The sequence below is a fragment of the Mya arenaria genome, chromosome 13 (assembly GCF_026914265.1).
Source record: "Mya arenaria isolate MELC-2E11 chromosome 13, ASM2691426v1".
Taxonomy (NCBI): domain Eukaryota; kingdom Metazoa; phylum Mollusca; class Bivalvia; order Myida; family Myidae; genus Mya; species Mya arenaria.
The window spans coordinates 13,844,243-13,988,421 of record NC_069134.1 but is presented as its reverse complement, the minus strand read 5'-3'; the positions used below and the strand labels follow the sequence as shown (position 1 = coordinate 13,988,421).

At 36.9% G+C, this 144,179-nt stretch overlaps 4 protein-coding genes and 1 long non-coding RNA gene across 7 annotated transcripts in view; 2 read left to right on the top strand and 3 right to left on the bottom strand.

The window, feature by feature from the left end:
- Nucleotides 1–42,803: 42,803 nt before the first annotated feature.
- Nucleotides 42,804–58,784, bottom strand: LOC128213360 (uncharacterized). The gene is made up of 3 exons (XR_008257717.1): nt 58,690–58,784; nt 53,068–53,198; nt 42,804–42,925 (listed from the first exon to the last, which is right to left on the bottom strand). It is a non-coding gene; the product is annotated as an uncharacterized LOC128213360 (long non-coding RNA).
- Nucleotides 58,785–70,165: 11,381 nt separating this feature from the next.
- On the top strand, nt 70,166–103,646 carry LOC128214475 (tetratricopeptide repeat protein 4-like). The gene is made up of 12 exons (XM_052920964.1): nt 70,166–70,219; nt 74,241–74,403; nt 75,077–75,185; nt 75,584–75,745; nt 85,153–85,230; nt 88,705–88,772; nt 95,093–95,149; nt 98,359–98,445; nt 99,739–99,929; nt 101,100–101,190; nt 103,016–103,098; nt 103,489–103,646. Exons 2-12 carry the CDS (start codon nt 74,248–74,250, stop codon nt 103,577–103,579), a joined length of 1,173 nt encoding a protein of 390 aa, XP_052776924.1. The 5' UTR covers nt 70,166–70,219; nt 74,241–74,247; the 3' UTR covers nt 103,580–103,646.
- On the bottom strand, nt 77,504–82,213 carry LOC128214474 (uncharacterized). Its single transcript, XM_052920962.1, has 2 exons — nt 81,985–82,213; nt 77,504–80,492 (listed from the first exon to the last, which is right to left on the bottom strand). The coding sequence occupies exons 1-2, from the start codon at nt 82,058–82,060 to the stop codon at nt 78,979–78,981; spliced, it is 1,590 nt and encodes a 529-aa protein (XP_052776922.1). The 5' UTR covers nt 82,061–82,213; the 3' UTR covers nt 77,504–78,978.
- Nucleotides 103,647–127,542: 23,896 nt separating the features above from the next.
- Nucleotides 127,543–143,903, bottom strand: LOC128213489 (mediator of RNA polymerase II transcription subunit 8-like). Its single transcript, XM_052919231.1, has 7 exons — nt 143,776–143,903; nt 139,822–139,940; nt 138,661–138,805; nt 135,688–135,828; nt 133,506–133,590; nt 130,203–130,352; nt 127,543–128,029 (listed from the first exon to the last, which is right to left on the bottom strand). The coding sequence occupies exons 1-7, from the start codon at nt 143,779–143,781 to the stop codon at nt 127,947–127,949; spliced, it is 729 nt and encodes a 242-aa protein (XP_052775191.1). The 5' UTR covers nt 143,782–143,903; the 3' UTR covers nt 127,543–127,946.
- LOC128213488 (nuclear transcription factor Y subunit gamma-like) overlaps nt 143,833–144,179 on the top strand; it is a 13,440-nt gene continuing 13,093 nt past the window's right edge. Inside the window, exon 1 of one of the 3 annotated variants that reach the window (XM_052919227.1) lies at nt 143,833–143,917. The gene's annotated coding sequence lies outside the window, so the exon portion shown is untranslated. Of the gene's footprint in view, nt 143,918–144,124 lie in introns of those variants that run through there. The other 2 variants (XM_052919226.1, XM_052919229.1) reach the window with 2 other exon arrangements.

Here is a 144,179-nt window from a genome sequence, read left to right as displayed (position 1 = left end):
CTTAAGTCACAGCTGTAGGAGAGAGTAAGAAAAAGGGCAAGCTTACTAGATATTGAAGATAAAGTAAAACACAAAGTAATGGTTGGTTATAATCGTGCCTCAGTATCATGTAAACATCTCCAAAGGTCAGACATCACTAAGTAGAAATCAAGTTTTTTGTCAAGGCTTTTTACCTAGCTTTTGGAAATGCTATCAATAAAACTCTTGTGTTTGAATATAAAGCAAATAAAAGTTTTTGATTAGTTTATATTTGAAAGGTGCATACTAGAGGTTGATATATTTTTTATCATTTTAATGCATTATGTTTAAATCATTTGTCTTCAATGATAAAAAACAACAACAACAAACAAAAACAAAACATTTTTTTATACGGATACAAAACATATACTAGTATATTTTTGACGCTTTTTTAACTGGGTAAGATTTTTCTATAAGTTCAAATCATAATATTACCTTCTAACATATACATAACTATCAATTATTAAAATAAAATTGCTATCCATTTATCTTGAACAAATACTATCAACCCTAACAGAGATTCTATAAAGTACTGAATCTCTTACACAATCAGTATTACTATCACTGGTATTGTTAAAAGCCCAAAACGCCTATTTTATAACATTAAAAAATCAAACAAATGATAAAAAATATTTCTCAAGGAAACACATGTTCAGGGTCTGCATATGTCAGAGTGAGTGATACTGCATATACTGGTCAGAGTGGCTGGTCCTGCATATACCACAGTGGGTGATCTTGCATATATCAGAGTGAGTGATTCTGCATATACCAGAGTGGGTGATCCTGCATATAGCAGAGTGGGTGATTTTGCATATACCAGAGTGGGTGGTCCTGCATATAGCAGAGTGGGTGATCTTGCATATACCAGAGTGGGTGATCCTGCATATACCAGAGTGGGTGATGCTGCATATACCAGAGTGGGTGATCCTGCATATATCAGAGTGGGTGATCTTGTATATATCAGAGTGGGTGATCTTGCATACACCAGAGTGAGTGATCTTGCATATATCAGAGTGGGTGACCTTGCATATACCTGAGTGGGTGATCCTGCATATACCGGAGAGGGTGATATTGCATTTATCAGAGTGGGTGATCCTGCATATACCAGAGTGGGTTATCTTGCTTATATCAGAGTGGGGCATCCTGCATATACCAGAGTGTGTGATCTTGCATATACCAGAGTGGGTAAACTTGCATATATCAGTGTGGGTGATCTTGCATATACCAAAGTGACTGCCCTTGCATATATCAGAGTGGGTGATTCTGCATATACCAGAATGGGTGATCTTGCATAATTCAGTGTGGGTGATCCTGCTTATACCAGAATGAGAGATCCTATATATACCAGATTGGGAGATCTTGCATATATCAGAGTGGGTGATCCTGCATATACCAGAGTGTGTGATCCTGCATATACCAGAGTGGGAGATCGTGCAAGCACGAGAGTTGGAAATCTAGCAATAATATATCAGAGTGGGCTGCATATATCAGAGTGGGTGATCCTGCATATACCAGAGTGGGTGATCCTGCATATACCAGAGTTGGTGATCCTGCATATACCAGAGTGGGATATCATGCATATACCAAAGTGAGTGATTCTGCATATACCAAAGTTGGTGATCCTGCATATACAAGAGTGGGTGACCCTGCATATACCAGAGTGGGTGATCCTGCATATACCAGAGTGGGTTATCCTGCATATACCAAATTTGGTGATCTTGCATATCCCAGATTGAGAGATCCTGCATATGCCAGAGTGGGTGATCCTGCATATACAAGAGTGGGATATCATGCATATACCTGAGTTGGTGATCCTGCATATACCAGAGGGGGTGATTCTTATTTCATAAACCCAACTTTAAGATTTTGTATTTTGCAAATCTACATTTTAACTCATAAACCAATCAATTGCATGTGGAAGAATTTCAAGTATTTCACTTTTTACTTTTCCAGGCTATATAGAAAAAATAAAATGTGTATGTAACATTTAATTTCCCTTAATTCCAAATTATAAAATACCTGCTTTATTGGTACTAAAAGAAGATCATTTAATCAACCAAACTCAATTAGTGAGGACTTAACTATGCATTAGAATTAACAGTTTAAAGTTGACATATATATACATGCATTTTATATTTCCATTAGATGTAGATTGCTGATTTTGTTCTGTTGTTCACAACTGTAGAATTATTGCTTATCCATGAGCTGAATCTAATTCTCCTCTTTGTTTTCAATGAATCCTGGTGATAAAATTAAGTTGTGTTATCAATAACAAAGATAACTTTTTAACACTATTTTTTTTCTCTCTCAGAAAGCAGATTTAATTATGGCAAATGTACATCTTATTATTATTTTTTTTTCTATCAAATGATAATCATATGCTTAAACTTATATTTAATTTAATAAAGCATTTCCATAATGTTTTGTGTAGTGTTATGAAAAGTGGCTCATTCAAGATATATATTGATTAGTAGGCATAACAACTTTTAGATCAATGTCAAGAAATCAAAAAGTAATTATTTGGGTATTCCACTTATCAAATGACTGATTTTCCATGGTTTTGATAAAATTGAGTATCAGCATAAAAATCTTAAAGTATTTCCGAAGGAATTCATTAGCAAGCATATACTATCTTTATATGTTAATGTTAATTTGTTTTACAGTTATATTACTATACTCACAAAGCGTAGCAGGCTGAAAGCCTTTCAATGCTTTAAGCGCTTTGATTTATATAGGAAAGGATGACTTTGTAGGGCTTACAATGGTTTTATATGTTATATGTTTCTTTATATTTCTGTCTTCATTTTGTAAATTTTGGAATATTGAACTATTAAAAACATGAGGGAGAAAATATTCAATGTTGAGGCTTAATTAGCAACAAAAAGTTCAAATATCTTGAACAGCTACAGAACTAATAACATACCACTTAACAATTGAAATTTTCTACAGACATGGCCTACATAGACATCTATAAAAGTGCATACACATATATTACTTAACCACAGTTCATAGAAATATACCAAAAGTGCCATTAGAAGTGTACCAGTTCAACTGGAGTACCCACCTTCACCTCAAAGTGATTGCCTTTCAACAAGGAGTTTTTTCTCACACATAAAACCCCCTAAAGAGAGCAAGGGATTGCTGTTGGGTAAGTCTAAGGTGAGTCTATTTCCCACGCCAACATGAATTGCCGGTAATACATCCACATACCCTCAGAAATACATCAAAACCCTTGATGTCTTAGATTGTGATATGCCTACAAAAATTATTAAAACTATCTAGAATGATGTAACAGACGATTCCAGCAGACTTCAAGTGATGTCATGGATACATGCTACTATTGGGATGATAGAAATCATAACTGTTAGAGAATCCAGAAGTTACTCATGACAGTGTTATTCAAAGTAAAATAAAAAAGTAAAATCATGAACTATTGGTGATATGTCCTATTATTACTGAGTTGAAAAACAGCCTCATCATTGTATCTTGTCTTCTTCCTGCTTGGTTGTCAGGTTAGCGCAGTGGTAAGCACATTTGATTCTCATAAAGGCATGTCCTGTTCAACTCCTAGCCCAGGCATATATAAGCTTGGTCTGTGGTCAACAAGCCGGACAAGTGTGTTTTCCCCAGGTTAACCCCACAAAAGCATTTCACCATACTCTCCCGTAAAACAAGAGTGAATTAGTGTAAGTCCAAAAAACTTTTTTCACAGTAGTTGTTAATCAAATATAATTTAAAATAAATTGGAGAATTTTGAAATATTTTCTATAATTATGAAATATGTTAAGTTACTGTAAATCATTCGTTAACAATAAAATGTTGTTGGTTTTTACTCTTTTTAGCAACATATAATAGCATGGGAACAATGTTTTGAATCTAGACCAAAAGTTTCCACATGAGAACGAACCTAGACAACAGGTATGCCTGGCAAGGCTTATCAATTATTTCAGAATTTTTCATGGGAAACACAGCATTTTTTCTGCAATTTCAACAATATGCAGATAACTAGCAGCAGGAGCAGTTATGATGTGATCTGCAAGTTTGGTGGCAGAAAAGACACCTTAATTACTGTGAAGTATTGAGGCTGGGACTTACGGTGATTTAAAGATGACATGAAAGAAATTTTCCCTGATAATCCAAAAGCTACCTGCAGTTAAAAGGTTTGATGTGGAGTTATAATTTTTCAATGATTATACATTTTAGTTGATCACAACTCCAAATGTCCCTCAAAATATACTAATGAAAAATCAGTGCACCTTAATTAATTGATGCTTTTGGGATATTAAACGACAAACACTTGCAAAATGTCATTGATTGCAGATGAAGTGAATCTAGCTTACCAAGTTTAATTTGCAACATCAGTTTTCAAGTATTTGTTGTAAGAGTTCTTTAACATCACTTATTACATTGTAATTCCCAGTTTGAAGGAAAAATTGTTATTAACATAAATAACAAAATAAAAAATATTCCACTTACACATACTTGGGTTTTATATCATTGTAATGCTGTGGAAAATAATACTTCCTGTTAAAAAGCCAATGGCACTCAGGAGATAACAATAATGGGACTTGGATCTTAATTAACAATCAGAGCAATTATAAGATTTCCTCATTACCATTCACTGTGTTTGTTTATTGCCATACAGTTTACAATAACATGTATTAAAGCAACAGTGTTTAGTTATGGATACATGTATTTTGTTTTCCTCATTTTGATTAAAGTACACATTGGTTTCATAGATTCTTTTATGGAATTGCAAGTTACGTCATTGTGCTAATATTTATGGCTAATAAGTGTACTTTAAACCACAGTAACTCAGTAAGACACAAAATATAGCTACAGCTGTAAATTTATACATATGTCTATGTAATTCAACTTAAGCAGTCATATATAGCTATCGTTATACATAAAAGTACACAACTGTCATAAATTACAGATGTACTAATAAGCTATATTTTTACCATAACAGTCAGTTTTAAACATATAGCTTGAGATGTATCATTTTGGCTTCCAAATGTATAGCAGCTGTATTTTATAGCTGTACCTAAACTTTGGACAGTGTGGGTTTCTTCCAAACATGCCAGAAAGAACAAGCAAATTTATTCAATTGATATCTCTCGCCTGATTAGGCAATGTACAATGTAGATGGAAGGGAAGTGTTGGTGAAACATTCCTACCAAAACATGCAGAAACATGCAATACGGCTGCAGAGTGGTGGACTTTTATGAACATTGGATATGATATATGAGTTTGTTTTGCAATTGTTTGAAATTAAAGAATATTGTCTATAGTGTAGCATTTAGATTTGACCTAGTAACCTGGTTTTGACCCACAGAACCCAGTTTCAAACTAATAAATTATTTCATCAAGGCAAACATCCTAATCAAGTTTCATGAAGATTGGACTAGAGCTTTTTAAAAGGTTTGACCTAGTGACCTAGTTTTTGATGTCACGGTACGTATTGGTTCAGAAATATTGCAAAAAAAAAACAAACACCATAGCCTCTAGAGTATTCACAGGGTCCAGGGTTTTAGTAAGATTTGACCAAGTGACCTAGTTTAGGACCACATGTGACCTAGTTTCAAACTTATCCAAGATTTTATAGAGAAAGTATTCTGAATAAGTTTTAAAATTGGAGCAGATAAATTGCCTCTTTGTTACCAAGATTTCTCTATGATTGGAAGCAATGACTTAGTTTTAATTTAACCCAATGTGACTCACAAGTCTACCAAGATTACATCAAGGGCAAAATACTGACAAGAGTTTGAACAAAGTCTGACCCATCAATACCTGCACAGTATTTGGTTCCGAACCTGACTTTTCAAACATTTGACCTAGTGACCTAGTTAATTACCTCATAAGACCCAGTTTCAAACCAGTCAATGATCCTATCAAGGAAAACGGTTTGTTTAGTTTCCTAAATTTTGCACCAGATATATTGCCTCCAGTATGTTCACAAGACTTTTTCTAAGATTTGACCTAGTGACCTTGTATTTAACTTTATGTGATCCACTTTTGCAATACAGTGATAGTATAAAATCTCAAGTGACCCAATTTTATTTTTTCCAATAGTTCTTCAAGGGGACATTCTGATTAAGTTTGAAAAATATCATGTCTCATTTGTATTCCAAGGATTTTTTCTAAGAATTAACCTAGTGACCTTGTTTTTAACCATTAGGAACTCATTTTTTAATACAGTGAGTATGGGTAACATTCTGTTCAAGTTTTTTATTATCACATGTGACCCAGTTTGCTTGGGGTTTTTTCTCCAAAATTTCATCAGGGGGAACATTCTGATTAAAGTTGATGAATAGTGGCCCAAATATGGGTAACATTCTGTTCAAGTTTGAACATAATCTGACCAATCATTGACCTAGTGACCTATTTTATTATCACATGTGACCCAGTTTGCTTGGGGGGGGGGTTTCTCCAAAATTTCATCAGGGGGAACATTCTGATTAAGATTGATGAATAGTGGCCCAAATATAATGTCTCTAGTGTGTTCCAAATAACCATATTCAAAGATTTGACCTTGTGACCTCCTTTTTGTCCCACGAGACCCACTTTTACAAGCGGTTGATACTTAATCAAGGTGCACATTCTAATTAAGTATTAACATAATCTCACCAATCCCTACCAAGATATGGTTCTGATGATATGGTTCCTGACAAAAATATTGACCTAGTGACCTATTTTTTTTTATCGCATGTGACCCAGTTTTAAATTTGTCCAAGAGTTTGTCATGGACAAAAATCTGATCAAGTTTCATGAAAATTGAACCAAATATCATTTCTCTAGTGTGTTTAAATTCTAAAATTTGACCTAGTGACCTAGTTTTTTACCCATATAACCCAATTTTCCAAGTGGTCGAGATTTCATCAAGAAAAAAAATCTAACCAAGTTTTAGCATTATCTGACCAATCCCTACCAAGATATGGTTAAAAAAAAATGTGCAAGACAAACAGACAATGATAAAACGACATCCCCCAACTGTTCGGTTCAGTAGGAGATGATAACGGTCTTTTTAAACTATTGTTAAATTATATTTTATACAAGAAAAGTTTGAACTAAGCTTCCTAATTTGCCTTCATTTTAGGTTTTGCAAAAAAATTATATATTTATATGTTTACTGTATTTCAATCAATTAATTTACAAAAATACCTGTATATTTTTTTTCACAGATTCTTTCTATGCAATTACACTTAAAACAGTCAATGGGTGTTATAAGAAAACTAGACACTTCAAGCACATTTTTTTATAGCCATTACTGAAGGCTTTCTCTCAATTATTCTTCCACAAAAACAAATTTTCTCATTTACAGTCAAATTGAAAATGCATTTTGTCATAATGAGTTGAATCAATAATGCCATAGACTTGAATTATAACATTTTTGCCACATTTTATGATATTACTCATCACAGCCCCTCACATATTTTCTTAGTAGTGGAGATTTCAAAGCGCTGACATGTCATAAAACAACTACAAAAGCGTGTTTTATTCTCACATTGCCTTACCTTTCAAGCATTCTAAGCAAATTTGCTCAAAGACATGTCAGCTTATCATCTAAAAAATAAAAATAACTACCTCAGAGTAAATATGCAACCCATAAAATGAGTTTAATTAGAAAGCAGAATTAGAAACTGCCAGAGACAGTAGGGCACAACATAATACAGACCCCCACAAACCTACACCCCACTGAGTGACACCTGTCCAGATCTATTAGCAACCAATTGGAAACAAATACCAGGAGCAGGAAACACATAGTCCCGTGTTGGATTAAAATTAGAGGATTACCTGGCAAAGTGTTCTCAGATTTTCACTATTTTGTTATCATGATATTCCCATCAAATGTAAGTAGTTGATTTCTCATGACTCCACACTTCTCACGTGCAGGCTCCATGAAAACGAGGGAAAATGACTTTCCAGACTTTCCTGCACGATTTCCCTGATTCCGTAAGCACCTGTGCTCATTTCTGATGCCATATGATCTCATTTGACTCCGCCAGTACCTGTAAACAAACAAGCTTTTGAACTAGCAACTCCTTCACATGGCAATAAACTTTATTAATTAAACAAATCAAACAAACTTATGACCTAGTCTCTTCTTTCTCTAAACATTAACTCTTAACAATTTATGGAGAAACCTTTTATTCGTAAAATGAGGGTAGCTGAATGTATCATAACATGAAGCTAGACATCATTTACATTTTAATAACATCTCGAAATTATTGAGACTATCACCTGGATCTCCTTTAAACATGCCAGGCAGCCAAAAGTATCAAATTTCCACCTTCAATGTCATTAAATCCCTGTCCATGTCATTTGTCCCCAGTTTCAGTCGTGTGCCGGTGATGTAGTTTTACAATATCACACCTTTGATACTCATGATACCTGACGATAATAGCCGAGAGTAAATTACAGTTTGCAGATAAAACTTATGCAAAATGCAATAAAGCTGAACCAGTTCAGTAGAATCAAAGAAATTGCTACCAGTAACACGTATTTCATATTAAACCATTATTTACATTTGAGGACATCAAGACTTGAACAGAAAAATGTCCGGCATTGGACTCAATATTTGGTGAGTAAACATTTGTTGGTTGATATGGCAATCAATGAGATTCCATTTAATGTTCCTTTTAAACTGCTGGACTTCACAGAATCTTGGAATTTCAACTGAAATTTTATATTAATTGGTGGAAATTGAATAGCATTTACTTAAAATTAAAAAAGATAGAAACATGTTAAACAACTTCAACAACAGTGGCAGCAGTAGCAACAGCAACAACAATAACCAATGTGGCAAATGTCAGAAGAAGCAACAACAGTAGCACAAATATAATTGCAGCAACAGAGCTGAATTTACCATTATAGCAAATATATCGAAAGGACTAGACATAAGATTTTCCCAAAATTGGCAAGTACAGTATGTGCTCAAAACAAGCCTTGAATAATCAATGCCAACCAGTATAAGGCCAATAATATATCATTTTAAATAATTTAAAGAGTAAATGCAACTATCATGTCGCTGTCTCAGCTGTCAAGTTTCCTGTTTAAAAATAATGCATAATGGTTTCCCAGTTTGAAAAACGCGGAATGTTTTTTTTACTAACACCTTGCAAGTGATGTGATTGTTTCACATACTAAACTGTCAATAAGAATTTTAGCAAGTTACTGTCATTTTCAGCAGAGTTAACCTCTTTCAAAAGTTTCCATTGATCAATTTCATCACCGATGTTGATCTGTCCAGCTCTATGTCTACCTTGTTTCACAGCAGTATTCAGCTTCCTTGCAATGTTGGTTCCCGATGTTGATCTGTCCAGCTCCATGTCTACCTTGTTTCACAGCAGTATTCAGCTTCCTTGCAATGTTGGTTCCCGATGTTGATCTGTCCAGCTCCATGTCTACCTTGTTTCACAGCAGTATTCAGCTTCCTTGCAATGTTGGTTCCCGATGTTGATCTGTCCAGCTCCATGTCTACCTTGTTTCACAGCAGTATTCAGCTTCCTTGCAATGTTGGTTCCCGATGTTGATCTGTCCAGCTCCATGTCTACCTTGTTTCACAGCAGTATTCAGCTTCCTTGCAATGTTGGTTCCCGATGTTGATCTGTCCAGCTCCATGTCTACCTTGTTTCACAGCAGTATTCAGCTTCCTTGCAATGTTGGTTCCCGATGTTGATCTGTCCAGCTCCATGTCTACCTTGTTTCACAGCAGTATTCAGCTTCCTTGCAATGTTGGTTCCCGATGTTGATCTGTCCAGCTCCATGTCTACCTTGTTTCACAGCAGTATTCAGCTTCCTTGCAATGTTGGTTCCCGATGTTGATCTGTCCAGCTCCATGTCTACCTTGTTTCACAGCAGTATTCTACTTCCTTGCAATGCTGGTTCCCGATGTTGATCTGTCCAGCTCCATGTCTACCTTGTTTCACAGCAGTATTCAGCTTCCTTGCAATGCTGGTTCCCGATGTTGATCTGTCCAGCTCCATGTCTACCTTGTTTCGCAGCAGTATTCAGCTTCCTTGCAATGTTGGTTCCCGATGTTGATCTGTCCAGCTCCATGTCTACCTTGTTTCGCAGCAGTATTCTGCTTCCTTGCAATGTTGGTTCCCGATGTTGATCTGTCCAGCTCCATGTCTACCTTGTTTCACAGCAGTATTCAGCTTGCTTGCAATTTTGGTTCCCGATGTTGATCTGTCCAGCTCCATGTCTACCTTGTTTCACAGCAGTATTCAGCTTCCTTGCAATGTTGGTTCCCGATGTTGATCTGTCCAGCTCCATGTCTACCTTGTTTCACAGCAGTATTCAGCTTCCTTGCAATGTTGGTTCCCGATGTTGATCTGTCCAGCTCCATGTCTACCTTGTTTCACAGCAGTATTCAGCTTCCTTGCAATGTTGGTTCCCGATGTTGATCTGTCCAGCTCCATGTCTACCTTGTTTCACAGCAGTATTCTACTTCCTTGCAATGTTGGTTCCCGATGTTGATCTGTCCAGCTCCATGTCTACCTTGTTTCACAGCAGTATTCAGCTTCCTTGCAATGTTGGTTCCCGATGTTGATCTGTCCAGCTCCATGTCTACCTTGTTTCACAGCAGTATTCTGCTTCCTTGCAATGTTGGTTCCCGATGTTGATCTGTCCAGCTCCATGTCTACCTTGTTTCACAGCAGTATTCAGCTTGCTTGCAATGTTGGTTCCCGATGTTGATCTGTCCAGCTCCATGTCTACCTTGTTTCACAGCAGTATTCAGCTTCCTTGCAATGTTGGTTCCCGATGTTGATCTGTCCAGCTCTATGTCTACCTTGTTTCACAGCAGTATTCAGCTTCCTTGCAATGTTGGTTCCCGATGTTGATCTGTCCAGCTCCATGTCTACCTTGTTTCACAGCAGTATTCAGCTTCCTTCCAATGTTGGTTCCCGATGTTGATCTGTCCAGCTCCATGTCTACCTTGTTTCACAGCAGTATTCAGCTTCCTTCCAATGTTGGTTCCCGATGTTGATCTGTCCAGCTCCATGTCTACCTTGTTTCACAGCAGTATTCAGCTTCCTTGCAATGTTGGTTCCCGATGTTGATCTGTCCAGCTCCATGTCTACCTTGTTTCACAGCAGTATTCAGCTTCCTTGCAATGTTGGTTCCCGATGTTGATCTGTCCAGCTCCATGTCTACCTTGTTTCACAGCAGTATTCTACTTCCTTGCAATGTTGGTTCCCGATGTTGATCTGTCCAGCTCCATGTCTACCTTGTTTCACAGCAGTATTCAGCTTCCTTGCAATGTTGGTTCCCGATGTTGATCTGTCCAGCTCCATGTCTACCTTGTTTCACAGCAGTATTCAGCTTCCTTGCAATGTTGGTTCCCGATGTTGATCTGTCCAGCTCCATGTCTACCTTGTTTCACAGCAGTATTCAGCTTCCTTGCAATGTTGGTTCCCGATGTTGATCTGTCCTGCTCCATGTCTACCTTGTTTCACAGCAGTATTCAGCTTCCTTGCAATGTTGGCTCCCGATGTTGATCTGTCCAGCTCCATGTCTACCTTGTTTCACAGCAGTATTCAGCTTCCTTCCAATGTTGGTTCCCGATGTTGATCTGTCCAGCTCCATGTCTACCTTGTTTCACAGCAGTATTCAGCTTCCTTGCAATGTTGGTTCCCGATGTTGATCTGTCCAGCTCCATGTCTACCTTGTTTCACAGCAGTATTCAGCTTCCTTGCAATGTTGGTTCCCGATGTTGATCTGTCCAGCTCCATTTCTACCTTGCTTCACAGCAGTATTCAGCTTCCTTGCAATGTTGGTTCCCGATGTTGATCTGTCCAGCTCCATGTCTACCTTGTTTCACAGCAGTATTCAGCTTCCTTCCAATGTTGGTTCTTCCCTGAAGCCATGCAGTGTTTATGTTAAGCATGTGAAAGTCATTTGATGAGTACAGACGATTTACAAGGTAGGAAGAGATGCATGTAAGCATGTGATAGATGTGATACATCAGTTGTTAGGATTCAAGGCGCTGTACACAACAATATCAATTTTTAGTTTTCAACATTTTTTCTTGCAATTGTATCGTCTGGTGTCTAGTCCCTTTAACAGAGCAGCAATAAATAAATAGCAAAAGCAAGAACATTTTCTGCAAGATTAACAGCAATATCAGTAGCAGCATAACAATAGTTCCTGCAGTCAATATAGAAACAGCATAAATAGGAAGTAGTCAAAACTCTATGTTCTGATACTGCTAGAGAGGGCTTGCAATGATTGAGTAACAACATGATAAATCTTCATTCATTAAGCCAATTAACACTACCTGTTACCTACCAATCAAGGTAAGTGGGTAACTACAGGTGGGTAATCTACAGACAATTCCAGGTAATAAACATGCTGGGCACTTCCTACAATGCTGACATTACAGGCATTACAGTTTCTGTAGACATGAAGAAGGGTCTAATTTAATTCAATGACATTTTGACACAGATTCTTTATTCAAAATTAAACATGACTTAAAGAAGAACATAGAATTTGTTATGTATTTTCATGTCTGTCAATATCTTTTTCATTATTACCTTTCCATAGATCTTTCGGTCCCTTGATGAACAAGAATCAAGGACACTAGGATTATATGACGGCATATTAGTCACATTCCTTGAATTAGCACTTGCTAAAACAGTCCTACCTGTAACAGTTATGGATAGAGCTAACAAGTTTACTCCAGCATGGGTCAGTTTTGCCCAGTCATAACCAGAGGGACACTATATGTAACTTATGAAATAACATAATAAAATGCTTAGGCCAAAAAAAAATACCTGTGTTTCCGGGAACATGGCGAAAAAACATAGGGTCGGTAGGTCGGGATTTTTTTTTTACTCTTTCTGTTGCAACAGATCAATTATGTTATATCAACGCGTTTCAAAGATTACAAAAAGTCTGATAAAACAGCATTGTTTAATGTCTGAAATCATTTCCTTACCTTCGACTACCGTATTTTCACGCCAATTTTGCCCATGAAATCTGGTGTGTTTTTTGTATACAATACTCGTTTATAAGTCTTGATTGGTTTTTAGGAAATATCTAGCACTTCAATTTCAACAAATCTGTGATAATGTTCTATCCAAACAGTCAATTATCAACTAAATTTTTAATTTGCTTGAGGAAAATCCCCGATTTTCTTGTCAACTGAAATCTCCTTAAACTTGGCCTTCAAGTGGAGGTAGGTTAATAAGAGAACAAGTAAATGCAGATATGGATTTATTTTACGTATTTTACTTTCGTACATTACTACAATAAAAGTTTCATTCATATTTATAGTAAATTCAAACATTTCGGTCATTGTTTTAAGATTCACAGACGACGATTATTGTTTTTTTGATCGTATGGTATTTTCGTACCAGCTTAGGCGAAATCCTGGCAATCAAATGGGATTACACGTATCCTACTGACCGAATAAGATTCAAACCATAGCTACGCGCATTTGATCTTAACACCGCTCGTGCTCTGACATCACAAATTGTACCGTTTGATCTGCAGCCGACACATTCCAATAAATGTGTTGTTAACTTTTGCAGGTTTTTGTTTGGATTTCAGTTGGTGGGACTTTAAAAAGGCGAACGAAATAACCATTGATAATTGCGGATAAATTAATATAACGATTAATGAAATGTGTATTGGAACCTGGCAGTTAGCCTGCATGAATTTGCAAAGCCTAATCGTAAGAAGCCTGCATGATATACGCAAAGCCTCATTGTAAAAAGTAAGTTTTATTTTGGACATCCTGGTGCATTTATGACAGTCAATGGTGATCCATGGGCTTGCTGCATTTATGACAGTCAATGGTGATCCATGGGCCTGCTGAATTTATGACAGTCAATGGTGATCCATGGGCTTGCTGAATTTATGGCAGTCAATGGTGATCCATGGGCTTGCTGCATTTATGACAGTCAATGGTGATCCATGGGCCTGGTGCATTTATCATATGGATAAATAACACCGCTAACTATAATTCAAAATATTTCATTAAAAAGACAGCAAAATATGTCTCCAGTGATCAACCAAGTGTTTGGACCGTAAACTTGCGTTTGCCAATTTTAAGATATCGGACAGGGTTCGCCGCCCTCCGCCATTTTGTTTTTCTGTCTAGGTAGTACATAATCAGGAATGAAAGTATATTCTCCGGGGACATTGGAAGGCAAACAACGAAAATAATAACGAAATATTTAAAGAAATATATTTTTTATCAATAGAATTAAAAAAATTTTTTTTTTTTACTTTGATGTCTAAAAAAAGATTAGGGTCGGCGAGGAAAAAAAAGGGGCGGTCGGGTTACCGGAAACACGGGTATTTTTTTTTTGGCCTAAGATTACAACAACCTTGCTTGAGGTATTAAATAACCACAATATATGACTGACATTTATTACCCCATTGTTGAAATGTTTTAATAAAGTATTAGCAAGACCTCGTCCTGAACATATTGTATATTACAATGTGCTAATTCTTTGTATCAACTGAAGGACTGGCCAATGTTGCAAGGTCTCACTGCCAACAAACAAGGTTTACATAATATTTTTTGCCCCTGTGCTTGCCATATTTCAATTACAATTGGATTGTATTGTAAAACCCATCAAACTTGCAAGTCAAGACAAGACCAAACTCTTGGCATGGCTTCTCAAAGAGCTGTCTGCATTCATGGGAAAACTGATTTTCTTGGACTAACCTGTTCTGGTTATTATCTTCCAGCAACTTTCTTTCAAGGTTATTCTCTTAATAAACCCACCCCACAAACCCCTAAACTGAAGTTTGACAATTGGACATTCCTTTGAACCAATATAACCTTTGGACCTGTGTTGATATTAATATTTCCCACTGGAAGCTGCAAATGTTTGATGTGCAGTCTCATATCTACAGTTGATTACTTGTTAATCATTTAATTACAACCATTTGTGATGGTAGAAACATGAAACTGGGCAAATCTTAGCAACTGACAGTATCTCAATCACTGAGCCCTGCACAATAATCAGAGCTGATTTGCCACTTGATATGCAAGATCAGACCACTGATAAATGAATCATAACCATTTATTTACAAATACTCAAATTCTGATATTGTTTTTGGTTTGTGATTGAAGGGTAAGTACAATAGCTACAACATACCCGTGATCAAAGGTTAATTCACAAACTATTAGTAACTAAATTGAGACAACACAATGGAAATTCTTTATTTTGTGTGTGTGAAATTATCCTTGTGAGTTCACCAATGCATTAATATAACAGGACTATTCTATCCACAGTTACTTGGTATTTGGACTGCAGTTTTGGCCAGTCAAGCTATCTCAGGATTTGAACCTTCATAACTTGTCAATGATAAAGATTGTATGAAATTTTAAAATATTTAATATGTAAAAATAAACAACTAAAAGTGGATAATTTGTTTATTTTGTGTATCATAGAGTACTAAAACACATTTTTTATGATTCTCAGTCCAAGAAATCACCCTAGAAACCAAATTGCTCGAATCAGGTATTTGACTGGCCAAAAATGCTGTCCAAATACCCAGTAACTGTGATTCTATCCATATTAATGAATTAAATCAGTCTCACAGAGATTTAATGATATAATCTGTATTGAAAAAAATGTAACATCTTGCATGTCTTCACTATATATGTCAGCATGTTTCTCTTTAACTGTTTAAAATTGACAATGACTTCACATTTAGAGACCATTGGCAGTATGAAACCTTAAAGCTGCACTCGCACAGATCGACTGTTTGACAACTTCTTTTTCTATTTTTTTTCTTGGAATGAACCAAATTTGCATAAATGTCTGCTGAGGATAGACCAGTTCACAGTTATTCATATCTATGTTCAAAAATTGATTTTATAGCTAAAAGTGTAACTAACGCTTTAAGAAAAACAATTCAGATCTGTCCTATTGTAAGGTATCTTATATGACTGAATTGAAGGCATTGAAAACAAAATCAGCTGATTCTGAGACAAAATGTATAAAAATGTCAAAACTGTCAATCTGTGAGAGTGCAGCTTTAAAATCCCTAATAGTTGTAACATGTGGTCATCAGTTAGAGAACACAGGTTTAACATTTCATTAACAGTTGTCTGATATAGTCAACATCTTGTTATCAATGTCAAGCAAGCAGTTATGTTTTTCCTAACAACAGTGGCCTATCTAACATTTTAGTGTGCCATCTGCCAAAAGTAAGACTTGTTTGTTGCAATAGAAAATAGAAACAAAACAAAGTATTTGCAAAAGGAAGCTGATTTATCTTTCAATGAAATCATAAATACTGTTTGCAGCATGTGCCTGGTTATAAAGCCTTAGGAGCAAAATTTGGTGAGTACTTAGCATGGGAAACCCTGTGAGGTCCCAGTCAGAGCATGCAGTAATGGCCATACCAAATTATTCTTATGTTTAGCATCAACTTTTAGTACAAAACTGATCAAGCTATCCTAAAAAAACAAACGAACCCTATCTCCAAAAAACACAAATACTAAATGAATGACATATCCTATGAAGAATATAGACACCAATGCCTCTAAGTCCATTCTGGACCATTCTCCATAGTTAGATAGATTTCCACTGCAAAATGAGTCCAAATAAAACTTGTACCTAAGTGTGTTGATCATCATGTAATCGCACAGAATGCATCATTTTCTGATATCAAGAACACTAGTACAAAGTATAAAGCATGTTGTTAACATTTGAGTTCTGTAGTTGGAAGTATAGTAAATGCAAATTATAAATATTCCGCAAGATCTTATAGAGGATGCAAAATACAGAAACATTTTGGTATAGCATAAAACTTCTTCACCAAAATACTTACATGGGGAGGGAGGGGGGGGGGGAACCCGGGGAGGGGGCAATTTTCAGATCAAATAAGTTTTGTTGACATGAGAAACCCACGGGGCAAAATTTCCCCACCTCCTGCCCTTGTAGCTAAATTTACCCTCGTTGGCACTTGAGGTCACATACACATATTTGGCTCTTATGGCAATAGAGAGGAAATCGTTGTAAATGCAAGACAATTTTTTTTATCAAACTTTTTGTAGAAAACTTGCCATGTTTACTTCTTATTTTACAATTTCTTTTTCACCATACTATATGAAAATTGAACAAAATTTGATACTAAATTTGTTTTTTAGAGTTGAGCTAAACAAACATAAACACGTACATTTGTTTTTGTTCTTTTTAATTTTCCTGACAGTCTTACACATACATGGCATGAGACTCTTAAGTTACAATAAAAGTTTTAGAGGACGCATATATCATATACATGTTGTATTAGTTACCAGAAATCACTACAACATGATCATTCACATAAAATGTAAATTATTATAGCTTTATTATCATGGTTTATGTATTTTCTTAACACAAGCTATACGCATTTTATTAAAAGTAGTAATTTTTGCCTTATAAACGTGACATATTCCCCATGTCAACTTGTGTATATTTGCACCAGGGATAAATGTTGGGCGTAATTAGAAGCATTACTTTTTAAGTTCAGTGATGTCATCTAGCCAATTTGCAATTTATTGCATGTCCAATTTCTAAGGATAAACTTGAACAACTTGCAAAACAAACATTATGGGAGAAACACCACAGCGGTCTGATCATATAGAAAAATATAGGATTCACATTCTCCATGGCCCTAAATCAGACCCCTGTACTATCATAATTTACATCTGCAGTGGAAGCATGTCAGGCCTGATAATGCACTTTCCATGTTCCTGATAAGCTGATAAGCCCAGCCAACTAGAAGATTAAGCAGGCTTAGGCTCAAATTACAATGGTTTGGCTAATTAACTGATAGACATCTGTGGTAGATAAATCAGGATGACATATTTTAGAATGGACAGGATATCAACTAAGTGTACACTAGTAATAAAATTATAACACATGATAAAATAATCATTAAGGTAGGTACCTGGTTTCCTACTAGAGGATCAGAACTTTCTAAATTTGGATGTGAATAAACAAATACAATATAATTTAGCATATTGCAGAAAATAATAACACTTTTATTACAAATACAACTGCACCACACATATTCTCTACCCCAAAATATATATGAAGATCAAACAAGAATACCTAATAGGCCTAAAATGTATTGGAGTAGTACATGTGACTTGCGGGTTTTCCAGTTAAAGTCATCATTACCTTGACATTTGAGAACAGAAAACAATTGGGTCAAGATATATCAACCCTAACCGTTTTTCTATTTTTAGTAACAATGACCTTGACCTTAACTCTATGGACCCCAAACCCAATCCCATGCAAGGTATCCATAAACTCTTCCTATAGCCCAAGTTTGGTCAAGATATGTGAACACTGACTAAAGTTATTCAGTTTCAACTGTTTTTCTATTTTTAGTAACAGTGACCTTGACCTTGACCTTAGGGACCCCAAACGCAATCCCATATAAGGTATCAATAAACTCTTCCTTTATACCAAGTTTGGTCACGATATGTGGACCCTAACTAAAGTTATTCAGTTTCAACCATTTTTCTATTTTTAGTAACAGTGACCTTGACCTTGACCCTAGGGACCCCAAATGCGATCCAAGGAAAGGTATCCATAAACTTTCCTATAGACCAAATTTGGTCAAGATATGTCAACCCTAACTAAAGTTATTCAGTTTCAACCATTTTTCTATTTTTAGTAACAGTGGCCTTGACCTTGACCCTAGGGACCCCAAATGCAACCACAAAATCAATAGTGGTCAAGGAAAATATTCCTATTAAGTTTGTGGGCCATAGGATCAAGTGTCTTGAAAAAATTGTTTTCAAGCATTTTTAGTAAAGGGCATCATTACCTTGAACTTTAACCTACTTTCTTTAAATAAATTAGGTCATGACTAACAAAACTTCCAAGCTTCTGGAATGTAGGATCAACAACTCCCTTTACATCATGCAGAAACATTGTATGAGTAAAGTACACTATGACCTTGACCATTGAACTATTATTTTCAAATGTATACAGAATATCTATAGGTCATAACGAACAGCATACTTGGTCATTTGATATATTAGGCAGAACACATTTTCAAGTTAAGGCCACCACAATTTTGACCTTTGACCAACTGAATTTTATATTCATATAGGTCATCTATAGGTCAAAGTCAAACAATTTATCATGTTCACTTATTATGGCCTTGACCATTCAACTATTGACCTCATTATTTATACAGAATATATATTAGTCATCAATGATTCCACTAAGTTTGATGACCATTGGATGTATAAAGCAGACACCATTTTTCAAGTCAAGGCAACAACTTTTTTCATCTTTGATCCGACTGACCTTAAAATATAAAGAGGTCAACTAATGATCATAACTGAAACTAAACAATGTACCAAGTTTGAGGAAACAGTTTTTCAAGAAATTGTCCCTAAGATTTTGACCTACTGACCTTAAAATCAAAATATGTCATCTACTGGTCATAACCAATATTCCAAAAGATTAAATGCTCAAGTGTTTTGGATACATTGAATGCAGAATTGCAAATTGCAGGCACCAAACATGCAGTGCCTAATAAATGCTTATTAGCACTAGCCAAAAAAGTTTGTTGACATATATGAACTGGTTAAAGTGCATTTCATTGCAAATAAACGTATAGGCTGTTTTCAAACAATGCACGTCAGGCAACGAAACATAAAAATAACACTTTTGTTACAAATTAAAAAATTATTTCTTCCATTGACAGATGAGTATTGAAGAGCTCAAGAGATAGACCAACCCCTCATTAAAAAGCTCGTTCTTAATAGCTCCACTTTGATATTGGCTAATTTTCATTAACCATATCAATCATTTTTTCAATTAAATCTATAATGTTTTGACAGATCTCTGATGAATTGTGCCCCATTTATACATAAAAACACTGTTTCCTTAGATGACTTTAACATCTATAAACGATTATAATGCAAGTGGGGCTAGAAAGACCTGACACTATGGTTCTTTGGAAGCCCAACTAAATAATAAAACACAGTTGTATTTAAATTTCAAATTATATTAATGTTTTCTTGCCCTGTTTTTCGATATATGCATTATTGAATAATTAGAAATCTATTAATTAGCTATTTTAGAAATCTCAGCAAGAACCAGCAATATGGAATAGCTCCAAGAACAGGCTATTTAAAGGTATACATAAGCTATTCCTTAATCCAAAAATTAACTTGTCAAACTATATTTATTTAATATACCTGGCACCAAAGACTCATTTACTAAGAACAACCATTCTTGAAAATATAGGAAAATGTGCACCAGATACACAAAAAACAATAAAATGCTTGCTGATTATTGCAGGCGTTTAAATAAATAACATTTGATGACATAAACTTACTTAATTTTGTAAGATTATAGACTCATTCAAAATATATAACTTCAAATCTTTCATACATTATTTATACCTTTGTGTGGATTTATTGTAACAAGCTTCTAGACAATTTCCTAACAGAAGCATTATTTCTGATCTATTGAGTTTGAGGTAATCATTTACTTAAGCATTAAGAGATTTCATCCATGTTTATCAGGAAAAAAAAATTATAGCATTTTTTACATTATAATGTGTTAACTGTATGTGACTATTACTATAAAACAACAATGTTATTTGATAATACATCAATATAATTAGTGTTGTAGAGAATAAAATTAGAATTCCTGAATAATAAATACTATGTTCTTGAAACTTTATGACAGTTTATGTTGAGTTTTATCATAGCCTGGTGCAAAATATGATAGTTTACAATGATCCATGAATAACACAATGGCCTGGTGTTTATAGGACAGTTGATGGTGATCCATGGGCCTGCTGAATTTATGACAGTCAATGGTGATCCATCAGGGCCTGCTGAATTTATGACAGTCAATGGTGATCCATGGGCCTGCTGAATTTATGACAGTCAATGGTGATCCATGGGCCTGCTGAATTTATGACAGTCAATGGTGATCCATGGGCCTGCTGAATTTATGACAGTCAATGGTGATCCATGGACCTGCTGAATTTATGACAGTCAATGGTAATCCACAGGCCTGGTGCATTAATGACAGTAAATGGTGATCCATGGACATGCTGAATTTATGACAGTCAATGGTGATTCATGGACCTGCTGAATTTATGACAGTCAATGGTAATCCACAGGCCTGGTGCATTTATGACAGTAAATGGTGACCCATGGGCCTGCTGAATTTATGACAGTCAATGGTGATCCATGGACCTGCTGAATTTATGACAGTCAATGGTGATTCATGGACCAGCTGAATTTATGACAGTCAATGGTGATCCATGGACCTGCTGAATTTATGACAGTCAATGGTGATCCATGGACCTGCTAAATTTATGACAGTCAATGGTGATCCATGGATCTGCTGAATTTATGACAGTTAATGGTGATCCATGGACCTGCTGAATTTATGTGTCAATGGTGATCCATGGACCTGCTGAATTTATGACAGTCAATGGTGATCCATGGGCTTGCTGCATTTATGACAGTCAATGGTGATCCATGGACCTGCTTAATTTATGACAGTCAATGGTGATCCATGGACCTGCAGCATTTATGATAGTCAATGGTGATCCATGGGCTTCTGCATTTATGACAGTCAATGGTGATCCATGGGCTTGCTGCATTTATGAAGTCAATAGTGATCCATGGACCTGCTGAATTTATGACAGTCAATGGTGATCCATGGACCTGCTAAATTTATGACAGTCAATGGTGATCCATGGATCTGCTGAATTTATGACAGTTAATGGTGATCCATGGACCTGCTGAATTTATGTGTCAATGGTGATCCATGGACCTGCTGAATTTATGACAGTCAATGGTGATCCATGGGCTTGCTGCATTTATGACAGTCAATGGTGATCCATGGACCTGCTTAATTTATGACAGTCAATGGTGATCCATGGACCTGCAGCATTTATGACAGTCAATGGTGATCCATGGGCTTCTGCATTTATGACAGTCAATGGTGATCCATGGGCTTGCTGCATTTATGAAGTCAATAGTGATCCATGGACCTGCTGAATTTATGACAGTCAATGGTGATCCATGGGCTAGCTGCATTTATGACAGTCAATGGTGATCCATGGGCTTGCTGCATTTATGACAGTCAATGGTGATCCATGGGCTTGCAGCATTTATGACAGTCAATGGTGATCCACAGGCCTGGTGCATTTATGACAGTAAATTGTGATCCACAGGCCTGGTGCATTTATGACAGTCAATGGTGATCCACAGGCCTGGTGCATTTATGACAGTAAATGGTGATCCACAGGCCTGGTGCATTTATGACAGTCAATGGTGATCCATGGGCCTGCTGCATTTATGAGTCAATGGTGATCCATGGGCCTGCTGCATTTATGACAGTCAATGGTGATCCACGGGCCTGGTGCATTTATGACAGTCAATGGTGATCCATGGGATGGTGCATTTATGACAGTCAATGGTGATCAATGGGCCTGGTGCATTTATGACAGTAAATGGTGATCCATGGGCCTGGTACATTTATGACAGTTTATGGCGATCCACAGGCCTGGTGCATTTATGACAGTAAATGGTGATTCATGGGCCTGGTACATTTATGACAGTAAATGGTGATCCATGGGCCTGGTAAATTTATGACAGTTTATGGTGATTCACAGGTCTGGTGCATTTATGACAGTTGATGGTAATCCACAGGCCTGGTGCATTTATGACAGTTGATGGTGATCCATGGGCCTGGTGCATTTATGACAGGCAATGGTGATCCATGGGCCATGTATATTTATGACAGGCAATGATGATCCATGGGCCTGGTCTATTTATGACATTCAATGGTGATTCATGGACCTTGTCTATTTATGACAGCCAATGGTGATCCATGGGTCAGGTGCATTTACGACAGTTGATGGTAATTCACAGGCCTGGTGCATTTTATGACAAGATGGTGATCCATGGTCTGCTGTTTTTATGACAGGCAATGGTGATCAATGGGCCTAGTATATTTATGACGGGCAATGGTGATCCATGAGCCTGGTCTATTTATGACAGTCAATGGTGATCCATGGGCCAGGTGCATTTATGACAGTCAAAATTGATCCAAGGGCCTGGTGCATTTAAGACAGTTGATGGTAATCCATGGGCCTGGTGCATTTAAGACAGTTGATGGTGATCCATGGGCCTGCTGCATTTATGACAGTCAATGGTGATCCATGGGCCTGGTGCATTTATGACAGTCAATGGTGATCCATGGACATGGTGCATCTAAGACAGTTAATGGTAATCCATGGGCCTGGTGCATTTATGACAGTTGATGGTAATCCACAGGCCTGGTTCTTTTATGACAGTCAATGGTGATCCATGGTCCTGGTATATTTATGACAGTCTGGCCATGCATGGGCCTGGTGCATTTATGACAGCCAATGGTGATCCATTAGCCTGGTGCAGTTATGACAGACAATGGGGTTACATGGACCTGGTGCATTTATGACAGTCAATGGTGATCCATGGACCTGGTCTATTTATTACAGTCAATGGTGATCCATGGGCCTGGTATATTAATGACAGTCAATTGTGATCCATGGGCCTGGTGCATTTATGACAGTAAATGGTGATCCATTGGCCTGGTATATTTATGACAGTCAATGGTGATCCATGGGCCTGGTATATTTATGATGGTCAATGGTGATTCATGAGCCTGGCATATTTATGACAGTCGATGGTGATCCATGGGCCTGGTCTATTTATTACAATCAATGGTGATCCATGGACCTGGTATATTTATGAAAGTCAATGGTGATCCATGGGCCTGGTGCATTTATTACACTCAATGGTGATCCATGGGCCTGGTGCATTTATGACAGTCAATGGTGATCAATCGGCCTGGTGCATTTAAGACAGTCAATAGTGATCCATGGGCCTGGTGCATTTAAGACAGTTGTTGCTAATCCATGGGCCTGGTGCATTTATGACAGTTGATGGTAATCCACATGCAGGCCTGGTTCATTTATGAAAGTAAAGTGTGATCCATGGGCCTGGTATATTAATAACAGTAAATGGTGATCAATGGGCCTGGTGCATTTATGACAGTCAATGGTGATCCATGGGCCTGGTGCATTTATGACTTTCAATGGTGATCCATGGGCCTGGTGCATTTATGACAGTCAATGGTGATACATGGGCCTGGTCTATTTATGACAGTCAATGGTGATCCATGGGCCTGATGCATCTATGACAGTCAATGGTGATCCATGGGCCTGGTATGTTAATAACAGTAAATGGTGATCCATGGGCCTGATGCATTTATGACAGTCAATGGTTGAAACATGGGACTGGTGCATTTATGGCTTTCAATGGTGATCCATGGGCCTGGTGCATTTATGACAGTCAATGGTGATCCATGGGCCTGGTCTATTTATGACAGTCAATGGTGATCCATGGGCCTGATGCATTTATGACAGGCAATGGTGATCCATGGGCCTGGTGCATTTATGACAGGCAATGGTGTTACATGGACCTGGTGCATTTATGACAGTCAATGGTGATCCATGGGCCTGGTCTATTTATTACAGTCAATGGCGATCCATGGGGCTGCTGCATTTATGAAAGTTTATTGTGATCCATGGGCCTGGTGCATTGATGACAGTGAATGGTGACCCATGGCCTTGTGCATTTATGACATTCAATGGTGATCCATGGGCCTGATGCATTTATGACAGAAAATGGTGATCTTTGGGCCTGGTGCATTTATGACAGACAGTGGCGATCCATGGGCCTGATGAATTTATGACAATCAACGGTGATCCATGGGCCTGCCGCATTTATGATGGTTTATGGTGATCCATGGCCCTAGAGCATTCAAATGAAAATTAATGGTAATCCATGGGGCTGCTGCATTTATGACAGTCCATAGTGATCCATGGGCCTGATGCATTTATGACAGTCAATGGTGATCCATGGGCCAGGTCTATTTATGTCAGTAAATGGTGATCCATGTGCTAGTTGCATTAATGACAGTCAATGGTGATCCATGGGCCAGGTCTATTTATGTCAGTAAATAGTGATCCATGTGCTAGTTGCATTAATGACAGTTTATGGTGATCCATGGGCCTGGTGCATTTATGACAGACATTGGCGATCCATGGGCCTGGTGAATTTATGACAATCAACGGTGATCCATGGGCCTGCCGCATTTATGATGGTTTATGGTGATCCATGGCCCTAGAGCATTCAAATGACAATTAATGGTAATCCATGGCCTGGTGCATTTATGACAGTCCATGGTGATCCATGGGCCTGGTGCATTTATGACAGTCTATGGTGATCCATGGGCCTGGTGCATTTATGACAGACAGGGTTATAAAGTATTTGAATAATTAATATTCAATTTAGAAGTTCCAGAAAGTGATTTAAGGCTATATACATACCTAAATCAAACTTTATGTCTGGATAAATAAGAATGACTAGCAATTACATTTATAAGAATATGCTAATACATTATTGGATAGTCTTTAAGAAGTTTTATCTTCCCAACCCTTTTATTTCCCATTAAATCTTTATCTTCTTATCTGTACAGGTTTTAGATCACATGCATTTTACTTGCGTTTTATTACTCAAGAAAGAGAAAACTCAAAAGGGTATTCAACACTTCAAAAACAATATTAACACTTTAATATATATTTACCTACAATGGAAAAGAGGTATATTGCTACAGCCGAGTTAACACTTAGACTTTTCAAAGAAGATTAAGATCATTTGTCAAATTAGTTAACATATTAGTAGTCTGTCATACCCCTTTAATGTAGGCTACGGGTGATTTCACACCTATAAAAATTCAATTTCCGTGACAACTTTATGTACATATGATTTAGGCCCAAGCTCAGGATCTATGCATGAATAGTCAAAACTATATCTACATAGGACTACTTACTTTGAAGTTAAATCTACTAAGTCATCTTGTCTATTGTAAGTATTTTCAAACACCTTGATGTTTTAAATTCCTTTAAATTTCATACAGTTAAATTGTTTAAAGCATCCCAACTCCTAAATGATTATCCTCCTATTTAAAACCAGTAATCAGAAACATTTGACATCTACAGAAAAGCAGAGACCAATCCTCTTTAGTTCTACCACATCTGTCAAAAAGTTATGAATTTTAATAGATAAAATAACACATCAAACATTAGTGTATTATTTTCCACATGATGAAGTAAGTCTGAAAGTTACAGAAGTTTTAATTAAATACAGATTAGGAGACATTCTGCTTTGATTACCACTGCTTCCCTTTTTTTGAAGCTGACTTTGATCTCATCATTGCTATTAGGTTAGGGATAAAGCTGAGTGAGCAAGAATAGGTATCTTGGGCTAAGTAATCCATTAAACTATATAAGCTCTTTTAAGAATGTATCAATGAACAGAACTAGAGTATAAGAAAGCAAATAACGACATTAATATACGCACATAATTTACTAAAGTCTGAGAATCTCAGAAGCTATTTCTACCTGGTATGGATAATTAAGAAATAAACCAGAATTTCACCAACCAGTTTTCAAAAGATAGCTCTAAAATTAAGCACTATCGCTTGCCAGATAACAGAGTATTTACAAGCTATTATCTCTCATCCTCTATCCTATCTCTGGAAGTGCATACATTCCATTTATGGTCAATTACAATTCAGATGTGTGTACTCTTGCACAAGAAGGGCATAAGGAGCACACCAGTCACTGCAGCCCAGTAACATTGCAACCATAGGTCATAAATTCATCACATGTGCAGCCCATATTGCACTTTAATGGCTCATAAACCTCCAACAAGCCCTCTGTATCATGTACACCAGTGTAAGACATCATGTGTTTCTGGTACAAACTGGTATTTAATTACAGCACTTGCAATGTTTTGAAACAAATCCATGCAAATCTCCTGTGAAAACACCTGAGGAAGGAACTGGCGTATTGTAATGGTGTTTAATATAACAATTGGTTGATAGTTCATTTTGGAATGGTATACTGTCCTCAATATGACACTGCTGTCCACTAGGCATCACCTTTATGTCTGAGGGCCATCACACTGGTGTCTGACAAATAAAACACTAATGTCTGAGTTTGATAATAACTTATTTTGGAATTCCATCTCACTGCTGTCAGAGGGCATCACACTGCTGTAAGAGGGTATCGCACTGATGTCTTATGGGCATCACACTGATGGCTGAAGTGCATCACACTGCTGTCAGAGGGCATCACACTGCTGTAAGAGGGTATCACACTGATGTCTATGGGGCATCACACTGATGTCTATGGGGCATCACACTGCTGACAGAGAGGCATCATATTGCTGTCAAAGGGCATCACACTGTTGTAAGACATACACTCATACTGCTGTCAGAGAGGCATCATACTGCTGTCAGCGAGGCATCACACTGCTGTCACAGAGGCATCATACTGCTGTCAGAGAGGCATCATACTGCTGTCACAGAGGCATCATACTGCTGTCACCGAGGCATCACACCGCTGTCAGAGGGTATCACACTGATGTTTGAGGGTATCACACTGCTGTAAGAGGGTTTCACACTGCTGTCTAAAGGGCATCAAATTGCTGTCTGAATGGCATCACACTGCTGTAAACGGGTATCACACTGATGTCAATGGGGCATCACACTGCTGTCTGAATTGCATCACAGTGCTGTCAGAGGGCATCACACTGCTGTCTGAAGGGCATCACACTGCTGTCTGAAGGGCATCACACTGCTTTCTAAAGGGCATCACACAGATGTCTTAAGGGCATCACACAGATGTCTTAAGGGCATCACACAGATGTCTATGGGGCCTCACACTGCTGTCTGAAGGGCATCACAGTGCTGTGTAAAAAGCATCACACTGCTGTCTGTTAAGTATCACACTGCTGTCTGAAGAACATCACACCAATGTCTGAGGGGCATCACACTGATGTCTTATGGGCATCACACTGCTGTAAGAGGGTATCACACTGATGTCCATGGGGCCTCACACTGCTGTCTGAAGAGCATCACAGTGCCGTGTAAAAAGCATCACACTGCTGTCTGTTAAGTATCACACTGCTGTCTGAAGAACATCACACCAATGTCTGAGGGGTATCACACTGATGTCTAATGGGCATCACACTGCGGTAAGAGGGTATCACACTGATGTCCATGGGGCCTCACACTGCTGCCTGAAGGGCATCACAGTGCCATGTAAAAAGCATCACACTGCTGTCTGTAAAGTATCACACTGCTGTCTGAAGAACATCACACCAATGTCTGAGAGGCATCACACTGATGTTAGATGGGAATCATACTGCTGTCTGAGGGGCATCATACTGATGTCAAAGGGGCATCACACTGATGTCTGAGGGGCATCACACTGATGTTAGATGGGCATCATACTGATGTCTATAAAAACATCACTCTGCTGTCAGCGAGGCATCTTACTGATCTCTGAGGGACATCACACTGTTGTTAGATGGGCATCATACTGCTGTCTGAGGGGCATCATACTGATGTTAGATGGACATCAAACTGCTATCTGAGGGGCATCATACTGATGTCAAAGGGGCATCACACTGATGTCTGAGGGGCATCACACTGATGTTAGATGGGCATCATACTGATGTCTATAAAAACATCACTCTGCTGTCAGCGAGGCATCTTACTGCTCTCTGAGGGACATCACATTGTTGTTAGATGGGCATCATACTGCTGTCTGAGGGGCATCATACTGATGTTAGATGGACATCAAACTGCTATCAGACGGGCATCATACTGATGTCTAAAAAAACATCACTCTGCTCTCAGAGAGGCATCTCACTGCTCTCTGAGGGACATCACACTGTTGTCAAAGAAGCTTCACATGATATCAGACAGGCATCATATTGATGTCTGAAGAGCATCACACTGCTGTCTGAGAGCATTACACTGATGTCTAAGGGGCATCACACTGATGTCTGAGGGGCATCACACTGTTATCAGAGGAGCATCATACTGCTGTTTGAGATTACAATGATGTCCAAACAGCATCAAACTGCTGTCTGAGGGGCATCAAACTGTTAACAGATAGGCATCACACTGATGTCAAAGGGGCATCACACTGCTGTCTGAGGGGCATTAAACTGTTGTCAGAAAGGCATCACACTGATGTCTTGATGTCTGAGGGGCATCACACTGATGTCAGAGGACATAAAGACATCAGTGTGATGCCTTTCTGACTACAGTTTAATGCCCCTCAGACAGCGGTGTGATGCTCCTCAGACATCAAGATATCAGTGTGATGTCTGAGGGGCATTACACTGCTGTAAGAGGGTATCACACTGCTGTCTGAGAGGCAACACACTGATGTCTTGGAGGCATTACACTGATGTTTGAGGTGTGTCATTCTGCTGTCTGAGAGGCATCACACTGATGTATGAGGGTCATCACAGTGCTGTCAGAGGGGCATCACACACACGTTTGAAAAGCATCACACAAATATCTCAGGGGCATCACATTGATTTCTGAAGAGCATCACAATGCTGTCTGAGGGGCACCACACTGCTGTCAGAGGGGCATCACATTGCTGTCTAAAGGGCATCACAATGCTGTCAGAGGGCATCACACTGATGTCAGAGGAGCATCACACTGCTATATGAGGGGCATCCCCTCATCACAATGCTGTCTGAGGAGCATCACAATGCTGTCTGAGGGGCATTACACTGATGTCTGAGGGGCATCACAATGTTATCTGAGAGGCATTTCACTGCTATCTGAGGGACTATCTGCTACTGCGCCACTGTAAATAACAACAGAATAACACTGATTTAGCATTTGAGATACAGCCATGCAATTATTACTGCCAGTATGTCCTAACGCCAGAAAATGACAAACATTAAGCATATCCTGCAATTTCCTTCACATAGAGAAAACCAGAAATCATTTTTGTAATTGTTTTTACTAAGGCTCTTTGTTTATCAATTGCAATTCAAAAATATTTTTAATTCAAGAGAAAATGAACATGATTAAACACAAGTCTCTTTGCAAACTGATGTTAATAATCATACCTGGCAAAAACTGGACAAGAAAGAGCATGTAAATTTTAATATCCAATAAAAATCCCTATTAACTTACACCTATAAATTTAGTTTTTGTAATATTTTTTGTCTACAGAAAAGCATGGGAATTAAATAATACAGAAGCAGTTCTTGAAATATTTCCTTGAAATCTGCTGTACAGGTGTGAAGGTATAGTTGGTAATCAATGATTCACTTCTCGGCCAGGTGAAAACTTGTTATCATAATTCTTATCTTTAAGAGTGAACATGTTCTTGTTTATGAATCTGACATGCTGATATAAGGACTAGGATGATTTGTCATGCTGTAAATATAGGTAAATGTTCTGTCTACAGGAACATATGTATTTATATATAAGCAAATTTTAGTAAATCAATGAAAGCATTATGGCTAGGGAGTGCCCTAGGGCTTGCCTTAGTTCATACAATAAATGGTAATGTCCCATACTGAAACTCATATCATATGTTTAATTTAAAGAATGAATTGCGGGATTGATGTCATAGGGGTATGAACGCAGTTGGACTGGTTAAAGTGTGTGGAGGACTCCACACAATTACTTTAACCAGCCCAACTGCATTCATATCCCCAATATTGACATCAATTCCGCAATTCATTCTTAAATATAAAATTCATTATAAATTCATTACTTATATTAACACCAATAGTTAATTATTTCATTCAAAAATTGTTTAAAAAAATACACCATTTCATTTAAGAAAACCTAACAGTTATTCATTCTCACTCATTCTGTAAATAGAATCACCTGACAGTAACCGGAAACAGTTTATCAAATAACTTCACAAATACGCAGTTAAGAAGATCAATCACTTGAAATCACTTTTAAACGTAAAATTGAAACACTAATGACAATACGTAATACATTTAACATATCATAAAATAACACTTCCTTAAATTGTTGATTTAAGTTTTTTGGGGGCCTGCTGACACAATACAAACACCAACAAGATAAACAATTTTCATATTTATTGAATATTTCAATCCGAAGATGTTTATTGAATGATAATAAAATTGCCGAAAGGCAGTTCATTTAAGGAATGGAGGTTGAGTTGTAAATATTAATACATGCAACTGTTGCAAAAGAAATATCAAAACTAAGAAGACATACATTTTGATTAATAAAACAGCATATTATACAGCAATAACTTATAAGTCTCTCTAGCTTAGTTGATCAGATTCCCACACAAGGCTGTGGCAAGTCCCCAGGGATTTTAACCAATCTACCCTCTCCTACTGTTTACAGTATTTACCTTGTCAAGTTTTATCTGAATTATGAAATATAAGAGCATGTGCAGCAATGAAGTACCTGGAAACATCTGATAGTGGGAGATAACTCAAGTCAATAAATCATTTAACTATGTTAAATACTTATTATTTTATGTAATACTTCAAAAACCGTGTGCAGTTGAGCTGTGATTTGTAAATATTTACCAAAAATTCTAGCAATTTCGACAAATTGCCATGCTGCATTTTTGGGGAAGGTCAGATTTGCATCATTTAGGCTGGTATTTAACATGATAGAAATAAATTAAAATCTAAATAAAATACTTTGCATTTTCTCTAAAATACTTGCACGTCTGGGAAAACCAGTACAAATATTCACGAGCCAAAATGTTCTTTGACAGCAAAAGCTTGTTATGCTACAATTTGAGATCTTTCTTTTGGGTATAAAAAACACACACAAATTATTCCCTGCAGAAATTTAAGAAGCATAAAAATGTCAGTCAAGTCAAACATACTGTTTTAAAAAAAAACATCTCCAAAAAAAATGTTGTTGTCACATTTGTCTTAAAAGCCATTTTTTTCTAGTGTTTTATCATTGAAGCATTGTGTTCTTTTATATCTATGATAATTTTCCAACTTTCATCTTACTTAATCTCTCGGCACCTGATTTCCTGCCAAAAACGAGCCCTGATCCACAACCGAACATGACCCAATAACAATTTCCCCAATACATGTTATCAAAGACCGCAATAAAAAGCAAAACATTTGTCTGTTTAATAGGTGCCATGCAATAACAAATCTCCAGAAAAAACACACCTTCTCAGAGGCATGTTGGGAAACATAGATGAGGAACATGGGAGAGTGATTCCAAACGGAAACAAACTTGAACCAATGCACAGTAATTATGAAAGTTCATATCATATGGATTAAGCGCAGCCGCACCTGAACAAGACAATATTGTTGTTTTTGCATTTGATCATATAACAACAGACAAAGTGAGATTTTTAACTGTTCCGGCAGATTTTTGCACGATATCAGTGGTAGCTACCTGACCTGGGATCATCTGTGCAGACAGACACGATATGCTCCAAATATACCACACCTGGGTAGGGCTTGGGAATATAGGTACAATAAGACATGGTTAATTATTGGAACAAAATCACTACATGAGAGGACAGCCAACTTTCATTTCATCCACTTTCCAATAATAAAAAATGCTCACCTGATGGAACTTAAGACAGTGACAGAAATTTCACATACCAGTAGGGGATTCCGATCTCAGACACTTTTTGAAGTTTTTTCATGACACTTTCGTGATCTGTTGAGATATCCAATAAAAAATCAGGACAGTAAACTTCAGCTTTTTGTCAGTTAGAAACATACATAGTTAGTAGAAGTTGAACAAATTATCTTTGTTTTCCATGGTTCTGAAATAGGTGTACAAATGGGGTATAACTCTAGATTGATAGTTCTAATATCATTATCAAAATTAGTAAATTTAAAGCTTTAACATAAGAATAATATATTTCATCAGAAAATATGGCTCCTTTATAACGATGTTCTAACTTTGACGTCAATGTTTTTTTGCAAATACTAAACAATGATATTATGTTAAACGAAAGTGCAACTTTTTCTGAACAAAATTAAGAATACATCACAAATATCTAATTGATTTTTAACATGCACTTGATACATTTCAGGACTGTCCAATATCTACTCTTGTCTTAGAATTCAGTCTGAGATCTACTCCCATATTGGCAAGGAGGAATATAAGACGATAATAAAACAAGTCCTTGACAGGACTCTGAAGCAGTGCTATGTCATCTTTGTAATATTTAAATGTAAGAATTTAGACGGACCAAAGGTGACATTACCATATGAGTCTCCAAGTCAAGCTTTTAGCATCAAACTTATGTGTTACATATGATCATTTGCAATGTCTATGATTGGCTACTAAGCTCATGTGGTCTCCACATTTGACCACTAGTAAATGTTCAAAATAGTAAAGCCATTTGTATTCCCCTTTACATTTGGGGGGTTGGGTGTATGGTTCTTGCAAAGCACTAAAAAAACAATTTGACTACATTACTGACATAAATGCTTCCTGTTTATTTTGATAGCTGATATGCGCCTTCACCTGTGTCATCATTTATTTGAAAATAATTCGTAACATGTTTTGAAAATGGCCACTAATCCAACAAAATCTTTTACCTAGTCAACTATCTGACCACTTAGATGACACACTGGTGGAAAGGAGCACCTATTGGACATATGTGAGCCTTGGTCAGTCAGACTGTGTCAGAAAGCCAATGCCATCAAGACACAATGTGTGGACCTTCTGTGCATTGGACCTGAAAAACAAGAATTGCATTAAACACCAGAGCTCCAATACAAGATATTCCTCTTCTAAACAGATTAAGAGCTACAATAGCAGAAATTACTGTTACAAAACCTTGAAAGCAGTTCCTGTCTCTCTTGGTATCAAAGGAGAATATCTTGTTAGCAGGGGAACAATTGTTAGGTAATTTCCCAGTCAGAATTCTGCATATTTCTCATTACCAGGAATAAAAGCAGGAATAAATTGGACTATTAGAGAAGTGATTGGCGGGATTGAGAATACCTGCAAGAATGCTGTTTGAGATATTGTCTACAAAAATGTGATTAGTATCTTTTTTTGCACCTTGTGTCTAACTATGTTAATTATTGTTATCGTTATTTATAGGACAGAAATAAAAGTTGATTCCATTAGCTTTGATTAAAGTACCCACACACCTTCCTAAAATATCCTATTTGAACAACCTACATTATTAGTTGCTACTCTAAGGCCTAATGTCTCGTCTATAGGGATACATGTTTACAGTTTTCATTGAACAAGGGTCTATGGATAAATTTTTAGATTGTAAGAAGTGAATACTTATCAATAATACAATTCTTTCGACTGTCTTAATCTTTGTTGTATAGGAACCCATTTTATGTCTGTGAATAGTTAAAAAATTGATATATATCATGTTTTTATAAAGAAATGTTTGCCAAACAACTATAGCGATAATGTACAAACTAATAGCTGCCTTTTCATTTAGATTGGTCACTGGTCAAACACATTGGTTATTTCCCTTTGTCAAGGGAAAGAATTGTGCTTGAATTTCATTTGATATGTGGTACTCATATGCATACACTTTGAACATCAGTATTACTGCCAACATAAAATAAAAAGTATTTCCGTAAAAGTTAGACAGTAATTTGGCCATTATAACATTCAATAATCAAAAATAGCATTAACCAGAATGAGGTGAGTATACCAAAAACTCCATTTCAGCTGTCAAAGAGTGATAGTGGGTCACTTCTGGAAGGATGCTCTCCCAAGGCATCAATGTATCAACAATGGCCTAGAGTCTAGATTATGGAATTTGCAAACAGTAGCATTATCTAATTTAGGTACAGGAAGAAATTGATCGAAACATTAGTACAATCCAATATGTCTGTCTCTGATAACTAACATTCTCAGACAACCATTTTTCAAGCTTATAAAATCAAGATCAGCCAAATTATGTAGACATCTTCAAAATATTGCTAAAACCACTTGTTCCTGTTGTAAGGTTACCCCATTTGAAGCATTTGTTGCCAAAATATTTTCAGAAAATTAGTTCTTTAATTAATAGACTAGGGAGATCAACAGCAGAGGCTTCTAAATCAGTCACAAATCCTCAGATAAGAGAACATTCAAGTCTATTTTGGACATAAAATAATAATAAAAAATCACAATTTATTTTGCTACAAGTTGAAATATTTTTGATAATAATGAAGTTTTAAAATATTTTCTATTGTTATTGCAATGGGCAAACTGTTGCCAGCTATAAACACTGATATGTATAATATTATATTCAAGATATTGCCACCAATCCTGGGTGAGTATATAACCAGTAAAGAGGCTGGCAAAAAGTAGCCTAAGGGAGCTTCTGATCAAAGGAAACTGCAATCTTGATTGAATAGTTCTGATCCCCAAAATTGAACAGATGGTTAATTGAACTTAATTTAAAACACATTTTCAAATTCATAGAAAAATAAAGAATATAAATATAAATGTATTAAATTGACATAATACATGAATAGTGTGGGCTTTACTTTCAACCATTTTGTTTTTAAACTCGAGGACAAAAGAAATGCCTCATGTTTATATTGTAATGAATCCAATATGTCACAAAACAATCATGGAAATCAAAAACATTTCTCCCACCTCAGATAAGTAGATCCAATAATTTAACCATGCTAGATATTCTTATCTTGCCCACGGGCGAAGATAAAATGCCCGTATGGAACTCCTTTTTTAATGGTCACCACATTGTAATTACCTCCCTTGTTGAAGACTGTCATCAGTAGCATCAAGGAAATCTTGTCTTATGGTAATATTTAGAACGCTAATTAATTATTTCTCGCTTCAAATGTCACCATTAACACATTTCACGCACCATTCAAGAAATAATACTTCATTTTCTTTAGAACTATTTAAAAACACCGATTTGACCATTAACATTAGCTGTATCACTGCGTGCATATCCATGACAACCACGTGCTATCGCATATCCATACGCAATTATTTTCACTAAGCACAAAAGAGTTCCAGCAAAAAATACATTTTTACATAATTTTGTTTAACTGAGGTGGGAGAAAAAGCATCTATCATAGCCGCTCGTGTAAGATAGGTTCATCCCGACCCTCGCACAGGGTGTTTTGCGGAAACTCGGTAAACCTTGTTTCCGCAAAACACCCTACGCTCGGGTCGGAATGAACCTATCTTACACTCTCAGCCATGGAAGATACTTATAATCCCCATAACTTGTCAAAGAATGTGTTGTTTTAAGCACTTATTATGTTTTATGAACGATTTACAGTCGATTACACAACAAAATTATCAAAAGATGGCGAAATTAAAAATGCCACGTTTAAATTTTGAAATTCAGAATAGGATTTTCGGCCAACGCAATGTTGGTGTTTCTTAGTCTAGTGTCGCAACTCTCGACTATTGTGCATCTTGTGAGCTGATGTAGGGATACTAGGACTGTAAATGACCGACCTCGCTCAGGTGCACCTGGGGTAACCACTCCCCATCAAGACATATACATACATTAACGCCATTTGCATTTTGACGGCACAAGCAAACACTGTCGGGATGGTCGGAACTTCTGGTAGGCCGATACATCGAAGGACAGGGTCAAGAAACGTCATTCTGGAAACTGATTGACACAGAGGGGGAGTGTTATGGTGTGGGGTGCCATAAACCATAGTTTTCACTCAATACTTGAGGGAAATATGGCTGCCAGACCGATATATTGACGATGTATTGCGCCCTGTTGTTATTCCAATGATGCAACGTCGACTTCAATGTCTCACCTTTCAGCACAACAACGCCCATCCGCATACAGCAAGAATCACAATAGACTTCTTACGTACGAATAACATTATTACTCTAGAATGGCCATAAAGTCAACAGATTTAAACCCTATTGAACATGTTTGGGATGAATAAGGACGTCCTTTACGACGCTGTCATCAAGCCCATGACAGGTAATGAGCTTGCCAACGCATTGAGAGAGTGATGGCCTCTTACTCTGCAGCAAGTGGTGCGACGTATGTGTTGATCAATGCAGTCCAGAGTAAGAGAATGTCTCCAAAAAAGGGGTGGGTATGTGTTCATTATTAAAGTTCATGAGAAAACTTGACCCCTCTTCTGTTCCGACGTCTTTTATCAACCAACGTTGCTGTTTAACCAAAACAAATAAATTATGTATGTTCTCATTCCTATGAAATTGGAATTATTAAAATATATAAAAAAAACTTACAAAGTTTCAGTTTTCATTTTATACTTAGGTGAGGCGTTTCTTTTGTCCTCGAGTTTATTATTAACCTTTTAACTCGGCAGACCTTGTTTGCAGACTAAAGCTTACTGTTTTATTGTTTAAGGAATGTTTTAATCATTGTCCATAAAAAATGTTGATACGTTGACTTATTAAAAGAAATTGAATCCATACAGCATATTAATAAGGAAGATCTGAATAATAATTAACCTCTTGAAATGGTCACCTTCTACAAGAAATATTAACATTTCCATGACCCCACAAAATGTTAGCTGATTTCCAAAATTCTTACACTAATGAATTAAGTAAGTTAACATTTTCACTTTATAGAACACATAAAATGTAATTCATCTGCCTCAATTGAATATAGCATTCATGTCTGCTATCAGTTACATGCAATTTTGACAGATTATCATCCTTAATGCCACTAATAAAGTCATGGCATTCAGAGAAGGCATAATATCTTGGATGCAGTGATTGGGAAAGTCTAATTTTAGCAAGACAGCTATATTCTGACATGGAATGCATGTTTTTTCTTCCCAGGATTCATTTATCGATAATCTATTTTAATTGAAAATTCTCTGTTAGTTTAGGATTGCACTTATGTTACAGTGGCACTAAAAGTTGCACTAATTCTCAGCAAGAGTTGTACTGCTAGGTTGTAGAACAGTTTTATGTCTTGGGATGGGACATTCTATCTGACAAACAATATGTTTATGTTCCAAGAAACCTCAAAATGTTTGTACTTCAAGAACAAGTGTTGTATTTGATCTGGCATAAAATAACAGGTGCTAGCAACTTTAAAGAAATTCTTGTTTGAACTTAGGGTCAACATTATGGTATCTATTAAAACCCATTAGATTAAAGCTACCGAAATGCATTTTTAATTGATTTTTTTAATTAAAGGCTATTTACAGATTGTATTGGCAACTCAACCTTGTAATAATATTTTATTTTCTATTGACTAGTAAATGTTCTTTAAAATGCAACTTCATGTAGAATCTCTGTATTAATAAGTTATTGGAAATACTCAGTCATTTATGAAACTGCCAGCCATGTCACAAAAGAAACAGCCAGCCATGTCACCACGGGAAACTGTCAGCCAGGGAAACTGTCAGCCATGAAAACAGCCAGCTATGTCACAAGCAGAAACTGTCAGCCAGGAAAACAGCCAGCCATGTCACCATGGGAAACTGTCAGCCAGAGAATTAGCCAGCCATGTCACCAGCAAAAAACTGTTAGCCAGGAAAACAGCCAGCCATGAAATGAGGGAAACAGCCTGCCTTGTCACCAAGGAAACAGTCAGTGATGTTCCCTGGAAAACAGCAACACATCTGACCAGGAAAAAGTCAACAATATAATAATGGAAACAGCCAGTCATGTCACCTGGAAAACAGCTAGTCATGTCACCTGGGAAACAGACAGCCATGTCACCTGGGAAATAGCCATGTCACCTGGGAAAGCAGCCAGTCACATCACCTGGGAAACAGTCAGTCATGTCACATGGGAAACAGTCAGTCATGTCACAAGGGAAACAGTCAGTCATGTCACATGGGAAACAGTCAGTCATGTCACCTGGGAAACAGCTAGCTATGTCACATGGGAAACAGCCAACCACATCACCTGGGAAACAGTCAGTCATGTCATATGGGAAACAGCTAGCTTTGTCACCTGGGAAACAGCCAGCCATGTCACCAGTGTGAAACAGCCAGTCATGTCAAAAGGGAAAATGTCCACCTAGGAAAACAACCACACATAGCATCAGGGAAACAGCCAGCCATCATAGTCAGCAGATAAACAGCTATCCATGTCGCCAGGGAAACAGCCAGCCATATCACCAGGGTATACCCCGCCATGTCACCATGGAAACAATTAGTCAAGTCATCAGGGAAACAGCTCCCAAGTGACCAAGGAAACAGCTAGCCACAAATTCATGGAAACAGCCACTCATGTCTCTCAGGGCAAATTACACCAATTTGAAAGTGACTAATCATTGTCACATGCCTTATTACTTTTTTGTTAACATATGACAGTGAATCAAAGCATGGCTATACCATCATGGACAATTTAGGCTAACTTCCATCTTTATAGGTTCTGAAGCTAAATGGTTTGTGGTTGCAAAAACAGGCTGAACATCTACTTGATCTTTTTTTGTTAACATTTTCACTTCATCGTTTGAACTCCTACATCAGATTTGGTCACTTCATCGACTACACAGTGGTAACGTTCAATCAATTTCATTCTTCTTATAAGAAACGCAACTTTTTCTCTTACGTTGTTTAATGTTTAAAGTACACATGTGGATCATACCCCATATATGGTGTTGGGGGTGGTTAGCACTAGGAATCAGTGTTATTTCAAGTGCAAATTGGTCTATTGATTATAGATTATATAGCGAATTTATTCAGTGGTCCCTGACCTCTCAGGTGCTCCTTGGAGTCAAACTATTTCTATTCATTGGTTGCCAGAGTGTCACACAATAAATCACTGGTTTCTGAAAAGTAAAATCAGAATCAAGTAATGCAAGAAGCTGAATTCTGAATCTCCAATGATGGCAGGAACTCTGCAGTGAATGGAACTGAATACTTTAATTACACATCTGCTTTCAATGAGATGTAATGATACTTGGTTTTAAGCTTAGAAAAGGCTGTGATTAACAGACAAAAAACTGCAGGTCTAGGATGAGCAAAAAAAGTTAATGTATTAAAAAAACTTGTGCTGGGTGAAAATGTTATGAGTGATTATGATAATTTGATACAGCAAAATTGCTACTTGAAAGCAATATGTAATTACAATTGAAGAATTTCAAAAGGCAGTCTGTGTTCATTTCCTTAATACTCTAGGAAAAAACAATACTTTTTCGAACACCAAAATGTGTAACCTCTGACATAAATGGTAAAAAAACACCCCAAAACTGTGCATGATCAATCAGACTTTGAAAACTTACACTTGCAAATATTGCATGTTTAAATTATTAAATCTCTTTTCGAGTTCAAATTCCTGAGGAAATATTTCATCTTTATATATCAATTCACTCAGTAGTGAACATGAATGCAATTTATGAATCATGAACAATTTGATAACACGGCATGAAACGTTACAAATAAATGTATTTTCAAAGCTGTTCCTTTATATTTGGAGAGATAGTTACAAAAATAAAATGTCAATTCCAAAATCTCACAATACGATCTGAAATCAAAGCTTAGATCAAAGATGGAAACATTTCACACTCTGTTTTTTATGATCGTTTTCTTGCATTTATCATTCTTAATGCACAATGCATGCATTTTATTCCATTCCATTTTCAGAGCTTTGTATTCGGGGCTAAGTAAACACATGATATAAAAAGCAAAAAAGAATCCCAAATATTTACTCAATTTTCTCTGTGAAAAAATATTGACAGGAAAGAAATACAATTCACGCAAATGACAAAATAGCAAATTATTTGCCGTCATTTACACATTTCAAACAAATAATTGAGTGATTCAAATCTTTACTATTTCTAACACATGACTAAAGATGTTTATCATAGCTTTGGGGGTGCACGGCAATACAATTCAATTATCGGTGATTGACAGATTCTTTAACTTTGCATTAGTTTCCTTAAGATGACACATGCTGACCTCAGCTATAGTCACATGACAAGGTCACATGACAAGGTCACATGACTGATGTCATACAAATGTGGACTCACTTGACAGATGGGAATGGATGATAACCTTAATCTAAAAGACATTGAATCAAATAACAAACTTAATGTTGATTCTTTAATACATGGAGTTATTATATATCTAATGGTCATCACAACAATAATAGAAGCTGACTTTTAAGGGACTTGCTCATGTTAATGGACTGAAAATGAGTTTTCACAGTAATGCATCTGCAAACACTTATATTAGAATTACTTAACTCTTTCATATCAAAATTGCAGAAAAAAATGTATAAAAAATATTATATATATATATATGTATAAACAAGAGCTGTCACAGTATGTGACGAATGCCCCCGAATGTGACATTGACCTACGAACAAGGTCAGTACATGAAAAGTTGATCTTGCCTTTACGTGTCAAATACATAGGGCAAGTTATTTTAAATTGCCTCTGAACATAAAAAAATACCACCCATACTTGAAAACCTACACTGTTATGTCCTTATATTCAGAATTCCCTTGTGAATAAACACTTAGTGTATCTTTCACCTTAGAGGTAGGGACATGGGTCTTGCACGCGACACGTCGTCTTGGTATGTGGAACACATGTGGTAAGTTATTTTAAAATCTGTCCATACAAGAGAAAGTTACAGCCCGGACACGACAACCTATACTCTATGTCCTTATATGCAGCACTCCATTGTGAATAAACACTAAGTGTGACCTTGACCTTTGAGGTAGGGACACGGGTCTTGCACGCGACACGTCGTCTTGGTATGTGAAACACATGTGGCAAGTTATTTTAAAATCTGTCCATACAAGGGAAAGTTACAGCCCGGACACGACAACCTATACTCTATGTCCTTATATGCAGCACTCCATTGTGAATAAACACTAAGTGTGACCTTGACCTTTGAGGTAGGGACACGGGTCTTGCACGCGACACGTCGTCTTGGTATGTGGTACACATGTGGCAAGTTATTTTAAAATCTGTCCATACAAGAGAAAGTTACAGCCCGGACACGACAACCTATACTCTTATGTTCTTATATGCAGCACTCCATCGTGAATAAACACTAAGTGTGACCTTGACCTTTAAGGTAGGGACACGAGTCTTGCACGCCAGACGTCGTCTTGGTATGTGGAACACATGTGGCAAGTTATTTTAAAATCTGTCCATACAAGGGAAAGTTACAGAGCCGGACGGACGGACGGTGCGATTTTAATATGCCCACCTTCGGGGGCATAAAAAGCTGGTTGTAGTGGGGAGTGAACCCACATAAGTAGTGTCAATAAATAAAAAGAATACTGCACAATATCCTCTCACCTACAAGGACCTATAGTAAGCTGATGGATATTTAAACCTCTATTGAATGCATTGGTATCATCACATGCTAATGTCAATCAACCAATCATGATACAGCCTTTTGTTGAATGGCATTACTAATTTTTTTCATAATCATGGACTTAAAAGACAATCTTTGAGGATATACCAACATTTGTTGAAGGATTCCATCCATTCTTGTCTTAGTTTTTTAACACTCTTAGTGATTTGCCACACATTATTTTGTAATAGAATTTTCTATAAAAAGTGCATTTTACAAACCATGCAATAGTCCCTTTAACCAAATTCTGGATGAAACATGCTTCCCTTATGGCTACCCTGTATCTGTTTTAACACCTTCTCTATAAAACTCACTAAATAAAACCAATTAATGACTGAATGAAAATTTGGCGGTTGTTTTTGGTTGTTTTGGTGAGTGGCCTTCTAAAAGAGAATTAGAACACTAACAGCCACTGAGAACAGGACTTGGTTTTTTATTTCTTTATTCTTAAAGCAGCAATGGAATCAAAACAATTTTTTTTCCAACTTCTTTCAGAAATGTATTATTTGTATCTAAAGCCGTTCTAAAATAAACCTCTCATCAGCATCAGGGAGGAGATGGTTAAACACAGTTCTGATTGCAGGTAATTAAAAAAAAATTACCCTTGAGCCTGCACTCCATTTGTTCACCAGAATATTCCAAGTGAGCCACGGTCTGGATGGATAAACCGGTTTCAGTGGTGCCAGAAGTATGGCGGATATTCAAAGGAGACCAGGCTAGGGGTCAGTAACCAGAAGCTATTTCCAAACAACAGCTTCCGATTCCCTGAAACAGATAAACAGAGACTGGTTATTTTAGAAATATCATATTTTGAATACCAGTCTGTTTAAAATACTTCATTCCACTTCATTACCATTTTTCTTTTGATGAGAATAGTGCTGACTTTATTTAATTACTAAATAATGCAATTAATACATAAACCAAAATCTCAGCATGTAAATGTTCCATACAAATTAAGTATAAACAAATAATTATATACTTTGTATTTGATTACCTACAGTGAATTTCTTTAATGTAAATAAAAGAGACCAAAGACATTGAAATTAGTACAGTAAAAGAGAAAATTTTACTAAGTCGGCACATTTCACTCGTTGTGGCGCATGTTTTACAGCAACAAGCACCTTCTGCCTTTTGCAGGTAGCAATAAAACATTTGATAACTAATTAACTCGAACAATCAATGTTAATGAGGAAATTGCTAAAGAGACTTTTTATGTTGTTTTCCTGATAAATTTAATCCATATGATAAAAGATGCAAGAGAAGTAATTAGCAATTCAAAACCTGATGTTTGTTGGCTATGTTAATTCCTGAAACACATGCGGCTGCTTTTAGCCATTTGTATTTGAAATAATTTTAAAGTTCAAAGAAAACAAAATGTTTATTGAGAAGAATATTACAATCAAACCGATTGAAAAGAACTGTGTTTAGCAAACATTCTTTTCATCCTAGATTTTTCAGCCATAATGGAATACGTAGAAACACTAATTGACTGACCTTGACCTACAAACATTTATATGTGTAATCTAAAAACAACCTGTTTATTGAAGTACTATTGTACTCTGAGGAAATCTATAAATAATTACTGTAAGACATTACATTGAAGCAACATTTCATAAACAGCTACATATAGTTCCATTTAGATAAGGATCATTAATCATGAAGATTCAGTTTCATCCGAGTGTCACATTTCCATATCTGACTCATTCAAAGACAATACTGGAGACAGCAATGCAAAGCCACTATAGGGGCGACCCTTCTGAGATTAATAATCTTTAATTTTTCCATGGAATTTAAAGCATACCATTTCGAGAGTTGTCCATAATTTTGATTTTACTTCAAGGACATGTGACAAAGCCTGATTAATGGCAGGCTGCTAAGTCGTGTGGCACTAACGCTGTAAAATCTTCATTATCACAAGCCCATAGGCGGTAATCCAGACAAGAATTTTCTGGAGTGTCATTGAGCCCAATTCTGAGACATTTTGCCAAAGCAGGAAGATGATATTGTCAATATTTGATTATTAAGCGCTACAATCCTGGTAAAAGGGGGAAATGTATGGGATTAAAGCTAAGGCAAGTTTTGATGTTGACTGATTTAAATGAAGGAAGCAATACCATTTATTTGGCAGGAAACATTAACAGGACCAATGTCTCAGACTTTGGATAATAAAACAATACCTATAATCTGGGAGCTGGACTGTTATTGGTCCCAGCTATTATCACATTGTTTCTTAAAATAATGACTTATCTTACATTTGTGTTAGTTAAATTTTCTTCCAGTTTTGAAAGAGTTCCAGCTGCCAATAAAATAGAGTGACATAAACAAGTTTTTTCTTTGTAAAATAACACAATTTCAAGCATCACCAGGAAGAAAAGCAGAAGATGTAGACATTTTTTAAACCTGAAATAAATTACTTTTCTTGCATGACAACCTCTAAGTTAATGGTAAAACAAGTCACAACCAGGTCACGTCCCCAGTTAGGTCACAGGCACCATTACCTCCCTTGAATGACAGGGCAGCTGGTCGCCATCAGGAGAAATGTATACACAAACATGTGGCTGACAACTTGACAGATGGAAAATGAATCAGGAGTGAAACAGAATGCTCCAAACTTTGAGTAGAGGCCCCAGCCCCATGCTGAGCTGGTGATGAGCTGGAAAATAAACCTGGTTACATGTGCTCTCCTTGCCACAAACCTTTGCTCATTATGTTCATACAGGTGTGGTGAAAAAATGACCAATTGCTACAATTATTCTTCTTTTTCCTGATTTGACCTATATATTGTTTGTTGTCAACATAATCTTGTACAAAAGTAAAAAATGAGAGTGAGTAGACTATCTGCCTCACATCCATTTACCTGGTGGTCCTGGGTTCAAATCCTTACATGGGCAATTTCTTTAAGCATTTAAAAATGACATCAGTATTTTATTTGGAAACAGAACGAAATGTGGTCAATGCTAAATGTAGTTGTCTTAACATTTTAACTTAAATTTAAACAAGAAACACAACATGGATATTGCATATGATCAATTTCATTAGAGAAATATCAATGCACTTGTACCTTTATGGCTTCAACAAAGTTTCAGAAACATAAACTTTGCCAAAACGTACTTCTGCAGTACAAACCGTAAACCACAGTCATGAAAGTTAAGCCTATTTTCAAATTGTGATTAGGTACAGACTCTTATAGCATGTGATGTAAAACATGCGTCACAGTAATTTTCAAGCCCAGGTGCCGTAATCCCTTGCATCACATGATCCAAGTGAAATTTCAATGTAAAACAGAATGTCACAAAAGAAAAACAGTTCTACCAGGACATTTTAAAGGGATTATCGTCTGAACTGCTTACTTGTTTCACTACCTATTCAAAGATTTCTTTTCAGCTAATTTGGCAACTGCTTGATTGAATGCAAAAAATTTAATGTCGCGTGCCCTGACCTAGCTCCAAATTTCAATGAAATGTGAATTTTAATCTATTCACAAAGATGTTTAGTTTTACTTTAAAGTGGTTAGAAAACTAATACAGCACCCGTTTTGGGCTGTTTTTGCATACACAGACTAGATATCATCAAAATAACCTGACCATATGTTACTTGATGAATGTTTATACAAATGTGGCATAAGAAAATCTGTTTCAACAAAAATTTCTAAATTGCAAAGATGAATAGCACCAGTATTTGATAGGTAGTAACAGATTTTCACACAAAAACAACTGGTCACAAAACCACAGACAGCAGGGCTACAAAAACTTTAAGTACAACTATTGACAATGTTGATATCATTGCATTAACTAATAGAGAAACCATTTATAACATAATAAATAAATTTGATTTCAACTGAAACCATAGAATTTAAAATTTGAACCTCCTCCGTACATTTGAATTTCAGACAGAAGGGTAGGGTATAAACTTTTGATAGAATAATGACAACATTGTTTCACCAGAAAGAGCCATGCAGACTGGCCAGACAGCCAACTGTTATTGTCCAACTACAGCATAAGACACTTCCATTGATGATATGTCTGCAACTAATGAATCCTGTATTTTAAGAGGGGAAATTTACTTTGTTATATATTGGTAAGCTATTAGGATAATAAGCCCAAAATAAGCCAATATAAAGAAAATCTGTAAGACAGAGATGGGAGGACAACAAGCAATTTACTGGTCTGCAAGTCCACAATGAATTTGCGATGACAGAATATACTACATGTTCACTGAAACAAATTCCATAACAATATATACTCTATACTAAATGCTGTATACAATTTACTAGAGTAATTCAAGGTCACTTGCATCTAAACAATATAATGGGTAGTTTTGTGTCTTTTAAACCTGCTATTTTTCATTTCACTTTTATTTCCACCCCAAATCAGACTTATAAATAGCCTGATGCAGCATTTTAAAATATATTTTGTTAACACATGATGACTGCATTCTTGAAAATTATACTTGCATTATATATATATCTCCCATCTATGTATATATAAAGTCAATTGGTCTGTAAATGAATAACTGTATTTTGTTGAAACATACCCAGCAGGCATAATAACTACCACTATACAGCATTGAAGATTCCAAGGAATCTTTGAAGCAAAAAGGAAGTGTATATGCACTGATACTATTTAATTTATTATTTTGTTTAAAAGTTGCATAATATGCACAGCTGAATGACAGCAATAACATTGTCAAAAGTGTTAACATAAACAAATCTTTGTCAGAAGAAGAACGTCTTACAAAAACAGTAATTCAATTACAATGTTCAAGTTAATTAATTGTTACAATTTTGATGTATCAATAAAAGTTCCATTATTTTTTACATATTTTCAATGCATTCTATTTTTTGCATGAATAGATCTTGTCTTCATTCCATATCCACCCACCTGGTGACTGACTGAACCTTATTTAAGGAATGAATTGCGTGATTGATGTCATTATCGGGGTATGAACGCAGTTGGGCTAGTTAAAGATGTGGAGTCTGACTTGAACCAGTCTAACTGCCTTCATATCCCTGATACTGACAGTGGTGCGTAATACTTCTTATATGTTTCTATCTTGTGCGAGTGAGTTCTGCCTTTCATTCAGAAGATCCATGCAGGTTCACATTATCGTGATCTCCATATGCATGTTCTATTATCTTTATAAAATAAGCAACAGTTTCCGGCCAGGAAGCAGCTAGGCTGCTAAGTACCTCGTGGGGTAGAAGGTTCTATCTTCCCAGGAAGCAGACTGCTGAGTACTTTGTGGGGTGGAAGGTTCTATCGGCCCCGGAAGCAGGGTACTGAGTACCTCTAGGGGTGGAAGGTTCTATCTGCCCAGGAAGCAGACTGTGGAGAACTTCGTTGGGTGGAAGATTCTATCTGCCCAGGATGCAGGATGCTGAGTACCTCATGGGGTGGAAGGTTCTATCTGCCTAGGAAGCAGGCTGCTCAGTACTTCATGGGGTGGCAGGTTATATCTACCCAAGAAGCAAGCGGCTGAGTACTTCGATGGGTGGAAGGTTCTATCAGCCCCGGAAGCAGGGTGCTGAGTACTTTTAGGGGTGGAAGGTTCTATCTGCCCAGGAAGTAGGCTGCTAAGTACTTTGTGAGGTGGAAGGTTCTATCTGCCCTGGAAGCAGGGTGCTGAGTACCTATAGGGGTGGAAGGTTCTATCTGCCCAGGAAGCAGGTTGCTGAGTACATTGTGGGGTGGAAGGTTCTATCTGCCCAGGAAGCAGACTGCGGAGTACTTCGTTGGGTGGAAGGTTCTTTTGGCCCCGGAAGCAGGCTGCTGAGTACCTCATGGGGTGGAAGGTTCTATCTGCCCAGGAAGCAGGCTACTGAGTACTTCATGGGGAGGAAGGTTTTATCTCCCCAAGAAGCAAGCTGCTGATTACTTCATGGGGTGGAAGGTTTTATCTGCCCAGGAAGCAGGCTGCTGAGTACCTCGTGGGGTGGAAGGTTCTATCTGCCCAGGAAACAGGCTGCTGAGTACTTCATGGGGTGGAAGGTTCTATCTGCCAAGGAAGTAGGCTGCTGAGTACCTGGAGGGGTGGAATGTTCTATCTGTGCAGGAACCAGGCTTCTGAGTACTTCATGGGGAGGAAGGTTCTATCTGCCCAGGAAGCAGGCTTCTGAGTACTTCATGGGGAGGAAGGTTTTATCTGCCCAGGAAGCAAGCTGCTGATTACTTCATGGGGTGGAAGGTTTTATCTGCCCAGGAAGCAGGCTGCTGAGTACCTCGTGGGGTGGAAGGTTCTATCTGCCCAGGAAACAGGCTGCTAAGTACTTCATGGGGTGGAAGGTTCTATCTGCCCAGGAAGCAGGCTCCTGAGTACTTAGTTGGTTGGAAGGTTCTATCTGCCAAGGAAGTAGGCTGCTGAGTACCTGGAGGGGTGGAATGTTCTATCTGTGCAGGAACCAGGCTTCTGAGTACTTCATGGGGAGGAAGGTTCTATCTGCCCAGGAAGCAGGCTACTGAGTACCTTGTGGGGTGGAAGGCTCTATCTGCCCAGGAAGCAGGCTTCTGAGTACCTCATAGGGAGGAAGGTTCTATTTGCCCAGGAAGCAGGCTACTGAGTACTTCATGGGGAGGAAGGTTCTATCTGTCCAGGAAGCAGGCTACTGAGTACCTTGTGGTGTGGAAGGTTCTATCGCCCAGGAAGCAGGCTGCTGAGTACCTCATGGGGTGGAAGGTTCTATTTGCCCAGGAAGCAGGCTGCTGAGTACATTGTGGGGTGGAAGGTTCTATCTGCCCAGGAAGCAGGCTGCTGAGTACTTCATGGGGAGGAAGGTTCTATCTGCCCAGGAAGCAGGCTACTGAGTTCCTCAAGGAATGGAAGGTTCTATCTGCCCAGGAAGCAGACTGCTGAGTACTTCATGTGGTGGAAGATTCTATCTGCCCAGGAAGCAGGCTACTGAGTACCTCGTGGGGTGGAAGGTTTTATCTACCCAGGAAGCAGGCTGCTGAGTACCTGGAGGGGTGGAATGTTCTATCTGCCCAGGAAGCAGGCTTCTTAGTACTTCATGGGGAGGAAGGTTCTATCTGTCCAGGAAGCAGGCTACTGAGTACCTTGTGGGGTGGAAGGTTCTATCTGCCCAGGAAGCAGGCTGCTGAGTACCTCATTGGGTGGAAGGTTCTATTTGCCCAGGAAGCAGGCTGCTGAGTACCTCATGGGGTGGAAGGTTCTATCTGCTTAGGAAGCAGGCTGCTGAGTACTTCATGGGGAGGAAGGTTCTATCTGCCCAGGAAGCAGGCTACTGAGTACCTTGTGGGTTGGAAGGTTCTATCTGCCCAGGAAGCAGGCTGCTGAGTACCTCATTGGGAGGAAGGTTCTATTTGCCCAGGAAGCAGGCTACTGAGTTCCTCAAGGAATGGAAGGTTCTATCTGCGCAGGAAGCAGACTGCTGAGTACTTCATGGGGTGGAAGGTTCTATCTGCCCAGGAAGCAGGCTCCTGAGTACTTAGTTGGTTGGAAGGTTCTATCTGCCAAGGAAGTAGGCTGCTGAGTACCTGGAGGGGTGGAATGTTCTATCTGCCCAGGAAGCAGGCTGCTGAGTACTTCATGGGGAGGAAGGTTTTATCTGCCCAGGAAGCAGGCTGCTGAGTACCTCATGGGGTGGAAGGTTCTTTCTGCCCAGGAAGCAGACTGCTGAGTACTTTGTTGGGTGGAAGGTTCTCTCTGCCCAGGAAGTAGGCTTCCCAGTTCTTCGTGGGGTGGCAGGTTCTACCTGCTCCATAACTAAATGTCATCTAGAATCTTTCCGCTTCCACCCCTCAAAATATACCTCCTCTTGATATCAAATTAAAATGAATAAGTAGAATCTAACACATTGGGGTTAAATCTGCAATCTCTTCTTGCCTCATCATCATTCACACAGGTTCTTGCAATGCAGTTTAATGATGCACACATTGAGGGATCCAGGCACTGAGAGGATCTTATATCAGTACACATTGGAAAAATACTGCAGTCTGAACACTTTTTGTGACAATCTTTGACTCTTTTACCTTTAATCAGTCTGCAGCTGGATCTCTCTTATGAGTGCAAAAATACTGTAAAATCATTGCTCTTTGCAGTAGTCAAATTTTGGGCACATTTTTCAGTCAAATTATAGTAACTGTTGCTGCACCCACACTCTATTACACAAGTTATTGAAGTAATACTCAAGATCGTTAAAGAGTGTATAATTTCAATCACAAGGCTTGTGGATGAATTAGCAATTTTGCAACATGTTGTAAAGGACAAGGTTTAATTATTGGCATGAAATATAGTGAATGGCCTTGTAACTCACTGTAGTAATTGAATGGGTAAGCTCCACCTTCTTGTTACCATTGCAATGATGAAATTAAATCATAGCAATAAATACTGTGGGCTTGTGCTATTAGGTGTGGGTTAATTTAGTTATTATCATCCAAAATTCACAATGTGCATAAAATTGAATATAAAAGAAAAGTTAATTATTGCAAATCCTAAAAGTAATGCCCGCTTAAAACAACTGTTTTTACATTATGACAGGAAACGAGTACACCATGACATGCTATGTTACAGGATGAAAAACATTTGGATTGCTTCAATCTGCAGATTCAGCCTTTTTTTATAGAAAAATATAGTTTTCTAAACACTAAACAGCCATCTCAATTTTCAGAGAGCAGAAATCAACCAGGGTTATCATGTGGAAATCGGTAATATTTCTGATTGATATCTAAGATAGTTTGAAATACAATAAATTAATCTGTTGTTATTTTACATTTTGAGATAGCAAGCCAGACAAACAAATTGGTCTCCTGCAAAACAGAGCAGGGAGAGAGAACTAGTGCTCAGACATGGAGGTGATAGAAGCAGAAATTTGTGAAGATCAGCTGGGATGAATGTATTCCATGTCAAACAAATTAAATATCACAGTCAGAAAGATTGAACTACATAATTATGTGATTCTGTAAAAGGTCCTCATAGAATCACAACAGTACATGTGTCTAGGGCAGAACAAAAAAAAGCCTTTAAATTGTGTTCAGTTTCCCTCACCCTGCTTCCAGTAGATGAAGAATAGACAACATAAAGACACCTTCAGACTGGTGGTGGTGTTCTAGTTTATACTCGGGGTCCCGGCGTGAGCACATTGAAGGGTTGCAGAGTGACAGTTCAACCACCACACACCTATCCTGGGCAGAACCAGTATGGTGCCTTCATCTCTGCAAGGAACTGACAACTTCTGTACATGCCAGGGGCAGTGGTACAGTGCAAATGGTCCTAGAAAGGATTTCATAACCAATCACAACAGAAGTGACCTGGTCCGCCCGGGAATCGAACTCGGGTTGTCCGATTCAGAGTCCAACGCTCTTCCAATTGAGCTAACCGGGCGGACCTTCAGACTGGTCCTCTTGGGTTAATTAACATAAGTGACATGATTGTGAAACAAGTCATTTCAACATTATCCTACTCACTCTTGCTGGCTAGTGCCGCCTTGTGTTGTAGGAGAAACCAGAGTATCTGAAGAGAAAACCCCACACGTTTTTTTAACTCATCATCATACTGTCATCAAAAGGCAAAAGCTTTGTACTAACTTAAGAGAATGGTCATGTGAAACACAAATTTGTTCTGGCAGTAAAAGATTTGAACATTATGTAATAGTCAGTGTATATTTTTGGTTTTCTAAAGGATACAGTCGGCAGTCAACGTACAGCCCAGAGCTGACTTATCATTTTGAAAGCAAAAATTTATCCAAACTTTCTTAGTGTTCAGCAAAAAATGCCTCTCGAATGCCTCAATACTAGTCAGCTTCATGCGCTAGCTTCTAAATAAGTCATTTGATAAATTTTGTGGTTGTTATGGTTATTAAATAGAAATTTGATGGTTTTAATTTCCTTAATGTATTTTTTACTTTAAATGTTAAACAACCCGGATCATCCCCTTGGCAGAGGCATGCACCATGACACAAAAACTAGTAAGGGGCAATTCTAGATAGAATAAGAAAATGCCACGTAAAAGGCTTGTTTAAACCACTCAAGAAAATAAAGCACATATTCTTTGGTAGAAATACTTGTTGTTAAAATAACAGCAATAAGAAGCATATCATTTTTGGTAGAAATACTTGTTCAATTACAGCAATAAGAAGCTCATCATATTTCATGTTCAATTACATCAATAAGAATATATGACTGCACAACTAAATAGTTACCTCAACCACCAAGAAAGGCCAAATAACATCCCTAATTTAAGTAAATATTTACTTAGGTTACTTTGTTATTTGCAATCATGAAGTCAAACCGCAACAAAGTTTAAGACTACAACAGCAGGGTCAACATAATGTCATCTTTTACAGTGAACAGCTTGGACAATTGTCAAACAGGTCCACATTTATGGTCGCTTATAATGTATTTCATTAATGTCCTTGGCTCAATTTTAAGAAATGTGTCTGGTATTAAATACAAAGTTAACATTGCTATTTCGTGGTGTTTTTTAAACATATTTAAGGACTGTTTTTAAGTCCAAAAATTTGGATTGTTTAAAAAACAAATAAAAATAACTTCTTTTGTTGTAAACCTCTTAATTCCGTTGTTTTTTAACATAAAGATGAGTCTTTAAATCTTGTATCTTTTCTTATTCAAACAGAAAACTTGATCGTTCTCTTGAGCTCAGGCTCTTAAATGCAAATGCTACTAAATACGACAAAACCCAAAGACCAATGGCAGTTGTGTATAAGAAAATTAGCCTGCGGCCCCTCTATTCTCCATGCTGGATGGCATGTAGTTGTTTTAATTCCCATTCACACACTAGGATCCTGTCCCCGGGGGCTCAGATGCATTATGCCGTTAACATTAATTAACAGATAGTTGCATCAAAAATAAAGGTTTGCAGGAAGAAGAAAAAAATCTCCGATAACTTAAGTGAATTCTGCCAGCCTTAATTGGTGAAATTGTTCATCTGATTACCAGGTTTCCATGGCAGCTATTGTTGACAATGTCATTCAATTTCCTAGGAAATGGCTCCATGATGATTGGATTTTCAGGCTACCCATATTAAAAGTCCTGATAATGTGGGCTCTTACACAGAAAAGGTCCATCTGAAAAGACCAAAAATACAAATGGTAATTATGTGATGTACGTTTACCTGAAGATGAAAACTTTCATTCACCTCTTTAATTACTTAAATTTTCAGAAAGTATAGAAAAAAATAATCATAATGCTCGAAAATAATGCTTGAATGTTATATCAAAGAAAATTATTTCTGGGACATTTTCTTTTGATGTATCCTTGCAAAGTTGCAAATGACTCACTGTCTCAGAAGTGACATCGCCATGGCAATAGCTGCTAGCAAAAATTATTTGACCTGCGACCCTACACTAAGACTGCTGAGCTGGCTTTATGAGCCAAAGAGCTCCAATTATTCTTAATAATGCCATATTTGGTCCGAAGATTTGGTATTTTATCCCATGTGCACATTTTTGCAATAAATCATCAAATTAAATTGAACATGACTAAATTGAGCTAGAACTTATTAGTTGCAGTTTGGGGTAATGATACACCAGTGCCCTGGTTTACAGTTGTGCATAGCCTCTGGTACAATGCATAAATGTACAAATCTTTTGTGGCCTTGACCATGTATGACATGAACATATGATTCGAATAAGTACCAAATTACCAATGAATGGATTTGCTCGTATTCAAAGAAGAGCAAAAAGGAACAGAAGCACTACTAAGCAAATGCCAAGGTTCGTCTATTACTTTTCAGTAAAACAGGGCATATCTCAACAATGCCTAAAGCCAGGGGTAAGAGTGTTGCTATGCATGTAAGTATTGTTTCTGAAAACATTTGTATGAAGTTTTAATAACTTGAGCAGTGTTTGAGTTATGACCAAGGTTAATATGTTTTTGCAGTATGCCGGCAACGTTGCCAACACCGATGGTACCAAGGCTATGATGATTACTCAACCTTTTTTTCTTGAAAAACAGGCAAGCTATAAATAACTTCCAGGCGTGCATTTTACTTAAATTTAAGAGTACGCTCTTCAGTGTTTTGATTGAACTGTTTTTTGAGCTATTAAATGAAATAAATATGAAACTAACTGATTTCTTCAAGTTTAAAAAATTGACATTTACATCAATTTTTTATTGAAAATTCAAATTACTTTAATATTCATTTAAAATACCCAAAAAATACTTTTAACTTTAGTTCTGTGAATTAATGAAATATAACGCAGTCAACCAGAAAATGGGCACACCCCAACACCCCAAAACCCTTTTTAACCTTTAAGCATTTTTTTAGAAGTGTTTACTCATGACTGGCTTCCTCTTCCAAGCTCAAGATTGCATGCCAAACCCTCATGAAAATCTCAAAAAAGCATTGTATGATTAATTGAACCCTATTAATATTTTTTAATTTCCGGCAGAAGTTGTTCTCTGGTGATCGTCTTATCCACCCAGCCCTGGCTTTCGATGATTGTCACCATTAGTCACATTTATGTAAATTGGCACCATTTACTCCCAAGGGAATGGACTCTTTTAGCAAATTAAAACTTGTCAATATGAATTGGTCTTGCAACTGATATTTCTTCCGATAAGATGTTCTGATGAGCTGATTTTACAGCCCACTTAAAGGTGATACCTTTTCCCTCAATATAATTTTACAAACAAATGTCATAAAATCAATAATACCTGGATTATAAAGATAATTCCAGTGTTGCTATCATCCAGAATTGTATCATGTTGCTGATTGGAAGATCATACCAAGAGGCAGGGGGTTTATTTCAATTTCATTGGCTTTCATTATTACACAACATGATAAAAGTAATAATAATTTACTTTCAATCATTTTAATTTTCACTACAGCTGGTAATTGTAATTGAAATACATTCTTCTTGAAGCTTAAACCACAGAACTATCAGTGGAGTTATAACTTATACTCCTGTAGACAATTCAATTTGGTCACCTGAGCACCACCTTGAAGCTAAAAACAGAACTTTGACTGGAATTAAAACTACCCCTGTAGACAATTTAATCTGGTCACCAGCACCACCTAACTTGAAGTTAAAACCACAGAACTTTGACTGGAATTAAAACTACCCCTGTAGACAATTTAATCTGGTCACTAGCACCACCTAATTTGAAGTTAAAACCACAGAACTATCACTGGAGTGATAACTACCCCTGTAGGCAACTTAATCTGGTCACCAGCACCACCTAACTTGAAGCTAAAACCACAGAACTATCACTGGAGTAATAACCACCCCTGTAGACAATTTAATCTGGTCACTCGCACCACCTAACTTAAAGCTAAAACCATCGAACTATCACTGGAGTTATAACTACCCCTGTAGACAATTTAATCTGGTCACCAGTATCACCTAACTTGAAGCTTAAACTCGAACTATCACTGGAGTTATAACTACCCCTGTAGACAATTTAATCTGGTCACCAGCATCACCTAACTTGAAGCTTAAACTCGAACTATCACAGAAGTCATAACTACCCCCGCAAGTCGCTTTGACACAAAATTTTGAGAACCTATAACATTTATAACTTTTTTCCTTACACATATGTCAAGCACAAGTACACTTCATGGGTATAATGCACCAGTCAATTGTAACCATGGCCCACCCAGGTCCTTGGTATACAAGGGATAGCGGGGGAAATGGGCCGTGTTTTAACCCTCCCCGCAGTACTGAGTGAATGCAGTGGTTTTGTTTTGCCTTACCTAGGATGTCGCAGGGGTGCATTTGGTTGGGATTTTACCAACCGAATGTCCCCACAGGGCAAGGATTTTACCCGGGATGGGCTGGACCGAACGTCCCGCTATTCCCTGGACCTGGGGCAGCCATGGTTACTGATGCATAATGAATATCGAGCATCTCTGAAAAAAGTTGCTCTTAATTCCCATATAAAACCATGCTATATTTCTGGAGATCTCTCCGAGGCTTTTTTGGTCAGAAAACAAAGGGATCATGACATTGCCAAGGGGATTCTTAACTTCGTTTTTTTATATAAAGTACTTTAAGTTACCTTTTCTTAGAAGATGAGCAACATTTATTTAATGCACAATATTATTCAGATCTTTAAATGATTTGAATAAGTTATATTAAACACTGTGACCATTTTCTACAATGGCATATAAACCAAGGAATTACATTTTTAATATATTTATATCCTTGATTTCTGTCAAACTCGATGAAACAGCAAATTCTATTCATTTTACATAAACCTTTATTCTGCCATGCGCCACTTGGTCATATTATATACCTACATTTAGAGTACAGATATTATCCTTAAACGACAGCACAAATAGATTGACGCCCTGTTTCCTATTCATGTTGGCACGAGCCATTTCAGGACATAAACATCTTCAATTTCATATTAAAATTATAAAGGTAATGCAATACCTCCCCTCCGTTATTTGGCAAACGGTTACCAAGGTTAACAACATTTATCAGCAGTTTTCTATTGAAATGCTAATCTGAAGTACATACCAACTGTTACCCCTCATTAGCATTTGAATTGACATAATAAAATATCATATCATATATCTTTCTAAATTTTATTTCAGCTTTAATTTGTTAAAAGAACCTTTAATTTACTTATATAAATGACAATAGATCCTAGCCTTACACTTTATGCCATTGAAGTGCATGATTCTGCCGCTATATACAAATGTAGTAAATGTCAATTTGATATTATACTGCACATTTTTTGAATGAAATAACAAGGATATTTTTCAGTTGAGTGGTTGCAGTTGTAACAAGTTGTCCTGGCAAGTAGTTTATCAATTGATGAGCTGGAAATTATGTTTGTGGAGGGGGACAGCTGTTACATCACCATATGTTGCCTAAATTATGTAAAATTGTGCATAATAAAATACTATTTCATAAAAAAAACATTTCAAAATAATTCTTTAAAAGTGGACCTAAATGCTTTAAATAATACGAAATTCAAGCAAAACGCAATCTTAAGTATTGAAATATTTTTCTTTCTCTTTCCATTCCTGTCTGCAAAAAGATATCGGAGCTGAAAAGGCAGACTAAGAAAAAAGTGTCAGGAATGAATACCTTTAATAGCAAATGTCTGAAATATATCCTAATGGCTATATAGGTTAACCAGCGTTTCCCTTACGTTTCCCTTATCTTAGATTGAAGCTGAGTTACGTATATAATTTACTACTGAGATATCTGAAATATATGTTTCGTAAATCTTTATGCCATATTGTCAAATTGTAAACTTGAACACTTGTGACATTTAATTTCATATATATTTAATATATCATTGGCATATATGTTAATAGTGATTGGTCCTGGCCCATCTTCTGTCATGAAAACGCAAATGCTTCACCAAAAAAACACTTACACAATGTTTTAAATTTGCTTCATCTTTAGTTATACTCTAATCTATATGAGAGGCCAATACAGAGAGTGCCATAGTGGGGCTCAAACTCCTGACCTCTTGGGTAAGAGGTGGCGAGGTCATGGATTTGGTTGCTTAATTAATTAATTTTAATAACAGCATCAATGAAATAAATCAGTAAAGTTACATAACAAAAATCATCATTTAAAGCATTGCAAGTTGCATTTTTAATTTAACCCTGCTTTAAAAATGAGATCAGGCTTCTCAATGCCAATTTCTCAAAAGACCCCGAAAGGGGCCAGCTGGCCCTTTAAATGTGTGTATTGATAGAACATTTTCAGCTGACATTGCAAATTTACACTCTATTTTTGTGCCTCCCTGGGGCCTGACCTTAAATTGTCCCCTACGAGACACCCTCTGATTGTTGTTATTTAAATGAGCAGGCTAAATAGGGCTTCGGAACACAATAGCAACTCTGTTCTATGAACCGAATAAAGCAGGTGGATGTTCTGTCAAGTCGGCAGATTTCAGACGACCATTTAAGCTTTGGCCACTGATGTATTAAAGTACTACCATTTATGATGCAAATGAAAAGGTGATTTTTCAGCGTGTTCACTGTTGAAATATAAAATACAAATAAATTTAATCTCTTAACATGAAAGTAATGCTTAAAATATAAATGATGATCATGTTTCAACACTCCAGACATAAATCTAAAACCACTATCTAGAAATTGTACTATCAATGTTTGGTAACATTTATCATTTTATACCAGTTTTGTACAGTATTTTGCCATATCCTATTTTACATATCTAGAATGACAGCTTTAACCTTTTTTTAAACATGAGTATTTCATATGTTTGCCTCCAAAATAGACAGACATATCTTGTAATGTACTTGTAACATGTCAAAATCTGAGGTTTGATTACTATTTATGCGGCTGTTCACATATTCAGATGATACTTGGACATGTCAAGCATAATATAATGTCAGCATTACCAAGAGTAGATTAATATGCGTGTAATGATTAACCAGGCAATGGCCACAACTACCATGTTGTACAAGTCATTCTGAGACAAAAAATGTGGTGTTACTGGGTTCTGTGGTTTGGCAAAGACCTCTTTTTTCGCTATGCTGTTTAAAACACGTAGTTCACTTTGTACAGATTATAAATAAAGCAATGAATCTTTCAGTGGAAATAAAGTATACAGGACATGAAATTACCCATATCAAATCTTGGAGACATCCATCCAGGTGACATGAGGTAAAACTTGCTTGTCTACTCATGCCTATGGTTCAGAACACCAGAACACCTAAAATGAAACAAGCAAAAAATGCAATGTACATAACACAGTTTAATATTATTACATTCATTTCAAATCTTCCACTATCAAAATGATCCTTAGTTATTCATTTACACTATGAGCTGACTTGTACATATTCCTTGGGGTTCAGGGTTCAATCCTTGACATGCAAGAAAATCAAGATGCTGGAGCATACATTTAATATAACAATGGCTAACAAAACTAGTCCTTACATTCCTGCATCTAATAATTGTTCAATATACACTTTTTAATGTAAATATATTTTTTAAAGTGAAGGTTTGGGTAGCCACCAATACAACAACCCATGCAACAAGAAAATGACAGCATCGATCATCCAAGACAGCAGTCTACCTATAAGCGTGATGTCCAATGGCAGTGAGGCACAGTTGGCGAGGTTGGCCCCAGGGTCAGGACCTTCATCCAATGGCAGTGAGGCACAGTTGGACAAGGTTGGCCTCAGGGTCAGGACCTTCATATTGGTTCTTGTTTGTCCAACATTGAGCTGTGTAAATCCATGGTTGAACGCAATGTTGTGGAATGTTTGTTGGTAGCTGTATGGTGTCCAGGCCGAGTCATACCTTCAAGAGCAAACTCAACTCTGGTGACTGTGTTAGGCTGTGTCACATTCTGCATCCACCTTGTCCCACATTGGAGACCCCGATTAGTCAGCACCTGAAATATTACTTATAATATCAATCATTCATCTACCTTGCTGACCAATCAATTTAAATAGATTATACTGTTTTAAAACAGCCTTTGATCCTTTTCTTTTGGAGTTAGATGCAAGAAGCCATTACCATACTCCACTTCTATTGAATTTTGCATGAGTTTTTTCTATCTGACAATCTAAGGGATGTCAATACACATCTCTATTCTGATGGTGATTGTTATCTTTAGTCTCAAATTTAAATAGCTAGTAATTGATATATCAGTGGAGGTAAGCTACAATGACTAAGCCGACTTTCGAGACTATCGATGTGAAAATCGCAGGCTGTCAATTAGCGCATAACAGTTCTGTTTTGTGCGTTTTGTAATAATATCCGTGCAATGATTGGTCATCATAATCACCGTGAAAATTTTAACCGTCAAAATTACTTCTAGTCACGAAGAGGTTTTTAACTGAAACCATGTAGTTAAGTTTACAATAGCAAACTTGATGTTGTGAGATAATGTTTTGGAAGAATCGTTTAAATTTACATAAAAGTTTTGAGCAATTCTTAAACCCTCAGGTGTAAAATAAAATATATTATAATATATCTCATTTTCCCAATGTGAATTAATTCATAAATATCAAATAACTATACCTGTCTCTACAAATGTAAAATACACAAGACAAAATTTATGGCAGTTATTATAACAATCAGGCAAACTTATACACAGTTTTAAAACTATTTTAGGACATTTTATTCCTTTAACATCAAACAATTTTGTTAATTCATTGTGGTTGGATTATAAAGCATAAAATAGTGATAGCTGTTTTTTGTTTATCTTCGAAATATCAGTAATTGCAATTGTAATTGTGACTAAATATCCTAACATTAATATGAAGTCTTTTTTGTATCGTTAATTACACGCAATAAATGCATTCAGAAAACCTGAAATTTATTTCGTGGTTAGATTCCATTAACACCATTAAATGTGCAGATTTGCTTACGAGATGTTGAGATTACATAAATACATAAAACTGCAGCACACTTTAATGTCAGCTACATTGGGCGTGACAATTTTTTTTTTAACAAAAATCAAATAATTAAGAATATAAATTATAGTCCAGTAATTCACTGCGTATTTGTTACTGGTACTTTTGGGGGGTGAATTTGAAATAATATCCACTGATTTTAATGGACTATAACAAAATATTTGATTGAAGGTGAATATCTTGACAGGCACATGCCTACAATTTGCATACAGTATACTGACATGGTGACTGGCTACATCAGACTTATAGAATATCCATCTGCTGCATTTAAATATTTAAATATTAAATATCTGTCTCAAATGTTTATTTACACTTGTCAGTCAGGCAATAAAGAGTTTGTTTAATCAGACAATGATCCACTATCATGTTACTTTATGACAGTATAGCCCAATTTACAGAAATATTTATATCCGGTCATCACTCACCATAGAGTGACCAGTGACCACCAAGTGGACATGACAGTAGACACAGGAGGTCCAGATGTCTAGTGTTAAACTGACCAACACTGACCATCATCCCATCACTCCTGTACAGAGTTTATTGTGCAGTGGTCACTACATGAAAAATGTTGAATGTGACACTGTGCTAACCCTTCATACAACATCAAATAGTTAGGACATTGTTGCCTTCATCCAATATGCTTGCATAAATCTTTGGGCCCCTACATCCCTAGTGTGATTAGATTTGTCCCCACAATTAACAACATGCTGGCCTGGCTTGGCGCCCAATGGAATCCATTATCCTGTGACAGTTTCCATTTCTGTCACCTTTAGGAAGATAATTGGGAGATAATTGACAAGGTTCTTCATCAAGCCATCTCCACAGACAATGTTGCAACTTCTAGGCAATAGGGAATGAGTTCTCTTAAGATTCCAGCTACAACAGGACAAAGTTGGAAGCAGTCAACATCATAAGGAAATAAAGTGTTGGTGAGGCAGACAAAACATCCCATGGACACCCCCCCCCCATATCATTTTTGACTAGGTAGACAAAACTTCTCACATGATTTTGACAAGGTGAACTAAAAAACCCAGATCATTTTGACATGGTGGACAATACTTCCATGTCTAGGATGGGATGCTGTGTCCACCCTCAAAATGATGTGGAATGTTTTTTCCACCTACATGTAGTTGAAAATGACATTTGAGGTTTTGACTTTATTTTGTCCATGGGATGTTTTGTCCTACATTCATAGTGTTGATGTTACAGATACAAACACCTCTATTAATAATCTATATTTAATCAACTTAAGTTTGTATTGTCATGACATGCCATATGCTATGTACTTTATGTATAAGGAATTTCCAAATTGAATAAACAAACATGTACAAATGCAATTTTCCCCTGAAATGCCTTGGTGATATTTGTACAATTAATTCTGTTACTGAGTGACACTCAAAATAATATTCAACAACCATGACATGATTTCAGAAAGTGGTTCTACAAAGAGGTAATGATGGCCCTAGCCATAAATGATGATTATTTTATTTTCCATAAAACCAACACAACCTTCTCCTAACAAGCCAATGCTTCTAGTTTTCGATATGGCATCATTATTATGTGTCCAACTGTACCATTAATCTATAAGGCATCAGAAGTTGAAGTCCCACCAGGTAACAACATGTCTGGTTTAATGATGCATATCAGCTCATACCTCTAATTATAATCAAAAATAAAATTAACACAAATATAAACCTATGAATGCCATAGAATTCAGAGATTGAATGCATACAACAACACAAAAAGGTTCTGGTGTCTGTATTGGTAAGTTTTTAGCTTAATTTCTTGACCAAAATTCTGCAATGAAACAAACAATAAAAAAAATCCCAAACATACAGGTATGAGTTTTTGCTGTGTATTTTTTTAAAGTATTAGGGATGAACTATTTCTGGAAGTACTGAAAATAAATCATGCAGCCACTTTCCATTAAAACCTGACAGTCATTACTGTCAACTAACACCTTAACTAATCACTGCCTTATTTCATTGGTCATTTAAAGGTCACATGATTAATGTTGGAACAAGTGACCCCAGGGATGAAATGCCCACCCATTCTTGAATTTACAGGTTGATTATATAAATACAAGACAAGACATATAAAAGGGACTGTTAATGATAAATTAGGGACCTGTGTCACGGTAATTTCTCAAATTTCACCCTGCAAAAGCTTTTGTGAACCCTGTCTGCCACTTTCTATAAACTTCAAACTGTTTCAAGGGGGCCAGTTTAGGGAGCCACCAGATTGCTATCACAGAGATGCAAGGACATGCTGGGAATTTGGCGAGACAATTTGGGACTGGGAATAATGTCATTAACCTACAATGTTGAAGCAATCATGTTCGATAGAGAAGCCACAGACCATTTAATGTTTCTATCAAGATTCAAGATTAAGCATTTCTTATAAAACTCTCCAGAGCAGACAAGAATGCTCCAGTAATCAAAAGCATGGAAAACCTGATCAGCATTTTGAGAAAATAAAACTCCCATTTCAGCAGATGTGATGAATCGAGAGCAAAAGGTGCAACAAAATGGTTCTAGGTGAAGGCAAGGTATGCTCATCACAAAATGGAAGACTTGACCAGTATTCTTTGTAATATTTTATAAAATTGCAGACAATTACATTAATGACTTCTGGCATTAATGGCTGTACAACATGCAATACACAATGGTGTGCTTTAGTCTCTCATTTTCTATTAGAGTAAAACATAAGGCCAATATAAGTGACCTATGCCTCAAGATTACACATTGATCTAATGCCATAGTCTGGGCAGTAACAAAACTCAGACTTGAACTTGTAGCCTGCTGACCCCACTGAGATGACCAGCAAGTGACCAGTGGCTATCAGTGCTGCTGATGGTCATCTATCAGCCAGGATTGCTAACCCTACCATGGGTCAGCAGATTTGAACATTAGCTGTGGATGGACTAAATGTTACTCTTGACCCCTACAATGCAAACCATAATTTCTATTTACAAGATTCTTATCAATGAAATGAAAAATAACTTAAGTACAAAATGTATTGCAACACAAAATAAAGGTCAACTTGTTTGAATCAAGAATGATATTGAAACTCTTGACTTCTTGGGGAAACTTATATTCCTACAGGAACAACATAATGGCATTTTATTTTTACCTAGTATTCTTGATTACATGTCTTGCAAACACTGAAAGCTCTTAAAACGCACTTCCAAAGTATCTAAGAACTTAACTTTGGCAGCAAAAGATGAAATTAAAGGCTCTGAAAATGACAGGGATTAGAAGTGGAATGAAGTTATTAATTCTGCCAAACCATAACATGTCAAATGTTGGTTTTCCCACATCATGTTATTGCTGAACAAACACAGTTCTTACATAAGATCAGAACATTAAGACTTTTGAAGGGATTTAATAATGACTTCTTCATGATTTCAGATAAATACAAGAGCAAACCTGCTGACTTTGAAGTTTCACTTTCATCCCGACTTATCTGGGGGTATTACTGCAATCTTGAGGTCACAGCCCCTCAAGGGGGCAAATGGCCATGCTCTAATCAAATGTTTGACCTCAGCTCACGAATACTTCAAGCTAAAATACTCTATCTGGCTATATTGTGTGCATTGTTTAGCTCTGTCTGCTACTATGCTAAATTTGACGCATTGGGTCTCATGGGAACCATAGAAGTAAACTGTTCAAATGTTCAAATCAACTTTTCAGTAAATGATGTCACCCTGGACACCTATGGTTACTGAAATTCATTGTTAAAATGTATGGTGAAGTTATTTTTATGTACATTCTAATAACATAACTGCCAGTCACTAAAATTGAAGTTTTGGTTAATGTGGATCTAGGCAGTAATTATGGGTAACAAAAGTTGGAAGCTATCCATTCCGCAATTGTAATGGTCCAAATAAAAGCCAAATTGAGTCATTTTCAACCCTACTTGTTAATGTTTTGATCATCTTTAAATTGGTAATTTCATATATTTAAATAAACATTTCTTAAATGAATGGTTCACAAAAAGAATACGACCCACACACCTACAAAAGTTTTAAAATGGGAAATAATGACTTGCCAAAACAGGGTTATTTTTGAAACATTTATCATTTACAAAACACCCAATTAACAAATAATTAGTATTTGTTAGGATAAATACAGCTGACAGTGAAAATTACAATGCAACCAATTCAAGCCCTTTTGCCGTCTTTACTTTTTTAATTTAATAGTAATTGCAGTGAATTGTTAACTTTATGTGTATTTTGGCATGAAAACTCGTGTAAGGGCCGAAAGCTGGTGATTAGAAGGACAATTAGAATCAGGTTTTATTGACAAGTGGTATACTAACTATGAACCCACAGTATTTAACCAACTTCCTGACATAACAATGCCAATTTTACTTACATAATACACAGAGAGGAGGCGTATTGAAACTATTGTGGTAAGATTGTCGCCAGGCCAAAATTTGGGCAAAGCCTCGTGATCTATAGGAAGTTGTTGCAAACAAGCTGACAAATAAGCTGGACACCTGACGTGGCTCTCACCTGCGGGGGTTGGAGGTAGAACCTTGAGCTTCCTGTCAGACTTCCGAAACTCTCGCCACATTTGTGTACATGTGTAAATATTGTTGACAAATGTTTGCTTTTAGAGGTACCCACACACTTATAGTCATCTTAAAAAGAAACCAGTTATTATGGATCTAAAAGAGAAAATAGGCTGAAGTATTGATATAAAATATTTTGCTAAAAATTGCCAAGTCATATTTTCTTGACTAATAAGACTAGTGTAAGTACTTTATCATATTGGTTAATTTATATGTATTACCGGTATTGTTTTTTGTGATAAAGAAAAATACATGAAATAATTGGTCACTGATAAAATAGCTGTCACCACTCTGATATCATAGTGATATACTTAGTATACTGAAGATTCATTTAATATTCATTGATTCTCAATGCAATTCTGAGACATACATGCCATTCTAAGTAATTTCTTTATTAAATTATTGTCATCTGAGTAATCTTGGTAAGCGTTATATAAACACGAAAACTAGCATTTTTTCTATAACAATAGCTGACATCAAGAGCTCCATTAGCTGGTGCTGAAACTCATCGGTTTATCACAGTTGACATGGGGACATAACTGAAACAATATATTTACCAGAGTAAAATAGGCACATTGCCATAGTTAGCATAATCATCTATGTAGTTTCATGTGAATGATATAAATAGTCTTCAATTCATGGCTAAATTTACATTTTCTAACCACGCCTAAGCCCGAGACAACCCTGACACTAAGGCTATGACAGAACCTGCATTTTTTCCCTCGAAAAACAGAGGAGCAGCTTACAGCATGGTGCAAACTGGAAATGAGCCTGAATAACTAACTGTTAATTGGCGACCAAACAGCCAGAAAAATGGAGTGTATGTACTAAAATATTTATTTGTGGCAATTAAGGGTGCTACTTGTTCACAATTTACAAATTTCTAGACAAAACAAGTGCTGGTCCTAATCCTGGGAGTCTTCTGTGGAGAAATTCCCACAAGCCAAGGTGTGAGGATATTGGAGGATATTGGTGCTTTCCCAACTGCTTATTAGATGGCTGCCTAATTACCATCCCATTACAACAACATATTAGCCCAGTGAATGAATCTTCTAACAGGTTCAAATAAAAACTCTCCTTTTACAAGACAGGTTAACTTGTTTAAGGACCTGCGATTTTTAAACTAATTGAATTTATTTGAAGACATTTCAAGACAAATTTATCAAACTGTTTAGGAGTCCCTGGGAAAAGCAAGGAAGAAATACTCTCAAGAACTATGGTGTCATGATTGGCCTCAACTCAACTTAAACTCAAATTCATTAAGACAATTATACACTTTAATTTTAAGGGGATCAATGAATTTTCATTGGTCCAAGGGAAGTTACTTCTGTTACTAGTATGTCAAGATTTATGATAAATAATGGCCAAAAGTACACATTTGCTTCCATCTCAACTTCATCTTTCATAAAACCAATACTAAAAAATGTTTTTCATGCCATCATGCACATATATATGCAATGAGTCACAGACCTTTACGTGACCAAATTGTAGGGCAAAATCTTCCCTTTATAATTTTAGCCATCCCCCTCCAATTTTTGCATGTACACAAAATCCCCCTATACATTTCAAATGATCTGTTACATTATTTGCAAAAAAAAAATGTTGTAGAATATAATAAAACAAGACTTCATACAATGTTAACAACTGATATGGTAAACATGGCAAATAACCTTAAAAAAGTTGGAAAGTAAAGTGAAATTAATATCATTTGGGAGAATTTTGATCACCTATGCAAAATTGGTGGAAGAGATTTTGTACTGGCAGGGGCGGGGTGTGGGGGCTTTAAAGGATAAATAAGGGAGTTATTGGTATTGGACAGGCAAGATTTAAACAGTTTTTATCTTAAATAAAATGCTCTCCAAATTTTTGTCAAACGAGCTACTGAAACACTCAATGGTACAGGGGAAGTAACTTCTATCCAATGAACACCATAATAACATCCAGAGTTCAGGATAATAAATTGAAACTTTAATATGTTACTTTTATCATTTTGCCACTGTCTGGTTCAGGCAGCAAATTTAATATATAACTAGTATTTACTACCAACAGTAACCTCACAATAAATAGTATCTCTAAAATCTGATTAGGTAAGTAATGTTGACGCATGGAAAGGTAACAGCAATATTAAAATGTAATAAGGCTGTTAAAGCTGTATGTATCAGTGGGGTGTTAAGGGAGAGACAGGAAATGAAGTGTTGTCGCAGTGATAACAATCTAGCTTATCTCCGATAGATAATTGGACAGGTAGACCACAACACCCCAGCAAAACACTTACATCCCTATGACACTTTTGTAGGTACCTCCAAGTCTACACAGGATGCAGGTTATGGTAACCAGATTAGCTTGATTTGGTGACAAATTTCACATTTGATAATGTCATCATTTTGTCAAATCATAATGACAGGTAGGATAGGCTAACTGACATTAATACTGGATTATCAAACATGACCGTATGTCTTCATTGTAAACACCCACATGCTGCAATCGGCTGGTTAGCAAGTACAGCAGCAGATTTCCTTAAAAAGTCAGCTACCACTGATAATGATAAATAACGCCCAGCTGTGCTGGGACACAGATAAACCCCAGTCCACCTAAATGGCCGTCAACGAGTCTTTTGACGATTGTTTTACTATGGCAGACTCGTTACAGGTATACATAAGAAATGTCAAAATTATAAAAAAATATCCCTGATCGCTCATTAATGTAGCTAAGATAAACCCACTCAACAGATACAAATCTTTATTATCAGTTTAAGAATATTTAGTAAAATCATTTTTTATACCTGGCAGATTTCACAAAAAAGGCAATTATCTGGCCCATTTGCTTTCATTTATTGTTATTGCATGTCAACATCATATATACAGCAATTGCCTTTCCCAACCCAATAAGAACACCTAATAGAAGTGATTTGTATTAAAATAATGAAAATATTGTGTTAAATAAGGTAAAAAAATGTAAAAATATGCCGATATTTAGGACAAAAAAGACAGAAAATCTTCCCGGTACCAATATACCACTTTTTTGAGGATGCTTTTTAGTAACATCTGGTAAGTATTTTATTCTTGTCTGTTGAATAATGTTTGCAAGAAATGTTAATTAAAACAATAATATATCTAAAATGATTGCATTTCGTTCGTAATATACTTAAATTTTCGGTAATTGCGCATGGTGATAACGTTACGGTAATCTGTCCTCGAATTGTTGTGTAACATTAGCAGACATGATCCACTGCTAACTGTTTTAAGCCTAAACACACCTTTATTAAATCACTGAAAACAAAGACTACGTGTCGGATAAAAACAGTATTGCATGTAACAAGAAATTGGTCATTCCCGATCATAAAGTTTTTTAGGTCTAAAAATGTGTTAATGTTACTCAAAATCGATTCTGTCCCATTTTAGCATGACGATAGCACCTTTTCTATTCGTGAATAATTTACACCGACTGAGGGTTAACATCCGGGTAGCGATTACTTTTATATTGGACTGGTTCACAGTTGACATTGAAATGATAAAAATAGTGGTGAATACCGTTGATAAAAACTTAATCCAAGTTTGGCTCATTCTGTCCTTCGATGTAACGTTAACATTATGTCACGCTAGCATTAAGACAAGCGCTTAATAAAGCCAGAAAATCGTTGAAATTTGATGACTTTCCCAGAGTCAATTATTCGAACATAACAATGTCGTCTGTAAACTATCGTTTTTAAGTATTCATTCATTAGGTACGTAGTTTATATTGAATTCATACCGCTTTTGTGTTTGATATCGTTATTTATTGGACAGAATTAAGAATTTTTGTGATTATCAATTGACCGTGTTTATCAATCATTTATATAGTTTGTTTTATACTTTATCAAGCTCAAACAGTCTGTGGTAGGTCTGTATTTTAATTTGTTGTGAAACATTCTGTCCAACTGCTAATGTGACATACTGCTAATGTTACTCATTCTGTTTTGTAGTAACACTAGCACATACTGCAATTAGCAATTTATAATATATATGTTTAATATCAAAGGTAATGATAATTGCACCATACTAGAGACATTTATATTACCACAACAAAACATTTATGTTTATAGCTTATCTGATCTGATATAAAAAGAAAACCTATGTTTGCAGAAAGCATTTTCTGTCTTGTTGTCCAATTAGGGTTTGTTTCAATAAATTTATTTGAGAAAAACGAAACAATCTTTATTTTTTGTCTGTACAATCTGTTTTATAGATAAATGAACCATTTAGTGCAAGACAAAATACTTCTTTGGATCAAAATATTAAAAAAAAACAAGTTTTTACTGGCAATATTGTAACACTAGCACAAATGGTATGGTGATACAAAATTCTTTTTTTTATAAAAATGCATGAATAAATCATTGCAAATGTTCTAAAATATGATAGATAAGAAATTGCTGTAAAAGATTATGTTGAAATCACAAATCTGCAATAAATTTTAAAAATCAATATTCGCCGGGAACTTTTTGGTCACCAAAACGTGAAATCTGCCACCTACCTCAATTAAATTCCATACAAGAAGACTCAATATTTAAGAAAAAAAATCCCAAGAACTAATTTTCTGTTTGTAGGTTCTACAATTTGTCCAAGCTTTTTCTAATTAGGAGTAACAATTGACTTGTAATTGCTTGTTGCCACAAAATGGGACCAGTATTGAGTGGATACTAAATCATAATCATTAATTAATATTTTTGAGATATATGACATTACAGTATTTGGATTTATAAGAACTAAATCCTCGACCTCAGCATCTTAATTGTGCCGGCGTGAAGCTAGGCCTGAACAACTTGTAGGCCCGATGGTTCTATGTGAGTTTGGGGACTTTTATTTGTGCCTTACACTTCGTTATATTTGCAATTATTACAATAAATCAAGCAATAGTTTAAATACACACCAAACTTAGTTTGGTTAAAATAAAACAAATTTTTGACTAAGATTTCAGGTTGTTTTTATACTTACAAAATATTACAGAATAATACACGTTTATACCTGCACGTGCAGGCGACTGCTACGACTCACCCGAATGTTGTTTTCGAGTGAAAATGGCCGTGGTGTTCCGAATGTACCACGACTATGTTTAAGTGTTGCCTGTCTTGTTAACGAGTTGGTATAAAGTGTTGACTGCTCCAGCTGTTGTCAAAAATGTTTGTATAAAAACTTAAAAGTTGCAAAAGAATGCCAATTAAACCAATCTGATCAGACATAATATTTCACAAAAATTATTGATACATCCTGCGAATGATTCATTAAAATATATTTGGATCTCTTGTAATGAATCATAAATGTCACATATTTTCGAAACCGATCAGCAAAGTGTTAATATTTCGGAAATGTATATTTTCGGACAATTCTTCTTTTCTTGCCTTTCAATCTCAAGATTTGTTAAATAAAGCGTTATTTCCTGCTACACTACCGTGGGGAAATGCGAAGCTACAGTTATGCTATCATCTAATGTTATCCACCTGTGTAGGGATTTTTTTTACCCACGATAATTTATAGATGTGTGATTCAAGACCGATTGCACAATCCTGACACAGGTTTGCAAATCAAAAATAGTGGTTTAAAAGTACTTCTATAAACGAAAGGCAAATATCACACAATGTTAATCATTAAATTAACAAAATATTAAAATTGCATGAGCATTTCAAATTATTGCACTTTAAATTCTTCAAAAAAAGAGCAGTTATATACTGATTTTTCGCACATCTGTTAATTTGTCAAATTCGCGATTTGATGTGTTGGCAGTCATCAGCCAATGGAATTGCTCTACAACCATATGCTCATGAATCAATATGGCAAATAAATTACAAAAAAAGTCCATGGGAGTCTTTTAGTTGTAAATTCCATTCATAATCATTGAATTAAGACATTGGAGTTAAAACTACTTCTTCATTGAACTGGATATTTATTTACGTTCAGCATTGCGCACAACATGATTTAAGTGAGGTATATTCATATTTTAGTTATTTGCGAAGGCCTGGCCAAATGCCATCATATATTGTATATATAACTAAATGCTGTGGTAATTTTGGTCATTCATTACACTACCGTATTATATCATGTATAGGACGCTAGCATAGATAGGACGCAGGCAAAAAAATCGTTGAGAAAACGGGTAAAACCCCTTAATATATAAGATAGGACGCAGCGGAAAAATGTCAAAATCGGAGCCGAAAAATTGAGGTTGGTAAAGTATTTATAACATATATCGAATTAAAAAAACAAACAAAAATTGTATAAAAGGCATATTTCGATAAGTGTCTTGTGTATTTCGATAATTATCGTCGTATTTCGGTAATTAAACGTACACAACAATGATATATGTCTTGACATTTTGAGAACATTCACGCATAATATAAGACTTATACAAATGCTGTAATTGACTAGTTCTGACTAACAGTCAACCGTTGCAACCATTGCACCTCCCGACATGCCTTCTGAATGACAGTCAACCGTTGCAACCGTTGCAAAACTGTATTGTCAAAACTAATGATTGTTTTGATAAGGCTTGTCGCTGCGCGGATTAAAGCATGTCAGCATAATTATTGCGTGTCGGTAATTAGCCTTGCCAGCAGAAGGCACCTCGGGTAAAGTGCGAACAAACAACAATACGGTATTACCATCGCAATAGTTTGTTCTATTAATGTTTTTCTAATGACAGACAGCGGGTGTTTTTCACACCTTCGCACATTTGAAAAGATTTGATAGTGACAATAATGCTACTTTGCGTTATGCACATTCCTTTATTATTTTTTTTAAACAGTAACATACAACAAAATGTTTTGTAAAATATCGAAACATTAAAATCATGAACAACGATTAATTGATAAATACCTCCTTTTCCGATTTTCCGTTGCCGTTATAACTCAATCCAGTTAAAGTGCTGACTCACATCGACTTTTTATGAGTAGCGTCCCTTTTGTAAAAAAGTAAGCACTCGTCTTTGTTTTCAATTTATTTCTCAATAAATCATTTTAAAGTAAACATTCAATATATTTCTGCGTGTGTTAACTTGCATGATTTTACCTATGTCAGTTGTTCACTTCGGTGACGCAGTACAGATACTTACTATTACCGCGTTCTTCCCCGGTCCGATATTTTCGACCTGAAATGGACTTGGAAAAAAACAGATGAAATTCTAATAGCATAGAAAGGACGCAGGCAATTTTTAAGACGATAATGGGGGGTAAAAAAGTGCGTCCTATGCATGAAATAATAAGGTAGTTGAGAAAAAGATGTACATTCAACTTATTGGGGACATCTAAGGCTTCAGGTGTAGATGGAGTGGGCCTTAAAGGGACGTGTGTTTAAGATCATCTGATCAGCAACATTTCATAAGTATCAACTACCTATCAATGTGAATACACCTTTTCAAATAATTGTATAAAGTCTTTAAGAGAGAACATTTTAAGCTTGCTAATGGAATATTATGAGCCTGCTAAAAATGTGTAATTAGTGTCTGGCTACATGGCTACCTTTTAGTCCAAATAATTGTACGTTGACAGATTTTTTTTACGATTTTTGATATGGCAAATCCTTCACGTACAAATTGTTTTGTACCAAAAGTGGGTAGTTATTCCGATCAGGATTCCGGGTTAAAGCATATTGCGTCTATAAAATATCATAAAAGCAAGAAATATTACCAGATAATGTTATTTTATGTTGGTTCCATCCACAAAAAATAAATATCCAACCAATAATTAGGAGTTTGATGGGTTTTTCTTCATTTCATTCTGTCAAAACATAACAATATATACATGAAGGGCACCTGCAAGGGATACAGTTCACAGTTTTACAACAATCAGAACACTTCGGCCATGGCCGAGTTGTTACAATTATATTTACGAAGTCTATCACGAAGCGGCTGAGTTAATTACGATTGGGTCGAGTTGTTCCGTTTGGCATAATTGTTGTCTGTGTCAGTCAAGTTTAGTTTTATTGGAAAGGTAAATCATATCTTTTAATGCATTTAATACTTGTTTTGTGCACAATATCCTTGCACTTTCATGGTAAAATATGAACATAAACCTTTATTATCCATTTAAAACATAAAGTTACAGTACTTCACTTAATACAATTTCAATATTTTCCAAACCCACCCGGTTTTTGCACAAACCCGTTTAGACGTTAGGGATTGGAAGAATCTAGTATAACACATCTATTATTTTAAACTAGGCTACCTTTGTGTTGGCCCTTTGAAACATGATAGGGGAGGTCTTCTAAATCCTCACCTCAATTTATTTCAGCAACTTTCCAGATACTTTTAAGCAAAAGAAATCATAGTGACTACTTCATAGCTCCAAAATAAGTTTCCAGCTGTATTCCCTGAAAAAGTGTTTATTTAGGGGCAAAAAATCAAGAAATGTGGCTTGGTATTAATTTTTGTTAGGGACGTGTGTGGGTAGGGGCTTACATTCTTACAAATCATCAAATAGCAGAAAGAGTAACAAAGCTGTATTACGCCATAAAGGATAGTCTTCGGGTACTGTGCCACAACCTTATTGTATAGTGTCTAGTTGTGCTTCTCCGGGTTTGTATTCCTAAGAAAAAGTTTTTTTGGGGGTCTATTATTTAAAAATGGGCTTGGTATTCTAAGAAAGCTATAAACTTACACATTGAGTAACAAATCTGTATAAGACTCAGAAAGTGTAGTGTTCGGACAACATTATAGAGTATTATGGATTGTGACAATTTTTCATCCACATGACATGTGCTTTTCAAGCTTGCTTCTTGTACAAAATGATTTCTTTTGGGCAAAGTTTGTAAGATTAGGCCTATTTTGAAGGTCTGTCTGATTTTGCATGGCAGATAATACCTTGGAATTTTATACTAATTCTCGTTTGAAGTCAGATTAATATTGATATAGAATCCTAATCCATTTGGAACATTTTTTATCTAATATCACAATTTTTTAAAAGTCTGAAGAAAAAGTCAGGTTGATGGTAAAAAACATGGTCTGTCAGGTAGCCTGAAACATACCTATTTTTTAAGCCTTAATCATTTTGTACCTCATAAATCCATTATTCAAAAACTCACCAATGCTTAAATTTAGAAATGCTATACAATTATGACATTTACCCTGGGGACTCTTCTTGGAGATTGCAATATTTACATTGTATATAATTTACATCATGTTTAGCACTTTAAATTTGAAATTTGTTTCAGCCAAAAAATGTCAGAGTCCAATGCAGAAGCTGTTGGTGGCAGCAAATCGGCATCCAGTGGTGAGACAAAGTCAGATGATAACATAGATGCTCTGATTGATGCATTGGATAAAATGGAGAGGCCTGCTGAAATAGAAAATAAGACATTTGAAGAACAACTGGAGGTGCATTTAAATTTGTTTTCCTTTTATCTTAAAGATGCCCAAATATCACAAAAAAATACCTATCAAATCACAATCTCAACTCATTTTACCACAAAACAACAAAAGTTGTTAGGAATTGTTACTTTTACACTTTTTAAACGCCCATTTTCTCAAAGAATATGTTCATTAAAAACCTTTGCCAAAAATATTCTCCAGCAAAAAAATGTCATTGTATACAACTCATTGTTTTTAACAATTACTCAAAGTATATATTTGCTCTAGGATTAGTTTCTTTGAAATATTGACAAAAGGTTTTTATGACATTCTATGAGATAAAAGCTTATAAATAGAGTAAACACTTTTTCTTCATAATATGCTTTTATGTGGTAAAATGAGTTGAGATTGAGATAAATATTTTACTTGAGTATTTTGTGAGATTGGGCCTATGATCCAATTATTTACAAATCTTTGTGTACTGTCACCATATCTAGGAATCCTAGACTGGGATATTATGTTGTTTCATAACCATTTTTACAGCCTCTGGAACTATGGTCCCTGAATTGTGTGTGATGACTACTGGACTTGTCCCTGTAGATTTTATTGGATGTGCTGTGGTGTTCCAAGGCAGCCTCATGGCTCATGTCATTATTATCGTCCGCACTGGTGTTTACTTAAAACATACCAAATATTTCAGAGCCTAGGCAGTCACCCAGCCTTCATGAAGGAGTGGGATCCAGCTGTTCCCCTCTCTGACGATATGGAGGGACTAATGAGGCTGAAATATGAGGCTGAAGATCCTACTGGTCTGTATATCCAGCAGAAAGTTCCAATCAACACTATTTTCTTTTAATACCTTTCGGGAACTATTCCCACTGCTAAGACAGTGGTAGGGTATGTGTCAAGATTGATAATGCTCTGCTGAATATTAGGAAAGCAGATGCATTTTGGAATTCACTTGCAGTAGTCTTGTTTTAATTGTACCTTATATGATATTAAGTTTTATGTTACTGTATGGTACTAGTATTCAAATCAAAAGTGTAAGAGTGTAACTGACATCTCTCTGATGTATTTTACATAGTGTTATTTTAAATTAGAGTAAAATATGTCAATTATATTCCACAGTCAAGTTGTCTTGCAATCTCAGTCATCAAAGTAAGCCTTTTGGATGAACATTCCAAATTCTTATCTTTTGATACCACAGCAAAGGCAGAGGCTTACAAGGATGATGGTAACCATGAATTCAAGAAGAAGAAGTACCATGTCGCAGCAGATAACTACACAGAAGGGATCAAGTGTAAATGTCCAGATCGACTCCTTAATGCCGTTCTCTATACAAATAGAGCAGCCGCACAGTTCCATATAGGTACATCAATTCTCAAGTTGTTTGAATATATATACAGGGGGCATTCAGTATTGCAATTGAACTTTGTTGATTAATGTACATGACCTTTAAATATAATCAAATTCTAGTAATTGAATATATTTGCTCATCGGCAAAAGTAAACTAACATTAAATTGAATGGATTGTTCAGATTTTCCATACATTGTTGAAGCAATCTGATGATGATTGGAGAGGTTTTGACATGTATACTTTTGGCTTTTAGTGTTTTTAGAAATATTTAGAGCATGCTACTTATGTACCATTACCGATCACTTTTGTAGCATTTGATTAAAACATATCGCAATAATGTTCCATAAAAAAGTGTTAAATTTTCTTCAAATGAATTTATATGAAAAACTTAAGTTTTATCAATGAAACATGCAAACGGTTTTTGTCATGAAGATCTTGCTTTCCATTTTCAAGCATAAAAAGGTTGGCCCCTTCTCTAAGTCCAAAGATTGTCAAAACATGGTCTATATTAGAGATTTTTGACAGGACTTTACCATTGAAATATATGATGTAAAAGTTGAAAGGTTAAATAGGTTTACATGTGGAATACTGTTTTTGACCAGACAAGTCTACTAAATACAAGTAAGCATGGCAGACATATAGGGACCATGTGTGCGTTGTTGTTCATGACTTCACATGTTCATGTACACCCTCTAATTAAAGCATTCCTTACCCAATCTTAATCAAACTTGGTTACAATTTGTATGAAAGTTAATTCTGGTGTTATGGCATTTCAATTTTGTAAATTTCACTATCTCTTTACAGGATATTCTATCACATATTAACTAACTCGATAAAGTTCATCAGTGAAACAGTCTATGCTACCCATGATTGAAATTATTGTTTCAGCATTTTATATACAAGAAAAGAATGCTCGAAGCAGGTGATATGTTCAGTTCGCAGAATTCTATTTTAATGAAAGAGTCAATGTATTGTCTTGTCAAGTAAGAATTTTCATATTTGGTGCAACTCATGCAAAATTTCAATTTTCTCAGTATACATGACAATCTCATAAATAGAAACATACTTCGACATATATTCTATATCTATATGCCATTAACATTCAAGTTTTTATAAGTCTATTCAAAAACAGCATGTGAAGTGTACGGGTGGCATCCAGTATGTTGTTTGATCAATTTTTTTAGAAGCCTTTGCCCAATCATCATTAATTTTGTCGGATTGTGAACGGGTATATTATCTCAGACAAATTTGATAACTACCGGTAGCCTTATCAGATGAGTCACTTAAGAGATATCACCCTTTAATAATACAAATTACCTAAAAGTGGTCTTGTTTGATCAATGACTTTTAATAGAAACTTTTGTCCAATAATCACCAAATTTGGTCAGCATGTGTATGGACATAATATATTGGACAAGTTTGTTAACTAGCCATATTTCTGGAGAATTATCAACCTTTAATAATAGACATTACGTATGATCAGTCTTGGCTGATCAATATCTTAAGAAGCCTTTATCCAATCATCACCAAATTTGGTCAGCCTGTGTATGTGCAGAATATCTTGGTCAGGTTGATAACCAGCCATGTTGTCTTATTCACTCCAGAGTTTGATCCTAGAATTGGCAATGGTGTCCTCTCTCTAAATTTGGCTACCGTAACATAAAACCAATTATCATCAACATTGGTGTCCTAAAAATAGGACAGGCATATTTTGACAGTTGGCCCTCTTTCATATATTAAATTTGTAATACAGAATACATAATTCAGAAACATGTCTAATATGAATTTTATTATAAAGAAATGATACAGTTTCATAAGTTAGTATACTAACTATATATAAAGAATACACATAATTATATTTGTAGTTATACTTTTTTCAAGTCATGATCAGTGCTATATTTAAAAAAAAATATGTATTGTAGTCTTGCTTCAACAGTTTAACATGTAAATTGTAATTAAAACACATTTAAATATTAAAGCTGCATTCTCACAGATATATAGTTTTTACACATTTTTTACTTTTTGTCTTGGAAAGAGCAAATTTTTGCTTAAATATCTGCAAACCAATGATAAAAGATTGCTGACAAAAGATCAGATCGCAGATTGTCATATTTCCTTTCAAAAATTAATGTTTTATGGCTTAAACCGTAAACCGTTACTTACGTTTTAAGAAAATGCATAAAACATCAATTTATGAACTTAAATATAAAACTCTTCAATCTAATTTATTTTCTGCACTCTTATTTAACTGGTTTCCATGCATTTTCGCAAAAATTGGCTCGTTCCAAGGCAAAAAATAAAAAAACATCAAAATGTTCACTCTGAGAAAGTGCAGCTTTAATTGTACATAATGACTGTAGTTATATATTTGAGTACAAAATTATGTATTTTTTATGCATTGTATGTTGTATACTTCACACAAGGTTATAAAAGACAAAAGCAGGTTTGTCAGAAACTTATCAATGATTTCCAAATATACACAATATCAAGGTTAAGAAGGTTGTTTAAACTATATGTATAGCATCTTAAACATTTTATAATAATAAAATAAAAACACACAAAATTAATATAATACAACATATCAGTTAAAAAAATAACTTGTATAAGAAATATAGGATAATTAGTTGTTTTAGTGTAAAATTGGAACAGCTGTCTATTGATTGTCATAGCCATGAGCAAATAATAAACTTTTGGTGTTCCAATGTAAATTTTATGGCAGCCTTACACTGAATCGAACAGTTATAATTTCAGAATATGCCTACAAAGTATGAAAAGGACATTTAGTTTCAGTTGTATATTTAAAAAGCTTGCCAAATCCTTTCAAAATTAACATCATTTGTTGATATTTTGTCCAAGCTTTTGGCTGGCTGATGTTTGATTAGGACATCCAGAACAAGAACAAGCTTTATAGTGTAACATATCAAACTGTTTGTCAACTATCAAGTTTTGATTTTACTGATCAATCTCTATAAACCACCAGATAGCATATATAATAAATTATTAAATTAAACTTTTTACACATGATAAGCTAGTTATAAATGCAAATATATATTATAGACTAACAATATGTTCCAAGAATTTATCTTGATTCTTCTGTTTGGTCCCTTGAAAAAGTGAAGGAAAAAAAAATGAATGACAGTCTAATAAAAGCTACTGCTGAAGAATAATATATGTATCAACCACTAGTTAAAATTCAGCAAGTAAATCATTAACAATGGTACTGTTGTTTTATTTTATTAGCAATATTATTTTTTGCAATCTTCAGTGTTGTGAGTGTTCCTGTTGCAGAATCCACAGTAACGTCGCTGTGGCTGATTTGCCTGCCTGGACCTGTTGCCAGGATTTGGTGCTCCAGACCTTGTTTGCACAAATCTTTTGTCCAGGGCACGGCTTGGTGCTGCCATGTTTCTGCTCACTGGTCTTTGGTGTTCTATAGCATTAATCACTTGTGGTGTTCTTTGTTGTTCTGACGGTCTGGGTGTGAATGGTTCTGTAAATCTATACAAGAAGATAAACAGCTTTGGAAATTTCTCGTTAAAGTATTTGACAAGCCCCTGTGGGTACTGCCCAAAAAAACTCACATTACGGCCGTTCTTATCTTGTGAAAAATGGCAGTCAACATTCCTGATATACCTGATCAAATCAACCATACTCTCTCCATTGTAGTCACCACGAGCTAAAAAGTTACTTTTAGTAGAAATTTCAGAAACCTCTGTGTACCAGTTATCTACATCAATTACAGTTGCAACTTCAACTCTGTCAAGCCTCGTGAAGGCAGGATGGTGTACTTGTTGTTTACCAAATGCATCTCTCATGAAAGAAAGGCATCTATGGGCATCCCAGAAAAAGGGGTGATTTTCAATTTTTTTAAGACTCATTGCAGGGTCATCAACCATAGCTTTAAGAAGATCAGTCAAGCAATGGTAGGCTGCTGTCATGCGTTTACCATCTAGTATATTTCTTATGGTTCCAAGATCCACATTTTCATGCTTCAGATTTAGGGAACCTCCATTTGTGACCAAAATACGGTATGAGACTGCAATGATGATGTAGCAAATCTTTTCAATGCTAACTATGTCATCCTCAAATGGGTTGGAGTCACTCAGTTTAGTAGAGGCTTTTTCCAGGCCTGCCAACATAACTTGCACATCATCACCCTTCACAGATATCCACATGTGTTCGCATCTGATATCTCCGTGAGTTACTGGTTTTTCCATTTCATGAAGTTTTTTCACCTTCCTTATGATATTTTCAATAAGGGTATATGCCCTGTCATCAATGTACATTGTACTGATGTGGTCAATGATATTGTAGAATTCGCATCTTTCAAAGGCCAATACAAAGATATCCCCATGTTTTTCATGGTGCTTCAGTTTTGCTACAATAGGATTATTGTTATTCTGTTCGATCACTTCTATCATTTTGATTTCATTACAGTTTTTAGCTTCTTTAACAACCACAAAACAAGGCTCTGTGTAACCATCATCATACTTCCCAATATACAACTGTGTTTCATTTGATGTGGATGGTCTATCCTGCCATTCCACACGATTTTTTCTTTTAGGCTTATACTTTATTCTTCTTTGTATGACATTATGTTCAGGCTGGGGATCAGTTAAATGGGTTTCAGTTGGTGTTGGTAGAGAGGCTGTATTGGGATTTTGGACACCATACTCTTCTGGATTAGTTTTGTTTGATCGCAAAGTTTGTACAGATGAAGCTGCGCCAGTAGATTCCTCCTCTACTTCTTTTTTTCCATCTGCAATGTATGAGAAAGTCATTGAAACACACAATGTTCGAGATGTTGCTAGACCAGAATTGATGTGAAGACCACTTTGCCAGGCAAACTGCAAGTGCAAGATTTCTTGTCTTAACTCCATCTCCAACTCCATGGAGAAATGTGGGGCAAACAGGGGAGGCTTATAACAGATTAAGGAAGCTATCTGTTCAGAATTAAGAGGCATTTGATAATTATAGGTTCAAGTCCCACAGACTGAAGACCTTTTTTCGCAGATGTACTTTAATTTGTTTGTCTGATTTTCGAAAATATAATGTTCAAAGTGTTTTGTCACATTTTATCCCCTCTATATTGCGACATTTGAACTATTGCTTTTTGTTAGGGACAAATAATATTTTGCAATTGTACATTTGTGGATTTGTTCAGGAGATGAGAAAATATTTGTTAAGAAGATTTTATCAGATTGTAGTTGGAAAAAAAATACATCCAAAAGCAAACAATCTCTGACTACTTGAATTGACCATCAACAATGTCTTGTGTTCTTTTCATGATATCTTTAGAAAATAGTAAGTTCAATTCCCTCCCTGGTTTCAAAAAAATCTTTCTTAAAATATATATAGAAACAGTTATCACAAAGGCTAATGGTAGTGTTTGAAAATCGGACTCAATTTGCTATTGATTATCGAATCGGACTAAGTATTATGATCTACCATTGGATAATAATCAAATGGAAGTTCATAATATTTTTCTTTGGAAATACATTCTTTTTATATAGTATCATCATGACCATTTAAATGGTTCAAACTGTAATCAGTAATTGTCATACTATAGTCATGATTTTTGGAAACAGTATATCAAATAAATTTCCATAAACCTGATACATAAAAAACATGTCTGCCAGGGTTGGGGCTACACACATACATAATAATCGCACATCAGTTGCAAAATGATGCGTACAGCACCAACATTGTCCGTGACAATATAACAATTATACTCGTTAATTGTTTCGTCACTAGCACATGTCATTGCTGTTTGTATAGTGTAGTGTATTTGGGCTCTTGGCCATTTTCTATTCGATTCTTGTCTTCAATCTTTCGAAAAAAAATGGGGAAATTTTCCCTTTTGGAAAGTTTGTTTAGTCCTTCAAAGTTTAACCCAATTTTGCAATTAATTAAATGACCGAAAAGAAATTACACTTCAAATATCAGTGGGAGATAAACTTAGACTAAATTTTTAAAGTAATTGCTCAGCAATTTTCTTATATCAATCATTTGTTTTGCTGCAAATATTCATAACATTTACTTTCAACTAATCCAATAAAGGGTAATTTCGAAAGCAACCAGAAATGTGCTGCCTCACATGATCCAGGCTAAATTGGTGTTGTTTTTTTTCTAATTAACAAGAATATTGGATTCATACAATAAATGGAAGCTATACATGTAAAACAGGATTGCAAAACTTTCATTTCCACCACAATATTAGTTAATAGTTTTTTCAGTATTGAAGCACCCACCTTCTTCAGATTCAGGGCTTTCTTTTACTGCTAGATGTTTAATGCATCTTTCAAGGTCTGCTCCAGGTTCTGCCATTGTAACTAAAAATGAATTTTATCAGTAAACTTTAATTTTAGTCTCATTTCAAATGTTTTTATGATAATCTGTACTGTACTGGCTTTGTGTTTCTTCACTTTACTTAAAATGGCGATTGTTTTCAGTCTACAGTCTATTGTGCAATACTGTACTGGTACGTCACTTCCTGTGAAGAAAGGCAAGTCCCCAAAGAGTGAAAAGCCTGCAAACTACAGTTACTCCCCTTAAACTGCAGAGCCTAAGGGTTTAAAAAATAAGCTGTGTATCACTTAGGCCAGAGTTTTTATATCTTTAGATTTACGGGAGCGCCGTACCTAAATATGGCAAAACCCAAATAAAAATAAAATTAATTTTCGTAGTTTTATTTTTATTTTTTCCGACGAACGTTGCTCCAAGGTTAAGAAAAAAATAAAATTAGTGTTCTATAACCCATATCTCAGAACCAACTGGTGTACTAATTGTCATTCATTATCGGTCTTTTTACTGCACAAACCACGTAAACCAGTCGGAAATACGCGGGGAAACAGAACAGGTACCCGTTACCATAACAACGTCCTGTCAAAAGTGAAAGTACTTTTTGTCATACCCCTTATTTCTCACAATTTCTGCAGCTATATAGAAATGTTTTACTACAAAAACGTTCCGATGTTTATGTTTCATTATTTAAATAAAACCGTGGTGAACTTAGAGCGTGTTTATTGTGATTTTTTTGTAGATTCAGTATGTTGTTCGCGTTTCGTGGAATGATTGCGAAACTTCCGGTCAAAATAAGGAGACAGAAATTCGTGGGTTGTATTGTCTATTAAAAGTCGTTGGCGCACGTCGTATATTAACAAGGATGAATTGGATTACAGCGCAAAAATGTATAGCTTCTGACAAACACAAACTGCAAAATGATATCGTGTTCATCATAGTCAAAATGGATATTTTTGTCTGAATTTGACTCTGGGGAGCATTGAACACACTGCTTCACAATCACATATTTGAAGAGAAAAACACAAGGTATCGTGATATTCGTAGTTGTTAATTAGTTTAATAATGATTTAGTATTTAAATCGTTATAGAATACTGAAAATGATGTAATAATAACATAGTGTGTGTTTCCGATAAAAGAGAAAAAATCTGAACATAAGATATCTGGCAGTCAGTGCAAGAAGTCAAACTTATCTGTTGCTTATTGCCAACGGGCATACTGTGAAATCATTAATGTTCGTGGGGCATTAATGTTCGTGGTTTTCGTGGGTTGGGTGATCCACGAATTCAAGATCCCACGAAATATAAACCCTTTATTCACTTTTTCAATTGCCTTGTTACGTACATACTCTAGTATATTATTTACAGAGGTGGCAGTATACAGTGTTAAAAACTGTCTCACTGTATAACTTACGATCATAGCTGGAATTAGAAGGATATTTTTCAGGACTGATTCTAAAATCAGTTCTTAGACCTGGTTTTTTGAAACATATAACACTTGTAAAATTTATCTTAATGCTCCCGAATTTTCTTTGGTGAAGTACATAAATGTAGATTTTGACTGTCTGTGTATCCGTAAACCCTGTCAAACTTTGAAGTGAAGAGGAATTTCCATCAGGGCTTCTACTTTTTTTGGTTATATTTTCTATATAAAAACCACATCACGGTAAATTGTCACGGTGCTATTTCGTTAAAGACAGAAAAACACATTTGACCTCCTTATTATACCGTGTCTGAAACTGTGTTCAATGTTTGATTACTTCACAATGGAAAGGATATGCTTATATTGTGGGCAAAAGGTTAGAATTGGCCATTTAAACTTCTTTATTACACTGACATGTTTCATAAAATCCATGGGTTGATAATATATGCACCTCATATGCATAGATGCATTCGAACAAATATATACAATTAATTTCAATGAGCCCTTGAACTCACAGTGTTGAGGTCAATATTTTCAGTCATTAAAAGGATCTTTTAATTATGCTTTTGAAACTTTATGGTGATCTATCACCATTTTTTCAGTCTATGAAATAGCTGACACAAGTAAGGTGTGTTTTGTCTTCATGATATAAGAAGATTTAAAAAATAAAAAAAATCGGAGAAAAATCCGTTTTATTTTTATTTATTTCTCCTTTGGGACATTTTATGCATTTTATTTTTATTTTTATTTCCTCCTCCTTACCCAACTTTTTGAAAAATCTCCCGTAAATCTAAAGATAAAAAAACTCTGGCCTTACTATTCAATGTCTCTTTCTTTACCAAGTCTGTTCTAATTTAACCTTTCATCCATTTTGGCACTTCAATAATAATATGTCCAAAATGCTCTCATGTGAAAGAAAAATGAACAAAATCTTATCAAATTAGTAGGGTTTCACGTAAAATGTAGGTATACTGTAATACGGGGGTTTTCAATTTCTGGCGAAACGCAAAACTACCAATTATAATTTGAACTTGTGTGCATTTAGTGCAAAAAAACATGTGGAAAGTACATCTATGGATACAATACAGCCCTAATGATCATGTTTACCTAAAAATTGACAGAATTCAGAAAATATCTTTATAGCAAGCCAAACATACTATCGCTCAACATCTTCATTTAAGTTCTTGGCTTTCATTGTTGAATGGTCCACTACAAAATGTGCTGGTATAATGGCCAGCAGCCTCATGTGCCTTTATTGCTATCATGCTATCAGGTATTGCCCAATTGTCTCCCATTTTGCCTTCGGTAGATCTGACTGTATACTTCTTGCAATACAAGAATTATCCTGAAGTTTAAGACCATAAAAATGAAAAACAACAACATTGATATCTTTTCATGCCCCAGTCATAGGGAACAATTTCACCTTGGCTTGCTTTCTTGTGTAAGTGAGAGTATAATTTTTTAGAAAGTGTCAATCAATGAATGCTCAATGTTATGTCACAGTGTATGTCAATTTTTCTCATTAGTAGATAGCAAGTGCCTTTAATCTTTCAAAACATTAAAGTATTCTGTTATCTCCAAACAAACAATGTAAAAATGTCTTTAAAGGAAATATCTGGTTCCTATCTAGAACCTGTTTTCCAGCATGAAAGGGGATTGTGAGTATTGGTCCTAACCAACAATGATTCTTTTTTAGGAAACTTCAGGTCAGCATTCAATGACTGTGTGTTTGCCAGGAAATTCCAGCCAGACCACTTAAAGGCCATACATAGAGGTATTGTATTCTCCATTTAAATTGTTAGTTGTTGTGTTTGGTTATTTTAACCAGAATCTCAATGTTTATTTTCCTCGGGCGTCGGGCAGGTTGTTTTCGGGGCTTATGGCTTGGTATCCATTGTCAAACTAGTGGTTTTACTCAATAATTTTTGTAACAAATGACATATAGTGATTAGACTTGTTATGTAGCAATTCATGTGGTGACGTATCTTGGGAGTGCATTTTAAATTGTGGCATGTTTGTCATGGTCACTGTTATTTAAAAATAGAAAAAATTGTTTCCACTAAATAACTTCAGTCCAGTATGATTGCCTTTGGAGTACCGAGGTATGTTGTATTCAATGTCAAGGTAATTGTTTCTAAAAAGGGGAAGATGGTTTTCGCGCAGATACTGTTTTCTTTATTTAGGAGTGATGCATAGTGATAAAACTTGGTATAAAGCAAGCTTATGGGAGAAGTCAAGTACCTTAGGATTTCATTTGAGGTATCTGAAGTGAAGGTCACTGTTACTAAAAATAGCAAACATTTTCTGCCAAATACTTTACTTATGAATGATGTTTAGTGATGAAAAGTTAATGTTTATAAAGTTCTTGTGGAGATGTACATTATAATTGAACTTGAGATCATTGGGATCAAAGTTGAAGCATTTCTTATAAAAAAGGTCTTGCTCAATAACCTGAGTTAGTGATGAACCTTGATGTGTAGCATTCTCATGTGGTGCTGTACATTGGGATTTCATGTGGGACTGCTGGTGTCAAGATAATCAAGGCATTAATTCTAAACATTTTCATTTAAACAACTTCAGTTAGAAAGATAACATATAGAGATAAATTAAAGTTATATAGCAAGCTTATGAAGATATGTATTTTGGTGTTTCTTTTTGGTTTGTTATAATCAAAGTTTCTGGAAGTACCGGTAATTCTAAAGACACTCAAAACCTTATTTTGCCATGATTTTGTTATGTCTGATTTCCCAAACGGAAAACTTGGTTTCATCACATTGCGTTGTTTCTTGTTTAATTTCAGCACATATCAGGTAGATGATGCTGTTGTAAAATTAGTAATATACGTTGCTGCTTAAATACTCCAGTACGTGGCTGAATCCACATGATTCTGTCAAAAAAATCAGCCAAAGTTGCAGTATGCGTACTTGACTACATGATCCTAACAATTTTCCAGTACTAAACAAAGCACCTCAGAACGCCCAGAAGGCATAAGATTGCACCATGGTTTCAAAACTTTTGGAGGGGCATGCCCCCGAACTCCCATAACACAATTATGAATCCACATGAATATCAAGGACATCCTTAAAATTAGTTAATGGTGGCTGAACGAAATCACTGAAATGCTCTCATTTCAATTGTTTATGACCTCTGGGTTTAGCCAAAAATAAGTGTATGATGTTCTTTTGTCTAGTGCTACATCACTCTGTCTTTAAAATTTCCCATTCCACCAACCCACTGAAAAAATCAGGACAGGCCACTGTAAACAATTTATTTTATGCTCTGAATCTGACCCACAAATACTTTTAAGCTAGTTCTCTGATAGCTCCACTAACCATGATATTAAATGTTGATGCTTTGTAAACCAGTTAACTTTTTGTTTCCTTTTGAAGAGTTTTGCTTAATAATTATTAATTTGTGTAATTGATGAGCAACACTACACTATACATAAAGGTCTTGTAGTTTGTGTATTGCTATTTAATTGAACAGAAATTAGACGTGAAATTACCTATTTTGCTACCAATTTTTAGCTCTACTGGCCAAAAGCAAGAAGAGCTTATGCGATGGTAATGTGTATGTAGTATGTGCGTCTGTAAACAATTGCTTGTGAACACGATACAGTCTTTAGTTTTGATTGTAGTGATAAAACTTGTACAGTATTTAGATATCCATCAGAGCTTGGTTCCTTTCGAAAACCAGCCAGAACCGCCCATGCATGCTTAGATTATGGGCCTTGAAATATTTAAAGAAATGCTATTTTTAGCTAACCTATTTTTAGACAAGCCTTCATGACCGAATTTGTCTATTTTATTCAAGTTTATATGTAAAGTCAAGTCTAGGATGAAAGTGAGACAACATGCTGTTTTGGTTCTGCAGTTGATTTTGTGAATTACTCTGCCTTGTTCTTGTTGAAAGGCCAAGGGCCATTTTTTTAGCTCTATTGGCCAATGTGTCTGTAGTTCTGGCATTCATCTGAACAAAATTTGTTGTGAATGTTTGTTCAAATTATGCCCGTGGGGCCATTACTGGCCACACCCCAGGGTTCACAGGTTTGGGATTTGGGAAATGTTTGAAAATCTTTTTGTGTGTTCGCGCATCCATCTAAGAATGATTGCTTGTGAATGTTTGTTCAAATTATGCCCCTAGGGTCATTACTGGTCATCCCCCGGGGTTCACAGGTTTGGTATACTTAAATTGGGAATGTTTGGAAATCTTTTTGTCTGAACCAGTTATGCAGACACTTGCTATTTTAAATAAGGCATAATTTATTGGTCTGCTACCATGGTTGTTCAGACTATGCCCCTGGGGTCAAAACTGGCACTGCCTTGGGGGTCACAAGTTTCCTAGAGACTTATTCAAATAATATTTTCAAAATCTTCTTGTTTCAAACCACAAGGCTCATACCTTTGATATTTAGAGCATCATATGATGACTGTCTAGCAAAACAGTTGAAATTCTGCCCCTGGAGCCAAAGCTGGCCCAACCCATTTTGACCATTTTTATTTTTAAAGCTACAGCAATGATATTTGGACCATGTGTACAGTTTTGCAAATGAGCATCAATGTTGTCCTCGGATGACCTTGACTTTGACCTTTTGACCAACATTTTTTTTTTTTTAAGCTACAGATATGAAATTTTGACCATGGGTACAGTTTTGAAAGCATTTTTTTTTTGTCAGATGACCTGAACTTGGCACATATTAAAATAGTTCATGCAACTAATCTGCTTACAACACTTTCTGTCCTCAGATGTTGAACAGGCAACGTTTTCAGGTAACCCAAACACAAAACGTGAACTATATGTTGCCCTTACCCATACATACCTACATGCTCTGGATTGAAAATGACCACAAGAGCCATGCCACTAGAGACTAGGCCCTTATGGGCCTCTTGTTACAAAACCAGCGTAACATACATGACTTGAGTAGCAATATGTACAATAAAAAATAAACGATATCTGCTACAGCCGAATAAGAACATCAGTTTGTCTATGTACTATCAGTAAAAAGGCGGAGGCTTATTGGGAAATGAACATTAACAGAGTAGTATTTTTTTGTTCCATTATTTTGAGCTTATGATCAATAATCATGATTCATCGTATATACATGAAATAACTGTTTTAGTTATTTTTTAACCGGGTGAAAATTCACCTTTAGTTTGCAATTTTCTGTAGCAATTTTGAATTCTGTCAGTTTGCAACTGGTATTTGAAAGAAAATGATTAGATAATTTGTAACTGATATGGTCTTGTAGGTGCACTATGCTGCCTGGAGATGAAGAAGTATGGAGACTGCATAACCTGGTGTGATGCTGCCCTACATGTATCCTTATAAACAGTGGGGTGAAAGTCAACTTGCAAAATATAGTAAAAGATACGATTAGGATATTGTTTAACAAGGTCAAGCTTTGTGCACTACATTGCCTACAGTCTAGATTTTGACATTGTCTTACTTCGATGAGAAAGGAATGAGTTGTCCAATTATTCAACACGGTCCTGCTGTTAGAGTATAAATAAAATTTTATAAAAATAGTAATTAATTATGTTATTTTGCATAGGTACACAATTTGTTGTTGACTGCATAGCATTCTTCATTCATGTGTTCCTGCCCTTGAAAATTTGACCAAATTTATCTAAGCTCTCTAACTAAATCGTTTCTTATCCAAACTTTATCGCAAATTTTTGAATGACCATCTGTAAATATTTATTACATTTAATTTTGATATTGTTCTAGCTTTATAAGTTTGAAGTGACATATATCCACTATTTACCTTAGTCCTACTCAAAATTTAAGATTTATAAAAAAAAATCCATTCTTAAAGTTCCTGCTCCCAGCAGGCAACAAATTAAATTTCCCGATTCAAGTTATATATAACATGCTTTGAAGGAATTATAAGTGGGGCAGATAGATATTATAAGTGGGGCAGATAGATATACCATGGTTTGAGAATACCAGTATGTTAGTGATATAGAAGTAGGGCTGATGGATACACCGTGGTTAGAGGATATGTTAGTGATATAGAAGAAGGGCCAATAGATTCACCCTGGTTAGAGGATATGTTAGTGGTATAGAAGTAGGGCTGCTAGATTCACCCTGGTTTGAGGATATGTTAGTGATATAGAAGTAGGGCTGATAGATACACCCTGGTTAGAGGATATGTTAGTGATATAGAAGTAGGGCTGATAGATACACTGTGGTTAGAGGGTATGTTAGTGGTATAGAAGTAGGGCTGATAGATACACCCTGGTTAGAGGACATGTTAGTGGTATAGAAGTAGGGCTGATAGATACACCCTGGTTTGAGGACATGTTAGTGATATAGAAGTAGGGCTGATAGATACACCCTGGTTAGAGGATATGTTAGTGATATAGAAGTAGGGCTGATAGATATAACGTGGTTTGAGAATACCAGTATGTTAGTGATATAGAAGTAGGGCTGATAGATACACTGTGGTTAGAGGGTATGTTAGTGATATAGAAGTAGGGCTGATAGATACACCATGGTTAGAGGATATGTTAGTGGTATAGAAGTAGTGCTGCTAGATACACCCTGGTTTGAGGATATGTTAGTGATATAGAATTAGGGCTGATAGATACACCCTGGTTAGAGGATATGTTAGTGGTATAGAAGTAGGGCTGATAGATACACCATGGTTTGAGTATATGTTAGTGGTATAGAAGTAGGGCTGATAGATACACCCTGGTTAGAGGATATGTTTGTGGTATAGAAGTAGGGCTGATAGATACACCATGGTTAGAGGATATGTTAGTGGTATAGAAGAAGGGCTGATAGATATACCCTGGTTTGAGGATATGTTAGTGGTATAGAAGTAGGGCTGATAGATACACCATGGTTAGAGGATATGTTAGTGGTATAGAAGTAGGGCTGATAGATACACCCTGGTTTGAGGACATGTTAGTGGTATAGAAGTAGGGCTGATAGATACACTGTGGTTAGAGGATATGTAAGTGGTATAGAAGTAGGGCCGATAGATACACCATGGTTTGAGGATATGTTAGTAGTATAGAAGTAGGGCTGATAGATACACCATGGTTTGAGGATATGTTAGTGGTATAGAAGTAGGGCTGATAGATACACCATGGTTTGAGGATATGTTAGTGGTATAGAAGTAGGACCGATGATACACCATGGTTTGAGGATATGTTAGTGGTATAGAAGTAGGGCCGATAGATATAACGTGGTTTGAGAATACCAGTATGTTAGTGATATAGAAGTAGGGCTGATAGATACACCCTGGTTAGAGGATATGTTAGTGGTATAGAAGTAGGGCCAATAGATACACCGTGGTTAGAGAATATGTTAGTGTTACACAAGTAGGGCTTATAGATACACCGTGGTTAGAGGGTATGTTAGTGATATAGAAGTAGGGCTGATAGATACACCCTGGTTAGAGGATATGTAAGTGATATAGAAGAAGGGCTGATAGATACACCCTGGTTAGAGGATATGTTAGTGATATAGAAGTAGGGCCGATAGATATAACATGGTTTGAGAATACCAGTATGTTAGTGATATAGAAGTAGGGCTGATAGATACACCATGGTTTGAGGATATGTTAGTGGTATAGAAGTAGGGCTGATAGATACACCCTGGTTTGAGGATATGTTAGTGGTATAGAAGTAGGGTCGATAGATACACCATGGTTTGACGATATGTTAGTGGTATAGAAGTAGGGCTTAAAGATACACCATAGTTTGAGGATATGTTAGTGGTATAGAAGTAGAGCTGATAGATACACCATGGTTTGAGGATATGTTAGTGGTATAGAAGTAGGACCGATAGATACACCATGGTTTGAGGATATGTTAGTGGTATAGAAGTAGGGCCGATAGATATGACGTGGTTTGAGAATAACAGTATGTTAGTGATATAGAAGTAGGGCTGATAGATACACCCTGGTTAGAGGATATGTTAGTGATTTAGAAGTAGGGCTTATAGATACACTGTGGTTAGAGGGTATGTTAGTGGTATAGAAGTAGGGCTGATAGATACACCATGGTTAGAGGATATGTTAGTGATATAGAAGTAGGGCTGCTAGATACACCCTGGTTAGAGGATATGTTAGTGGTATAGAAGTAGGGCTGATAGATACACTGTGGTTAGAGGATATGTTAGTGATAAAGAAGTAGGGCTGATAGATACACCATGGTTTGAGGATATGTTAGTGGTATAGAAGTAGGGCTGATAGATATAACGTGGTTTGAGAATACCAGTATGTTAGTGATATAGAAGTAGGGCTGATAGATACACTGTGGTTAGAGGGTATGTTAGTGGTATAGAAGTAGGGCTGATAGATACACCCTGGTTAGAGGACATGTTAGTGATATAGAAGTAGGGCCTATAGATACACCCTGGTTAGAGGATATGTTAGTGATATAGAAGTAGGGCCGATAGATACACCCTGGTTTGGGGATACGTTAGTGATATAGAAGTAGGGCTGATAGATACACCCTGGTTTGAGGATACGTTAGTGATATAGAAGTAGGGCTGATAGATACACCCTGGTTTGAGGATATGTTAGTGATATAGAAGTAGGGCTGATAGATACACCCTGGTTAGAGGATATGTTAGTGATATAGAAGTAGGGCCGATTGATATAACGTGGTTTGAGAATACCAGTATGTTAGTGATATAGAAGTAGGGCTGATAGATACACTGTGGTTAGAGGGTATGTTAGTGATATAGAAGTAGGGCTGATAGATACACCATAGTTAGAGGATATGTTAGTGGTATAGAAGTAGGGCTGCTAGATACACCCTGGTTTGAGGATATGTTAGTGATATAGAAGTAGGGCTGATAGATACATCGTGGTTTGAGGATATGTTAGTGATATAGAAGTAGGGCCGATAGATACACCCTGGTTTGAGGATATTTTAGTGATATAGAAGTAGGGCCAATAGATACACCCTGGTTTGAGGATATGTTAGTGATATAGAAGTAGGGCTGATAGATACACCATGGTTTGAGGATATGTTAGTGATATAGAAGTAGGGCTGATAGATACACCCTGGTTTGAGGATATGTTAGTGATATAGAAGTAGGGCCGATAGATACACCATGATTTGAGGATATTTTAGTGGTATAGAAGTAGGGCCAATAGATACACCCTGGTTTGAGGATATGTTAGTGGTATAGAAGTAGGGCTGATAGATACACCGTGGTTTGAGGATATTTTAATGGTATAGAAGTATGGCCAATAGATACACCATGGTTTGAGGATATGTTAGTGATATAGAAGTAGGGCTGATAGATACACCATGGTTTGAGGATATGTTAGTGGTATAGAAGTAGGGCTGATAGATACACCGTGATTTGAGGATATGTTAGTGGTATAGAAGTAGGGCTGATAAATACACTGTGGTTTGAGGATATGTTAGTAGTATAGAAGTAGGGCTGATAGATACACCATGGTTTGAGGATATGTTAGTGGTATAAAAGTAGGGCTGATAGATACACCCTGGTTTGAGGATATGTTAGTGGTATAGAAGTAGAGCCAATAGATACACCCTGGTTTGAGGATATGTTAGTGATATAGAAGTAGGGCTGATAGATACACTGTGGTTTGAGGATATGTTAGTGTTACACAAGTAAGGCTGATAGATACACTGTGGTTTGAGGATATGTTAGTGTTATAGAAGTAGGGCTGATAGATACACCGTGGTTTTGGATATTTTAGTGATATAGAAGTAGGGCCAATAGATACACCATGGTTTGAGGATATGTTAGTGGTAAAGAAGTAGGGCCAATAGATACACCCTGGTTTGAGGATATGTTAGTGGTATAGAAGTAGGGCTGATAGATACACCGTGGTTTGAGGATATGTTAGTGCTACACAAGTAGGGCTTATAGATACACTGTGGTTTGAGGATATGTTAGTGATATAGAAGTAGGGCTGATAGATACACTGTGGTTTGAGGATATGTTAATGATATAGAAGTAGGGCTGCTAGATACACCGTGGTTTGAGGATATGTTAGTGATACACAAGTAGGGCTGATAGATACACCGTGGTTTGAGGATATGTTAGTGATATAGAAGTAGGGCTGCAAGATACACTGTGGTTTAAGGATATGTTGGTGGTATAGAAGTAGAGCTGATAGATACACCATGGTTTGAGGATATGTTAGTGGTATAGAAGTAGGACCGATAGATACACCATGGTTTGAGGATATGTTAGTGGTATAGAAGTAGGGCCGATAGATACACTGTGGTTTGAGGATATGTTAGTGATACACAAGTAGGGCTGATAGATACATCGTGGTTTGAGGACATGTTAGTGATACACATGTAGGGCTAATAGATACACCATGGTTTGAGGATATGTTAGTGATACACAAGTAAGGCTGATAGATACACCGTGGTTAGAGGGTATGTTAGTGATATAGAAGTAGGGCTGATAGATACATGGTGGTTTGAGGATATGTTAGTGATACACAAGTAGGGCCGATAGATACACGGTGGTTTGAGGATATGTTAGTGATATAGATTTAGGGCCGATAGATACACTGTGATTTGAGGATATGTTAGTGATATAGAAGTAGGGCTGATAGATACACCCTGGTTTGAGGATATGTTAGTGATATAGAAGTAGGGCCGATAGATACACCCTGGTTTGAGGATACGTTAGTGATATAGAAGTAGGGCCGATAGATACACCCTGGTTTGAGGATATGTTAGTGATATAGAAGTAGGGCTGATAGATACACTGTGGTTAGAGGATATGTTAGTGGTATAGAAGTAGGGCTGATGGATACACTTTGGTTTGACGATATGTTAGTGATATAGAAGTAGGGCTGATAGATACACCCTGGTTTAAGGATATATATGTTAGTGATATAGAAGTAGGACTGATAGATACACCCTGGTTTGCCAATATGTTAGTGATATAGAAGTAGGGCTGATAGATACACCGTGGTTTGAGGATATGTAAGTGATACAGAAGTAGGGCCGATAGATTTACCGTGGTTTGAGGATATGTTAGTGATATAGAAATAGGGCTGATAGGTACACGGTGGTTTGAGTAGCGTTAGTAATAATGAAGTAGAGCCGATAGATACATTGTGGTTTGAGGATCATGATTAGAAATGTATCACTTTTGGAAAAAAAATGGTATTTGATTGTTTCCCAAAACACATGAAACTGTTTATTTAATGTTGAGTAATGAAGGATATAAACAAAGGACTAAGTTTCGCTAAACTTAAAAATTTTGGTAAATTTTTTTCAAAATATTGATCAATGGGAGCCATTTAAGCAAAATCTTGCAAAATATTTCATACATACTCCATTACAAGCCATTGCCAGTTAAACTGTTTTCATAGACAGAGTTTCAACACTTACCATGCATTACAATTCCAGGTTAATTTGGACAAAATTAAATAACATGTTTTGTCCATACTAAGAAATGCATTTTAGTTATGATTTATGTTTCAGTGTAAATAGAAATCTTATTTAAGGATTTTCCCTATATTATCTTCAAACATTTTGTTAATGTCCTATATTGTTCACCTATCCTCCAACAAATTGGAATAGATTATCTGCTCAAGAGTAACAATAATGCAAAACAGATTTGAAATTCTTATACAAGTTTACAAATTTATTTTATGAACCTTAATTTGCATAAAGCTGGAACCGACAAATGAGAAATTTTTGGAAATAAGACAGAAAGCATCTAAGTTACAGGTTGGTTTTTAGCTCTACTGGCCAAAGCTTATGCGATGGTAATTTGTATGTAGTATGTGCATCCGCGCGTCTGTAAACAATTCATGTTAACACGATACAGCCAGATCCACCCATGTATGCCTAGATTATGGGCCTTGATAGTATAAAAACCTGTTAACAATTGCTCGTGAACACGATACAGCCTTCAGTTTTGATTGTATCTCGATGAAACTTTTACAGTATCTACATATCTATAAGAGCTCGGTTCCTTTCGAAAACCAGTCAGATCCGCCCATGCATGCCAAGATTATGGGCCTTGATAATATAAAATTAAAGAAATGCTATTTTTAGCTAACCTAGTTCTAGCCAGGTCTACCTGCATGAGTGAATTCTATTTTAAGCCAAGTTTACATGTACATGTAAATTCAAGTTTAGGACTAAGGGAGAGAATTTGCTTTTTGTACTGCAGTTGATATTGTGAATTACTCTGCCCTGTTCTTGTTGAAAGCCCAAAGGCCATTTTTATGCCCCCGAAGCTGGGCATATTAAAATCGCACCGTCCGTCCGTCCGTGTGTCAGACTCAATAACTCGTGTCCGGGCTGTAACTTTCCCTTGTATGGACAGATTTTAAAATAACTTGCCACATGTGTTCCACATACCAAGACGACGTGTCGCCTGCAAGACCCGTGTCCCTACCTCTAAGGTCAAGGTCACACTTAGTGTTTATTCACAATGGAGTGCTGCATATAGTACATAGTGTATAGGTTGTCATGTCCGGGCTGTAACTTTCCCTTGTATGGACAGATTTTAAAATAACTTGCCACATGTGTTCCACATACCAAGACGACGTGTTGCGTGCAAGACCCATGTCCCTACCTCTAAGTTCAAGGTCACACTAAGTGTTTATTCACAATGGAATGCTGCTTATAAGGACATAACGGTGTAGGTTGTCAAGTATGGGTGGTATTTTTTATGTTTAGAGGCAATTTAGAATAACTTGCCATATGTATTTGACACGTAAAGGCAAGATCAACTTTTCATGTACTGACCTTGTTCATAGGTCAATGTCACATTCGGGGGCATTTGTCACATACTGTGACAGCTCTTGTTTAGCTCTAATTTAGGTTCATAGATTCAAATAATTATGATACACTTTATTCTTGAGAAGAAATTTCATTTTTACTTAATAATAAATTTAATAATCAGACTTTTCCATTGAACATCATGTAGATTATTGTTCATGCAGATGCTACAATCTTATCTTCTGTGCAGATAGTGTTATTCACTTATAATTTATATAAAGAAAATACTTCTGACATAAGATGAAATGTGATGTTGTCCTAGATGCACTAATGTGACAATATTAGTAGAAGGTGTTGAATGAAATCTTGAAATATGATTTTTAGAGCTTAAGGCTGTTTATTGATTTTTAGCTTATTAAGCTTATGCGATGGTAATGTGTACGTAGTATATGCGTACATGCGTCTGTAAACAATCCTCGTTAACACAGTACAGTCTTCAGTTTTGATTTATCTTGATGTAACCTGTACAGTATCTACATATAAGAGCTCAGTTCCTTTCGAAAACCAGCCAGATCCGCCCATGTATGCCTAGATTATGGGCCTTGATGGTATAAAAAAATCAGTGTGTCAGTAGGCAATTGCTGGTTAACACGATACAGCCTTCTGTTTTGATTGTATCTCGATGAAACTTGTACAGTATCTACATAAAAAATTTTATATCCATAAGAGCTCGGTTCCTTTCGAAAACCAGCCAGATCCCCCCATGCATGCCTACATTATGGGCCTTGATATTAATAAAAATCAGTATGTCAGTAAACAATTGCTCGTTAACACGATACAGTCTTCAGTTTTGATTGTATCTTGATGAAACTATTACAGTATTTGGATATCCATTAGAGCTCAGTTCCTTTCGAAAACCAGCTTGATCTGCCCATGCATGCCTGAAGTATGACCCTTGAAATTATTAGATTATTGGCCTTGATAGTATAAAAAATGCTATTGTGTAATAAATGCTTGCGAACATGATACAGGCTTCAGTTTTGAGTATTCAGATACCCATAAGAGGTTGGTTCTTTTCCAGTGATGTTGACCACACAAACCCAGCCAGTAGAGCATAGGCCCTTTTGGGCCTTTTGTTCATAATATAGATAGCATTTATAAGAACTTGCTTAGAAAGGAGGGATATCGATGAGAACAGCTGTCTGTTTTGCATTCAGTGAACAAGTACTTTCAACTCCTAAGACTTACTAGACTATGGATATAAACTAGGGATGCAAACGAATGGCAAAATTGATACTCGAATATTCGAATGAGACTTTGAAATACACAATTTTCAGTAAAAAAAACAAAACAATACATTATAAACAGACAAACAACAAAATCGAATCATTTCAAATCCGCTGCCTTTATATTTGTAAATGTGAAATTAGATGGATTCCGAGTTAAAAAGCATTTTGCTCCAACTGAGGGTCTTTCCGTAGAGCAAGCAGCCTCTTTCTGAGATTGACCTCTTAATATAATTACGGAAAACCTAATCAAAATCGGAAACTAGCAAAATGATATAACGAAAACATATCTGGATTTGACTCATATATTGTTAAAAAATGGACGAAATATATCCTAAAACACTATACTATACATTTCCATTTCAAAGCACGAACATTGTATCGAAACATGGAAAACAGGTTAAAGCACATATATGTAACAACATTATTGTAGCACATGGTATTCAAATCATCACAGCGATTTGAGCTATGTGCACAGCTTAATTTGAGCCAAGACAACACATTGGTGTTAAAACCGATTCCTTATAAGTTTTTGTAAAAGTAGAGAGACTTTTTATGGTACCCGACGAAATGTCCCTAAATGACAAATGACACGTGTTAAGTGTATTGCCATCACATTCACACCTCTTGCATAAGGGGCCAGTCATTGTAAAAACAAAACATACGAACTGTTGTAGTAAAATGTTTTTTTTATTCTCTTTGTTGAGAATAAGTATTATTACTCTTTTTTGGAATATTCGAATACCGATTTTAACATTCGAATACCAAATGTTTGATCGAATATTCGAATATTCGAATATTCGTTTGCATCCCTTATATAAACAGATTCAGAATTTTTGTCCCGATAAAAACCATAACCCTTAATGCAAAGTTAATGTTTTTTATTTATTTGGTAAGTCAATATTCTCTAATATATTGCAGAAAGGGATAGAGCGTGACAAGAGGAAGGAAGAACTCCGGGAGAAAAAAGTCAAGGCAAAGGAAACCAGGCTTCTGGAGACAATACAGGTACCAGGCCGGGATGGTCCAGTATCAGGCCGGTATTGATCATCAGGCCAGGGATGACCATCATCAGGCCGGGGTTGACCAGTATCAGGCAGGGGTTGTCCAGTTTCAGCCTGGGTTTGACAAGTAACAGGCCAGAGTTTGACAATTATCAGGCCAGGGTTGTTCAGTATGAGGCCAGGGTTGACCATCAGGCCGGGGTTGACCATCATCAGGACTGGGTTGATCAGTATCAGGCCAGGGTCATCCAGTTTCAAGCTGGGGTTGACAAGTATCAGGCCAGGGTCGTCCAAATTCAAGCTTGGGTTGACAAGTATCAGGCAGGGGTTTGACAAGTATCAGGCCAGGGTTGACCAATATAAGGCCAGGGACGTCCAGTTTCAAGCTGGGCTTGACAAGTATTAGGCCAGGGTTGACCAATATCAGGCCGGTGTCGTCCAGTTTCAAGCTGGGGTTGTCCAGTATCAGGCTGGGGTTGACAGTATCAGGCCAGGATTGACAGTATCAGGCCAGGGTTGTCCAGTATCAGGCCAGGATTGACAGTATCAGGCCAGGGTTGTCCAGTATCAGGCCAGGGTTTTCCAGTTTCAGGCTGGGGTTGACCAGTATCAGGCCAGGGTTACCAGTATCAGGCCAGGGTTGACAGTATCAGGCTTAGGTTGACAGTGTCAGGCCAGGGTTAACCAATATCAGGCAGGGGTTGTCCAGTTTCAGGCTGGGGTTTACAGTATCAGGCTAGGGTTGACAGTATGGTGCCAGGGTTTGACCAGCCTGGGGTTGACAGGCTGGGGTTGACAGTTTCAGGCCAGGGTTGTCCAGTATCAGGCTGGGGTTGACAGTATCAGACCAGGGTTTGACAGTATCAGACCAGGGTTTGACAAGTATCAATCTGGGGTTATCTAGTATCAGACCAGGGTTTGACAGTATCAGACCAGGGTGATATGGTGTACATGGGAATATGCTTCATAAAAACCATTCTGTATTTTAAACGTAAAAAATGACACAACACCTGCTTGTCCCTCTCTCTTGCTTGAACAACTGAATAGTTCTCAATGGGCTTTTTCAGAGGCATATGTTATCTTCATGTGGTCGTAATGTGCTTGGTTTTGCAGCATTGCTTATTTTCAGGACATATTAGTAAAGTAAAAATCCTTATTACAGCCTTCAAAATGTCTTAAGACTCCATGAAAACTCTGTTTACGTATAAAGTAATTCCCCACGGTACATGCAACATGCAAAGGTACTCTTAACTACTTAAGTATGATTTGTCATATTTTAAAAATATAATCTTTGTAGCAACGTGGTGTGAAAATGAGGGGCCTGAAGGTAGACAAGGAAGGTGAGCTGAAGATGGAGGGAGTGCTGGGGGTTAAACAAGGGGCCCGCGTTACCATGGATGCCAACAGTGTTCTCTACTGGCCGGTCATGCTTCTCTACCCAGAATACTCGGAGACTGACTTCATACAGATGTTCTGTGAGAGCCACAGGTTGGTTTGGAATAACACAAGGATCAAACAGTTCCCATAAGTTACGGAAACAATCCTGTAGATTAATGTTAACATCTGTCTGTCTATTGATTGTGGGAACTAACCTGTTAACAACTTCATACTAATGTTTAATTACTGGCATCAGTCAATTATGAAAGTTGTGAAAAAGTATAAACCTTGTCCATTACATAACAATTAGATAAAGGTATTCACATAGCACTAACCAATGACTGTAGGCATGTGTGGCAAGGCCCATAAAATTGGCTTTAGTTATTTAATAATGCCCCCCTTCGAAGAAGAGGGGGTATATTGCTTTGCACATGTTGGTCTGTTAGTAGGTCTGTCGGTCCGTCGGTAAACCAAAGCTTGTCCAAGAGATAACTGGACAATTCCTGGACCTATGGTCATCAAACTTGTTATGAAGGTTGGGCCTGACCAGTAGATAATCCCTATTGTTTTTAGGTTTCATCAGATCAAAGGATAAAGTCACAGTGACCTTTAAAGCGAAAAGGTAAACAGCTTCTTCTAGTGATAACTCAACAATGCCTGGACCTATAGTCATCAAACATTACATCTAGGCTGGGCCTGACCAGTAGATGTGCCCTGTCGATTTTAGGGGTCATCAGGTCAAAGGTCAAGGTTTCAGTGACCTTCAACTCAAAAAGCTTGTCTGTGTGATAACTCGACAATGCCTGCACCCATGGCCTTCAAACTTGATATTAAGGTTGGGGTGAGCAGAAGATTATTCCTATGGGTTTAGTGGTCATAAAGTCAAAGGTCAAGGTAAGAACTCATATTTGTCATTAAATTATGTCATATTTACTTATTCCCTGCTGCTAAGAGGATGCATGTTTATCTGCAAATATCAGTGAACATGATAAAAACTGTACCTTCTATCCTTACACTTTGAATGGTCATAATCTTAAAACTGCCTCAAAAGCAATGTCAATGACAAATCAGCTGTCATTTCGGTCCATGCATATTTCATTTGATAGTATTCTTGACACCATGGCGCTCAGGGGGAGCATAATGTTTGACAAACATCTCTTGTTTTTCTCATATTTCAAATGAAAAGAAAAAAAATATACACAAATGTGCCATTTGTGTGCACCTTAACAAGTTTTATGTTGTTGTTTTTTAAATCATCACAAACATGCTTTTCCACTTCAGGTTGATAGATCACTTGAGCCACATGTTTGGTGCTGAAACTGAGCCTCCCCACTGGGACCCAGATAGGCGTTACAAGCCCCACACCGTCAATGTGAGTACCACTGACTTTTTTTTAACAGCTAGAACGGACGTAGAGCAAACTTTATGAAGGAGGTTAAACATAGCCATGATCCCTCTTTCTCATTTTGCGCAAACTTTTCATTCATTATATTTTGTATAGTATAATATATTCACTATTACATAAAATTAACAAGGACCAAGTAATCATCTTGTTGACCATTAAAATGTAATGTTTTAAGTTCCTAAAAGCGGATGATTTGGTAAGGGCCTTAAAACCTCTTAACAGCAGAATTAGGTTACCCGTGACTGCAAATCATAATAAATCATAGTCTTTTTTAGTTTTTTATCCTAACCCACAAATGAATAGCAAGGCTTCTTTTGTGCACAGAAACTGTGTTTTAATTAGTTGGCATCAATTGTAAATTATCTGAATAGTTTCAGGACCAACATGTAGTGGTCTAACACAGTTGTGAACCATCTTCAGTCATCTTGTACCCACCATTTGTCACCGATAGTGTTCAGTAGTGCAGCAGTCTTCATCAAGTATGATTGTCTTAAAATTACCTGAAACTAATCACATGACTACCAAAGTTCATGTCAGACTACCACAGAGCCTCCAGTCTGCCGCATGTACCACTGAGCTTTGTGTGATAGCCTCCAGTCTGTCGCATGTAACACAGAGCTTTGTGTGATAGCCTCCAGTCTATCGCATGTACCACTGACCTTTGTGTGATAGCCTCCAGTATGTCGCATGTACCACTGACCTTTGTGTGATAGCCTCCAGTCTGTCGCATGTACCACTGAGCTTTGTGTGATAGCCTCCAGTCTGTCGCATGTAACACAGAGCTTTGTGTGATAGCCTCCAGTCTGTCAAATGTAACACAGAGCTTTGTGTGATAGCCTCCAGTCTGTCGCATGTAACACAGAGCTTTGTGTGATAGCCTCCAGTCTGTCGCATGTACCACTGAGCTTTGTGTGATAGCCTCCAGTCTGTCGCATGTAACACAGAGCTTTGTGTGATAGCCTCCAGTCTATCGCATGTTACACAGAGCTTTGTGTGATAGCCTTGAGTCTGCCACATGTAACACATAGCTTTGTGTGATAGCCTCCAGTCTGCTGCATGTAACACAGAGCTTTGTGTGATAGCCTCCAGTTTGCACTATGATAATTGAAAAGGACCTGTCTTGTGATTATTTAAGACCTTTTTTGTAGTGTGACTATTACCCATAATTTGAAAGGTTACAAATAGACTTGAAACAAAAGTGCTTGTTATTCAGTTAAACCAAGCATGTTTGTTTACGCTGCAATTTTGCCCCAAAAGACAAGGTCCTGATATACTGCCCAAACTAGAGCAGTTAGAATTCACATTTCAAATGGCTTCTTGTAGTCACCGAACATCATTTGCATTCACAGTTGAACCTGTTTTGGAATGTCAATGATATAAGTGGCAAAAAAAAGACTTGGATCATAGTTTCAGTGCAGATTGGCAGTTCAGAATAAGTGATTTTGACACAAAAACGGTCTTTGATTTGCTGGCAAATGAAATTGTCCTGCAGAAAATCAAAAATTGTGGTGGAGTTTACACCGCCACTATTTAATCCTTAAAATTTTTTAAATGCTAAGTCTATTTCCAAACAAGGGCAAAACTATCGCAGGCAACCTAAATCAATTATAAAAATGGTACTTAGGCCTATTGTGACGGAGTGCTGAATCTTATCCATCGACACACCATCTAGGGCAAATAAGAAGCATCGGGCATTGTTCAGTGAGAATCGGAAAGATTGGAAGATTTTGTGTTTTAAATTGACATTTCTTGTTTTTAACCACTGTAGTATTATATCTTGTTATATTTACAGATGTACTTTGAAGACAGGGACAGTGAAAAACTTATAAAGGTGAACAAAGAATCCACTCTTTCCAAGGTGCTGAAACATAAAAAGTGAGTTTACATTGTATGAAGTTTATATTTTATTTCTTTAAAGCTTTAATACAGTTACAATAGAGGAGATACCAAATATCTTTCACTAAACCAGCTTAAATTCAAGGGAATTAGAGATGTAGCATGTCAACATAATATTTGTTGAAAGCCAAAAGGTTCTATCTGCTTCTTTATTTGGTGTCACTTAGAACCTTTTTGCATTAAACCCCTCGAGATGAAGTTGACCAACCCTTGAACAATGAGCTGTCAAAAACACAAATGTTTTGTAAAATGGTACAAAAGTTGAATAGCAGAATAAGAGTTAGACTAGCATCTATCAGTGTATAATACCGGGATAAAAGTCACACTCTCCAGCACATTTAAATTATTTTTTACCTTGGTGTATTTCAGATATGTCGTATATGATGGGACGCCGTCATTTTTCTTGACTGTGGCTGGATCAGAGTTTGAGAAAATCTTCCTGGAAAAGTACAAGTCTTAATCTTCCCGCAGAAACTACTGTTCATGTTCATTCTTTGTCAGGTTATTTGCTGCAATAAACTTGTTCATTGTAACTGAAGTATCTTGTAGATTTTTCCCCAGCACTATTGTGTATCTGGATAATCAGGTCTGTAGCAGATGTTTGGTCACCTTGGTCATTTTTCTTGGAAAACATAGTAATAAACTAGCATACCCATTTTGACCTGTTGCTTAATCTAGTTCAATACTGGGGCAGTTGCCTTCAACAATTACTTCACTAGGCAAAATGTGTGAAAAACTTTGTTTTAACACTAGAAATTACATATTGGGCTTTATCCCAAACTCCCTTGATCAGTTTGTTTAAAATTGAATTCAAATCCTGAACAACTCAGATATGAGATCATCTTGACTCCCTGAGTCAAATCATAAACAAAAAATTTCAAAGGTAGTGATAAATGACGTAAGTGAAGTGCAGAGTCGGCCCAAGTGGTCGATTTCTTGAGCACGGCTACAGACTAGTGCACAAGTGCCCTAGAGATTTATCTGTGAAATAAAATTCATATTTCACTGTTTCAAAGAATGAAATAACATTTAGATACTTTTCACTGTTTTGAAATTCAAGCCTGCTCTCAAACGTCAGCTCACACAGGACTGGCACATAGATTCAACAATGTTATTTCCAAAATGACCTAACGTTCACATACAATTTAGTGCATTTTTCAAAAAATTAACAATAAACTCATATAATATTCTTTTAGGCATATATAATAAACTAGAACTCCGCGAGTCGGATGTGTCGCCTGACGAATTATTTACTGTCGACATTATAGCTGTTAGATTGGCATTTTATTCATTTATAGACAATGATGTTGCCATTTAACTTTCAAGTGTAGGTGGCATTTGAACCCTCATTCAGATATACCTACAGAATAAGTTTCAGGTTGAAACCTCCTACAGTTTACGAGATATGCCACGGACAAAACTTAAGCAAGAAAATTAACAAAGGGCAATAGCTCTAAAAATATGGCAGCAAGAGTAACGGTTCTTGTGCACTGCACTTGCCCTCAATGAGATCTATCTAGCTATGAAGTTTCAAGTTGATACCTCTTATATTCTTCAAGATATGCCCCGGACAAAACTTTAAGCATGAAAATTAACAAAGGGCAATAACTTTAAAACTAAGAAAGCAAGAGTTACTGTTATTGTGCACTGCACTTGCCCTCAATGAGATCTATCTAGCTATGAAATTTCAAGTTAATACCTCTTATATTCTTCAAGATATGCCCCGGACAAAACTTTAAGCATGAAAATTAACAAAGGGCAATAACTTTAAAACTAAGAAAGCAAGAGTTACTGTTATTCTGCACTGCACTTGCCCTCTATGAGATCTATCTAGCTATGAAGTTTCAAGTTGATACCTCTTATATTCTTCAAGATATGCCCCGGACAAAACTTTAAGCATGAAAATTAACAAAGGGCAATAACTTTAAAACTAAGAAAGCAAGAGTTACTGTTATTGTGCACTGCACTTGCCCTCCATGAGATCTATCTACATATGAAGTTTCAAGTTGATAACTCTTATATTGTACAAGATATGCCCCGGGCAAAACTTTAAGCATGAAAAATAACAAAGGGCAATAACTCTAAAAAATATGGAAGCAAAAGCAACAGTTCTTGTGCACTGCACTTGCCCTCAATTAGATCTATGTACATATGAAGTTTCAAGTTGATACCACTAATAGTTTAGGAGATATATCCCGGACAAGCGAAAATGGGACGCGGACGCCGCCGCCGCCGCCGACGCCGCCGACGCCGCCGACAAAAGTAACCCCTATATGTCGTCTTTTCAGGCGACACAAAAATGATAGTAGTTGTTTCAGTGTGAGATTGCAATATACATCACCTGATGAACAGGAAAAGTCAATGTAACTTTAGGCGCTCACTCGGTGAAATATATTACTTTCACTGAAACAAACAATTATCTTACTTACCAACATTGTATCCATGCTATGTTTTGGAGATGTCAGTAGAACAAACCATGATTTTTACACCTGACAAATCACATAAATAAGCATGTTAAGGTAGCATTGTGTGTTCCACGCATTTTTAATGCCCCCCTTCGAAGCAGAGGGGTATATTGCTTTGCACAGGTCGGTCCGTCATGTCCATCCATTCATTCCTCAGTAGACCTAAGCTTGTTTGAGTGGTAACTTGACATTTTCTGGACCAATGGTCATTTGAGGGGTCAAAGTTCAAGGTCACAGTGTTGTCAAAGCTTGTCCGAGTGATAACGCGACAATGCCTACACCAATGACCCTCAAACTTGACATGGATGCTGGGCCTGACCAGTAGATGACCCCTATTGATTTTAGGGGTCATCGGGTCAAAGATCAAGGTCAAAGTTATCTTGAAACCAAAAAGCTTCTCCGTGTGATAACTCGACAATGCCTGCGTCTATGGCCCTATCACTTGACATTTAGGTTGGGATGGATGACCAGTAGAGGACCCCTATTGATTTTGAGGTCATAGAGTCAAAGGCAAGGTCACAGGAAAGGAAAAGCTTGTCCGATTGATAACTAGAAAATGGGTATGTCATTTCGGTCCATGCATATTTCATTCAATTGTCCAAATGTTCCTGACAACATGGCGCACAGGGGGGCATAATGTTTGACAAACATCTCATGTTATTTTCGATGAACCAACCTCTCTTCTAATCGCCTTGGCAACAGACTCTTATGGACAAGACACAGGAACAAAAATGTGTCCTTAACGACTGTTGATAGTATAGTGTGGCATGTGACAAAATTGTTATGCAAAAGGCACTGCGAAAACAAGACGAGCATGAATAACTGATAAATCCTGCACATTTGATGAGCATATCGATTTTGCATTTTGTTAATATAAAAATAAGCCAAAATGGTGGGACAAAATAAGGCATTATGGCGAGGCGAATCCACAGCTGATTATTATTTCCTTTTTTTCGCTTTGCTATTTGCTTTTTTTTTCGTATTGCGAAATTAAGAAATGATAGAAATAAGCCACATAAGCCTTCATCCCATGTGCAGTAATCGTCAACACTTGATACTCAGTCATGTTTTTGCATTGCTTGCGTAATTGGAATTTTGTCACAAACCACATTTTTTTTCCAGTCGAAAATACGAAATAGCAGATGAAAGGATGTTTTTGTCAGATAAAATACCAAAATAAGCTATGTGCAGGGGCGAAAATATGCCAAGTTGTGAGGCGAAAATATGACAGCACAAAAATAATGGGGCCCCGCCGTATTTTCGTCGCGCCATTGTAACACGTGTAACCCATGTGAAAGCTACATGTCAACCAAGTCTTATTTGCTCACTTTCAATAAACTAAAGGTGTCACAGATCGTCCAAGAAATTGCAGACACGTGTAACAAACGCAGGAACGGACCATTTCATAACATTGACGCACCTGCGCTGTTGTTTTCAAACGGCCTCCTGTACAGCACGTGGAAACGAAATTAGTTTACCCTAGACAAACTCAACAGACTTGGAAATGTTGCATTCTAAGCCAACTGTTTAATGACAATATAAAAATCAATAATAAGTCTGATTAGTCCTTTGACAATCAATGGAAGACAACTGTCGACAAGAAAAGGGTATCACAAGCAAGACCAATTTAAGACATTATGCTAACAACATGGCAAAATACAATATGTGGCCACCCCAACAGTCATGAACATACATGGCCACCCAACAATCATGAACATATGTGGCCACCCCAACAGTCATGAAAATATGTGGCCACCGAACAATCATGAAAATATGTGGCCACCCCAACAGTCATGAAAATATGTGGCCACCCATCAATCATGAACATATGTGGCCACCCCAACAGTTATGAAAATATATGGCCACCCCAACAGTCATGAAAATATGTGGCCACCGAACAATCATGAACATATGTGGCCACCCCAACAGTAATCATATGTGGCTACCCCAACAGTCAAAAAATATGTTGCCACCCCAACAATCATGAACATATGTGGCCAACCCAACGGTCATAAACATATGTGGGCACCCCAACAGTCATGAAAATATGAGGCCACCTAACAATCATGAACATATGTGGCCACCCCAAAAGTCAGGAACATATGAGGCCACCCCAACAGTCATGAAAAGATGAGCCCACCCAGCAGTCATGAAAAGATGTGGCCACCCCAACAGTCATGAAAATATGAGTCCACCCAACAATCATGAACATATGTGGCCACCCCAACAGTCATGAAATTATGTGGCCACCCAACAGTCATGAACATATGTGGCCACCCCAAAAGTCATGAACATATGTGGCCCCCCTCCCCCCAACAGTAATGAAAATATGTGGCCACCTTACAGTCATGAACACATGTGACCATTCCAACAGTCATGAAAATATGTGGCTGTCCAACAGTCATGAACATATGTGGCAACCCAAACTGTCATGAAACTATGTGGCCACCCAAATAGTCATGAACATATGTGGCTACCCCAACAGCCATGAAAATATGTGGCCACCCCAACAGTCCTGAAAATATGTGGCCACCCAACAATCATGAACATATAATATGGCCGCCCAAAAAGTCATGAAAATATGTGGCCGTCCAACAGTCATGAACATATGTGGCAACCCAAACAGTCATGAAACTATGTGGCCACCTAAATAGTCATGAACATATATGGCCGCCCAAAAATTCATAAATATGTGGCCACCCAACAGTCATGGAAATATGTGGCCACCCCAGCAGTCATAAAAATATGTGGCAACCTCAGCAGTCATGAAAATATGTGGCAACCTCAGCAGTCATGAAAATATGTGGCAACACAGCAGTTGTGAAAATATGTGGCAACCTCAGCAGTCATGAAAATATGTGGCCACCCCTGCAGTCATGAAAAGATGAGGCAACCCAGCAGTTGTGAAAATATGTGGCAACCCGAGCAATCATATAAAAGCTGTGGAAACCCCAACAGTCATGAAAATATGTGGCCACCCCGGCAGCCATGAACATATGTGGCAACCCCACCATTCATGCTAATATGTGCCCTCCCCAGCAGTCATTAACATATGTGACCCCACCAACAGTCATGAACATATGTGCCCTCCCCAGCAGTCATGAACATATGTCCCCTCCCCAGCAGTCATGAACATATCTGCCCTCCCAAGCAGTCATGAACATATGGGGCAACCCAAGCAGTCATGAACATATGTGCTCTCCCCTGCAGTCATGCAAATATGTGGCCAACCCAGCAGTCATGAACATATGTGCCCTCCCCAGCAGTCATGAACATATCTGCCCTCCCCAGCAGTCATGAACATATGTGGCAACCCCAGCAGTCATGAACTTATGTGCCCTCCCCAGCAGTCATGAAAATATGTGGCCACACTAGCAGTCATGATCGTATGTGCTCTCTCCAACAGTCATGAACATATGTGCCCTCCCCAGCAGTCATGAACATATGTGCCCTCCCTAACAGTCATGAACATGTGTATCAACTCCAACAGTCTTGAAAAATATGTGTCCACCTTAACAATCATGAAAGTATGTGGCCACCCCAGCAATCATGAAAACATGTGGCAACTGCGGCAGCTATTAAAATATGTGGCAACAGCAACAGTCATGAAAATGTTTGGCCTACCCGCCAGTCATGAAAATATGTGGCGACCCCAGCAGTAATAAAAATATGTGGCAACCCGAGCAGTCATGAAAAGATGTGGCCACCCCAGCAGTCATGAAAAGATGAGGCCACCCAGCAGTCATGAAAATATGTGGCAACCCCAGCAGTCATGAACATTTTTGGCCTACCCGCCAGTCATAAAAATATGTGATCACCCCAGCAGTCGTGATAATATGTGGCAACCCCAGCAGTCATGAAATATGTGGCAACCTCAGCAGTCATGAAAATATGAGTCCACCCAACAATCATGAACATATGTGGCTACCCCAACAGTCATGAAATTATGTGGCCACCCAACAGTCATGAACATATGTGGCCACCCCAAAAGTCATGAACATATGTGACCCCCCCTCCCTCCCCCAAACAGTAATGAAAATATGTGGCCACCTTACAGCCATGAATACATGTAGCAACCCAAATAGTCATGAAAATATGTGGCCACCCTGACAGTCATATACATATGTGGCCACCACAACAGTCATGAACATATGTGACCATCCCAACAGTCATGAAAATATGTGACCCCCCTCCCCCCAAACAGTAATGAAAATATGTGGCCACCTTACAGTCATGAATACATGTAGCAACCCAAATAGTCATGAAAATATGTGGCCACCCTGACAGTCATATATATATGTGGCCACCCCAACACTCATGAACATATGTGACCATCTCAACAGTCATGAAAATATGTGGCCGTCCAACAGCCATGAACATATGTGGCAACCCAAACAGTCATGAAACTATGTGGCCACCCAAATAGTCATGAACATATGTGGCCAACCCAACAGTCATGAAAATATGTGGCCACCCCAACAGTCATGAAAATATGTGTCCACCTTAACAATCATAAAAGTATGTGCCCTCCCCAGCAGTCATGAACATATCTGCCCTCCCCAGCAGTCATGAACATATGTGGCAACCCCAGCAGTCATGAACTTATGTGCCCTCCCCAGCAGTCATGAAAATATGTGGCCACACCAGCAGTCATGAACGTATGTGCTCTCTCCAACAGTCATGAACATATGTGCCCTCCCCAGCAGTCATGAACATATGTGCCCTCCCTAACAGTCATGAACATGTGTATCAACTCCAACAGTCATGAAAAATATGTGTCCACCTTAACAATCATGAAAGTATGTGGCCACCCCAGCAATCATGAAAACATGTGGCAACTGCGGCAGCTATGAAAATATGTGGCAACAGCAACAGTCATGAAAATATTTGGCCTACCTGCCAGTCATGAAAATATGTGGCGACCCCAGCAGTAATAACAATATGTGGCAACCCGAGCAGTCATGAAAAGATGTGGCCACCCCAGCAGTCATGAAAAGATGAGGCCAACCAGCAGTCATGAAAATATGTGGCAACCCCAGCAGTCATGAACATTTTTGGCCTACCCGCCAGTCATAAAAATATGTGATCACCCCAGCAGTCGTGAAAATATGTGGCAACCCCAGCAGTCATGAAATATGTGGCAACCTCAGCAGTCATGAAAATATGAGTCCACCCAACAATCATGAACATATGTGGCTACCCCAACAGTCATGAAATTATGTGGCCACCCAACAGTCATGAACATATGTGGCCACCCCAAAAGTCATGAACATATGTGACCCCCCCCCCCTCCCTCCCCCAAACAGTAATGAAAATATGTGGCCACCTTACAGTCATGAATACATGTAGCAACCCAAATAGTCATGAAAATATGTGGCCACCCTGACAGTCATATACATATGTGGCCACCCCAACACTCATGAACATATGTGACCATCCCAACAGTCATGAAAATATGTGGCCGTCCAACAGCCATGAACATATGTGGCAACCCAAACAGTCATGAAACTATCTGGCAACCCAAATAGTCATGAACATATGTGGCCACCCCAACAGTCATGAAAATATGTGGCCACCCCAACAGTCATGAAAATATGTGTCCACCTTAACAATCATAAAAGTATGTGGCCACCCCAGCAGTCATGAAAACGTGTGGCAACCGCGGCAGCTATGAAAATATGTGGCAACAGCAACAGTCATGAACATATTTGACCTACCCGCCAGTCATGAAAATATGTGGCGACCCCAGCAGTAATGAAAATATGTGGCAACCCGAGCAGTCATGAAAAGATGAGGCCACCCAGCAGTCATGAAAATATGTGGCAACCCCAGCAGTCATGAACATTTTTGGCCTACCCGCCAGTCATGGAAATATGTGGCCACCCCAGCAGTCATGAAAATATGTGGCAACCCCAGCAGTCATGAAAATATGTGGCAACCCCAGCAGTCATGAAATATGTGGCAACCTCAGCAGTCATAAAACTATGTGGCAACCTCAGCAGTCATGAAAATATTTGGCAACCCCAACAGTCATGAAAATATGTGGCCTACCCGCCAGTCATGAAAAGATGAGGCCACTCAGCAGTCATGAAAATATGTGGCAACCCCAGCAGTCATGAACATTTTTGGCCTACCCGCCAGTCATGGAAATATGTGGCCACCCCAGCAGTCGTGAAAATATGTGGCAACCCCAGCAGTCATGAAATATGTGGCAACCTCGGCAGTCATAAAAATATGTGGCAACCTCAGCAGTCATGAAAATATTTGGCAACCCCAACAGTCATGAAAATATGTGGCAACCGCAGCAGTCATGAAAATATGTGGCAACCTCAGCAGTCATGAAAATATGTGGCAATCCCAACAGTCATGAAAATATGTGGCAACCGCAGCAGTCATGAAAATATGTGGCAACCCCAACAGTCATGAAATTTTTTGGCCTACCCGCCAGTCATGAAAATATGTGGCCACCCCAGCAGTCGTGAAAATATGTGGCAACCCCAGCAGTCATGAAAGATGTGGCAACCTCAGCAGTCATGAAAATATGTGACAACCTCAGCAATCATGAAAATATATGTGGCAACCCCAACAGTCATGAACATATGTGGCAACCTCAGCAGTCATTAAAATATGTGGCATCCCCAACAGTCATAAACACTGTCGAATTTTGAAAGACCATAAATGAAGTTTGTTGGCACACTATTTGCGTCCATGCATAATCTATACTCACGGTCATAAACATGTTTAAAAACAATATGTGGAATCATTTAATTTCTAAATCTTATCAATACAGTGATAAATTTGCATAAAATACGTATTATAAAAGCGTAATTGTTTTATTTAATCGAAAGTGTAAATAAGGACCTCATTGGAAATAAATAGGCCAACCTAGGTTATTACACAATAAACTTGAGACCTGTTCCACAAATGCATTGAATATTTTGTAGCTTTTACTATTTAAGTATTTTAAATACCCAGTCTGCATGGAAGATATTCGCATGTTGTGTTAAATTTATGTGACATATTTTCTAGTACTTTAAAGCTATATTATAATGTTAACATTTACTCTAGGCCCCGATTTCTCGAAACTGGAAAACTCGCGGAATCGGCAAACCAGCGATGCGGTTACGAATACGCCGAATTCGGCGTCTGATGTCGGCCATTTTTAATCCATCTATAACGCGTTTAAACCAACAACAAAGCAGGTTTAGCTAACGGGTTTAAGTCAATCGGATTAAGCGCGTTATTTGTTTCGAGAAATGCAACGGAATTACGGAAGGGGTTTAAGCCAGTTACTAATCGGTTTTGGCTTAGTAAGAGGTTTAAGAAGTTTCGAGAAATCGGGGCCTGTATGTATTATCAAGTAAATATTGTCGTAATAACATCGTAGTACAATCGGCGAATAACTGAACTACGTTTATACACAGTGTGTGTATACCACGTGATAAATTACGTCATATATGCTACGTCGGAAGGCAAAAAATCGTTTAAATTGAAGACTTAAATCAAAGATAACTTTTCATTTACAACACCATTTTAAACGAAACAAAGGGCAGTCTATGCCGCTGAAAGAGCCCTGCATTTGTTTTATTACCAAAATTTGATGAGGTCGATCATTAGTTACATCATACACTTCGACAAACCTGTTTCCAAAATAATGTTTTGACAGTGCTCCGTCAGACGGCCGTATTGTGAAAAGGTTTGTCGAAGTGTTTTAAGAAACTAAACTCTCAATCAAATTTTGGTGAAATACCGAAGGTGGGGCTCCGTAAGCGGCGTAGACTGCGCTATGTTTTATTTAAAATGGTGAAGAAATAGTGAAGTTATCTTTGTTTAAAGTGTTTGGGTTTTTTTCAAATCAAAATATTGCCTTCCGACGTAGCATTTATGACGCAATTTATCACGTGGTATACACACACTGTACGTATACACGCTGACGTCGTGTCTTCCAATCTTAACTCACCGACCAGTATATCGCAATGTCCAAACTGAAGCCTTCTTTGGTTGGACCCAGTATCTTATTTCTCGCCTTCTACATCTCCGACGAATAATATATTCCATCAGATGTTCGACAAGCATTTGCTTTTGCTGAAGGATAACAAGTTGTACCAATTCTGGCCTTTTCATTTTTCAACGTTTTTGAGAGAACTGAACAGGTATTTGAATGGCGAGAGGGTAGTGTGGTCGACACGAGCTACCATAGCTTACGGTGTTGTAACACTGTTTAATATCAATGATAGAGATTGTAAAAATAACAATTCTTTTTTTTTCAAATAAGGTAATCCCAAAAAAACATTATTATTTTTATATTTTGTTGGCATTTCATTTTTTTCCTCGATAACTTTTTGTTGTACATATATGAGAGAAAATAAACGTGTTAACTTGTATTGACTTGACTTGTAATATGTAATCCTTCGTTACGTTTTGATATTGCATATTTCTTTAGACAGGAATCTAGATTTGGTGTTATCGACACAGTACTATAACATTTGTAATTTTATGTCCATTGGCACATTGGTTGACTTTTCCAATCGCAAACGGCCATAATTTGCATTAATTAAGTACGATTTGTTACGATTACTTAACTTGAGTACGATGGACAGTTGGGAACACCTTGAATAAGGTTTCAATGCATTACATGACATAGTGTTTATATATTTTATCCCATTTTGTTACATATAAAAGCAAATAAGATTGTTAAAGTAGTTTAACAAACATTGGTAATACAAAGCGTTGCCTGGGGCCATAAGTTATGAAACGGGAATTATGGGACCGGATGAGACCGGATTTTACGAGGAGAGACCGGGAAATAGTATCGACCGATTGATAATCTGCATTATATGCAGGATAGATTTATCATACTTGATTGTATAAAATTCCAATGCAAAACATCAAGTATTTGCTGCAAAATTGATTTGTATGTTTACATGCAAAGCCTAAACCTGAATAAGTCGAATAATAAGGGGCAAAATTTGCATTATATGCAAGAACTATTTATTTTACATGTTTATCTAAAGTTTCAATGCAATACATCAATTTGTTGGTGAGTTACTACTTAAATGTGCTAATATTCCAAACGGTAACCAGAATTTCTAAATAAAATAATAAAGGACCACTATTTCTTTAATATGCAAAACAGAGTTATTTAACTTGTTCATTAAAAGTACGTTTGGTGGTTGAGTACCTTTGTGCAAAGTCTCAATGCAATACCACAAATAATTGCTGAGATATAAACTTAAATGTGGTTACATGCAAAACCTGAACCAGAATTTCTATGTCGAGTACTATAGCACCATAATTTACATCACAATTAGCATAATAGAGTTATCTAACATTAAAAAATATTGACCGCTCGGGTATAGGGAATTTAACATAGAGAATATAAGTAAGGTATAATAAAATTAATTAAGTAGGTTGGACTGTTGGGAACACCTGTATAAAAATTCCTTGCAATACATGAATCATTTGATGAGATATTGACTTAAATGTACATACATGAAAAACCTTAACTACCGTTTGACACCGACGCCAATGGTGACTAGTATAACTGTCGATATTCTTCGAATAGTCGAGGTAATAACAGTTTTATTAACGGGAATTAAGATGATACATGAAATTATAATTTCTCTTTAATACATTTATCATTTTTCATCTTTTCTTATCACAAGTTTGCATTTACATTGTATATACATTGTATATATACGTTTTAATTCGGCATCGAAGTAAAAAAAATCTTTGACATTGTTATTTTAAATTCCATCTACTTTTCATATTTTTTATTCACATGAATTTATACCATGTTTTAAATTTCTTAAATCCAGCTTCGAAAACAGGCAATTTTCTACTAAATTAAAAAATCCCACTCCGGTTGCTTCATGAATACGGCCACATAGTTATGTTTCTGCGTGTGGTCGACAAATAATGGAATAAAATATAAATAAACTATGACTATTCAAAGACGTGTTCGTGTCGCAAGATATTCAGACTTACGGACATGGACAAATCAATTAGTGGAAGGATTACAGTTTAATGTATTCTCGTCAAACGGTTTGTGCTTTCTTGGATTTCATTGTATATAAAGGCTCAGATTGCAACAAAACAATGAAAAAGGATCTATTACATTTCCAGCATCATTAAATATTAAGTTAAAAGAACGGTAATTAATTACTAAAATCAATACTTATTTCACGTCACAGAACGTCGCTTTTGGAGAGTATTGAAAGTTCGTATGGTACCGAGTTATCGGGCGCCTAGTGGAATAGTAGGCAAAACAAAGCCTCACAGGCGGACCACACTTCGTCAAGCGATGTATTTGTGCAATGCTTCGCTGGATATTTCTGAGAATGGCCGTGTACTTATCAATTTTACGGATTGTAGTGTCTGAATATGGGCCAAATTGGCATGGGGGATCGAGTTCATGTCCCTATCCCGCATAGCCTGCCTAAAATCCTAGGGTATTCACATGTGCCATCACCTAGGGCCAGGTCTCGGCTACACAGTGACATAGGTCCCTATGGTCCCCTTGCTCGTTTCTGCGAGAACGAGCCTTACATGTATGGTAGGGGTCAGTGGGGCTTATATTGCCCATATACGCACAATGTTGGGCTAAGGACGGGGCCAGACTAAAATCCTCGTAGTATTAACAGTTTCCCCGAATGTATCACACCGCCAGGTAACCCTTGGATACAGTGCCATTGGTCCCCTTGCTCGTTTTTAAGGCATCCGCACCATAACAGTGTCTGAATATGGGCCAAATTGGCATGGGGGATCGAGTTCATGTCCCTATCCCGCATAGCCTGCCTAAAATCCTAGGGTATTCACATGTGCCATCACCTAGGGCCAGGTCTCGGCTACACAGTGACATAGGTCCCTATGGTCCCCTTGCTCGTTTCTGCGAGAACGAGCCTTACATGTATGGTAGGGGTCAGTGGGGCTTATATTGCCCATATACGCACAATGTTGGGCTAAGGACGGGGCCAGACTAAAATCCTCGTAGTATTAACAGTTTCCCCGAATGTATCACACCGCCAGGTAACCCTTGGATACAGTGCCATTGGTCCCCTTGCTCGTTTTTAAGGCATCCGCACCATAACAGTGTCTGAATATGGGCCAAATTGGCATGGGGGATCGAGTTCATGTCCCTATCCCGCATAGCCTGCCTAAAATCCTAGGGTATTCACATGTGCCATCACCTAGGGCCAGGTCTCGGCTACACAGTGACATAGGTCCCTATGGTCCCCTTGCTCGTTTCTGCGAGAACGAGCCTTACATGTATGGTAGGGGTCAGTGGGGCTTATATTGCCCATATACGCACAATGTTGGGCTAAGGACGGGGCCAGACTAAAATCCTCGTAGTATTAACAGTTTCCCCGAATGTATCACACCGCCAGGTAACCCTTGGATACAGTGCCATTGGTCCCCTTGCTCGTTTTTAAGGCATCCGCACCATAACAGTGTCTGAATATGGGCCAAATTGGCATGGGGGATCGAGTTCATGTCCCTATCCCGCATAGCCTGCCTAAAATCCTAGGGTATTCACATGTGCCATCACCTAGGGCCAGGTCTCGGCTACACAGTGACATAGGTCCCTATGGTCCCCTTGCTCGTTTCTGCGAGAACGAGCCTTACATGTATGGTAGGGGTCAGTGGGGCTTATATTGCCCATATACGCACAATGTTGGGCTAAGGACGGGGCCAGACTAAAATCCTCGTAGTATTAACAGTTTCCCCGAATGTATCACACCGCCAGGTAACCCTTGGATACAGTGCCATTGGTCCCCTTGCTCGTTTTTAAGGCATCCGCACCATAACAGTGTCTGAATATGGGCCAAATTGGCATGGGGGATCGAGTTCATGTCCCTATCCCGCATAGCCTGCCTAAAATCCTAGGGTATTCACATGTGCCATCACCTAGGGCCAGGTCTCGGCTACACAGTGACATAGGTCCCTATGGTCCCCTTGCTCGTTTCTGCGAGAACGAGCCTTACATGTATGGTAGGGGTCAGTGGGGCTTATATTGCCCATATACGCACAATGTTGGGCTAAGGACGGGGCCAGACTAAAATCCTCGTAGTATTAACAGTTTCCCCGAATGTATCACACCGCCAGGTAACCCTTGGATACAGTGCCATTGGTCCCCTTGCTCGTTTTTAAGGCATCCGCACCATAACAGTGTCTGAATATGGGCCAAATTGGCATGGGGGATCGAGTTCATGTCCCTATCCCGCATAGCCTGCCTAAAATCCTAGGGTATTCACATGTGCCATCACCTAGGGCCAGGTCTCGGCTACACAGTGACATAGGTCCCTATGGTCCCCTTGCTCGTTTCTGCGAGAACGAGCCTTACATGTATGGTAGGGGTCAGTGGGGCTTATATTGCCCATATACGCACAATGTTGGGCTAAGGACGGGGCCAGACTAAAATCCTCGTAGTATTAACAGTTTCCCCGAATGTATCACACCGCCAGGTAACCCTTGGATACAGTGCCATTGGTCCCCTTGCTCGTTTTTAAGGCATCCGCACCATAACAGTGTCTGAATATGGGCCAAATTGGCATGGGGGATCGAGTTCATGTCCCTATCCCGCATAGCCTGCCTAAAATCCTAGGGTATTCACATGTGCCATCACCTAGGGCCAGGTCTCGGCTACACAGTGACATAGGTCCCTATGGTCCCCTTGCTCGTTTCTGCGAGAACGAGCCTTACATGTATGGTAGGGGTCAGTGGGGCTTATATTGCCCATATACGCACAATGTTGGGCTAAGGACGGGGCCAGACTAAAATCCTCGTAGTATTAACAGTTTCCCCGAATGTATCACACCGCCAGGTAACCCTTGGATACAGTGCCATTGGTCCCCTTGCTCGTTTTTAAGGCATCCGCACCATAACAGTGTCTGAATATGGGCCAAATTGGCATGGGGGATCGAGTTCATGTCCCTATCCCGCATAGCCTGCCTAAAATCCTAGGGTATTCACATGTGCCATCACCTAGGGCCAGGTCTCGGCTACACAGTGACATAGGTCCCTATGGTCCCCTTGCTCGTTTCTGCGAGAACGAGCCTTACATGTTTCCTCGAGATTAATGCTCTTATTGTATTGATTTTGATGGTGATACGGTGCTAGCACCGCATCCCCGCGGTGATATGGTGATACGGTGCTACGGTGCTAACTTCACGCACATGCAAAGTAGTGTACGATTTTGGCAACACCAATGCGACAAATACGAGCAGCGTGACTCAAGTCCAGGACGATGCGTTCGGCGCGATGCAGTACACAGTCGCGGTGGTGTTCGTGTATGGAGTAGCTGTGCTCGGGGTGTTCGGTCTCGGCCACCTCTCGCGGCAAAAACATCGGAACAATAACGACGACAAACAGACGGACGAATTTCTGAAAAATTACGACGAGGTGCGGCGGATTTGGGAGCAAAGGTCACGTGTTGGGGCCGTGTCGCAGCTGCTTCATAATCTACACAACGAACCGGTCGGGATAAACGAGGGCCCTGGGCGAAAAATGTCCCGCAAAAGTCGCCCATCCGTCAACAGCCTTGCCTTCTTGCCTATTTCGTTATCGAAAATTAGCGAACCGGGTGGAGCAGAGTGCGACGAAAATTCGACGAGTGTGACGAACGAAAATGAACTTGGAAGTTCTGTCGAATCTGGGGGAAGGAAAAACAATGTTGTCAAAGAACCAAAAGTTACAAGTCTCCTGGGGAAATCACGACGGGCGTATAATCAGTGTAACCAGTGCTGGATTACACAAGGGGTTGGCACAGATGTGAAAGAATGTCGCTGTGCTAGACCAAAAACTTCCCGATCAAAAAGTTGGGACAATGGCAAGTCTAGACGGATGTCATGCCAGGACAGACGTGCTCAATTTAGGAACACGCGAGTCGAGCTCCATCGTTTCTTGGACAAGAAGCACGAGGACGTAATCGTTGTTTAACAAAGATTTATGATGGCACCTAGGAAGTTGCCCGTTATCTGGTAATGATTTATGTCGTTGGCACCCGGTGATTATTGTCTTTGAGACGCCAAGTATGTCGGAGACAGAATTTTCACACAGACATTATGAAGACAGAGCATCGAAATTGGGGTTGTTGATTGGAAAGGAATCATGAATATAAAACCCTGCAAAAGAGAATCGAGGTGGCGTTCTCGTGCGTTATTTCGTTCTTCCGTTCAGTAGTCGTGGTATTCCGAACATGAAAAAGTGTACGTGAAAACGCTGAAAATTACAATTATGTTAACGCTTTAACTCTGATTAACTTTGATTAAGTTACTGTTTGCAGACAGCAACTCTGGTGTCACTCGGAGACTCAAGAGGGATAGACTGATGTCAGAAATAATAGGATCCATAGTAATATAATTATGTCGCCGGAAAATACCTCTGTGATTAGCTAAAACGACGAGAAGAATAGATAGTGCAAGTTTATTGCTCACATTTGTATCGTCTTCGTTGCAAACTGTTTGGTTTTAAGGACAGTCCTCATGCAACGCCAATCTAAATAAAGTCAAATATTTGAAGAGCTCTTATAATAAGAGACCTCTTCGAATCGATTGAATACCTCTAAAATAGATATAAAGGTGTAATATGTGTTGCTATCGTAATAGAAGTATGGCTAGCATCGATTCAATTTTTGATCTCACGAATTGAATTAGAGAGCTCTTCAAATCAATCTCCAATTCTAACAAATCCGTACTTACCCATAATTGATTTGAACGTAGCTCTTATAATTTGATAAGCTCTTTAATTCAGTTGTTGAGAGCACAAATTCGGCTTAATTTGAATGGTTTGGATAAATTGCTAATTCAATAAATGCTATCATTAATTCGATATTGAAGAGGTCAGTCATAATTGAGCTCTTCAAATAGTTCAATGTATGTAGATTTGGCGTTCAATATATGTGAAGACTGCTCAATGCAATGGTATTGAAGCCAGCTCCTGGCTGCAGGTTTTGATTAGTATTATCAGTCAGCTCCGGACAGGTGGTTTCGCCTAGTATTTTCATCGAGCTCCTGGCTGCTGGCTGTTTGTTTTGTATTGTCAGCCAGCTCCTGACACCTGGTTTTGCCTTGTATTGACAGCCAGCTCATTGCAGCTGGTTTCGCCTTGTATTTTCATTGAGCTTCTGGTTGCAGGTTTTTGTCTAGTATTGCCAGCCAGCCTGGTTTTGTCAGCAAGCTCATGGCAGCTGGTTTTGTCTGGTATTGCCAGCCAGCTCATGGCTGTTTGTTTTGCCGGTCCGCTCCTAGCTGCTGGTTTTGCCTGGTGTGATCAGCCAGCTCCTGGCTGCCATCTTCGTACACCAGATCGATGATGCTATGCGTACATATTTATCATTATCAAAACTGTGATGAATAAGAATGTTGGCTGCTAGTTTTGCCTGGTATTGTCAGTCAGCTCCTGGCAGCTGGCTTTGCCTGGTTTTGTCAGCCAGCTCCTGGCAGCTGGGTTTGCCTGGTATTGGAAGCCAACTCCGAGCTGTTGTTTTGCCTGGTATTGTCATCCAGCTCCTGGCAGCTGACTTTGCCTGGTATTGTCAGTCAGCTCCTGGCAGCTGGGTTTGCCTGGTATTGTCAGCTTGATCCAAGCTGTTGTTTTGCCTGGTATTGTCCTGGCAGCTGGTTTTGCATTGTTTCCATTTTAAAGAGATTGGGTCACGTAAGTTTATGAAATAGCTTGAACACTTTTATTTAGCACGCAAATGTCGGTTAGTTTTCAACGAATACACTCAGGATTTTATTTGCAATTCGTTGTACATGTATGTACGTTTTGATTCATTTTACTGAATTGAAGTAAGATAAGGACTTCCAACGTAGTTACGGCATATCGCTTGAGAAGTTTTTATTGTATTTTAAGCTAAGTTCAGTAAACCAAAAATAAATAATCATGAATTGCTGCTACCCATGGATACATCTGCACGCGACATCTGCAAATGATGTGCTTCGACAGAAAACCCATCTCAATCATAATGTTGCTCCATCCCAGCGTCGTCGCTGGTTTTATTGCCCTTTGCAGAAATATTCATTGTTATAATATGATTATCATTACTTTATTATCATGAATGTATTGTGCAGTTTGTAATTTATATGGCACATGTAATGTATCGATTGAATCTATGCATGTTTATAGTGTGCGAAGTTTTTGTGCCATACAGTGATCACATCTAAGTATTGTTTGAGTTGTGTCATACTTTTTTGAATACAATCATATCTAATTTGCACATTGGTTTTTATTGCTGTATAATGTTTCATGCATGACAAAAATATGCTCAAAATGGATTCAAATTATTTGCTCGGTCACACGTATATACAAATACGCTACAATATTTATATTCGTTGAATTACAAGTATAATTACTCTCATCATTTATAATTTTATACATAATTTTCACTTAAGTTTATGCTCAGTCTTAGTTTTGACTGGAACTTATATAGAGAGCAAACATGTGTTTTTATACTATCTTCCAAGCTGTTAAAAGCGTAATAATATTAGTTTTCGATATGCTATCATGTACAATAGTTCTGGGTGTGTTCATGCCTATGGATAGAAGTGAGCACGTGAACATGGTTTCAATAGTTCGACCAAGTTCATTGCCTTGTTCATTAAAGAAGATGTCACCATAGACATAGAAATTACCCGTACATAATGCGTTTCTTCGCTTAAAACGTTACAGACAACCCGCAACATTCTCACAAGAAACTCATTGATTAGCTGCATGTTTCCACTCACTGGAACCTTTTTGGGGCCCTATGAGGTTGTTTTCCCTTTTATTTGTCAATGGATACATGTTATAAATAGTTTGATTTAAAAACAGTTTTTGCGATAATGAAGTTTCATTTGGGTCCTTACGCAGGGTGCCACAATAACGATCAATGAGCGCGTGCAACTAACAGCGAAGACTATATGTTATCAGACGTAATGGCAGAAACTCGTCCATTTAGTGATATAGTGTTACATGTAATTCTGTTCTGTTCTGTTCATGTAATTTACTGTTTTCATTAGATATATAGAGGAACAACCATTAGTGTGTCTTCAAGTGCGCACATAATTATAGTTTAATCGATAAACTTGCACGAATTACACTATATACAACATTTATCTTCTAATTGGCATTGAAGGAAGGCAACAAACAGCAAGACAGCTTCTAGGCTATTGAAGGAACGCAATTTAATCTCTGGATAGTCGGTTTTGCTTCTATCATTAAAACGAGACAATTGAGAAAAGAGATGCGCCTGATGTTTTGTGTCATATTGAAATATTTTGGAACATTCGAATGCGTAAAATATTGTCATAATCTTTATTTCTGTTATTTCTTTCGTTGGTGCTTTCAGTCAGTTTAAGAAGTACTGGCGACAGGTGCTTGTACTATATTCGTTGAAAGAATACAAAATATACTCTCCATATAATTGGATTGAATCTAACTTTCACTGTTAAAGTAAAGGTAATGTAAATGAAAGTTTTGATATAAATACATAGCCATGTCCATGTATCATATGTCGGAACTAATGGATTTCAAAAGGTTACCTAATGGAAAGTATATTCAAGAGGAAACAAATCGTTTTAGGTGAGCGATAATGCCATGTCTGACACACATTTTCCCTGAACCAATTCCCCAGCAGTTTTGCTTTTTACGGAGAGTCGTAATAAATTATCTAGAAGCAAGTTTGTATTAAGGTAAACTATGGTTGACGTTTGCCTAGCAATAAACTGCTTTGTTACACAGACAGGACTTCGAAAACTCTTGTAACTCCGCATATAGAGACTTGATGGAACCCAGGTGCGTAATTTGACCGGGAGGACATGGCTGTCTTAATGAAACACTTATATCTGTCATAACTGTACAATGTATATCGACATTTAGTAAGAAAGCATAGCTGGACTAGAACACCAGTACACTGTGTCAACCGCCTTCTGAGGAGGCAGGTTCAATCAAGATCTTATTCGTAAATTGAAATAAACTGTGTGATAGTTCCATTATCATGCTACATTTGTGAGTGAATTAAACATGAGCCTGTATCAAAAATGAACACAAGAGTTATATAATAGGGAAATAAAAACAAAATCGTGTTGCCATTTGTGAAGCTCATCCATATTTAGAATTATTTAGAGAAAACAACCTGCATTTTCAATCATTTTCAGTCAATGAAAAAGCAGAGAGGCAATCATTCAGTACTAGGCTTAAAATCAGTAAGAATTTCAACTTCCGCTTTTGTTAAAGGTCGGCCTACTGCCGCTCATCCGATACACCCCCACTGTGTCCGATTTTGCGTTGACAATATGTCAGTCTATTAGGTAGCATATTGGGTTAGTTAAATGATCTGAAATAAATCTAAATGATAAAGAAGGGCTAGTTTGCGTCCATTCTTAACCATTAAGATTTTATTTCATGTCATCTTACTATTACGACTAAAATCTTTTATTGAAACGGGAGCAGGGAGAATGGATTCAGTTCTAAACTGATTCATTTGAACTTGATTATAACGATAGCTGATAGCTTCTAAATATTAACATGATGTCAACGGAAACACACACTGCCCGCCTGGTCACTCGACGGAAGTTGTTGGTTAGAGATGGGAAAAGTAATCCATTCAATTATACAATTATGTGCTATAAGTTGTTGATGAAATTGAACCCCTTCATTTGTCATTTGAATGGTTTAACAACAACCAGCGTCGTCCTAGTTCATGTAGTTGAATAACCCTGGATAAACACCAGAACTGGTGACACTTATGAGAGGACAAGAGCACGTGCAGCTCCTACCTAAGACATCTAGACTGAGGGACCGACACCTTTGCCACTAGCCCATCCTTTCATTCTTTTGTTATGAGGATTAAAACTTGAAAACCTAGCCAACATGTTAATGGATTTTATCATATTAAAGAGAAAACACCTAACCTTCCACTTAGTCATGCAAACACTTTTAACTTTTTAGGTTAAAGGTGAAGTCAATTGCTATAAGAAACTTGGTGATGATAAAATGAAAACAAAACCATTGACTTGTTATACACTTTCAATCGTAAAAATAAATGCATTATCATTTGATTGTGTGGAGCTACAAGACTGTCCATTCATAAACAATGATGATAATGAATCATTTCCTCACAAATTCCTTAATAAGAGTCAAAGAAACAATTTAACAGCCATATTTTCCCTGATAATATAATTATAGCACAGCTAAGGGAGTTGTGTATTTTGAGATTTGATCAGGAGATCTCTTCCTGTGTATTGATTCATATAAAACTTTAAGACCAAGTCAGGTCTTGTGTGACTTCAAGTCACACATGCATCTTAATTTTGTCTCATGTTTTCTATCCGAAATGTCTACTGAATAATTCATGACTTTTGCGCATAACCAACATGGTGCCTTCAACACTGCAAATCAAATTAAATCTAATTATACTACAGTAACTGAAGATCAAAAACAACATAGGAACAGCTTTCGATCTATAACAAATAGCAGAAGAGGTCTAAACCAATATCCATAGTTTTACATAATTTACACTATTTCTGGAGTCAAGCGTTTTTCTCTTATGCTCATAATTAAATTTCAGTTGAGCAATTCTGCTTAATTCTCAATTCTGTTAAAAATCTGAATTTGTTATCTGCAAGTAACTAGGTTGTTACTTTTGATATCGTCATATTTCATTACATTGTACATATTTTCATTAAAATGATTTATGCATCAAAATCAATTAATTATTGGTTAAACCAAATAAGTTATGTTAGTATGTACAAAACTAAATGTATTAAATTCAGCAGCAGTAAATAATTTTGCCACTAACAAGTATCATAGCCAGTATGATGCATTATTCCCCATCACTTATAACATATCTCTGGTTATCAATGGATGGCTATCAATCATTACTAATTATCTAATTGCATTTTGTGGCAATCTAAAATACAACTTTGCTTTAATCCATTCATCATTTTTTGAGTGCAAGGTGTATGTTACTTCAACATGGAAATATATTAGAAACTGGGCCGAATTGATGGATTTGCCTTTTTTGGACTATATTATCTATATTATATACACATTAAGAATACTTTACCCTTGAAGAAATATTTCTAAAAAAAATATTCTTATACAATCAAATATTTTTTTATGCCTTATGTTGAAGTTACAGACGGGATGCTATAGTTAAAATAAGGCCATTTCTGCAGGCTTTGTTTAACTTATAGGACTGAAATTGTTTTACAAAAGTTAATATTGTAATGAAAAAATTCCTTTAGTACTAAACAATTTTTGGTCACATCATCCAAATATTATAAATTAAAATGTGAAAAACAGAGAGCAACTAGAGATTGCTTTTCCGAAAAAGCACTTGTCTTCCCCATTGTGTGGTCAGAAGTGAGAAATAATCAATGATGGACATGAAATTTGTACTTTAGGACTGGAGAAAAACAAATATAGTGGTCATCTACTGGTTATGTCCAAGTATGAAGTTCCTAGGTCCAAGCGTTCTTTAGTTATTGAGCGGAAAGAAGTGTGACATACAGACCGATGAGCAAAATAAACCTGTTCACCTGAAGGTCACGGTGACCTTAACCTACAGAGCTCAAAATTGATAGGGGTCGTTTACTTATTAAGACCAACTTGCAAACCAAAAATGAAGTTCCTGAACACAAGTATTCTTTAGTTTTTCAGCGGAAACCCTTATTTTACCTCAAGGTCAACTTGACCTTTGACCTTCTGGCCTAAAAATCAATAGGGGTCATTTACTAGTCTTAACCAACTAGCATACTAAGTATGAGGTGTTCCACAAGTTCCTAGTTGCAAGTAAACATTAGTTATTCAGTGGAAACCTTTTTTTTACCTCACGATCACCGTGACCTATACCACATCCTTGACCTAGGACACACCGGTTAACAGATCCCAAAATGAATAGGGATCATCAACTAGCCATGACCAACTGGTATACCAAGTATGAAGTTCCTAAGTGCAAGTATTCTTTATTCAGCGGAAGCTGTTTTTCTTACCTCATTGTCACTGCAACCTTGACCTACTGATCCCAAAATTTATAAGGGTCATCTACTAGTCTTAGCCAACTGGCATACCAAGTATGAGGTATTCCTCAAGTTCCCCAAGTTCCTAGTTGTAAGCAATCTTTAGTAAATAAGCTGAAACCTTTTTTTACCTCACGGTCACCACCAAGTATGAAGTTCCTAAGTGCAAGCATTCTTTAGTTATTCAGCGGAAACTTTTTTTTTTTACCTCAAGGTCACCTTGACCTTTGACCTACTGATCCAAAAATCAATGGGGGTCATCTACTAGTCATGACCAACTGGCAAACAAGGTATTAAGTTTCTGGGTGCAAGTTTTCTTTAGTTATTATTGGAAACTGTTTTTTTATCGCAAGGTTACTGCAACCATGACCTATGACCTACTTACGTGACTATATAGTCTTTCACCTGAAGGTCACCGTAACCTTGATCTACTGATCTCAAAACCAGTAGGGGTCATCTACTGGTCATGACCAATTTGCATACCAAGTTTGACGTTCCTGGACCCAAAAGGTCTTCAGTTATTGAGCGCAAACCTTTTTTTCATCTCAAGGTCAACGTGACCTTGACCTCTGACCTTCTGATCTCAAATTCAATAGGGGTCATCTACTAGTCATGACCAACCTGCATACCAAGTATTCTTAATGTTCTTACTGGTAAGTTATTGAGAGGAAATGAAGTGTGACTGAGTAAATAACATGATTAATAGAAAAAGAAACAATATAAATCAGGTTGTAAGGGCTCATTTGATTAAACTTCGTGGGAACACATCAAAGCATACAAATTATAATTTCCCATATATCTGCTGATTCATTAACATTTTTTGTACATATACCCGTTTTCAAAAATCATGTACAAATCCGAAAAGGTCCCAGATATCTTCGTAAGAGTAGATTTTGGGTCTAGTTTGTATAAAGTTTGAATGAAACGGGCCCTGAGAAATGCAAAACAAAACAATATGTAAGGTAGGTATTTATGTACTTCATTCCACTCACAAATGATTTCATGTTAAATACATAACCAACTATTTGCTATACTTAGTATGTAAAATTCACTCATAACAAGAAATTCCTGCTCTGAATTAAAACTTACTATAATTACACTGTTTATTTTGATAAACATCGAACAAGAGTGTATTAACAGTACTACAAATCTGCAACTGTAGTTTTCCTTGCTATCATACAAAAATCTACAAAATATATCCCAATTTAACTGTTGCCACCTGTAATGCTACGAAACTTGACCGCATTATTTGCTTTCATTGCTTCATTGCGACACACATAATACTGTATACATGTGGAGATGATAACACAAGTGAACGTCAGATGCACCATTTACTAGCAATGTCCAACAGTGGAACAGATCAATTTCTTTGGTATGGGTGAGCATTCACCGATGTTTTGATAGTAGTTTTAATAGCACTTGGAGCCTTTGTCATGGCTGTGCCTGAAAAGTATGAAAACAAACATATAGCATACATTTAAGAATAGCAACATTGTGAGTATTGTGTGAAATGCTTACAAGTGAGCAGCAGAGTGTATGACATGGCTTGCCTGTTTTATTTTGTCAAACAAGGGGCATAGCTTTACAGTTCTTTCAGCCAGAGTTTTGGGCCTTGCTATACATGTGCGCACGGTTTCTGGAAAAATGTGTAACAAGTTTTATTTAAATATCTAGAGAAATTTTACGTTATGACCTAGGATAAAGTTTTGCACAACATTGACCACGCAGACAACAACAATGACACCAAGCCTATCACAGTACCATGACTTTTTCTCTTAAAAACTACCCAGACGAGCTTAAACTGTTTGTGTTTATAGTGGGACTGACAGTTGCCATATATACAGCAATGTAACAAATCTTGCAACTTTATGTAGTTACAACTGAAAATTGGAATATTGCTTCTAAAAACCGAAACAGTTTGAATGTATGAAGCTGAAATGTTATACAACTGTTTGCAAAGAAACTTAGCAAAACAGACTAGCGATTCAGTTAAAGCACCACCCAAATGCCGTTTTGCACCTGAGAGATGTTCAATTTCAACTGCCACAAGCAGCTGATTCGTTTGTCACTGTGCAGTTCTGGCAAGCGTACTTTAAATTAATGATTTAAGCGGTCAGTTGAAGTGAAAACTGTACATGAGTGGAGGCTTAGTGGGGATATGGACCTGCCTCTTCAGTATTTAATTTCTGGTGAAATGTCAAACATAGTTCAAATCACTGAATTCAGAAGTTAACAAGAAACGCCGCAATGCAACGAAACCAGGTTTTTAATGATTGACAGAAGAACTTCAACCTGTGTCTGTTTTTCTATTTTTAGTAACAGTGACCTTGAACCTAGGGACCCCAAATGCAATCCCATGAAAGGTATCCACAAACTCTTCCTTTATACCTGGTTTGGTCAAGATATGTAGACCCTGACAAAAATTATTCAGTTTCAACTGTTTTTCTATTTGTAGTAACAGTGACCTTGACCTTGAATCTAGGGACCCCAAAATGCAATCCCATGAAAGAATCAATAAACTCTTCCTAAGTTTCAATCGTTTTTCTATTTTAAGTAACAGTGACCTTGACCTTGAACCTAGGGACCCCAATCACAATCCCATGAAAGGTTCCCATAAACTCTTTCTATAGACCAAGTCTGGTCAAGATAGGTCAACCCTTACTAAAGTTATTCAGTTTCAACTGTTTTTCTATTTTTAGTAACAGTGACCTTGACCTTAAACCTAGGGACCCCAAACGCAATCCCATGAAAGGTCTCCATAAACTCTTCCTATAGACCAAGCTTAATCAAGATATGTCATTCCTTACTAAAGTTATTCAGTTTCAACCGTTTTTCTATTTTTAGTAACAGTGACCTTGACCTTAAACCTAGGGACCCCAAACGCAATCCCATGAAAGGTATCCATAAACTGATTAACTCTTCCTATTGACCACGTTTGGTCAAGATAGGTCAACCCTAAATAAGTTATTCAGTTTCAACCGTTTCTTATTTTTAGTAACATTGACCTTGACCTTGACCCTAGGGACTCCAAACGCAATCCCATGAAAGGTCTCCATAAACTCTTCCTATATACCAAGTTTAGTCAAGATATGTCATCCCTAACTCAAGTTATTCAGTTTCAACCGTTTTTCTATTTTTAGTAACAGTGACCTTGACCTTGACCCTAGGGACCCCAAACGCAATCCCATGAAAGGTACCCATAAACTCTTTCTATAGACCAAGTTTGGTCAAGATATGTCAATCCTTACTAAAGTTATTCAGTTTCATAGGTGAGTTTGACGCCGCACGGTCGCCCTCCCGCCCGCCCGGCGAACAACGACGTTCGCCATTCTAATAACCAGGTTTCACTATGTGAAAACCTGGTTAATAATAAAATTATGGGAAGTTGATTGACAGGTAAAATATGTTGCATTTATTCACTTAAAGGAAAAGAACACACAAAAACCTACGATCAGTCAATGCTTATAAAACTGAAATTACTAAATTAAATTGCAACATCAGAATCTGTACACTAGTAATTCAAAACAATGAACTCCAGACAAATTGAACTACAAGCTAAGGGCTATGAAACATTGTAACAACATTACACAACACATTAAATCATTCAAAAACCTACTCTGTCTGTTATTCTGTGCCATGCCCGGTTGAGGGGACTCAGGAAGGCGGCCGGGGCGGGAACTCTGGAACAGTTTGCCATTCACCATGGAACCAATCAGGGCATTAGTATCTGCCATTGATGTAGTCTGGGACTGATTGGCCTTCAGGTCTAAAGGAAGAAGTGGGTATTTAAACACATTTTAATGTTTATTATTATCAATTTTGTCCATTGATCTATTATCACAATAAACTGGCAAGTCTCATGTTTGGATAAATGTTTTTACAGTGAACTCTAGTTAATGCTATGAGTAAACACCTTGATGATCTTCATCTGGAGAAAGATTAATCTAAGTGCTAACTATGAAAGTGATGTTGTTGTTTTTTGCACCTGTTCAATCTCTTTTAACTTGGTAAGTTTTTTGGTCATTATCATAATTGTTTAGCAATTGTTGTTTAATACTTCAAAATTAACCACACAAAAACAAATACATTCTTTGTTTCGCCTCCTAAGATCCAGGTAGGTTCAGTGCTGGTTGGTAAATAATTGTGTTCATTTGTTTCCAGAATAGAGGAAGAACATACAACGTTACATGTACCTGTAGGCTGTAGATGTTCTTGGTTTTTTAAATAAATTGTGAAAAATATCTTCTGAAAACAGGGTTAGAAGAATAAAGGGATATAATACACTTATACTTCTTACAAGAAATAACAGTCTTAACAAAGTCACAGCAAGATTTGTGTCTGTTTGGCCTCATACTTATTACAAATAATAACAGCCTTGACAAGGTCACAGCAAGTCTAAAGAAGGTCACAGCAAGTCTTAACAAGGTCACAGCAAGTCTTAACAAGGCCACAGCAAGTCTTAACAAGGTCACAGCAAGTCTTAACAAGGTCACAGGAAGACTTGTCTCTGTTAGGCCTCATACTGCTTACAAGTAATAACAGTCTTGACAAGGTCACAGCAAGTCTTAACAAGGTCACAGAAAGACTTGTGTCTGTTAGGCCTCATACTGCTTACAAGTAATAACAGCCTTGACAAGGTCACAGCAAGTCTAAACAAGGTCACAGCAAGATTTGTGTCTGTTTGACCTCATACTGCTTACAAGTAATAACAGCCTTGACAAGGTCACAGCAAGTCTAAACAAGGTCACAGCAAGATTTGTGTCTGTTAGGCCTCATACTGCTTACAAGAAATAACAGCCTTGACAAAGCTACAGTAAGTCTGTTAGGCCTTAACTATATTACTCCCAACAGGGTCATCGTTAATTGTTTGGCTACTGGGCTTGTCCCTGTTATTACCATTGTTGTATAAGGAAATGTACATCAAACATAGCATGTTAAAAAATTGATGTCTCCCCCCCCCCCCCTGTTGTTGTCTGACTTCCACAACATTTGGCATTGGATAAAAGAGAAAAATATGTATGAAAAAAACATGTTGTCTTGATACGATTAACATTTGTGTCAAGTAATTTCAAAATCCTTAAACTTGTTCAAGAAATATGGCGCTAACATAAATTGTAGTCTTATGACCTTTGACCTCTAAGTATGACCTTGACATTGAATCAAACTGGCTGATACATGCCCTCTGCACATTGTCTCACTATGGTGAACAATTTTGGGGAGTTATTTCAAAATCCTTTAAGTTGTTTAACAATTATGGAACAGACAGACAGACAACTATAGCAAGCAATATGTCTCCCCATTAATGGGGATACATAATTACATACAAATTGAGGCATTTAAGAAACATATTCATTTAAAAAAAATCTACCATTAGTATTTGCTGTTACCAGTAATGCCTCAGGCCAACCAGGTCTTAGAGAACAGCATTTGAACGTCTTTTTTGTTTTAAAAGTAAGTCCCAAATAGCTTTAAAAGAAACAAGAAACCCTGCAATGCGACGAAACCAGGTTTTCAATGATTGACAGAAGAACTTAAGCCTGTGTCTGTTTTTCAATTTTGAGTAACAGTGACCATGAAAGGTCTCCACAAACTGTTCCTTAATACCAAGTTTGGTCAAGATATGTCAACCCTAGCTAAAGTTATTCAGTTTCAAGCGTTTTCCTATTTGTATTAACTGTGACCTTGACCTTGACCCTAGGGACCCCAAATGCAATCCCATGAAAGGTCTCCATAAACTCTTTATATAGACCAAGTTTGGTCAAGATATGTCAACCCTAGCTAAAGTTATTCAGTTTCAACCGTTTTTCTATTTTTAGTAACAGTGACCTTGACCCTAGGGACCCAAACGCAACCCCATGAAAGGTATCCATAAACTATTCCTATAGACCAAGTTTGGTCAAAAAATGTCAACCCTAACTAAAGTTATTCAGTTTCAACCGTTTTTCTATATTTACTAACAGTGACCTTGACCATAGGGACCCCAAATGAAATCCCATGAAAGGTATCCATTAATTCTTCATATAGACCAAGTTTGGTCAAGATATGTCAACTCTTACTGAAATTATTCAGTTTCATAGGTGAGTTTGACGCCGCCTCACTTTGTAAAAACCTGGTTAAAAACCTACAAAATGTCAAAGGTTGACTAAATATATTTATAACATTTGGTAAATCCAAACTCTTATTTTTAAAGTGGTGGAAAAATTTACTAATGTGGATCTTCAATCAATAATGAGAGTCCTATTTCTGCTGTTTTGGGTTAATTTTGAGGAATTTGACTGGAAAATGAGCTAGTTCTCGGATATTTAAAATTCACCACATTAATAATAAATGTTGAGGCCTGGTGACTTGATGCTCTTTAGGTAATCACTGGGAGGGATAAAAAAAGCCTGAGTGTGCATTATAAGTATGCTTTCTCTACACACGAAAAAGTGATTCAAATGACATCATCATAACATTTGGTAACCAGTACTCTGAAATTCCCGTAACTGTGTCCCTGTTACCTTAAATGAACATTTTAGCCTAAACTGTGACTTTGTTTTTGACTAACATGGCAACTGCTTAATTCAAACTTTTGTTAATAAAATAATCAGGCTGCTTTTTTCAGGCCTAAATAACCTTACTTTTACTTTGCAATTCAGACCATTTAGCTCTTGAATATGCTTTAAAAGTATCAGCAGCATTTGCCGATATCAGTTCAGTTTGAGCCAATTGCGACTATACTCCTTGCACAGTGATGCAATCACTGGAAATTATGATGTTGATAATGATGATGATATGATAGGATAGTGGTGGTGGTGGTGATGATGGTGGTGGTGGTGGCGGCGATGATGATGATGCTGATGCTTCTGCTGCTGCTGATGATGATGATAATTGATAATGATGATGTATGAAGAGCAGTAACTCTTGAGTGCCTACTCACTGGGGTCATTGTCCCAGTCATCTCTGGTTGAGTTGATAATGTCTAGCAGGTTGCTGGTCACCTTGTTCAGATTGTTCAGCTGTTTCTGTAATCATAAACCATTGGTCTCACATTCTTACATTCGCAAATATCAAGAAACCAAAATATCGCCATAGATTTTACCATTTAGGAATTCACCTGTAGCTCTAAGGATACATAATTCACAATGCATACGAACTTAATTTGTAATTGTATAATTGGACTTTTAAAAAGAGCAATCCTACTTTGTATACCTGTTTTGTACTATCAGTATAATAAAAATGTACAGCAGTTATAGCATGTTAGATATATGTGACAGTAGGGATTAAATATCGGCTCAAAATCATAAATAATTAGACTCTTACCCTTAAAACCATTTCTATTTATGATCAATTATGTAAATGAAATTAACAAATTCAAAATAAAGTTTCAAATTAAGTTTGAAAGAATTACAAACTGCATTTTCAATACATGTAATCTGCTATAACAGGAAAATAATGTCTAATGTTGTGTTGGTTTTATTTAGAAATGACATTTGACTGATAAGCTAAATGTAAGATGAATGCTTTTATTATGGGGTTTTCTTTGCAATTTTTAATTTTGATCAATTTCACGGGCTTTAAAGTTGGTGACAACAATTATTAGAATATTAAACCCTTGCTTACCAATCCATATTATTAAGGACCTCAATTGTCTACTACAGTAAAGGAAAGATTTCCAACAGTATTTCATCCTCATTCTACTATTATATGACAGTTTTGACCACCGGCGTTTCCTTATTCCTTATACTGTAATAGCCTTGAACGCCTCTTTTAATGTGACCGGACGTTTCCATAATTTTATGCTGCCCCATTGACTGCTTAAAATATGCCGTACTGCCCTTCCAATGTGTACTCTTCCAATGTGCCTTGTACGTGTCATATGACAGCTTATTGTGTGTAATGAGCAGACGACCTGTGTATTCCCAATCAGTCATTTTCTAATCCGATAATTACGAAGAGCCAATTAGTGACACATCGCCAGGAGGCGGAGCTATTGAATGTCAGCCAATCAGAATATACATTGAGAACTGGTAAAAATGTTAAACCTTTTAAAATAATTGTAAATTGTATTGTACAGGCAAGACTCGCCATTTTAAATATTGTTGATTTGAAGCAGACGATTTGTTAACATAGGAGAGGTGGCGCTTACACAATTAAATACATCACTTTATCAGTAAATGTTTTTAAAGTTTATTTGTAAAATATTCATGATGAAAATTTCTTTGTAACCCACAAAAATATGATGAAAATTTGATGCTTTATGTAGCGTTTACCTATATTGTCGATGATCATGGCAAAATTTGTCGATACCGCCATTTTGTCAGAACGATTATTGGAGTTATTTTTTTTATTGTCATTTTATTCTAAAACATCAGCATATTAAACATTATTTTACCAAAGACAATTAAATAACAGCCAGGCTGAATGTTACATTCGTACCAAATCCTGATCGTACCATCTAAAATTCGTCCCCTACATATTTTTTGTGTATTTATGCCATCATGATTGTTTCAAGTGCTTAACTGTCTGTTTTTATTATATTTTACATGATTTTTAGGAGAAAAATGTGACATTGCACTACAGAAGACTCCAGACAAGTACAGTCATTACCACAGACAAAAAGACATATTTTAATTTTGATAATTAAACACACCCTTTTAAATTTTGTGAAAAAGCAACAACATTTTGTTCAAGTCTGAAAATCATGGAAAATGATTTAAATTGAGTATGAAAACAAATCAAATTCTATGGGGAGACCCCCCAAACCCCCCTTGTGACAGGGGTGGATCCCTCCCACATTCGCCCCTATGCGACTCATGTAGGTTACCCTTTTCAAACCTCCACCCTGCCCTTTTCAAATCCTGGCTGGAGCACTGTTAGTTATTTGTGTGTTGGATAATATTAAACTTAGTCTGAGTGTGACCTTCAACATTGACTAGGAACATGGCAACATATTGTCTTGTGGTGAACAGTATGGTAAGTCATTTCACAATCAATGTAAGCAGAACAATGGGGCCATTACAATGCTAAGGTGACACATCAACATCAATGCCAAAATGTGCATACAAAGTGACCTTGAACCAAGGCCATATAACATACAATTACTTAAGTGGAGAGCGTACCTGTGTCTGATCCTGGGGCAGCTGCTGGGCCTTGCCCGTGAGCAGTCCAGTCTTCTCCTCCACATCTGGCGGGGGCTTGGTACGCAAGAAGCTGGGCGCAACCTCATGGTTGAACATCATTACACGATTTTCTGTCAGTTTCTGTAGGGAAAGTGAGATATGAATGCATACTCTGTACTCCTTTATATATATATATTATTCATACAATACTTTTAAAACTTAATTCTGTCTGTTTTTCATCAGATGCTAAAAACAAATATGCATTACAGGTATAAAGTACTATTATTCATAAAAAATAACTTTTTCTTAAAACAAGAGCTGTCACAGAGACAGCACGCTCTACTATTCCGCCGCTTTTCAATGTAAGGATTGAAACATTTAGGCAACATGCATGGATCACTGTTAGATTAGATTTCAATGCAATACATGGTGTGCTGAGATATTAACATAAATGTGGTTCCATGCAAAATTTTAACGAGAATTTCTAAGTCTAATAATAAAGGGCCATTATTTGCAAAATACAGTTATCTAACTTGGTTATTCAATTAAGTTGGGTGGTTAAATACCATTGTATAAAGTCTCAATGCAATACATCAAATAGTTGCTGAGATATTCTTGCATACCGGACGTGTGTTTCCGGTCATGTGACCAGTGCTGGAAAAACCCATCTTACATACCCCATGTAAGATGAGTCACACGCAACAACGCGCCACTTCTTATTTCATTAAATTGTATGGTTTATGAAAAATATATTATGCCATTCCAATAAAGCGCAATCAAATATGTATGTTTGCAAGACTTTTAATTAAAATTGAACAAAAATAATCGTTAAAAAATGCTATTTTTAGTTATTCAAAATTACTGCGCTCTATGACGTCGGTAAACAACGTCGCACGCGCTTTTTGGTGTAATTGTACAAAAGTTCGTTTTCAACGTCAATTTTTCCACAAATTCATAATTTAAGGTATGCAAGAAAAAATATCAATCATGTTTTTCCGGTCCGGATCAAAAAATCCAACCCTCGGGCACGCTGCGTGACCAGTAACTCGGCAAGCCTCGTTACCGGCTTACGCGCGTGCTCTCGGGTCGATTTTTCTATCCGTACCGGAAACACATGATACTTATATTATCCTATGTGTGCTAACATGCAAGACCTTAACCAGAATTTCTAAGTCGCATAATAAAGGGGCAAAAATTATATATTATGAAAGATAGAGTTATCTTACTTGACTAAATAAGAAGGTTAAATAGATGGGACCCTGTGTGTAAAGATTCAATGCAATACATGATGTATTCGCTGAGGTATTGACTAAAAAGTGGTTACATGCAAAACCTTAACCAGAAATTCTATGTCAAATAAAAAAGGGGCCATTATTTTAATTTAATGCAAACTGGAGTTATCTTACTTGGTTATTTAAGTAGATTGGATGGTTGAGTACCATTGTATAAAGTCTCAATGCAATCCATCAAGTAATTGCTGAGATATTAACCTATGTGTGCTTACATGCAAAACCTTAACCAGAAGTCAAATAATAAAGGCCCATTATTTGCATTATATTCAAAAACGTGTTATCTGGGAATACATATCTAATGTTTCAATGCAATACATGATATATTTGCTGAGATATTGACTTAAATGTGGTTACATGCACAACCTTAAGCAGAATTTCTAAGTCGAATAATAAAGGGCAATTATTTTGCATTAAATGCAAACTAGAGTTATCTAACTTGGTTAATTATGTAGGTTGAATGGTTGACTACCATTGTAAAAAGTCTCAATGCAACACCTCAAGTAGTTGCTGAGATATTAACCTATGTGTGCTTACACGCAAAACCTTAACCAGAATTTCTAAGTCAAATAATAAAGGGCAATTATTTGCTTTAAATGCAAACTAGAGTTATCTAACTTGGTTAATTTAGTAGGTTGGATGGTTGAGTACCATTGTATCAAGTATCAACGCAATACCTCAAGTAGTTGCTGAGATATTAACCTATGTGTGCTTACACGCAAAACCTTAACCAGAATTTCTAAGTCGAATAATAAAGGTCTATTATTTGCATTATATTCAAATAATTGTTATTTAACTTCATTAATTTAGTATGTAAGATAGTTGGGAATACAAATCCAAAGTTTCAATGCAATAACTGATGTATTTACTGAGATAATGAGGTGCTTACATGCAAAACCTTAACCAAGGTGCGACGCCAATGCCGACGCCGACGCCAGGGTGAGTAGTATAGCTCTCCTTATTCTTCGAATAGTCAAACTTAAAATTATGGTATGTTCTTTATTATAAGCAAAAGCCAATACCACAACTGTTTATTTTCTAAAACAACAGGGCATAATTCAACAATTATTACTAACAGTTACACATCAGTTATTTCCCTTTTCTGTACAGCTATCACTATCATCACAATAATAGTGGGTTATTTTTTTTATTTAAAATATATTTTAGCTTTAAGATATGAAACATCCATTTATTTTAAATAATAAACAAAAAAAATTAAATGAATACGACAGTAAGAAAGATATAAAATGAATTACTTCAAAGTGAATAACTGAAATCCAGCTATTGTTTGTGTCTCAGCTTGTCAAGGGACATGAATGCATAATAGATTGTAATTAAGGGCTTTGTTTCACATACGTGTGCTGTAGCTTGCTAAATGAAAATCATGTTAAAATAAATGTGAATATCTGAAAGCCTTTACTGATGGCCAAGTTTGTGCAGGCCTTGGTAGCAGGCCAACCTCACTGAAATTAAGGCTCAATACATTCAGACTGTTTTTCTTTGAAATACAGATAAACTAAAAATACTTGACTGTTCAATAATTACACTGAGATGCATGCATGAAAGCAAGCTTTTATAACCAGGTCTACTGATAAACATCTCTAGACTTGAATGCCTGGAGACATCACACGTTAATCTCTTGATACACAAGTTTCAGGCCAAACTTAATTGGCTAGAACCGTACAGCAAGGCTTTCATCTGGCTCAGGAGATATGAAAATGGGGAGGAGGATTTTATTCTTCAGCTGCGGCATCTTGTCCCCCTTGAGAAGCTTGCCCAGAGACTGGAGTTGACTCGACAGCAGCGAGTAGTTGTCCAACACTGACGGCCTGGAAATAGTCAATATCACAGTGATCAGAATAGCACAAGCTATATTTGAAGGTTTAGTTACCATGAATTTAATAAATGTAACAAAACATTCTCAATGTGACCTTCAAATATTGGGGTCAGGACTAAAGACTGGGTTCCGGTAATAGGTCAGGAGATATAACAATATCACCTGTATTGCAATATATAAAATATGCTGTGTCTGCTTTGAAATATATATATTACAGTATACAGAGTCTGCTATGCAGTACTTTAAAGGGACTGTACACCAGACTAGCACCAAAATAAGTTTTTTTCTGTTATGAATCTCAGGACAAATATTTACGAAATTTTTTTACTCTTGATATCATAATTGTAAAAAAAATACCAAAATGTAAAAAAATATCGAGTCGGAAACCGGGCTCGAACTGGCGTCGCCAAAATTGCAGACCAGTGTTGTATCCACTGTGCTACCAAGGCTTACCCAAAAGGGTTGGAATATTTAAGCTATATACCTAACTTGGTAAAATCACGTGATAACATCAACTAGCAAATCTCGCTTAAGGAATGAATTGTACTAGGTAGACATACCTAGTAATCTTTTTTAATGGAAATATACGAAAAAACTGCGAAAAACAAATTAATTGTAAACTATGTGGTACTTCAGATATTAAGTTTCAATACAGTGTACACATCGATACCAAGTTTATGTCAGTTTCGACAATTTTCTTTTTTTCGCTATTTCATCATACAGAGAACAGCCCCTTTAAATATGAAGTCATGTTACAAAATATTGCCATATTATCAAAAACTGCTTATTCATGGTCGAACAAATGGTAGTGATAAATAGATGAAGAAAAAAAATGTATTGTGATATACTGTAATAAGGAAAATTGAATTGGGGGACAAAATCTGCAGTCTGACAGGAAACTGTTTACTGGTTTATACTGTTGCAGCCCCCAGCTAATACATCATCTTATAATGGCCTATAAAATTATGTACTTGGACACTTAAATGGAGAAGAAAATGTAGTATTTACCATTTCAATGTCTCATATTCATGTTCCAGCTTAAATATGAGAGCACCCACAGAGTTCTTCAACTCTGTGACACGTTGAATCAGGTTGTCCAGCGCTATTCTCTGCTGTTCTTCTTCTTTCTGCAATTTGTTTAGATATTGTCAGTGAACACAAGTATCATCAATATGTACCTGAAACCATTTTATTCTCCAAAACTGTTAAATATGTTGATTTTTTTTACAAAAGAAGCAAGAAACATAAGGTTTCAATTACAAAAAATAAGCAAAACAAGCATAAAAGTTATAATTTTTATTGTTCAATATTTTCAATTAAAAGTCATGATGGTGCAAACAAATTCAAATATTCAACAAGGCCATGATTTCTCTCTGTTGAAAATTAAAAGATAATGCAGACAATGTTGATTAATATTTGTCTATGCCAGTTCCTTTAAATCATTATCACTAGGAACATGCATTATCTACAGTTAGAGTTGACAACCATCAGTCATAGATGTGACCCATCTTAGAATTTTATGTCACTCAGGCCAGATTAAACTATTTACTTCAGGTTTAATATTAGGTAAGGAAAAGACTAGCCAGCCATTTCTGACAATCAGGCATTTCAAAACAGGCAGTTTTCTTTTGTTTGAACCTTCATAGCTGTTGTTGTTGTTTTTCAAATCTGCATCTTACAACATAACACACTTAGATGGTGATGTCATGTTTTGTGAATGCAAAGTGTGGTGCCCGTTTACTTTAGGCATAATATTATTGCTGCTTAAATGTCCTGAAAATAAAGGTACTTGTATTGTGTTGACACAAGTTTGATAGACATTTACCGTCAATTTGACTTTGTTTGATCATTTATAACCATAAGGCCATACACATACATCTTTTGAAGTTTTTGTCATGTGCATTTTTCCAATACTAAATTTACTGGTGTTGTCTACCATGTAAAATATAGTACTTATGTTTAAAAATAACACTGGTACAGTTCAAACATGATACAGCTTGGCTTGAACACATTTTTATATTTCCCTGTCATGCAACAACTCTCAGCCCATAAACATCTAGTATAGTTTAGGTTTCAAATTCCATTTCAATTTCGTGAACAGTGTAAATTATTTTCAAACACACAAAAACATAATTATATTAACCTAGATAATAATTGTCATGTGCCCCACACCAGAGGCACCTTTCCTCCAAGTTAACTAATGCTGGTGGTGGTAAACTGCAGGGGTGGCCTACAAAAAAAGTTTTATTTTTATGTTAAATGTTTAAATTTTTTAATTTGTTTAGATATTGTCAGTGAAGACAAGTATCATCAATATGTAACTGAAACCATTTTGCATGACAGGGAAATATAAAAAATGTGTTCAAGCCAAGCTGTATCAAGCAACTATGTTTGAACTGTACCGGTGTTATTTTTAAACATAATAATTTAAACAGTGTACAGTGGGCTACCAGACAAATCAGCCCCTTACCAAATCGGCCCCTATTTAAAACGGTTACCTTTTCAACCCCTTACCAAATCGGCCCCATCCTGTAGATGTTTCGGCCTCTCATTACGGAGACGTTTCAGCCCGTATTTTTTAATATGTTTTTTTTATTTCTAAATTAAAAAAAACCATGAAATTTCAATTATTCACATAAAGCTATATATATGCATAAAAAATAGATTACACAAAGACATTTATTCATGCGAGTTTTTTTTATAAAACTAAATCAAGTTAAAAAAATCAATCTTCAAACTTCAAACAATCTTGAAATAATCTTTAAATATTAATAATTATACAAAAGCATGTTGCTAATATTTACAAGAGGTATAATGATATGTGTTTAATATCAAGTCCACTGTCTAAAACTGTATCAAGCACCTATCGCCCGCTGTAGATGGCACCAACATTTACCAAAAACTCTTTCCTCGCTTCGAAGTAATCTTCTATGGAGATGCCTTTTAAGATGGATAATAATTAATGAAAAAACGAAATCTGATAGTTATAAGATGTTACTTTTTTTCGAGACAGACAGTCTTATGGCGAATTGTAACATTCCACACAGGTGTCAGGCGTTGGAATTTGTGACACTTTACAAGCTTACAAGTTTATTCGTCTACCCTCAGGTCACCAAAAAAATGACAAAAAGTACACAGCAACGTCATTATTATGTTTGCATTTTTATATTTAAAATTAAAAGGGTACCTACTTCTTTTAACTAAACTACATTTTTTTTTTAATTCTAGGCACAGTGTCAAACTTTAAAATGTATTGAATGCAATACAAATATTGAAATAAGCGTTATTATTATTTATAATGGTAAAATAAAACCCAAGAAAGAACCCCGCTAATATAGATCTTTCAATACATGATAAATTAAGAGTAGCACAGCAAAACGTTTAAAAGAAATGGTACCTGTCTTTAGAAACGATTTAATATATGAGCCGCATCGCGCGATTTTGGGCCTTCGGACATATATTTGCTATTTAATATTATGTTTTAAGGTATTTGAATTAAATGATATTTCAGGAAGAAATTCTGAAAATTTCATGATGATATCATTTAAATTGAATAAGATACCTGTTTATTAGTGAGACCATGTATTGCGCATTTTGAATACTAAATTTGACGTCATTCACATGACGTCGTTACGAAAGCACATTATTCAAATGGCGTGCAAAATTAACGTATCAATATTACTACTAGCTTATAATTTAAATGATTTTCTTAACACAGAATCTTTTAAGAACATACATTAAGATAAAAATGCTAAATCATTTTTGTATTTTTAGTACATTTGGCCGTTTTAAACACAAATTATTAATGCAGTCAAAATATGTCGGGACGAAATCCATGGTTGCTATGGAAACATGAGTAAGCCAATGGTCATAAATCATCGAGAAAATGATGCACCAATGACAAATCTTTAAAAGAAAGAAGTTTGGAAGAAATTGATAAACATAGAAAAATTCACAATATATGGCACTTTTTATTCATGATTATTTCATTTATAATAATTATGCCCGAAGGCCCAAAATCGCACGATGCGGCTCATATATACTTGAATTGAGACGTTGTTTATATTACTCAAATCTTATTTAAGCGACTGTAAATAACATTAACAAATTAAAGACATTTATTCATTCACACGTCTTTGAATGTCTTTTTCACACCCTTAACACCAACATTTTGCCTTGCAAAGAATGCATTGTTCAAAGACAAATTTTCTTTGAAGTCTTTATTGGTCAATTAATATTTTACAGTCATAAAATACATTCTTACATTTTGTAACATTTTATATTAAAAATAAGGGTTTAAATTTAGGCTTTAATGATTTCTTATTATCAATCTTATCAATGTATTTCATGAATATTTGTGCATTTATAGATCTCATTTACAACTTCTTTTGAAATAAAATTTGACTAATTATATTTTTTCTTTATATTCATAATAAAAAATAAAATACGGGGCCGAAATGTCTCTGTTGAAAATCAGTGAGGGGCCGAAACATCTCGAGTCAATTTAATTAAGGGGACAAATGGCAGGGCCGAAACGTCTTAGGGGCCGATTTGGTAAGGGGCCGACTTGTCTCGCTCCCGTACAGTGTAGGCATAGAAAGTTAAATGGGGGGATTAGTGTGTGTGGGTAGGAACCAGCCACCAAGTTAGCTCAGTTGGTTAGAGTGGTAAGGTGGGCCCGGTGTGTGGCTCCTAACCCAAACATCTGAACACCGTGATGGGCGGTTGGGGTTGGAGCCACACACCGGGCCCACTGTTCCTCCGAGGTTCAATTTCATAGGTGGCGAATAATTTGGAACGAGTATGTAGAGTACGAAAAGTTAGAATTAGATGATTACTTTCTATAAAAAAAGAAGCTCAACCCAATACATAACGTTATTTAGGTAGAATGTCAATCTGTTAGTTCATTTAGATAAAAAAGGTCAGCAATAAGTAGAATTTATTGAAAAAATCTGCATTAACCTGCATCTTTGTTTTCACCGGAAACGTCAAAATACTGATCAAGTCGACTACGCATGCGTTAATTTTGCAAAAGTAGGTCAATTTTTAGCCGCCATTAATATTTTCTCTCCAGAATTCCGGGACTTGAACAACATTCATTGAGGTACTTTTGTATAAAAAATACTTGTTGGTTTCATGTCTTTACAACGATCAGTTGCTATTGACTTATTTCTAGTTTCATTGATGGTGTCACGGGTTCTTTCTGCCGAAATAATTTCATTGGCGGAACGATGTAAACTGATTGACTTGATTGGGCATCATTTCTGACCAATTTATTGGTCCATTTCTCTGTGTTCCAGCCATTCGAGAGACGGCAATTAAAGTAGTTGTAAACTAAACGTAAATTATGTTGTGACAGTCATACT

Bases quoted from the DNA above. Each gene is read 5' to 3' on its own strand.
- LOC128213489 (XM_052919231.1), bottom strand. The intron at 130,353-133,505 runs GTGAGTAGGCAC...TTCTTCCTTTAG, and splicing joins TGACTGGGACAATGACCCCA to ACCTGAAGGCCAATCAGTCC. The intron at 128,030-130,202 runs GTAGGTTTTTGA...CATACTTTTCAG, and splicing joins GGCACAGAATAACAGACAGA to GCACAGCCATGACAAAGGCT.
- LOC128214474 (XM_052920962.1), bottom strand. From the start codon at position 82,060: ATGGCAGAACCTGGAGCAGACCTTGAAAGATGCATTAAACATCTAGCA. The intron at 80,493-81,984 runs GTGGGTGCTTCA...CATACATTGCAG, and splicing joins AAGCCCTGAATCTGAAGAAG to ATGGAAAAAAAGAAGTAGAG.
- LOC128214475 (XM_052920964.1), top strand. From the start codon at position 74,248: ATGTCAGAGTCCAATGCAGAAGCTGTTGGTGGCAGCAAATCGGCATCC. The intron at 75,746-85,152 runs GTACATCAATTC...ATTCTTTTTTAG, and splicing joins AGCCGCACAGTTCCATATAG to GAAACTTCAGGTCAGCATTC. The intron at 103,099-103,488 runs GTGAGTTTACAT...GGTGTATTTCAG, and splicing joins AAGGTGCTGAAACATAAAAA to ATATGTCGTATATGATGGGA.